Consider the following 129,301-nt stretch of genomic DNA (forward strand, 5'->3'; position numbering starts at 1 on the left):
AAGCCCAGGTGGGCACCGCCCAGACCTCAGGCCTCCCTTCCGCTCCTCCCCCAACAGTTTTAGATTTCTCTAGAAAACTGCCAGCCAGGCCCTGAGTGAAATTGGCAACCATGGGATGCTTATTTTCCTGTTTCTCCTCAACCTCCCCCCTTCTTAAATTGTTTCCACCTCTGAGAGCCAAACAACAGTCATTCCCCGAGGTCAGGAAAAACCCTCACCCGCCATTAACCTGCAAAATATTAATCACAGATGCTGGTGACAGGAACTCCAGGGGCCTCGCTCCCTCTGTGGCCGTCGCTGGGTAAGGGCAGGGGGCCGGGGGGACAGATGGGGAGCAGGGGGTGGGGGCAGAACCTGCCTGTCTTCTCAGGCTGACGTGTGCCTGGTCCGTGGGAGCCTAGGCAGGCTTCTGGGCTAGCCCAGGTCCACACACCCTCGCAAGGCCGGGCTCCCCATGCCCCGTTTCCTTCTAGGACCCGACAGCAGAGCAGCCCTGGAGGACACCCACGTGCAGCCAGTTCCGTCCAGTCCAGTCGTTCAGTCGTGTCTGACCGTTTGCGACCCCATGGACTGCAGCACACCAGGCCTCCCTGTCCATCACCAACTCTCGGAGCTTGCTCAAACTCGTGTCCATTGAGTCAGTGATGCCATCCAGCCATCTCATCCTCTGTTGCCCCCTTCTCCTCCTGCCCTCAATGTTTCCCACCATCAGGGTCTTTTCCAATAAGTCAGTTCTTCACATCAGGTGGCCAAAGGATTGGAGCTTCAGCATCAGTCCTTCCAATGAATATTCAGGACTGATTTCCTTTAGGATTGATTGGTTTGATCTCCTTACTGTCCAAGGGACTCTCAAATGCAGTCAAGTACACACATAATGGGCTTCCCAGGTGGTACAGTGGTAAAGAATCTGCCCGCAATGCAGGAGACACAGGTTTAATCCCTGGGTTGGGAAGATACCCTGGAGAAGGGAATGGCAACCCACTCCAGTATTCTTGCCTGGAAAATCCCATGGACAGAGGAGGCTGGCGGGCTACAGTCCATGGGGTCGGAGAGAGTAGGACATGACTTAGCGACTCAAGAATGGTAACAATGCACGTAAGTAAGAGTGAGAGTTCACACTCACCAGACACTCCGCTAAGTGCTTCACATTCATGAGCTCATTTCATCTTACAGAGGCCCAAGTCCCCTGCCCCAGGTGAAAGGACCAGGGTCTTCAGTAACATCCTCCATGCCTGGGGACTGTCTAAGTCCAATCACCAAGTGTCCCAGTTCGAAAGGCGCTCAGCACTCCTCGGGGAGAAGGGAACTGCCCGCACTCCTGTGGGGACCCCAGCTGGAGCCGCAGCTCTGACTCCACAGTCCTGGACTGCTTCTGTTCCACTGTCTCTCCTGGGGAAAAAGCCATTCCTGAGTTCAGAGCTCCAGAGGTGACACTAAAATACGGCTGGCAGCCTTGGCGTTGCTTACTCTGTGTGTATGTGCGTGCGTGTGTGTGTGTGTGTGTGTCTGTGTGCGCGCGCGTGCTCAGCCATGTCCGACACTGAGGCCCCGTGGACTGTAGCCTGCCAGGCTCCTTTGCCTGTGGAATTTTTCAGGCAAAAATAGTAGAGTGGGTTGCCATTCCCTTCTCCAGGGGATCTTCCCCACCCAGGGATCAAACCTGCACCCACTGCTTGGCAGGCGGACTCTACCGCTGAGCCCCCGGGAAACCTCTTTTAGTATTGTTAAGGGGCTTGGCCAGCCAATAGCTGGGAAGGCGCAGGAAGACTCTAGAAGACAAGGGTGTCTGGGAAGACCGGGAAGGCAGAGGACCCTCCTCAGGAGGAAGCCCCCTTATCATTTCTTGGAAGGAGCCCCGTGGGGGCGGCGGGGTGCTGAGCTCTAGGCGGTGGCTGTGAACACATCTGTTTGCAGTCTCCCCGCTCACCTCCCGCCCCCACCTTGGCCTGCCCTCTGTAATCACCCCGCTGCCTGTGCTTGTCCAGCCTCGTCCTCCTGCCTGGACCAGTCTGGTAGATGCGGGGCCGTGAATCAGTGGCCAGCTGTTTCCATTGCCCTTGGATGGGGGTGGAGTTGGTCCAGTCACAACACAGGGATCTCACCCCGGTGGTGGGGAGGGGGCTTCCTGGGGTTCTGCCCCAGGGAGCTGTGTCTACACGGCCCCGACCCAGGGGGACACACAGATGCCCCAGGAGCAGGCAGCAAGGACCCACAGGAGAGCGGCCAACAGAGAGGAAGGGAAATAACATAACAGGCATGCGTAGCCACTAGATGACAGGTGACATGAGGCCTCGGAAGACGGAGGCCCAGGAAGCCAGGGAGCCCGACAGCCTCCCAGGAAGCCAGGGAGCCCGACAGCCACCCAGGAAGCCAGGGAGCCCGACAGCCTCCCAGGAAGCCAGGGAGCCCGACAGCCTCCCAGGAAGCCAGGGAGCCCGACAGCCACCCAGGAAGCCAGGGAGCCCGACAGCCACCCAGGAAGCCAGGGAGCCCGACAGCCTCCTGCAAGGGGTGGCGCTTGCACTGCCGGGGAGGAGGGCCCTGTGCTGCAGGTTCTTCGAGAACCAGAAATCCACATTTTGGGGATTCCCTGGTGGTCCAGTGGTCAGGTCTCCGCACCTCCACTGTAGAGGGCTCGAGTTCAATCCCTAAGATCCTGCTAAAGTGCCCTCCTACAAAGAAGAGAAAGCCACATTTTATGCGAATCTGCCTTTTACTTTTCAGGTGGCCAAAATATTGGAGCTTCAGCATCAGTCCTTCCAATGAATATTCAGGGTGGATTTCCTTTAGGATGGACTGGTTGGATCTCCCTGCAGTCCAAGGGACTCTCAAGAGTCTTCTCCAGCACCACAGTTCAAAAGCATTAATTCTTTGGCGCTCAGGCTTCTTTATGGTCCAACTCTCATATCCGTACATGACCACTGGAAAAACCATAGCTTTGACTAGACAGACCTTTGTTGACGTCTCTGTTTTTTAATACTCTGTCTAGGTCTGTCATAGCTTTCCCGCCAATGACCAAGCATCTTTCACTTTTCATATAATTTATTATAAATTCCATTTTGAGACCCGTAAGCCTCCTTACCACAGTTCTCTCTCTGAGTAACCTCCCACTGGCCTTGGACGAGAAATATTTTATTTTGCTGGAAGACTCCCTAGTTGCCACTCAGCTGAGGTTTGACTTGCTACTCAGAAATCTGCTGCCTGAAACTGACTCTTATTGCCAGCTTACCTAACATGTCCTTTGCCTTCAGCCGTGACTGCTTTCTGGAGAACAACTGGCTTGTGGAAGGGACAGAGGGCTGGGAGGGGAGAGAGCACTAGCATCCCGCGGCATCAAGCTGTCAGGCCGGGGAGCGTAAATCAGCCTTGACATCAGGCTAGGATGAGCTTTTGTTATGACTCAAAGGCATCACAGGGGCAGGGGAAGGACGTACATATGTACACACACACACACACACACACACACACGTGTGTGCCAAGACCACATTAGCGAACTGAAAACCCTGGAGAAAACAAACTCTACAGCCGCCATGATGAGTTTTGACAGTTACACCCAGCCCACAAACATGTTTCTCTACACATCTTCCTTATTCTCCCCACAAATGAGAAGGGATATAGAGGGATTTCCCTGGTGGTCCAGTGGCTAAGACTGTGCCCCCCCAATGCCAGGGGTCCAGTTCGATCCCTGCCTGGGGAACTAGGTCCCACATACTACAGCTAAAGGTCCCATGAGTCACAGCTAAGATCCAAACAGCCAAATAAACAATTTTCTAAAAAAGGAGGAAGAGGAGTACAGAGATGTCAGACACTTCTCCACTCTCACCTCTTTTTTACAGCCACTGGATCAACACAAAATCTCTTTGCCTTGAACGTAGAGGGCAGACTGAAGGGGGCAAAACAGACATCGCTTAAACCTCATTTCTTTCAGAGCCTCCCTTTGTGTGCCCAGAAGGTAGGGAGACGCCAGGGTCCAACAGAAGAACACAAGCCCCAGATGATCAATGCAAGGACTTGGGAGGCAGTGCAAAGGGAGGGAAGGAAGTGAGAGCACCCCCGCAAAGTGCACACAGGCCCCAGGACCTGCTGGTTTGAGGATGCTGTTCCTTTAAGCCCCTGGAACCTCTGGGCGACGTGTCATATCACATTGGGACAAAGAGGATGCTGAATGACGTCTTCAGCGCCTCTTCACCCCTGGGCTGTGCGCTGGGCTCCAGGAACGGATTTAATCGAGGTCTTCAGCGTGGACGTGGGCTGGGGCTGGGGGTGGGGAGGGGGCAGAGGGTGACATCATTGTAACTGCCTTGAAGCAAAGTGCCTCCGTTCTCCTTGAAACAGTGTGAACCCTTCTTTGACAGATGGGAGTCTGTCCCCTCAGTATGCTGGTGCCCCTGACGACCGTCCCTTGCCCACCATGGCTCGGTTCAGTAACAAGATCGTTCGGGCTCCAGCGAGAATCTGTTTCCTTTCCTGCTGCTTTGTGGTTCCGCAGCTGGAGCTGAGGGCTCCAGAGCCCCATTGCTTGGGTTTTTCCTGTGTATGATCTGGACTTAGCTGTGTCATCTTGGGCGAGTTATTTAGCCTTTTTCTCTCCCTTTTTTTAAAAAATAATTATTTATTTGGCTGTACTGGGTGGGTCATCTGTCTTCACTGCAGCATGTGGGATCAAATTCCCCGGCCAGGGATGGAACTCAGGCCCCCGCATTGGGAGCACAGTCTCAGCCACTGGCCCACCAGGAAAGCCCCATAGTCTTTCCTCTATCTCGTCTGAAAAATGGGACTCACGATGGCAATGAGGATTGAAGTGCAGGGTTCCGAGCCTCCGGTAGAGCCTCAACATGCAACAGCAGTCCGCCTTCTCTAAGTGCGTTTCTTCCAGGCTGCATTTCCCTCCAAGGCGGTCTCTCGGGGGAGAAGACCAGCCTTTTCTGGGCTCAAACAGATGCTCTTTCCTTCCTCAGTCCCTTTTCTGCTCATCCCTCCGGAGGCCCAGGAGCATATCTGGTTGTCAGGAGCTGCCCTCCAGCAGAGCTCCCCGGAGACAATGACAGAAGCATGTCCGTCTAGGGGAGCCCCGCAGAGCCTTTATCAGCGGCTCAGGACCGCCTCTTGCTGATAATGTGGTTCATCTTTTTCTGTTAGCTCATTTCTGGGAAACACTAGCAGGGCTCTGTGCCCAAGGAAGGGCGCTCAGGAGTAAACTCGCTCTACAAGGTCTAACCTGGCCCTGACTTTTGAGACTGGCTGGTGTCCATGTGGGGGCCTTGGTGCGGTCCCAGCTTTACACTGACCTCTGACCTGCGTGATCCACCAACTTCACACCATGTGGTCCCCATTTCCAGATGAGAAAACTGAGCCCCAGAAGCTCAAGTGACTTGTCTCAGGTCAGTGAGCCACAGTGGGCCTTGCACCCGGGGCCTGGGGGCCTGGTCTAGACGCAAGGTCCCGCCTCTGCTGGGGGGACAAGCCTGGGCTCTCCTGCTTGGCCCCGGGGGTCACTGGGGGGTGAAACCCTGGGCTTCAGGACTCTGGGGACCACATGGAGCTTTCCTTCCGGGGTCCCCCCACTTCCCAAACTTCCTGTCGTTCCCTGACGTCTACGCTGAGGCCCTGAGGAGCCCAGACCTCTGCGACATCTTCCCTGTGCATTCTTTTCTCCCTCCTGGATAAATAAGACACGTGGTGTCACCTCCCACCTCCTGGAAGTAGCCCAGCTCAGCGGTCAGGGCCGCATGCTGACAGCTTGGTGATACACTGACAGGCCTCCTAAGTGGGGTGAGGCCGGGGTGGGCTGTGCCCTCTGTCCTTCCCCTGGCCACGGTGCCCCGGAAACCTGAGATCTGACTCAGCAATAATAATGGTAACTGTGGCTGGTTCCCCTCCATCAGATTCGACAGTTGGCAGAGCAGGGCCACAGGCTTTACTTCTTTCTGTGTGTGCGTGTTCAGTCCTGTCCAACTCTGTGCAACCCTGTGCATCGCAGCCCACCAGGCTCCCCTTTCCGTGGGGATTCTCCAGGCAAGAATACTGGAGTGGGGTGGGATTTTCTCCTCCAGGGAATCTTCCCCACCCAGGGATCAAACGCATGTCTACCTGCATCGCCAGGCGGATTCTTTACCCCTAAGCCACCAGGGAAGCCTCGGACAGCTTCCACCGACTGATAACTGCCTTCGGTCTGGATTGTGAGCCCCTGCAGCTGTGACTCAGACAGACTGCCGCCCCCGAGGTCACACAATCCAGAGGTTCCGACCCCGCGTGTGGACTCATTTCCAGTAAACTCTGCAGCCTCCCTGCCCTGCCACTACCCAGTGACGCCCCTCATCACCTTCTCCCGGCTCAGTTCAGCCCTCCTGTGGCCTCCTGTCCCCAGAGAGTCCCCAGTCCAGTGAATGGCATCTCTTCCTCTGGGCCAGGGGTCTCCTGAGACACAGCGGCTTCCTCACCCCCTGAGTCCTCTGGACCTGCTGTCTCGGGAGAATAAATGAGGCCCAGGGAGTTCATTGCAGGGGGGCAGGGAATGGGGGTTACTAAACCCGGTTCAGTCCTGACCCAGACTGGTGATTCAGACACCAATCAAGGGCTTCCCCGGCGGTCCAGTGCTTAACAATCCACCTGCCAATACAGGGGACATGGGTTCGATCCCTGCTCCACGAAGAGTCCACATGACTCGGGGTAGCAGTCCATGTGCCATACGACTGAGCTCTAGATTCCGTGCTCTGCAGCTAGAGAAAGCCCGCGAGTGGCAAGGAAGACCCAGGGCAGCCAAAATTAACAGAAATAATTTTAAAAAAAACCCCAGCAATCAGGTATCAACCTGTCCCCAAGGGTCCCTTGACCTCCTTTCTAATTCTCTATGTGCATTGACCCAAACCAGTCCATCCTAAAGGAAATCAACCCTGAATATTCACTGGAAGAACTGATGCTGAAGCTGAAACTCCAATACTTTGGCCATCTGATTCGAAGAACTGACTCATTGGAAAAAGTCCTGATGCTGGCCAAGATTGAAGGCAGGAGGAGAAGGGGACGACAGGATGAGATGCTTGGATGGCATCACTGACTCGATGGACATGAGTCTGAGCAAGCTCCGGGAGTTGGTGATGGACAGGGAGGCCTGGCGTGCTGCAGTCCATGGGGTCGCAAGAAGTTGGACATGACTGAGTGACTGAACTGGACTGGTGTGCGCTGGCTGCCCCAGAGCTCTGATGTGTTACTCTGAGGGGGCAGGGGGGAAGTGGAGTGGAGGGGGGGGGGGAGGTGTTCGTTTGCCTGAAGCCTGGGGCAAAAGAGGCCCCAGAGGCGGCCTTTGCCACATGGTGGGGGGCCGCTCCCTGAGCCCCGGGCCCTGGTATCCTGGGGATTTTCCCAGACTGCACTGCAGAGGTTGCCAAGGCCCCAAAAAAGGGCCCCAGGTGGTTCCCAAGAACAGGGAAGCGAGGAGGAGCCTCTGCCCAGAACGGTGGGGGCGAGAAGCCCAGGGAGAGGGCAGGGCCTCGGGCCACCCAGGCTCCGTCCCAAACTGTGCTATGGTCAAAGCCCCGGTGACACACTGAGGGGTCCTTCCGGGACCTTCTCATCTAACCTCAGAAGAAGGAAATTCAGGGGGTGGGGGACTCTGGATAGAGGTGGGAAGTCATAGAGCTTCCAGAAAGTGACATGACCTGCCCAGAATCCTGCTTCATGGCCAACACAAGACCTGAGTGAGTCAGGCCTCCGACTTCTCTGCAAGGGAACAGGATTAACCAGCATAAGGGATCTCATGAAGGCTGGGGTCAAATTATGTGAACCAAAATGCCCAGCACCCAGTATGCACAACGGCTGGGAGCTGTGTGCTTCGAGGGGGGTGGCCGGGTCAAGGGAGGCAGGCCCATGCAGCTGTAAGGATCACGCCCGCCGAGTCCCGGGCAGGCCCCAGCAGCAGAACAGGCCAAGACACACGTCCCGGCCTAAAGGCTTACAGGTCAAGTTTCACCAAAGGTGCAGTTAAGACCTCAAATCCTTCTCCAAAGTCAGGGGCTTAGAAGTTGCCAGAAATTTCAAGATAGGCATTCAAGCTTCAAGTTTTCCATTTTGTGAATTTCCTCTGATTCTCTCTAGGCAGCTCTAGTCTGAAAGGTAGAAGCAAAACTTAGCCTCAGCAAATGATTAGGAAGCCAAGTCCTAATCCCAGAAATGGGACTTCAACCATCAGGCAAAATTAGGACTTGCTCTTTATTTTTTCAGTTGAAGTATATAGTTGATTTTCCCTGGTGCCTCAGAGGGTAAAGAATTCACCTGCAACGCAGGAGACGCAGGTTCAATCCCTGGGTTGGGAAGATCCCCTGGAGAAGGAAATGGCAACCCACTCCAGGATTTTTGTGTAGAGAAGACTGGCGGGCTACAGTCCACGGGGTCACAAAGAGTCAGACACAACTGAGAAACGTACACTTCTACTCACTCATAGTTGATTTACAAGGTTGTGTTAATTTCAAGTGTACAGCAAAGTGATATATATATATATATTTATTTATTTATTCAGATTCTTTTCCCACATAGGTTTTACAAATATTTTTAAATTTACTTTTAACTGGAAGATAATTGGTTTACAGTATTGTGTTGGTTTCTGCTATACAACAATGTGAATCATATGTGAATCATATAAATATTGACTTCCCTGTGCTTTACAGTAGGTCCTAGTTTATCTATTTTATATGTAGTAGTGTGTATATGTTACTCCCAAATTCCTAATTTATCCTTCCCAGCATTTCTTTCAATCAAGACTCCCTGCCAGGGTATTGACAATGCAATGGCCCCGAGCGTCTAGAAGCATTTACTTTTTTTGGCCCTGTCACATGGCAATGGGGGATCTTAGTTCCCCAACCAGGGATTGAACCTGCGCCCCCTGCAATGGGGCTTCCCTGGTAGCTCAGCTGGTGAAGAATCCACTTTGCAATGCAGGAGGCCACAGTTCGATTCCTGGTTTGGGAGGATCCCCTGGAGACGGGAAAGGCTACCCACTCCAGTATTCTGGCCTGTACAGTCCATGGGGTCACAAAGAGTCAGACATGACTGAGTGACGTTTCACTTTCATTTTCCCCTGCAGTGGGAGTCCAGAGTCTTAACCACTGGGCCACCAAGAAGCCCCAAGCAGTATCTACATAGCTCCTTCCTGGAGCAACCTGCATCCGCTGAGGGCATGCTGAGGGCAGGGATTGGACTCAATTTATCTTTATCCCCAAAGGCAAACCTCAATGAATGTTCAAGGATTGTGGAAGGAGCCTCAGATGCAAAGCATTGAATTCGGATAAGGAGTGGAAGAATTACAAAGACTTTGTCCTGGAAGGACGGCTTGTTTGATAGGTCATTTAATTGGGAAAGGCAAACCTCAGACACCTGTAAAAGGAGAACCAATTACTGAGGACGAAACAATTAGTTAACAATGGAGGGAAGGGTTGGGGAAAGGGGAGGTGTCTCAGAGAATCCAGAAAGTTTGGGGGGACAGATAAAACTTAAGCTTTGATTTCAGGTGCAAGGGACCTGGGATGCCAACCTTGGGGGAGGGTTTCCTGGGAGCCTGCGGGGGAAGGTACCAGCCCAAAGAGACCAGTGAGGGGTCCCATCCAAGGTCAGTGGGAGGGAGTCTACAGCCTCTCACGGCCTGACCCTCTTCCCTGAGAATTAAAACCCCAGGCCAGGGAGCTGCTAACAGCTAGAGAGCTTAACTGATTGCTGCCTCTTCTCTCCCGAGGCAGTTTATTAACAGCGATCGCTTACAAGGGGAAGCTACCTCCCTACAGAGATTCTCATAGGATTCAGGCGGCGGGTCTCAGGAGTGCTTGGCCCCCGAGGTTCACTTGCCGCGCAGGGAAGCTTTGTTCGGGCCAACACTCGGGGGGCTAGGGGCACGGATGTGGGAGAGCGGGACAATCAGAGACAGGTCCCCCGGCCCGAGTCTTCCGAACGCCCACCCCGGGCCTGGCCTCGGGGCCGAGCCCTCCCCGCTTCGTCTCCAGGAAGAGTCCGGAACGGAGAGGATCCCTGCCCGCAGCGTCGCCAACCCCGGGGGCTTCCCGCGTTTCCTGCACGGGGACGGGGAGGGAGGGGCGGGGGTTATCCGGTCCCGTCTCCGCTCCGAGCCCGGAGGAGCCGCCTGGGGAGCTCGCGCTAGGCCCCCGAAGGGCGTCGCGCCCCTGACCCCCAGGCCCCAGGTGCAGCGGTCAAGGCCGGAGCGCAGCCAGGCGGGGGCGCGCCGGGACCCCACCGGCCGGAACCGCGGCACACGCCGTTCCCGGAGGCTCCGGCTCTGCGATTTGAACCGAGGAGGCCGGGCGGCCCGGCCGCGGTTCGCAGCGGCCATTGGCTGCGGCGGCGCGGTGACATCAGCGCGGGGGGCGCGGGCGGAGCCCGGGAGGGGAGTGTCCGAGCGGCTCCCAGCCCCGAGCCCGAGAGCCAGAGGCAAACCGATGCCGAGCGGACACGGGCCGCCAGCCCCGGCGCCTCGCTGAGCCCACGGAGCGGAGCGCGCAGCTGCGCCGACCCGGCGCTCTCGTCTCTGGGGACCCAGGTAGGCGACGGGTACCCCCCTACCCCGCCTTTGACCGCGACAGCCCCCCGGCACCCTGCGGGGCCTGGGTGGGCTCCGTGTGGGGACCTCGATTCCCCCCCGCCCCAGACCAAGGGGGCGGATGGGGTTGAAAAAGCCGCGATAGGGGCGGCGGGTTGTGGAGCGGGGCCGGGTGTCCCCACTCCTGCGCTCGCTCCCGGGTAGCCAGGCTGGGGCCCGGGGCCACGCACCGGTGTCCGAGCAGATCCAGGCTGGGGAGGGAGGTGGTGGCGGTCGATTTCCCCTCCCCAGACTGGGCTTAGCCGGTCGGATCCAGGGGCTGCTCGGGGGGTGGGGACGGGGCACCACCCGGCTTTGAACGGTCCACCGCTTCGCCCGGGTGGGTGACACTGGGGCGGGAGCACAGCCTTCGGCGGCGCGCGGTGCCCCAGAGTGGGGCGTGTGTGCAGAGTTCTCCGTGAATCAGAACCCGATCGCTCGCGCGTAGTGGCAGAGGCGTGCACACTCGCCCTGGTACACTCGCCGCAGCACACGCCGCCCCGTGTCACCGCGCCGCGCGGAGAGGGGCGACGAGTCGCCCGGGAGGGAACGGCCGAGCGAACAAACCCTCCTCCCGCCCCACACCCTCCCTCCCCGGCTCGCCCGGCCCCGCCCCGTGCGCCCGCCTCCTCGGGAGACCGGGAGGCCGAGGCTAGGGGGACGGGCGCGGCGCCGATCGGCCGGGTGGGGCCGCTTCCGAGCCCGGCCCGTGGCCGCGCGCGGGACTCGGCCGAACGCTCCGGGCCTGGCCTCGAGCCGGGAGCGGGCGGTTAATGATTTAATCACCCGCTCCGAGAGGGGGAGCGCGATCGGTCGCCTGTAGCTCCGCCCCCTCCCCGGAGCGCCCTCCGTCCGGGGGCACAAAACTGCCCCCCACCAGCCCCGGGCGCGTCCCGGGTGAGCCGCTCTGCGCGCCGGGCCGCCGCGGGTGAGTGTCCGGGCCGCCGGGGGAGCTGGGCGGGAATCGGAGCGGGGGCCGGCGGGCTTCCCGGGGGAGGACGGGCCAGGGCGTGTGTGTATGTGTGTGTGTGAGTGTGTGTCTGGGGGAGGGGTGCTCTCGGCTAACTCAAACCAGATTCCTCGTTTCCCGACGCGACGCCGTAGCCTGCGCCTGGGAAGTTTTCTTTTTCTCCCCGGGAGAACGAAGGGGAAATACAATGCTTTCTCTTTTCTTGTCACGCTTGCGATCTGACAGGCTCCCACGGCCCTGGGCTGCGTCTCCGGTGTCTGTTCTCTGCCCCTTTAGCTGAGCAGTTGAACGGCGGGCAAGGGTCCCTGAGCTGTGTGAAGCCCCCTGCTCCTCTCCTGGGGAGGTTAGGTGCCGGTGGTGGTGGGAGGGGGGTGGTATCTCCCTCTTCCGGACCGCCCCCTCCAGCGGCCATCTGGACCAGAGCAAGCTCCGCCATCCAGCCCGCGTAAACAATGAGGGGCCCGGTTACAGGAGGGCCTCCAGCAACGCAACTTCTTTGCAGAGTCTGGGTTTCTAATAACTCCCTACTCCCTCCGCCCCTTTCCAAGGCCGAGGTGGAGGAGGGGACCCCCCGGCAGGATGGACTGAATTTTAAGAGAACAAAGAACAGGGCACAAAGGAAGGGGGAAGCTGAGCTGTGGGTTTCCCCCAGAAAAGGGGAGTTTGCTGGACCAGGCCTGGACTTAGCCAAGCCTCTAGGTGGCCCCAGGGCTCCAGAGGCAGTAAGAGGACTTGGGACAAGGGAGGTGCCATCCCTTGGGGGTAGCCAGGACCCTGTGTGAGTCTGGGGGCGGGGCAGGGCCTGTGGGCCCCCGCTTTCATCAGCTGCCCGGTGTGAGGAGCCCATGTGACCACCCGATTACTGTGGTTTATCTCCTCTGAACTTGGACTTTGCCCAAGGGACAGCTGCTCCTTCCCACAAATGGGGGTTCCGTGAACCTTGGGAGACCCCCGGTCAGTTTCTCCTGGTCTTCCCAGGGATCCTGGGGACCCTGCAGGGACTGGGAGGGGGTCGGTGTGATGAGATGAGCCTGGGGTTTGGAGTCTCCGCGGGCCGCTCTGCCCTCTCCCTGAGTTCCTGGAGCTCCAGCTCATGGGTGACCATGTGCTCATGGATGCTCCCTAGTTCAGGCCTCAACTTCGAGGATTCTTTCCATCTTTTTCTGGGATGTCCACCTTTCTCTTGACTCCTCTTCCGTTTCCCTCTCATTTCTCTCTCCCACCCACCCACTCATCAATGCTCACCCCAATCCCATGTAGGCACACACCCAGCTGACTTTGGTCCTGTTGCCTCATGGAACCCGACAGTCCAGCCCTCACAGGACTGGAGACCGGGGAGCCCCAGGCCCAGAGACTGTTGTCTGAGAAGTGGGGATGGGGGGGATTGGGCAAATGTTGACCCCCGGAGAAGGACCCTAGACCTTTCTGTACCCTCAGGAGCCTTCGGTAGGACCTCTGGTTGGCCCTGGCTCAGGGTTCCTCGCCGCCTCCGCCTTTGGAACGGCTGATTGATTTCTGCAGCCAGGACAGGCTGTGCCCAGGTGTGGCGGGCAAGGTGCTTGCAGCAGGCCGCCCTTCGCCCTCTCCCCTACCCCCTCTCCTCTGAGCAGGAAGGTGGGACCAAGCTGGAACCGGAGGCCTCAGAGGCCAGACTTGCTGTCAGGCAGTGGCTCCAGCCTCCAGTGGCTGGAGCTTCCACAGGCTCAAAGGATCCTGTCCCTGTGGGGGGAGGGAGGAGCCTGTCCCTTGGAGGAACAGGATCTGGGTTGATGCCAGAGATACGCTTGGGGGCGGAGGGAGAGGAGTTGAGCAATCTGGCCCTGGAAGCTGTGAGAGCCTCGATCTCCTGACCTATGTGCTGGAGGCCTTTCCGCAACCTTGGGAAAGGGAACCGAGCCCTGGACCCGTGGGCAGAGTGTCCTCAGAGCCAGCACCTCTGGGGACTCAGGGAGGGTGGGATCCTGCTGGGAGGGACTCATGTGGTGACTGGACATGGCCCTTTGCTCACGGGGTGCCGAGGAGGAAGTCGAGCCCTGAAGGATCCGGCATTCCCACTCACTGAGTCCCTGAAACTCTAGCTTAAAATACAAGGAGCCTTGGGCTTCCGTCCAGGAACTCTATCAGAGTCTCTCGGGCACTACCAGCTTGCAGCTCGGGGCTCCAGGCCAGGGAGGCAGCACTGACGTCCAGAACCCCTCTTGCCAGGAGCAGGGGCTCTGGTGGCCCCCACTCAGCCTCCCAAGCTCGAAAGGGGCTCCTTTTCGGGTCAGGTGAGCCCAGTTGGGGTTACCCAGCTGGTAAGAAACCGCTGGCATTTCCCTCTCATTCCTTCATCCTCGGAGGTTGAGGGCATCTGAGAAGCTGCAGAGCTGGGACGAGAAGGAGCCCTGGGGCTGACCTTAGGGACAGCATCTCTTGCTCAGCCAGGGCCGCTCTGACCACCGTCTCCTCCCCTACCCAGCAGGGTGGCAGACAGTGTCCGCCAGAGCAGCCTCTAGCCTCCCTAGGAGCATCTCAGCGTTCTTATACCTGCATCCAGGCAGCTCTTGGGGTAACTGGACTTGGTCTGCAGACCCCAGTTTCAGATCCATGACAGTGAAGCCGGGCTCTGTGGTCAGGTGTCTGCTCCCCGCCCCTCCTTCCTCTCCACACTCAGGTTTCCACTCCCTGCAACCCTTCTCTGTTCCTCAGAACGTTCTCCTTGGCTCACTGAGACATCAAGAGGAGCCCCTGTGTTCCCCCTGCCCTTGGGGTTGAAGTCTCAGTCAGATGGTGGGAATGGAGAGCCAGAGAAGGTACAGAAGAACCCCTCCAGGGCTGGCATCACCGTCTGTGGACACCTCTGATGAGGACCGGGTTAGGTCCTAACTGGGCGTTAATCATGTTGATGATCAACCATTATTTGCTTCTGGTAGCTGGTCCCCCCGATTTCTAAATTCGCTAACCTACATCTTAGGGAGGAACGGGAGGGAGGAACAGGAGGGCCTCATCCCCTGTATTGAACTGAAATCAGAAAGAGCTGACGTCCTGTCTGAGAAAAGCCAGGCTCCTCCTCCTGTTTCTTTAAAGGTTAAAAGGTAAAGAAGAGAGAAGGGAAGGCACGTGGGGAAGGAGACCAAGCCCAGGGCCTGCGTGATCCCCCTGCTGGTCTGGACTAGGCAGTCTACAGCTGGGCTTGGGAGCCCTGAGGATACCCGCACCCCGCAACAATTCATCCTGGGGCCCCCAAGGACTGTGCAAGGGGTCAGCCCGGGGGCCTTTTGGATAGGAGCCCTTGGGCGACACTGAAGGTACGTGTCCTCTTTGAGCTTGGGGAGTAGCCGTTGGCAGAGAGTCCCAGGGGATGCAGGAATTCTACTTTTCAAGGTGTAGAGATGGGGCACCTGCTGAAAAAGAATACGTTATAGCATCATTTTCACAGCAGACAGTGGGGAGTGCTCACCCCTTACGAATCCTCGTGTAAGGGCTTTACCTGTGTTAGCTTATTTCATCTTCACAGCAGTGCTAGCAAGTCCGTGGTGTTATCAGTCGCTTTGTACACTAATAAGGACACGAAGGCACAAGTAACTTGCCCAGTGTGGCCGAGCCAGCTGGTCACCGGGGAGAGTCTGGCTCCAGGGTCGCCCAGGCTGCACGCTCCATCCCACAGAGTCAAGGTGGAAATTCACCAGCCTGCTCTAGAGCCGGACCTGATCCACCTGGCTCCCTCTGGAGACCCAGGGCGTCCTTTGACGCCCCACTCCTCCCTCAGCTGAGCATTCTGCTCTTAGGAGAACCCAAGTGAAACCAAACAAGATCAGGCTGATCTGATTTCAAGCCCAGCCGTTTCCTTCTGAGGCCCTGGGCAGGAGGGAGGAGCATGGGCCCCCTGCAGGCACTCCTTTTGCTCCCCTTCTCCAGCTTCTTCCCTCTGTGATGGGAGCTGGGTGGCTGGAGAAACACACACTGACACCCACACACCGACACCCAGACACCGACACCCACCCCTACCCCTCCGGGAAGAGGGGTAAACAAGTGAAGTTGCCGATTGCCCTTGAGCCGCTGGCTCCTCTAGGCTTGGCTCCAGAGCTGTCGCTTCCTGTCACTCCCAGGTCAGGGCTCACTCCTTTCCCTCCCGAGAGGCTGTAACTCCTGGTTAGTGATGGGGCAGGGCCTTTCTCCCTCCATGCCAAGCCTTCCCTGCCAGCCCTCCTGCTCTCCTTCCTCTGGCCCAAGGCATAGGCTTCTGGGATGAAGAGGGAGCAGGGTGGAGAGAGAATGGCCCATCCCCAGCCCAGGAGGAGCATGGTTGCCCAACACCATGGACCTCCTGGGGTGGGGGGCGGCTGTGGTCTATATGTCACGGGATGTGTCTTGTCCTTTCCCTGCAGTGGTGGGGAATGAGGAGCCTGGACTTGCGCTATTTTAACCTGAAATTCTGTGCAAAGTGGTTGTCTGGTGGGTGCTCATAACCAAATCCATAACCTTCGTCAGATTTGAGTCCAGCACCCCCAGCAATGCTTACAGCACTCCCGTGATACACCTTATGGTCAAGTCGGGAAAGCCCAGGGTTCAGAATCAGGCAGACTTGGACAGCTTTGTCCTTAGCAGCTGTGTGGCTCAGGGGAAGCATTTAACTCTCAGCCTCAGTTTTCTCATCTGTAAGATGGGAATGATGCTGGTAACTCCATGGGATTGTTGGAAAGAGCACTTAGGGTCTTTCAAATGCCTAGGATGGTGTTCTTACTTGCCCCTCCAAAAGGGAAGCTTAAACAAGATAAAGCAGCCAGCTTGGTATAGGGTAAAGGTATTTTGATCTCCATTTTATTTCTCATACTTCCTCCATGACCTATGGTCCAGGGGGCGCATATCCATCTGAGGTCCACGATAGGGTCTAAGGTATCATTTCCTAATCTCTAAGCCAGAGTGGACATTGTAGTTTTTTGCAATCAAAGGGTAAGTTAATTATCCAAACTGCAGTGCGTTTTCCCACAACTCAGCCTAAGTGACTGGCATCGTTTTCCTAAAACTGTAAAAACTAAATTCTCTAAGATGGTTGAGAATATCTTCATGAATCCAGTGGTGAGTATCATGATTAACAGAAATACCTCTAACACAGCATCATCAATAGGAATATAATGCCAGGCACATAAAGAAATTTTTTAGTTTCCCAGTAGCTACATTAAAAAAACTACAGACTGATGAAATACATTTTTATTTTGTTTTAATTTTTTGGCTATGCTGTGTAGCATGTGGGGCTCCAGTTTCCCAAACCAGGGACTGAACTCACACGTCTGCATTGGAAGCTCAGAGTCTTAACCACTGGACCATCAGGGAAGGGCCCTGGTGAAATCAATTTTAATGTTATATTTAAGCCAGTATGTTCAAAATACTGTCATTTCACCATGTAATCATAAAAAAATATTAACAAGATATTGTTACATCGTTTTTACATCGTTTTTTTATACAAGGTCTTCAGAGTCCATTGTGTATCTTACACGTGTTGTTTGTTTAGTCGCTAAGTTGTATCTGACTCTTTTGCAACCCCATGGATTGTAGCCAGCCAGGCTCCTCTGTCCATGGGATTTTCCAGACAGGAATCCTGGAGCAGGTAGCTGTTTCCTTCTCCAATATTTTACACACCTGTAGCACACGTCAGCTGGGATGCTAAATCTCATAAATACCCCCTCAGAATTGGGAAGTAGATTCACACCCTCAAGGTGTTTGAAACATACTTGGGTTTTCCAATCACTGAATCAAGCATCAGTTTTTTCATTTAAAATCATTAAAATGGAAGAAGATTTAAAAACTCACTTCCTTGGTGGCCCTCGGCACATTTCAAGCACTCGACAGCCTGATGTGAGCGGGGCTACTGTGCTGGGTGACTTGGGTTCAGGACAGCTGTAATGCCAGGAACCGAGCGCCTAGCCAACATTATGTTGACAATGGTGGCACACTGAGCAAGATAAGAATGAGGAACGGAGGGGGCAGAATTATTATTAGTTGCAGATGCTGGGTTGGTGTACTTGCAAAGCTCAAAAGATTTAATCATATGGTTGATTAGGGTGTGTAAAGATAGTACAGGCTTAGTAGGGTAGACATTAAATAGATAGAAATTTTAAAATTGTGGCTTTCCCATATACCAGCTACCACCAGTCAGAAGATACAGCTACATGAAAGGGGCTGGATATAAAACCCATTCACAATGAAAGACCATAGGATAACTCAGAGTGAACACGACAAGACGTGTGTCAGATTTGTAGGAAGGAAAAAACCACAGAATTTAATGGAGAATGTCTAAAAGACTTGGATAAATGGATATGAAGACATGATGTTGTGATAACATCAACTCTCCCCAAATTAATTTATTGTTTGCTTTCAATCCCAATGTAATTCCATCAGGACTTCTTTTGGAACTTAATAAAATGTGTCTCAAGTCCTTCGGGAAGACTAACTGCATTAGAAAGGCCAAAAAGTTTTCAGGAAAAAAAAGTTAAAGCAGGGATATTATCCTACTGAATACTCAAAACGTATTTCACAGAGCTGATAGTATAGACCTGGTTTCGGAATAAACAGAGACCAATAAGCAGGATGTGAAGAACTGACTCATTTGAAAAGACCCTGATGCTGGGAAAGATTGAGGGCAGGAGGAGAAGGGGACGACAGAGGATGAGATAGTTGGATGGCGTCATTGACTCAATGGACACGAGTATGAGCAAGCTCCGGGAGTTGGTGATGGACAGGGAGGCATGCTCTAGTCTATGGGGTCCCAAAGAGTCGGACACGACTGAGCAACTGAACTGAACTAAAAACAAAAAAGCGGGAAAGGAAGTCCAGAGAAACCGTGGGTGGTGCTATCTGTATCTATATATATCTGATGAAGGTGGCATCTGATCCTGTACTCATCATTTATACCAGTTTTATACAGAATCAGTAACTGACTTGGCTCTATTTTAAGTTTTTATCTATTTTTAAATGACGCGCAGTTTCAAGCCACAGACATCTTTGTATTTCCTTTACTGGTATCTTTATCTCCATGAGTAATTTTTCATCATTACATTACCTGGTAGTTTTAGAAGAAGTGAATACTTTCATAAAACTTGGGAGTGGGGAAGGTCTTTGCTTCATGGTTTTAGAGCCAGAAATTATAAAACAGATTTAACCATGCAAAAACTAATGAGCACTCCATGGAAAAGAAAACAACAAAATCACCATATTGTAGACAGGCATATGATACGCTTGCAGAAATATCTGCAAAGTATAGTCAACATCCCTAAGAGCCTTAAGATTTAAAGTCATACAAATCCAATGGAAAAGATGAAGGACCCCCCTGCCACCTTGCCCCCAAATTGGGTAAAATGGCTTCCACAAGCAATTCATTAGAGAAATGTTCTCTAAAATGCCCTCCCTCTTTAGTAATGGGAAAAATGAAAATGCAAATTATAAGTTTGCAAAGGTGGTGGTGATCGTGGTTTTGTTGTTTTCAACTAAGGGCACCATAATGCCTGGTATTGGACAGTGTCATCCTCTATCTTGGTGAAACTGTAACTTGGTAAAAACCTTCTGGAGAGCAAGTGAACAAGAGAAACAAAAGTAATTTTACTCACTTATCGGTATGTATCCTCCGGAAATGGACCTGGGCAGACTTAGCTGGAAGGCTGCTTGTTACAGAGTTGGAAGGAAACGGAAGCAACCTAGCATTCTTCAGTGGCCTGCTGGATGTAAAACTGAGGCTAGAAGGGCTTAATCTAAAATAATGTAGCAGTTTTTATGAACATGTAACCATTTTCACTCAAATGCGAAGAACAGTGGTTGGCTTTATTCATCCCTCTGCCTTGGAAAGTGCTGCTTGTATTTTGAAAAAAGGTGGGGGGAGGGGCGGAGAAAAACATCTTAAATCGGCACTATCGCAGAGAGGTAGCGTGCAAATCTCGTATATAATTTACGGTTAAAATAGATGCATTTGAAAAAATACAAAGAGGTGAAACGACCATTTTCTTTAACTCAGTATATTCCAAATATTATCATTTGACAATAATTTAAAATATCATTTGAAAAGATCAATTCTAACATGCAATCCGATGTGGAAAATGAGCTAATTTGCACTCTTTTTTGATGCTAAATCTTTGAAGTCCAGTGTCTATTTAACCCTTTAGCACAGGTCAACTTGGACATTTCAACCTGGACTCCATTTGGGGTGCACATTTCAAATGCCCCATGGCCACCGGGCTGGGGACTGCTGTATTGGACAGTGTGAGCCCATGTTATGTAGTAACACCTGGACAGGTAGCAGACAGTGGGGTCCTTAAGGTCTGTGCTCCACACTAGTGTCCTGATTACCTGGAGCCAGTTCATCCCCCTCCCCAGTGGCACTCCTCTCCCGCCTCCCCCCTCCCCCAGGGATGTCTGGAGAGTGGGCGGTGGCTGCTCGCTGCTGCAGAAAGCGTGTAGTGAAATTGGGGCTTTGTTCACTTTCCCTTCCTTCCGGGAAGAATCTATTCACCAGAGTATGTTTATCTCCAGGAAATGGGACTTGTAGCTCCCTTGGGCCAATGAACCCAAGGTCTAGATTGACTCGGAGAGGCGGGGAGGGTGGAGCCAGCGCCAGGCACCCAGCCTGGGAGGTTTCAGGACAGGGATGCGGTCCAGGTCCTGGCCTTCCTTTCTGGCAACTACCAAGAAACACAAGCTGGAGATTGGAACAGGGACAGGCATGAGAAACACGTGAAGTGGGGCTTCGTGCTGGGCCCACTCTTGACTCTGCTGGGCAAGTCCTGGCTTCTGCTTCAGGGGGCTCCTCCCCACCTCTCACCTCCCAGGGAGGGTCCTCAGAGCAGGAAGCGGGGATGAGATCTGGAGTAAGGAGGGGCCCATTTGAACCATCCTTGGGAGCAGATGGCTGATGGGGGTGTCCGTCAAGTAAGTCTCGGTCCCCAGGTCTTAGATAAACAGTCTGCCTAATCCCACCCTATCGCCATCTCTCTGTCCATGAACACATTCTCAGCTGAGGACATCTGAATAAGCTGGAGGTTGTGTCCCAAGGTCTGCCAGAAACGGGCTCAAAGCACCATTTAGTAGCTGAGAGAGAGAGCACCAGGGCCTTCACTCCATCCGAGCCTCGGTTTCTCTCTTCTGTACAATAGGGGCAATCGCAACACCCTGCGCACGGGGCCAGGGGCCTATGTTTAATGATGCCGCCCCACAATTCCTGGCACGCAGCAGGCACCTGGTGTATGGGAACTGCTAACGGTATGCCTATTTCTGCATTGCTGGTGGTCGGCCAGTGCCTGGGGCCCTGGGGTGTCCTCCCCGTGTCCTCGGGTGACCCCGCCTCTTTGAGTTCCCTCTGTTCTCTGGTAACCATCAGGAGACCCGAGCTGGCTGCGGAAGCAACAGGGACCAAGCTGCCCCCTGCCCAGGGTACCACTGGGGGATGGCCACTGTGGGAGGCTGGCCTCCAGCTCTGGGCTTTCGTGTCACTGGAAATTGGCCAGTCTCCCAGGTGGGAGGTGGAGGTTGTCATTTCTGAATTGCTAGTTGTTGGAAAGCAGGTTCTTGGGGGGAGGGAGTGGGTCCTAAGCTCCCTATTTCCCCTGCCACCTAGTTTAATAGGCTGCCCACTTTGTCCTCCCAGGCAGTTTAAAACGAGGACATAATAAACTTGTGATAAACTTGTCCTTCTGGGGAGGTGCGGATTTAGGGGGAGGGAGAGAGAAAGAGGACAGACATCAACGGGAGATTTTTTGATCGTTTGATTTGAGAGTATGTGGCCTGAGCTCCACGCCCTTGCCCTTCTCCTCCCAGCCTCCACACAGTGCCTTGTATGGGCTGCAGCTGCGGGAGCCTGAGAATCTGATAGTTGAAAGCTGGTTTGGAAATTAAAATTTTTTCCTTAAGCCTTTGATGCTTTGGGATTTTTACTATTATTATTATCAAAACAGCACTGCCACATTAAAGGAAACTTTCTTTTTTTTTTACAAAAGCCCATTTTCCTCTCCAGCCTGATGTCACTCCTTTAATTTCTCTGCCTGCCCTTTTGCCTTTCTTCGAGAACGCATATGTGTGTGCCGTCTGCGATCACTGCACGTAAACAAGTCTAAGTTCTGCCTTTTTCTCCTTCTGCTTGAGGTCGATTGGTGATCCGTTTTCCACGTCCTACGTGGTCTTCATAGACTGCTTGTTGTGCTTGCAGGTAATCTGTTGGGTTAATGTGTCCTTGTTTTCTCAACCATTTTCTCATTGCTGGGTGTTAGGCTGTTTCCAGTCTCTTGATATTATGAATGAGGCATCAGTGGCTATCTGTGTTGGGGACTTTTTTCTGCTCTGAAATAGTTCCAGAGGGTGCGTTTCCCACTGTGGAGGCTCCTGGATCCTTCTGGATTTAAAGTTGAGTGTTTAAAGAAACTTCCGTAATTGACGATGCCCCAAGACTATCTTGTCCTGGGGTCATTTTGACTCTGAGCAGCTCCTGGGCTGGGGTTTTGTACCTCCCTCCCTGCCTGGTGGCACCTGGTACCTGCTGTTCAGTGGGAGGGAAGTCCTCCTCTTCCCCTTTCCTGGCTCAGTGCCACCAAGATGGTAACAGACTCAAGAAGGTCTAGCGCCATGCCTGGAGTGAGTCAAAGCCCATGTTATCTGTGAGGACCTATCGAGACTGGGAGACGGGAGCCTGGGTGTCAGCACGCCCTGGGTTCCCCACCAGCTCGGTGGCCTTGGGCAAGTACTCTTCTCCACCCCAATGTCCCAGTCAAGGCCACTGGATGGGATCATCTCTAGGCTGTCCTTCCCCTCTTAGTCTTGGCAATCTCTGAAGTTGAAGGCATTGTGGATGGGTCTGTGGGTGTCACGTGACATTGTGGGTCCCATCCTGTAGCACCACCCCCAGGGGTGCACACAGAATCCACTGAGGGACTTCCCTGGTGGTCCAGCAGTTAAGACTCAGTGCCGGGGGTGTGGGTTCGATTCCTGGTTGGACAACGAAGATCCCACATGCTATGTGGCATGGCCAAAATATTTTTTTTGTAACCAAAAAAAAAAAAAAATCCACCGAGATGTGGGAAGAAAAACACAAGAACTACTATGTCGTATTTTGGCTTTTTTTTTTTTTTAAGGAAAACTCAAACCTATTAACTGATGGATTGACAATAGCCTCATTTATAATCTATAAAATATATATCAGTGTGCATGTGTATAGAGATTACAGGCTCCATGCTTTAATGTGCTGAGGTCCCCACACTCTGGGTCATGCATCACTGTTTTAGTGATGGGAGCTGGGCTGTGGGAATAAAGCCCTGGCTTCTGTCCATGACCCCAGGGCAAATCTCTTAATTTAGACTCTTCATCTCCGAGATGGCTGCTCCGCAGATACACAAGGGGTACAGGAGTTATAATAATGATATTTCGTGTTTCCATCCTGGGCTCTTTTTTTTTTTTTTCTGTCCTTCCCTTAATTTAATTGTGGCCATTCAGGCTCAAATTATTTTAAGACAGGGCTCCTTAACATCCTTGTGGTGACAGCAGACTTTCAAATAGAGAGGGCTGCTGGCAGTGTTAGTGAGGGGACGAGAAGTTTCCAGATACACTCAAGGCAGCAAAAGTGACCCCACGGCCCCGCCGAAGTCCCTCCAGCCCTATGTAGCAACAGGCATCAAAGCTCCCGAAGTCTCGTCGGTTCCCTCTGCCGCCGGCCGGCCGGCTGTTGGAATAAAGCAGTCTTCTGCTTTCTCTGGAACTCCTTATCTTCTCAGGATAAGGCGGGTGAGCATTTCAGAAAGCGACAGAGCCTCGGGGCGCCCATGGCCCCCCTGGCGCCCGCATTTCTTGCACAATCCCCTGCAGCGTGTTCTTCCAGCTGTCGGATGTTCTCAGCACAACCCCACTGCCCCGCCCCATTCTGCAAAGTCAGCTTCTTCCCGGTACAGCGTTGATTGCACCCCCCAAGTGAAAAGCCCCTGGCCTACCAGGTGAGATGCCCCCGCTGGGCTCCAGCTCCCCTGGGAGTCTGTCCTCCGTCTCCTCCCCCATCGGGATGCTCAGGCCCTGGGGTATCCACCTCCAAACCCGGCCCTGGATGTGTCCTAACCCTAGCACACCCCGCCTCGTCCAGCTCCTTTGTCACACTTTCATCCTGGCCCTGTCCATCTCCACAACCATAGCCTTGTCCAAGCACCCATCCTCTTTGCCCTGAATTCCTGCTTCCCTTCGTCTCTGCCTGAAAAAGCTTCTTGTATCCAACCCAGAGCACAACTGAGCTCGAATGCCCCCTTCTGTCCAGCCACGTTGCTTGGGGATGGCCTGGGTGGTTAGAAGCAGAAATGCTGGAGGGGGCGGGTGGCTGTGGCTGTGGGCGTGGAAATGTGAGCCCTCTGTGTACCCGGTGAGCTTACAGGCCAGCTGCACACTGGGAGGCCTGTCCGGCTGCCCCGGAGGAGCTCAGGTCTGTCTGGGAGCCGCTGGGCTAGTGATGAGGTGGGGAAGTGCCCTCTGGACAGCCTGCCAGGGAGGACGACAGAAGGTGTGGTTAGAGTCGATCCAACCAGGGTCCTGGCCTGGCCTGCCCTGTGCTGAGTGGGCCAAGAGGAGAGGAATCGGATTCCAGAGGAGGCGAGGGCGTCAGGGAGAGAGGCAAGATGTGGCTCTGTTTTCCCTTGCTCGGCCAGGAAAGTGGGATGTGGCTTCCGGGGTGAGGAGAGGGGCGGGGGCGTCCCGCCCAGGGTGTGCCATGGGGAGTGGCTGCCTATTTTAGCCACTTCCCCTGAGCTGAGTCACAGGGCTTAGCAGAGCCCCCTCCTGAGGCCACGGCGCCCTTGGGCACAGTCCCCTTCTGGGTGGCACTCAGCATCGCCCCCCAACCTGGTGCAGACCACCTGCTTGTTCTTATCCTCAGAGTTTCACCTCTTCACCTCTTCACAGAGTTGCTCCCTGTTCAGAGCTTAGGCTGACAGTGTCATGAGGGTGCCGTAAGACCAGAGATTTGAAACAGCCCAGTGAGTGGGCTCTGACAAGTCCTGAAGCTGCAGCTGTAGGGCCCCAGGGCTGCTGGGTCCTGAGGGTCCTCCTTCCTGGGCAGGGTGCCCAGTGGGTGACTCCACCTAGGCCCCGCTCTCAGGACTTGGGGTGTTCTCATGCTGGAGGTCGAAGATGGTTTGGTTTCTCAGGAGCCACAAACCCTCGTCCCCACCCCCAGGCAGCGAGACCAGGGGTGGCAGATAAGCGCTGGCCAGACCTGCCCTGCCTTCCTGGGGTGCAGGGCTGTGCAGGGGCCTAGGGCTCTCCTTGCCGGCCCCTTGAACCCTGACCTCTAGCTCTCCCCTTGAGAATGTCCCGGCAGAGGGTGATAGGATGGTGGGGACCCTTCCTGTCCTGGAGCTACGATGGCCGGGACCCCTGGCCCCTGCGGGGGGCCACGGCGGTCCACACCATCCCGGCTGAGTCCTGGGCAGCGGGGCCTGCGGTTTCCTTTCCACTCTCTCTAACAAACACTTGAGCTCAGGGAAACCGCAGCGCCTGACGTTGCTCCCTGGGCCTGGGGATTCCTGCTGTTAGCTTGAGACTCTTACACAACTCTGGAGGTTCCTGTCACAGATCCCACAGCTGGGATCCTTTTCGTCTCCTCCCCTGTTCCTCCCTCCCACCCCCACCCCCCGCTTTTTTTTTTCCTGCCTGAGCAGGCATACACACTCTCACTCCAGGACTGGGATTCTCAACCCAGGTGCTCCCGCGCCCCCACCATCGGGGGACACTCGGCCCATCCGGAGAGGCTTTGGTTGTCACAGTCATAGCGGGGGAAGGGGTGCTGCTGGCATCTGGCAGGTAGAGGCCAGGGATGCGGCCAGACAGCCTACAGGAAGCGGGATAAACCCCCACCACCGAGGACTCTCGGGCTCCAGGTATCAGCAGGGTCAGCGTCTCTGCGATATGACAGGTACTTTCTCCAGCCAGCAGTCGGGGAAGGGAGTTGGAAATGGTCCCTAACAGGAAGTGCTACCCACCAAAGGCCAGAAAGAGGCCTGGCATGGAGCAGAAAGAGGCCTGGAGCAGGAGGCCGGCCTCCAGCCCAGCTCTGCCCTTTGGCACATAAACCTGGATAAGTCACTTCACTGCAGTGAGCCTGTTTTCTCATCCAGAAAATGAAGCACTTGTGCTGAGAGCTGAGACTTCTGTGACCAGAGGCAGGAGCAGAGCTGCAGGCAGGTTGAGGACACAGACCCTCACCTTTTCTTCTTGCCTCACTGCCCTGATGGCAGCGGAAGCCTGTGGGATCCTCTAGCATCCAGAGTGCCTTAGAGACCTGATCTGATTTCCTTCAATGTGAACAGTTCTGAAACTGACACACTCCACTCTCGATTAGCCAAAGAGTTTTCCCTAAAGTTGGCCTGAGACCCCATTGCTGCCCCCAAGAGTCACATACGATGACTCTCTGCTGGATTAATGTGGAAGGGATGGCCCTGTGTCTACTGTAGGCAGCAGCAAACTATGGCCCAAATCTGGCCCACCACTTGTGTTTATAAATAAAGTTTTATTGGGATGCAGCCACGCCCATTTGTTTACATACAGCCTACTGCTGCTTTCCTACCACTGCAAAGACAGATTTGAGTAGCTGAGAACAAGACCATAACTGCCGTACAGCTGAAAATCTTTGCTGTCTGGACCTTCATGGAAAACACTTGTCAAAACCTGGTCTAGTGGCTCCACGTCTGATAGTTTAGAGGTCAGATCCCAGGGTATAGGGAGGGGTGAGGTCAGGGGTGGCGGAAGCAAATTTTCCTAAGGGTCTGGTGAGGAGGGGGGTCACCTCAAGGCCTTTCAGAGACGTCCTCACCTGACTCTGCCAGCCTGAGTCACCCATGTGGCAGGTGAGCCCCAGTGCCTGGCTCCTGCTGCCTGCCGGCCCCGGAGAACTTTGTTGGCTGGAGTGACGAGTGCTGAGACTGCCTGGGGGCGGGGCGGGGGGGCACGTGCTAGCAGGGGAACCATCAGGCTGGGCGTCCGCTGCAGGACAAGGAACAAGGAAGGAGCGCGTGGTGGGGGGGAGTGGAAGGGCTTAGAGAGGTCAGGCCCGGAGCCCCAGAGCTGTAGGCTGAGGTGTCATTGTCCTTGGGCTCAGGAAGGCAGAAAGGCAGCAACCCAGAGACTCGGGTGGGTGGTGGCCTTTCAACAGGTGTTTGGAGACCGACTGTGCCAAGAACTGCCAGACGAGCTTCAGTGGCGACGGGCCTGTTGCAACCCTCCGGAAGCTCATGGTCTGGTGGGGAGATGACAGTCCAGCCAGCAGCTATAGAACGACACAGCCAGTGCCCGCTGGGGCCGGGGCCATCCGCAGTGTGGGGGCTGGGGGACCAGGAGGCCGGGGGCTCTCACTGGGCTAAAGCAGGCTTCCTGGAAGAAGTGACATCTCAGCTGAGCCCTGAGGATGCTGGGTGAGCCAGGGGACCAGTGTTCCAGGCAGGGGACTGTTTGTGTCCAGTTCGGAGTTCAGGAGACAAGCTCAGTGCTGGGGCAGACCACAGGGGTCAGGGAGAGGCGAGGAGGGAGGTAGGGACCCGGCACCAGATAGGGGGTTCTGTGTTGGGTGGTCCTGGGCGGGCTGTTTTAGCCAGAAGGTGAAGGATGGGGGAAGGGGAAGCAGGGCCAGGTGGGATGTGGCGGCTAGCCTGGGGCAGAATCAAGAGTGAGGAGGAAATGCTGTGGGGCGTCCTGAGTTGCCAGAGGCAATCCACCTCTCCCTGCTCTGCTCAGCCCTGGGCTGCTGGGCTGGTTTGGCTTCAGCGTCCGACTTCACCTTGGTCCTTGCCGGGAGTCGCGTGGCTGGGGGTACGAGCTTTCAGAGGCTCTCCTAGGCTCCCCGAGGATGTTCTTTGATTCAGGTTAAACATCCTGGGGGTTGGGGGTGTCTGCAGTTGTCTAGTCCCTACCGCCCTGTGCACCCCTAATGATTAAAGAAACAGCATTTCCCAGTCTTGGTCCCTGAGACGCAGGCAGAGGGTGGACCCTTGGCAGAGCTCAGTGCCCCACGGAGGAGGTGCGGCAGGCGGGGTCCTCACTTCTGGGACACCCAGTGAGAACCGGAGGGCTGGGGAGCTGGTTCTGTGGTTCCTGGCGGCCCCACCCTCATTCTGATTCAGAGAGTGAGCCGGGCTGCCCAGGTCCATGGAGGTGTCTGCCCTGCCTCCCTGGGGCCTGTCCTGTCCTACCCCTTCTCTTAGGGCTGTGACTCAGGCTGAGGCGTCCACTAACTGCACAGGGATTGAGGTCAGCCAGCAGGAAGAACTGGAGAAGGCAATGGCACACCACTCCAGTACTCTTGCCTGGAAAATCCCATGGATGGAGGAGCCTGGGGGGCTGCAGTCCATGGGGTTGCTAAGAGTCGGACCCGACTGAAGCGACTTAGCAGCAGCAGCAGGAAGAACTTACAGCTTGTCTCCAGACTGGTCGTTTGCAGTAGTCAAGTCCCTTCCTAGTCTGCTGCCGGCCCGTTGCACCTCCCCCGCTAGCTGGCAGCATCCAGGTGGGGTGGGGGGAGACAGGGTCATTGAGACGACAGAGCGGCTCTCTCTCTAGCATCAGGACAGGCATGTCAGTGGCTACCTGAACTCCATAGGGCGCTGGCTTAGCCCCAGAGCCTGTGCAGGAGGGAGCTGGCTTATTTCACACTGTCTCACTTGGGTGGGAGGAGGAGGTGTAAATGGCAGCCCCTGAGCCGGATGGGCTCTGGTGCTGGGGAGACAGCTGGGTTAACCCTTGCCCTGCTGTGTTCTTCTTGCAGCCCTGTGATCTTCTCCTCATTGCCCCTTCTGGCTGCCGGACTTCACCTCTGACCCCCCCGGATCCACCTCCGCCGGACTTCACCTCTGAGCCCCCAGTCCACCTCTGTCAGACTTCACCTCTGACCCTCAATCCACCTCCAACCCCCTGATCCACTTCTGACCCCCGCCTCTCCCATCCGCCCCCGCCGGATTTCACCTCTGACTCCCGATCCACTTCCACCGGACTTCACCTCTGACCCCCGATCCACCTGCTGCCTTGGGAGGGCCCCCCTGTGTCCTCCACCCCAGCAAGATGCCGATCCTCAAGCAGCTGGTGTCCAGCTCGGTGCACTCCAAGCGCCGCTCGCGGGTGGACCTCACGGCCGAGATGATCAGCGCCCCGCTGGGCGACTTCCGCCACACCATGCACGTGGGCCGGGCGGGGGATGCCTTCGGGGACACCTCCTTCCTCAACAGCAAGGCCGGGGAGCTGGATGGCGAGTCTGTGGATGAGCAGGCCCCGTCCTCCTCCTCCTCCTCCTCCAAGCGCAGCCTCCTGTCCCGCAAGTTCCGGGCCAGCAAGCGGTCCCAGTCGGTGACCCGGGGAGACAGGGAGCAGCGGGACGTACTGGGCTCCCTGCGGGACTCGGCCCTCTTCGTCAAGAACGCCATGTCCCTGCCGCAGCTGAACGAGAAGGAAGCCACGGAGAAGGGCTCCAGCAAGCTGCCCAAGAGCCTGTCGTCCAGCCCCGTGAAAAAGGCCAGCGCAGAGGGCAGCCTAGAGGAGGCGGCGCCTCGGCGGAACGGGGCCGCCGCCCCGCACTCCCCAGACCCACTCCTGGAGGAGCAGGCCTTCGGGGACCTGGCGGATCTGCCCATGGTGCCCAAGGCCAGCTTCGGGCTGAAGCATGCTGAGTCCATCATGTCCTTCCACATCGACCTGGGGCCCTCCATGCTGGGCGACGTGCTCAGCGTCATGGACAAGGGGGGCGAGTGGGAGCCGGAGGGGGCACCAGAGGACGGCGATTACCATGGTGACGGGGACCCAGCCGGCATCCCAGCCCCAGTGCCCCGAGCGGCAGGGCAGGAAGGTGAGGGGGGCCCAGACGTGCCCTCCCGCACCCTGCAGGATGAGGGGTGGGCGGCGGCGGCGGCCCCCAGCCCTGGCTCGGCTCGCAGCGCAGGCAGCCACACCACGCGAGACAGCAGCTCACTGTCCAGCTGCACGTCGGGCGTCCTGGAGGAGCGCAGCCCAGCCTTCCGGGGGCCGGACCGCGCCCCTGCCGCTCTCCCTGCACAGTCGCCCGACCCCGAGTTCTCCTTTATGGACGAGGAGGAGGAGGACGAGATCCGAGTGTGAGGCTGCCCGGAGGTGGGGGTCTCTGGGCGTGGTCCCCTCCCTGCCCCCAGCCACGCCGCGGAGGCAGCCAAGGCTTTGACCCTGGGCGTTATGGATGAGGGGTGCGCACCGACCCTGGGGGCCCAGGAGGACTTGCATATGGCTTGGGTGCCTGACTTTTTTTTTTGCACACCCTGCCCTGCCCCAGAGCTCTTAGGACGGGGCTGCGTGCGTGCAGGAGACACCAGCTCTCCCCGCCCCCCAGGCCTCCTGTGGATGCTCGCTGGCAACCCGAGTCCCTGCCACGTGCAGCAATAACGGGGCAGCGGGGGCACCAGGGCTGAGGACAGCTGACTCGCCTCTTTTGTCCCAGCGTTTCTGCCGTGACCGGCAGTGGCCATCAGAATAAATGTTGTGCCAGGTCGTCTGCAACGGGGAACCCCTTGGAGGCAAAGCGGACCTAAAGTGTACACTAAACGCGACCCCTTCCGGGGACGAGAACAGGATGCAGAACCGAAGGAGCGCTCCAGGCGGCTTGAATTTTCAATCAAGACAGGGCCTTCCAGGATGACAAGAGGCCAGGCCACAGCCCTGACTCTGTCCCTCTGGGTCTGTTGGTTCTTTCTAGAGCAATACCTGAAGCGGTGTTTCTAGACCCGCCACCAGGAGGAAGACGAACCCTTTTAGAAAAAGACGTTTATACTAAGTGCTTCCAAACTTTATTTAGAGCTGTATGGGGTGGGAGGGGGTGGTCTGCGTGTGTCTTTCCCTGGCCCCCTCCCCCATAGCTATTAACAACTGGGCAGGCAGCCAGTGTAGGAAATTTCTGGAAAATGATTATTAAAAGAGCTGTCATTCCTAGGGGGGGCGGGGGCGGGGTATAAAAGCTTTCTTTGAATTGGGTTGTTCCTTCCCCCTCCCCCAGCCCGGGACTGACTACTTCCCCTTCCTCTCTCAAGCCTCTGACCAGGGAACCCCCTTCCCCACCTCTGAGTCAACAGCCACAAGGGCAGAGTGTTGCCAGAGTTAGCAACAAAACGAAAAACAGAATGCTGAGTTTAATTAGAATCTCAGGCGTGCAGAGGATACTCTTCTTTAGTGTAAGTATGCCCTGTGACTGATTTGGCACATACTTAGACTAAAAAGTTAGTGTTTTTCGTTCTGAAATTCAGATTTCCCTGTGTCCTTGAGTTGAGCTTGGGTGTGAGCCTCCAGAGTTCAAGCTGACTCACCTCCCCGCGTGCCCTTGTAGCCAAGGGAGGGAGGGGGACAGACAGACAGAACCAGCACGGGATGCAGCCAGGGCATCCAGGGCGGAGGCAGACATGCACTCAGACTGTAGCTTAGTTTTTGAATGGAGGGAGTGCCCTCAGGTGCCCCCTGGTTTCCAGTTGTGCAGCCCCCTGCCCCCCCACCAGCTGCCCTGACACCCATCTAGACAGTGGTCAGTTCCAGATTCCAAACTGTATATTTTTTTTCTGGGAAAATGTTAAAAGAGCAAGGAAACAGGAAAATAAAAGGCTCTACGGCATGCCTGGTGTTCTGTCTCTGCTTTTGGAGTTGGGGTTATCTCAGGATGTGGGGGAGGGTAGATAGGAGGGTGCAGATGGGGGGGGACCTGTGGCGGCCTGAGCCCCCATGGCTCTTGGGGGCTTGAGGTAGCTTCTCTGTCTCGGGGCCCTGCCCCTCCTGCACAGTTCTCCAGCTTCTGGAAGGGTTCAGCCTTGTGCGCCCGTTTGCCCAGGCAGGCTCTTGGGAGCTCTGGGATTTGGGTGTCTGAGCTCCCGCTCACCAGCTGGGGTCCCCAGGCACTTAGTCACCGTTCTGCTTTGTACCTCGTTCTCCTTGTCTGTTAAATGGGAATCTTGCTGCTCTCAGGACTTCCCTGCTGGCTCAGACGGTGAAGAATCCGCCTGCAGTGAATTGGGTTTGATCCCTGGGTTTGGAAGATCCCCTGGAGGAGGGCATGGCAACCCACTCCAGTGTTCTGGCCTGGAGAATCCCACGGACAGAGGAGCCCAGCGGGCTACATACAGTCCATGGGGTCACGAAGAGTCGGACACAACTGAGCCATGTGTTTACCGAGTTGTTCCTAAACCCAGGGAGGTGCCTGACGCGCGGGAGCTGTCAGCACCAGGGCACACAAGCCAAGTCAGCAAAGGGGCCTCCCTGCCCTCCCTCCCTTTCCCCATCTGACCTGGTGGATCCCCTTACGGAGGTGTGGTCTCCTTTCAATCTGCTGGCCTGGGAGGCAGACTCTGGTGTCCCCATTTTGTAGAAGAGACGTGCTCCAGAGGCCACGGGGCCACCTTCTCCAAAGTCACCAAGTGGCAGAGTCAACAGGGCTGATTGGAAACCCCTTCCACGCTCCTCGAAGCTTCCTGACTTGGGGAAGTGAAGTCGGGGTGCGTCAGCCCCGAGTGGGACCCCGGGAGCCCGGCGGTCAGCCCCTCCCTCACCCCTTCCCCTCTGCGTGGGCGCATCCCTAGGGCACGACTGTCAGCCTGGGTGGGGCTGTCTCTGCCCCTCCAATGCCCTCCTTTCCACCTGGGGGCCCGGCGTGGCTGAGATCTGAGTTCGGGAAACCCTGCCCCCGTCCCGGGGAGAAATTCAGGCATGTGCTCATCATTCTCCTGGGGAGCAATTAGAAGTGTAATTAAAATGTCGCCAAGTCCCTCTGTCCCTAGACTGGCTCCTTAGAGGTAATGAGAGGCGTGAAGTTATGAGTAGGCTGGGTGGTGGCCCGGGTTGTGGGGGGACATCCAAGCCCAGCGGGAATGATGGGTCTCCCAGCTCTGGGGGGATTGGAGAGAGGAATGCCCTGTTAGCAAAGGCTCAAGCAGGTGTAGAGGGCCATGCCTCTGAGACAATGTGTACCTGCCCTCCCCACCCCCCAGCCGCCCACTGCACCCGCAGCCGCTCACCCAGATCCCTGAGGGGCTGGGAGCAGCCAGCCCCTCCCCCAAAGCTGCAGACCTGCTCCTTGACAGTTCAGGACCACCCGGGGGCTTGCAGAGGCCCGGCTGGACCCACACTTCGGAAGCATGCTTTCCGACCGGGGCCCAATGCGCCCACCAGACAAGTGTAGGATAACCAGGCAAGACCAGCCCAGCCAGCAGCGCGGACCTTGGTTCGTCGTGTGGCCTTGGGCCCGTTCTGTTCCCTCTCTGGGCGGTTCTAGTTTCTCCATCTTTAAAATTTAGGTTCTAGTTCAGTCGCTTTCAACTTGAAAAAAAAGAAAACCACAGTTGTTTTTGTCATGAGGCATCATACAGACAGATGAACCAGAGCTTCTCTGGGGCTGGCAGGGCAATCGTTGGGGGGCGTGAGGGGTGGTCCTTTCTCCCCTTCGGCCTCTGAGGTTTGCCTGAGAAGCCTAGGACCCCCATGGAGCATCTCTCTCTCTGAGCTGCTTTGTAGGGCTCCCTCTACCTCTGACAGCTCAAAGCAAGAGCTGGGAACTCTCTCAGGGTAATAACTCAGTAATTTTAATTCAGATGGCAGCTAACATTTCCGAAAATTACATGCGACCCCCCAAACCTGCACCAGGCAGGGCTGCAGTCACGGCTCAGAGATGCGTTAGGACGAACCCCGCCCTGGTCCAGCCACCGCCAAGGCGCCTCCCCTCGGCCTCCCCGATCTGTCGAGGGGCTCTGCTCTTTGCTGGGCGCATATGGCTCTGCTGTGATCGCACGAGGGCTGTGTGTGTCGTAAGACTGCTGCTGGGCCACTGGGCTGGAAAGTGGAGGAGGTGGATATGGACCAGGCACCAGCTCCAAAGCCCTGGCTTGCAACCACTATCCATCCTAACCTGGTGATGTCCACTTTGGAGCCTGGGATGACCAGGTGGGGCCAGTGACCTACTGGGCAGAGCGGTGCAGAAAGGCTGAGCTGACAGCTGGGCTGGTCGGGGCGTGCCCAAGAGGAAGAGGGGTGTGTTTGCCGCCAGGGGAGGGGCTGGCAGTGCCAGGACCCTTTCAGCAGCTACTGCCACTTCACATCGTCCCAAGGGCTCTGCAGGTGGTGCCTTTGCCCTTCCTGGCATTGCTTGGGGCTGGCCTCTGTCTCCAGCCACAGCCTCGCGCCCTCCTCCTGGCTGGGGACCAGGCTGGTGCCAGAGGGCTCCCCTTTGACTCCATTCTCACACCCCAGCCACCGCCTCCTCTTCACCAGGGTTGCGCCATGTTCCCAGGAGATGGACACAAGAAATAGAAAAGGGATAAAAGGGGTCAGGACACGGACTTGCCTGGTGGTCCAGTGGCTAAAACTCCTTGCTCCCACTGCAGGGGATCTGGGTTCGATCCCTAGTCAGGTGACTAGATCCCCCATGCCACAACTAAAGATCTTGTATGCCACAACCAAGACTAAAAGAAGAAGAAGAAGGGGTCAGGACACATGCAGAGAGGGGCGTTCTAAGGATCGGCACCTTTTAGGATCTGGTTCACCGCCCACCTCCACCCATTCTACAGATGGGAAGACAGAGGCTGGAGAAGGCAGACTGGCTGCAGTCTTGTGAGCAGACCCTGGGAGGTGGACTGGGCTGGCTTGGCTCTGGTGTGACAGACGAGGCACAGCCTGACCAGGTGGACTGCGTGGGGCAGAGCCAGGAGCGTGCTGGTTGCCAGGGTGGCAGAGGGGGCAGGGCTGGCTTTTCCAGGGGTACCTGACACCCTTACCCTTCCCTGTCTCAACCTGGCTTTCACACGGCCGCCTCCCAAATGTCCAGAGTCCACACTCAGGTGGGGACCCTCCCTGCCTGGCACGGCCCCTCCCTTGCAGTAATAACCTACATGCAAAATGCCCCTAAGAGAAGAGGGTGGCAGAGGATGGGATGGTTTGATAGCATCATTGACTCAATGGACATGAATCTGAGCAAACTCCAAGAGACAGTGAAGGACAGGGGAGCCTGGCGTGCTGCAGTCCATGCTGCAAAGAGTCAGACATGACTGAGTGACTGATCAGCAACAAGAGTAGCCCTAGACCCCAAAGACCCTGAGTCAAGATGCAGGAAAGTGTGGATAAACAAGGTCCTGGGACTTCCCTGGTGGTCCAGTGGCTAACACTCTGAGCTCCCAGGGCGGGGGACCCGGTTCAATCCCTGGTCAAGCAACTAGATCCCACATGCCTCAACCAAGAGCTCGCATGCCGCAACTAAGACCCGGAGCAGCCAAAATAAGTAAATATTGAAAAACAAACAAGCTTATCCAATCTTCTTGGATAAATCATAGTGGAAAAGAATATTTAGAAAAGAATATATGTATACCTGAGTCACTTTGCTGTACAGAAGAGATTGGCACAACGCTGTAAATCAACTATACCTCAATTAAAAAAAAAAAAGAATGAAAAGAAAAAGATTCAAGAGAGCAAAAGTCAGGAGTGAAAGCGGGTGAGCTTGTCGATCGACTTCCCTTTCGAAGGCTCCTGGGGCCCTGTGGCTTCCCGCCAACAGCCAGATGGGAGCTGGGGAGAAGGCTTCAGGGGAGGGAAGGTATTTGCAGGCAGATGGAGGTTGGAGGTTTTGCCTCTGAAGCCTGTTGCTCTTACACACGGAGCTTCTGTTCTCCAAGACTCCCAGGAAGAGACAGGAGCAGCCGGAGAGCTGCCTTCCCGGGATCTCCAACACTGAAGTGACACTCACTATGTTATATATGTTTTAAAAAAAAAGCCAAGGCCACTGGGCCCTGCTGAATTTTGTGGGTTTTTTTTTTTTTTTATCCTGCTTTGTTCCCCCAAGGAATTAGAGGCAGCTTACAAAAATATGTAAAATACAATGGGATAAAAATAGATCAGAGAAAAGCTAGGCTGGAACAAACTGAACCAAGAGGGTGGAACATAGAAGTGCGCTCCAGCGTGAACTGCAGAGCGGGCTCTGAGCTTCCTACCAGTCAAAGCGAAGAGGGAAATCCCCCCGGTACGAGACTCACAAAGGCCACGCGGTTGGAACAATTCCAGAAGCGGCTTTTTCTGACACTGAGTTCTTTCTGAGAGGGGTTCTTGTGAGATAAGAGGGCAGGGCTGCAGCCAGTGTCCCCAGTACAGTCTCGTAACAGAATGGAAACGTATCTGTATGGCGGCGTCCCTTCGCTGTTCACCTGGAATTATCTCAACACGGCTAACTGGCTATACCCCAACAGAAAATAAAAAGTTAAAAAGAAAAAGTCAAACAGCCTCCTAACACATTCAGTCACGCAAACGCCATCTCTGCGTGTCTGCTTAAGGGCTTGATGCCAAGGCACAGATCAATAAAACCAACTCTATGGAAGGCCAGGCCCAAACCACCCAATCATTCATCCGAGAGAGGTAGTTTCAATTCTTCCAGACAGAGCGGGATTTCTCAGCCTCAGCACTGTGGGCACGTGGGGGCCTGGATCCTTCTTCGTTGTCGGGAGCTGTCCCGCACCCCGTAGAGATGTGAACTGGTGAGCCAGGTGAGTCCCTGGCCTCTGCCCACTGCATGCTGGGAGTATCCCCAGCCACCCATGCCCCACGTTGGTCCAAAATGGCCCCCGACATTGCTGAACATCCCCGTGGTCATGAAAACCACAGCTCTTATCAGAGTGGTGGGATACCTTTTCTTATTCTTGGCCCATTGCAGTGAAAGCGCTGGGTGGTTCCACTGGACCTCCAGGGAATTCCTTTTTTAAAAAAATAAATAAATAAAGGCCAGGGCCTTCCCTGATGGCTCAGTGGTGAAGAATCTGCCTGCCAATGTAGAAGGCAGGTGTTCGATCCTGGGTCTGGGGAAAAACCACGTGCCAAGGAGCAGCTAAGCCCATGTGCCACAACTATTGAGCCTGGGCTCTAGAGGCCAAAATCCACAGCTACTGAGCCCGCCTGTCCTGGAGCCTGTGCAACGAGAAGCCTGTACCACAAAGAAGGGCAGGCCAGGGAGCAAGGAAGACCCAGCACAGCACCTCCCCACAAAGACACAGTGAAGATCAAAAGTGAAAATAAATAAAAAGTAAAGGAAAAAAAAAATCCCAATTTAAAAAGGTTTTTAGGTCACTTTTTTAAAAAAATTCAAAGTATAAAAATGTTTATGGAGCCTTCTGGGAGGGAAATGGACATACTTGCATCTTGTTACCTACTTTAATTCAGAAAGCTGGCTCTTCATCTTAGCCAGTAACAGGTAACTCTGAGGGTCTTCTCAGAGTAGCAATCCCATGGAGGTGGTTTTCTGATTTCTCATCCTGGGGTCAGATTTGAGGTGTATTAAAAGGTGGCTGCATGGAGTGGGTGGTTATCAGGAAGTGGGGCCTTGGGGGGATGATTAGGCTTAGATGAGGTCACAAGAGTGGGTGTGTGTGTTAGTTGCTCAGTTCAGTTCAGTCGCTCAGTCGTGTCCGACTCTTTGCGACCCCGTGAATCGCAGCACGCCAGGCCTCCCTGCCCACCACCATCTCCCGGAGTTCACTCAGACTCACGTCCATCGAGTCCATGATGCCATCCAGCCATCTCACCCTCTGTCATCCCCTTCTCCTCCTGCCCCCAATCCCCTCCCAGCATCTGAGTCTTTTCCAATGAGTCAACTCTTCGCATGAGGTGGCCAAAGTACTGGAGCTTCAGCTTTAGCATCATTCCTTCCAAAGAACACCCAGGGTTGATCTCCTTCAGAATGGACTGGTTGGATCTCCTTGCAGTCCAAGGGACTCTCAAGAGTCTTCTCCAACACCACAATTCAAAAGCATCAATTCTTCGACGCTCAGCCTTCTTCACAGTCCAACTCTCACATCCATACATGACCACAGGAAAAACCATAGCCTTGACTAGGCGGACCTTAGTCGGCAAAGTAATGTCTCTGCTTTTGAATATGCTATCTAGGTGGGTCATAACTTTTCTTTCAAGGAGTAAGCGTCTTTTAATTTCATGGCTGCAGTCACCATCTGCAGTGATTTTGGAGCCCAAAAAAATAAAGTCTGACACTGTTTCCCCATCTATTTCCCATGAAGTGATGGGACTGGATGCCATGATCTTAGTTTTCTGAATGTTGAGCTTTCAGCCAACTTTTTCGCTCTCCTCTTTCACTTTCATCAAGAGGCTTTTTAGCTCCTCTTCACTTTCTGCCATAAGGGTGGTGTCATCTGCATATCTGAGGTTATTGATGTTTCTCCCGGCAATCTTGATTCCAGCTTGTGTTTCTTCCAGTCCAGCGTTTCTCATGATGTAATCTGCATATAAGTTAAATAAGCAGGGTGACAATACACAGCCTTGACGTACTCCTTTTCCTATTTGGACCCAGTCTGTTGTTCCATGTCCAGTTCTAACTGTCGCTTCCTGACCTGCATACAGATTTCTCAAGAGGCAGGTCAGGTGGTCTGGTATTCCCATCTCTTTCAGATTTTCCACAGTTTATTGTGATCCCCATAGTCAAAGGATTTGGCATAGTCAATAAAGCAGAAATAGATGTTTTTCTGGAACTCTCTTGCTTTTTCCATGATCCAGCGGATGTTGGCAATTTGATCTCTGGTTCCTCTGCCACTTCTAAAACCAGCTTGAACATCAGGGAGTTCACAGTTCACGTATTGCTGAAGCGTGGCTTGGAGAATTTTGAGCATTACTTTACTAGCATGTGAGATGAGTGCAATTGTGCAGTAGTTTGAGCATTCTTTGGCATTGCCTTTCTTTGGGATTGGAATGAAAACTGACCTTCTCCAGTCCTGCGGCCACTGCTGAGTTTTCCAAATTTGCTGGCATATTGAGTGCAGCACTTTCACAGCATCATCTTTCAGGCTTTGAAACAGCTCAACTGGAATTCCATCACCTCCACTAGCTTTGTTCGTAGTGATGCTTTCTAAGGCCCACTGGACTTCACATTCCAGGATGTCTGGCTCTAGATTAGTGATCACATCATCATGATTATCTGGGTCGTGAAGATCTTTTTTGTACAATTCTTCCGTGTATTCTTGCCACCTCTTCTTAATGTCTTCTGATTCTGTTAGGTCCATACCATTTCTGTCCTTTATCGAGCCCATCTTTGCATGAAACGTTCCCTTGGTATTTCTAATTTTCTTCAAGAGATCTCTAGTCTTTCCCATTCTGTTCTTTTCCTCTATTTCTTTGCATTGATCGCTGAGGAAGGCTTTCTTATCTCTTCTTGCTATCCTTTGGAACTCTGCATTCAGATGCTTATATCTTTCCTTTTCTCCTTTGCTTTTTGCCTCTCTTCTTTTCACAGCTATTTGTAAGGCCTCCCCAGACAGCCATTTTGCTTTTTTGCATTCCTTTTCCATGGGGATGGTCTTGATCCCTGTCTCCTGTACAATGTCACAAACCTCATTCCATAGTTCATCAGGCACTCTATCTATCAGATCTAGGCCCTTAAATCTATTTCTCACTTCCACTGTATAATCATAAGGGATTTGATTTAGGTCAAACCTGAATGGTCTAGTGGTTTTCCCTACTTTCTTCAATTTGAGTCTGAATTTGGTAATAAGGAGTTCATGATCTGAGCCACAGTCAGCTCCTGGTCTTGTTTTTGTTGACTGTATAGAGCTTCTCCATCTTTGGCTGCAAAGAATATAATCAATCTGATTTCAGTGTTGACCATCTGGTGATGTCCATGTGTAGAGTCTTCTCTTGTGTTGTTGGAAGAGGGTGTTTGCTATCAGCAGTGCATTTTCTTGGCAAAACGCTATTAGTCTTTGCCCGGCTTCATTCCACATTCCAAGGCCAAATTTGCCTGTTACTCCAGGTGTTTCCTGACTTCCTACTTTTGCATTCCAGTCCCCTATAATGAAAAGGACATCTTTTTTGGGTGCTAGTTCTAAAAGGTCTTGTAGGTCTTCATAAAACTGTTCAACTTCAGCTTCTTCAGCATTACTGGTTGGGGCATAGACTTGGATAACTGTGATACTGAATGGTTTGCCTTGGAGACGAACAGAGATCATTCTGTCGTTTTTGAGATTGCATCCCAGTACTGCATTTCGGACTCTTTTGTTGACCATGATGGTTACTCCATTTCTTCTGAGGGATTCCTGCCTGCAGTAGTAGATATAATGGTCATCTGAGTTAAATTCACCCATTCCAGTCCATTTTAGTTCGCTGATTCCTAGAATGTCGACGTTCACTCTTGCCATCTCCTGTTTGACCACTTCCAATTTGCCTTGATTCATGGACCTGACATTCCAGGTTCCTGTGCAATATTGCTCTTTACAGCATCGGATCTTGCTTCTATCACCAGTCACATCCACAGCTGGGTATTGTTTTGGCTTTGGCTCCATCCCTTCATTCTTTCTGGAGTTATTCCTCCACTGATCTCCAGTAGCATATTGGGCACCTAATGACCTGGGGAGTTCCTCTTTCAGTATCCTATCATTTTGCCTTTTCATACTGTTCATGGGGTTCTCAATCAAGAATACTGAAGTGGCTTGCCATTCCCTTCTCCAGTGGACCACATTCTGTCAGACGTCTCCACCATGACCCTCCCGTCTTGGGTTGCCCTGCAGGCATGGCTTGGTTTCATTGAGTTAGACAAGGCTGTGGTCCTAGTGTGATTAGATTGACTCGTTTTCTGTGAGTATGGTTTCAGTGTGTCTGCCCTCTGATGCCCTCCTGCAAGACCTACCATCTTAGTTAGTTGCTCAGCCGTGTCCAACTCTTTGTGACCCTATCTATGGTCTGTCCATGGCATTTTCTAGGCAAGAATACTGCAGTGGGTTGCTATTCCCTTCTCCAGGGGAGCTTTCCAACCCAGGGATTGGACCCAGGTCTCCTGCATTGCAGGCAGATTCTTTACCGTCTGAGCCACCAGGGAAGGCCAGTCTGTGAAAAAGCTAGTGTCTTGATAAGAGCAGAGCCCAGAACTCACTCTCTATCCACATGTGAAGACACACACAGTGAGAAGTGGCCAAAGAGACTTCAGCAAAAGCCGACCGAGGTGGGACTTTCACCTTGGACTTCCAGCCTCCCAAACTGAGAAAAATAAGTGTCTGCTGTGTATGCCCTATCCATGGGTCCCGAGCTGATGGGGGTGACTCCCCACGTGCTGCTCATCTAGACGGGTCGTCCTGGACCAGAGATGGAATTCAAGGCCAAGCCAAGGAGTAACACAGGCAAGGGCAGCTGGGTGGGTTTGATGAACGTCTGACAGGCAGGAAGGTCAGCGTGGGCGAGGTTCTCCACCCCACCCCCCTGCCGCCTGGGGCCCTGCCTTCTTCCCCAGCCCCCCACCCGGGGGTCAGGATGCTTCGTCCAGGCTGGCAGTGGGGAGGGGCGGCTGCCCTCTGCTCGCACACTCCTGCCACCCACACGCCCTGGGCTTTGCACACAAAGTGGGCACCATTGACTCCCTGTCAACAGTCAGGGCTGGAGGGTTTTTTCCATCTGCACCCAGTCTGTCTGCCCTGTGACCCAAGAATCATTTGGAGATAACAGACCAGAGGGCAGTCTTTGGTGATGAAAATGGACTTTGTCGTCTGGACTCAATTGACCCAAAGGCAGATCGAACCTGTGACCTTGGCCCCCATCCATCAAAGTGAGTGCACCAGGCCGGGCCAGGGAGGACTCATCCATCATGGTGTCTGCGACCAGCTGGCGGCCTGTGTTCTACAGAAACCTCCCTCTTCCTCCCCTGAGTGAGGGTGAGGGGTGCAGGAGCGTCCCTCCAGATGTGGGAACTAGATACTAGAACCTTGCTCACAATTACAGTCTATTGTGACTCTCGACCCTTGAGCAGACCCAAGGCTGCAAAGGCGGCTCCTTCCGTGACTCCCAAGGCCTCAGGTTCAAGACCCTTCCCGGAACTCCCAGCTCCTTGACTTTTTCGGGGGATTTGTCTGTCGGTTCGTTTTTTCGTTGCCGCACACAGCATGTGAGGTCTTAGCTCCCTGGCCAGGAATTGAACCCCTGCCCCTCAGCCCGGAGCTCAGAGTCCTAACCACTGGACTGCCAGGGAAGTCCCTTTTTTGGTCTGTTTTTTGTGCCAGCTCCTTGAAAGTCTCCCAAGAGCCAGAGAGCCGGATCCAGCCGCACAGGGCCAGAAGCGGATCCGCCTGTGTGCTGCTGCTGGGGATCCCATCCTTTACTGCCTGCCTCGCCTCCGTTTCATGGCCTCCTGGACCCCCATCCTTGCTGCCCAGGTGAGACCAAGGTGGTCTTCTTCCCCAGTCCCTCTATGTCCTGCCTCTTAGGATTCCGCCGCCTGTTACCGACAGCTTTCCTGTCTGTCTGTTTCCATGTTGTTACTGTATCAAATGTGTGCCCGCTCAGTGGCTTCAGTGTCTGACTCTCTGCGGCCCCGTGGACTGGAGCCCGCCAGGCTCCTCTGTCCATGGGATTTCCCAGGCAACACTCCCGGAGGGGGTTGCCATTTCCTCCTCCAGGGGATCTTCCCGACCCAGGGTTCGAACCCCAGTCATTCGCACCTCCTTCTTTGGCAGGCAGATTCTTTGCCCCTGGTACCACCTGGGGAGCCCAACACAGACGTATTGTCTCACAGTTCTGGAGGTTAGAAAGGGCCTTCACTGAGCTAGGATCAAGGTTCTGGCAGGCCTGCCTTCCTTCTGGGGGTTCCAGGGGAGAATTCATTTTTTCACCTCTTCCAACTTTTAGAGGCTGTTTTCTTGGCTTGCGCCTCCACCCTCAACATCAGAGCCAGCAGTGTAGTACCTTCAAATCTCAGTCTCTCTCTCTCTCTCATTGGAAGAGATAAGCTATTGGGACATTCCCTGGGCCAGGACTGATTCCCTGAGCCCCAAATGTCCTGTTTCTTTGACTCTCAGGCTAGAAGTACAATCCACATGCCAGCCCATAGGCACAGCCTTGGGTCACGGAGGTCTTAGTAGTCTTACCAGCCTGGATGGGGTGGGGGATGCCTTTCTTGAACTTCAGTTTTGTTGACTGGAGGAGCTTGTGGTCATGCAGACGGAGCTGGTGGTCTTTGGGAAGCTCACCCAAGCCAGTGAGCACTGATTCTTTTCGACTGTAGAAGTGAGCGAATGGCTTTCTCCCTGGGGTTTTGTAGTCCAGTAAGTAGGTTGGTGCTTTTGAACTGTGGTGTTGGAGAAGACTCTTGAGAGTCCCTTGGACTGCAAGGAGATCCAACCAGTCCATTCTGAAGGAGATCAACCCTGGGATTTCTTTGGAAGGAATGATGCTAAAGCTGAAGCTCCAGTACTTTGGCCACCTCATGCGAAGAGTTGACTCATTGGAAAAGACTCTGATGCTGGGAGCGATTGGGGGCAGGAGGAGAAGGGGACGACCGAGGATGAGATGGCTGGATGGCATCACGGACTCGATGGACGTGAGTCTGAGCAAACTCTGGGAGATGGTGATGGGCAGGGAGGCCTGGCGTGCTGCGATTCATGGGGTCGCAAAGAGTTGGACACGACTGAGTGACTGAACTGAACTGAACTGAACTGAACTGACTGAAGTAGGTTCAATAGTTAGGAGTCTGGGCTTCCCTGGTGGCTCAGACGGTAAAGAATCTGCCTGTGATGCAGATTTGTTCCCTGGGTCAGGAAGATCTCCTGGAGGAGGAAATCACAACCCATTCTAGTATTCTCGCCTGGAGAATCCCATGACAGAGGAGCCTGGCAGGCTACAGTCCATGGGGTCACAGAGTCAGACACACCTGAGCCACTAACACACACACACACACACACACAGTCAGGAGTCTAGATTCCCATTCTGACACCCGCTTGCTGCATGAGCTTTAAGCGGTTGCTTCACCTCTCTGGGCCTTGGTTTATCTGCAAAATGGGTAGAAGCCACTTGAGCGGTTGCAGAATACTGGAGGAGGCCGTGATGAGCAACATGGGAGGGTCAGCAGCCCTGTTACTGGGTCCGCGCCCCTGGGGGAAGGGGATGCCCCACCCAGAGCAGATTTCCTAGAACCGTTGGCTCCCAGAGGCCAAGCTCCAGGGCAGGGACACAGCAGGATCGTCCCTGCTGTTGGACATCCCCGCCCTGCACGTCCAGTGGCTCTTGTGAGACCAACAGCTGTCCCCGCCAAGTGGCATCTCGGGCACAAAAAGCAGCAAAGGGGCAGGGCACGCGGGTCCACTGTTCCTGGCCCAGAGCAGCAGCTGAGGGTCACGGCGGGGGCGGGGGGTGGGTGGCGCTTCCTCTGCCCTCTGCCCTCCCCCAACAGCTCTCCAGCAGCCAGGCCCATCCCTACCGGACATAGAGCCCCTCCAGCAACACCTGCATGGCGTGGAGTCTCCTGCCCCCACCCCGAAGAACCTTTTATCAGGGGCTGGACGGAATAATAAATTTGGAGAAGGGTGGCCCCAGGGACCTGGGAGGGGGACACCTGGGCCCTTAAACATCGGGTCAGCACCCATCTGCTGTGTCAGGCATCCACGTGGACTTCTCACCAATCTCAGTTCCCCTGGAGGTCACGCTGTGGGTCCCCCTTTTATTGACACAGAATCTGAGGTTCAGAGAGGTGGCCTGGGACACCAGGCTGGGGACCCACAGAACCAAGGTGTGAACCCTGACCTGCCCGATGCCAGTGCTAGCGTTTGAGTGGGGGGTAAGGCAGATGCATGGGTACCCAGGAGGTGTGTGGCCACACGCTACCCAAAAAAGCCCCGGCTGGGACCCATCCCAGGCCTGGCAGAGCTCATGACCTCCATGAGTTCCAGGAGAACTGCAGAGCCCCTGAAGCCCCTGCTTCTCAGAGCTGTATGTTCATAAATGGAAAGGAGCGTGGGGCTGATGACTCAGGAAATCCACAGTCTGAGTTCAACGAGAAGCTCATACTGATGGTGATTAAAAATGAACACCACTGTTTGTACAGTGATTTGCACGTCCACTTTGCAGCCATGAATTAATTAATAAATGAAAACACAAATGCTGGGGGATCAGCTCCAGGGCACAGAAGAGGAGATGGGAGGTTGCAGAGGGGACATGCCAGAGCTCCCCCCACCCCCACCCCAGCCCAGCCCCCGCCCCCAGCTGTTGCCAGTGTTCCCCTGGTCTGGGGCTGGCTTTTTATCCTTGCATGATCCATGGTCCACTCCAGAACCCTGAGAGAGGAATATAAATGGGGGTGCGGGGTGGGCAGCTCCCCAGTTCTGAGACAGAGAAGATGCGAAGGGCCTGCCAGATGGGAGACCTCCAGATCTGACTCTCAATTCTTCTTCTTTTTTTAAAAAATAATTTTTCAACCAGGCAGACTAATTGATGGATATTTAGGTCATGTCCACGTTTTTCTTTACTTTTTCCTTGGCTGCGTGGCATGTGGGATCTTTGTTCCCTGACCAGTGATTGAAGTCATGCCCCCTGCAGTGAAAGTGCGGAGTCTTAACCTCTGGACCAGCAGGGAAGTCCCCCCAGCTCCCAGCTCTGATGCTCATTAGCTGCGGGACCTTGCCAATCGCCCAACTTATCGGCATGCTTATTTGTGCCTCTGTAAAAAGGGCAGGAATTGCGGAAGCTCATTCTCCAGGTGGGAAGATGTTTCCTGCAGCAGCTGTAACAAATGGCCACAAAAGCGGTGGCTTAAAGCAACAGAAATTCACTCTCACTGTTGAGGTGTCAAAGGGCTCCCCAGGTGGTGCAGTGATAAAGAAGCCGCCTGCCAATGCGGGAGATGCCAAGGATGCAGGGTGGATCCCTGGGTGGGGAAGATCCCCTGGAGGAGGAAATGGCAACCCACTCTTGCCTGGAGATGGACAGAGGAGCCCAGAGGGCTACAGTCCAAGGGGGTGCGAGGAGTCGGACACGGCTGGGCACACCTGGCACACACGTGGCGGTTCACAGGTTGGTTCCTTCCAGAGCCCCTGCGGGAGGAGCCCCTGTTCCGTGGGGTCCCTCAGGTGCCTCCAGTCTCTTCCCGGCGTCTCGAGGCTTCTTCTGTGGGGCTTTTCTGCATCTCAACGTCTCCAGTCGCCTTCTTTTCTCTTATAAGACACCCGTCATTGTGTTTAGGGCTCACCTGAATTCCAGGATGATCTCACCTTGAGATCCTTAATTTAATTGCGTCTGTGTCTGCGGAGACCCAGTTTCCAAATAAGGTCACAGCCACAGGCAGGAGAGGTGAGGACTTGGAACCTCCTGGAGGAGACCGGGTGGCCCACTACCGGGGGACTTGGGGAAGCTCACAGCCTGCGTGCACCTTCTGGGGGTGGGGGCCGGTGGGGGGCCTTGGCCAGGAGAGGAGGGCGGGGCGGGGGTGGATGAGGGGCTGTCTCCTGTCTGCCCTTATGATGACGTCTTTGCGGGCCACCAAGGTGCTAGGAGGCGCCCCCAAAGACGTCTCCAGGCCTATAATTGTTATTTTGTACCATCCGCGAAGTGGTCTCCTGACACTCTGTTCTCCAGAGTGCTGTGTGGGTGACTCTCCTAGCCTTGAACGAGCTCCCCACGGGCTTCATGATTAAAACACAAAACAGAGAACAGTCCTAAAAGGCGCTCCAGGTCCAGGGCCTATGCTTCCACAAACCGAGGCCCTGACCTTGCTTTGGCCTGCCATGGTGCTCCGCCCCTGCTCTCACACTGCTGACGCCCCACACACATTCCCTCCCCTCCCCCATCGTCACCAGAACCCCCTCTGAGAGCCTCCCCACCCCTCCCCAGCCCTTCTTGGCACCTGTGCCTCTGTTTGCCTTGCTGTCCTGCTGTGGGAGACCTGTGCCGGTGAACGTCTCCCCCTAGACTGAAGGCAGGGTCTCAGTCCTGTTTCGGGGTCCCCAGTTCCTGGCACAGAGATGCTCTGGGGTGTTTATGGAGAGAGACCTGGGTGTGAACCCCCCGACCATCTTCCCAGCGGTGTGCCCTTGGCTTTGCAGGGTCTTTCTTCTCCCCACGTCCCCGCCTCCCTGACAGGTAGGCGGGAGGGAGCCCGCCATGAGCCCATGTCCACAGATGAAGGTGTTCTGGAGGCACCGGTCAATGTCCGTGGCTAGGGCCCCAAGAAGCAGGGTCCCGACCCCAGCGACCCTCAGCCCACCTCCCACAGCCCCACCCCGGCCCTCTGCCTCCCGGGGGTGCAGCTGGCAGGAGCCCGGAGCTCTGGAGTCTCTTGGATCCTGTCCCTGCCCCACCCCTCCCCTCCGGGGCTCTAGGGGCCTATCTCTCCGTCTGTTTCCTTTTCTGACCCGAGTTCAAAACAACAACAACGACAACTCTGGGAGCGAAGGCCACGCAGAAACGAAAGCCAGCAGGCTCCGTCCTGTTGGCCCAGCTGCGGCCCTGTGGGGTGCTGCCGGCCTTGCCCGCTCTGTTCAGCAAGGAGGGCGCCTGTGTTGCGGGCGTCCATTCCCCCGCAACGCTGAGAGACCTCAGCCCGGTGGAGGGGCAAGGCCGCGGGGTCCAGAGCGGCGGAGGTGGAGGCCGGCCCGGGTCAGAGTCCTCAAGTGCTCCTTTGAGAGCCTCTGCAGACGTCCCGGGCCTGGGGGCAGGGGTGGTGTAGTGATTATAAAACAACATTTGCATAGAGATTTCGTGTACAAAGCGCTTTCTCAGGGGCGGGAGGCGCGCGGGTGGCCCGCGGATTCCGGGCTGGGAGGCCGCGGCCCGCTCGGCCCGCCCCGGCCGGCTCGGGATTGTGTGCCGGGCGAACAAAGCGCTATTCATTCAGAGATTTCCGATTCCCCCGGATTTCTCCTCTCTCCCTGCTCTCCTGTGAAGAGCTCGCTCCTGCTTGTCACTCAGGCCGGAGGAGGGGCGTCAGGGGTCCCCGCGGGCGGGGGCCTGATTCTGCCGCACCCTCGCCCCACCCCCTCGCCCTTTGGCTCCCAGGCTCCAGCTCCTGTGAATCAGAGCATTAAGGCAGCCTCGCTGGGGCTGGCTTGTGCAACTCTCCTCACAGCTCACACCTGCGGCTGTGCCTTCACGTGAAAAGTGTGAACCCGGGGGACTTCCCTGGCGGCCCAGTGGCTAAGACTCTGAGCGCCTGATGCAGGGGGCCTGGGTTCGATCCCTGGTCGGGGAACTAGAGCCCACACGCTGCAACCACGACCCGGTGCTGGGCCAAAAAACCCCACAAAGTCACCTGAACACAGGTTTGGGGACGTCTGCGTGTTTGGGAGCCTGCAGACAAGCAGTGTGTGTGCGGGGGCTCGCTTGTCTCTCCCCAGCAGCGCGCATCGGGCACGGGTCTTGTGTTCTCGGGGTGGGGTGTGGGGCCCAGGGCTCTGCGCCCCTGCGTGGGGCAGAAGCGGGAAATGGCGGGGCTCGGGCGTGCAGCCCGCCATGGCGGGGTGGAGGGCCTCCGCAGAGCCTGGCCCTTTAAGGGGCTCCAAGGAGCTATATAATAAGGTCCACCTTGGAGGCCTGAGCGCCTTTCTGCAGCCTCAGCAGGGCGGGGAGGGTGCAGGAGGTCATCGTGGGGCTGGAGCGGCTGGCCTTCGCCTTCGAGAAGGACGTGGAGACGCAGAAGGGCACTGGACTCCTGATTTTCAGGTCATGGACAGTGCGGCCGGGACCCCGAGTCCCCAGCCCCCCCCCACCCCGCCACCCCCAGCTTCCTCTCAGCTGCTCACCAGGGAGGTGGAGGAGGGTTTGGGCCCACCGTCCTGTCCTTCCGGGACCCCAGCATAGCCCCTGGCTTCTCAGGCAGCCCCTGTCCCCCCTTACATCCTCTCCAGGAAGCCAGAAAATGGGGCTGGCTGCTGGCCAAGCAGAGACCCTAGAGGGGTCAATTGAAAGAAACTGGGACGACCCCACAGGCCGCCTGAGCGCCAGGCCGGCCTTGGGCCCCTAGTCCATCGTCTCCACTGCAGAGTTCAGGGCGCTGTTGAGTCCAGAGGCTGGTTCCCGGAGGCCAGCACCTAGAGGTCCACGACTCGAGGGGCAGGGGGTAAAGGCCCTCCGGCCGCCACAGCATCCCTTCTGCCTTCTTCGCCCCCAGAGTCCGGCACAGCTCTGTGCATCTTCTTCACCAAAGGGCTCTGCGAGAAAGGTGAGTGGGCAGAGGTGAGGGCTGGCAGGGGTTCAGCTTGGCTGGGACTGGGGTGCTGGATTTGCACGTGAGGAAGGGGAGGTAGGAAGGGGCATGAGTTCATTCCCAGGGCAAAGGGCAAGTGGGTGGGGCCATCAAGGGGGCTACCCACCACCTCCCAGGGATGTCCCTGACTGCATAGCATCCATTAGGGCAGGCACGGCTGCCTGCAAGGAGACAGTCCCTTCTTTCTGCCCAGCTGTAGGGGGGAGTGTTTGTGGGTGTCAGGTGTTTGCTCCCAGGAGGCCCCTGAGTTCATAATTCTCCCCTGGCCAGGAGAGGGGCTTCCTTCCTGCCCCTCTGAGTTAATCTGGAACCTGTTCAGCAGCCCGCTCCATTCCTGTGTCCTAAGAAAGCTCAGGCTGCAGTCTCAGAAACATGTCTCCCCCTCCCCAATGGGGCCCAACCGTGCACTCTTCCAAACCCCTCTCCCCCAGTGAAGACATTCTGTGAGGGGGCGCTGACATAAATCAGGGTTTCCCATCTTTTGGCTCCCACTCATGGGCTCTTCCTGTAGAAATCCAGTTGCCCCTAGAAGTCTTGCCTCCAGTTTTGGGGTCTCCTCTAGAGAGCCAGGTTGAGAAACTCGGAATGAGTTTAGGACCTGCTTTTAGGATCCAAGTGATTCTGCTCCGGGGAAGCTGGGAGGCCAAGAGGGGCCCAGGCAGGGGACTGGGAGCCCGTGTGGCCACGTGACTAGTTTATGTTTGGGGCAGCCCTGGACAGTGGGGTGAGGAGGAGAAATGAACTGGTTGGTCACTCCAGGCTTTGAATCCTCAGCTTGGTCCATCCAGTCTCTAGAGCAGGGTTTCACAGAGATACCCTCTTGCAAAGAAATAAAAGTGTTCTTAGGTCTGGAAGGTCAGAGCCAGGTGAGCCAATGGCCAGAGGTGGAGAGTAAGACCATCAGAAGGAACACCTCCCCAGCACCCCAAAAATGCTACCAGAGAGTTGGCTCAGCACAACACTGGTCCTGTTTAGAAACTGAGGGGTATCTTTCCGGCAGATGGCAAGACAGCCTGAACGAAGACCGACAAAGAGCGAAATATAACCTTTCCATTTCCTTCTGAATTGTTACAAGGTTGGCTCTCACGTCACCACGTTAGATCTCCGGAATCAGGAAACATAGCGTTTGTATTATTTTTTAAGACATGAGTTCCGCAGGCCCTTAAAGAGTTCTTCCTTTGTGCTGGGACCTTGCTGGGTTGGGGGCTGGAGAGACCAGGGCTGGAAACCATACACCCCCCCACCCCCCGCCTCACCCCTGCAAAGTCAGGCTGGAGGGGATGGGGTGTGATGGGTGCTTTGGGGGGGCATTCTTGCGGTTCGAGAAGGGCAAGAGCATCATGTCGGGCAGAGAGGGCTGGGGGCTGTTAAGCCATCTCTGGCCCCCAGTTCTAGCCTCTGCCAGGGGAAGGGACGCCAGTACCTCCTGCTAGGGCTGAGCTGGGCCAGGCTATGGGTGCATGGAGCCCCCAGCCAGGTGCTCTGGGTCCCCAGGGAAGCTGTGCCCGTTGTGGCACGACCGAGGGGGGGGGGGCAGGGAGAAGCCGGTGGCGTGCAAGAAGGGCGACCAGTGCAAGTTCCTGCACCAGTACGATGTCGCCAGGATGCCCGAGGGCCACTTCTTCAAGTCCGGTGGGTGATGCCCCTTCCTGTGCTGCCCCCCGCCCCGAGGGAGGGGAAGGAGGTTTGGGAAGGGCCCCCAAAGGAGGTCTCGAGCGTCCCAGGTGGCAGCCCAGGCCACCCTGCTTCTCCAACCCTCTGGAAAAATCGGACCTGTCTTCTGAGCCCTGCTCCACTGCCCTGCCAGACTCAGGCACACGAAGCCCATCCTCCCCACCCTCACCCCGCCCCAGGGAAGGGGAGGGTGGGGCGGGAATCAAAGGCCGAATTGTTACCCTGCCCCGTCCGGCTAATCACACAGCCAGACGGGCTGTCTGGAAAGGAGGCAGTATCTGGAGCCCCAGGGAGGGTCGGAGCCAGTGTTTCCCAAACAGCCCACACTTTCACGGTGGGGCTGGACGCACCTGCCCCATTGCCGCCTCTTTCAACCGTCTCGATATTTTTCACTTCCTTCAGAAGACAGCTTCACATCGCTTCCCTAAACAGAAAACTGGCATCACTGATTGGGGGCTCCCGTCCTAGCTCAGTCAGTAAAGAATCCCCCTGCAGTGCAGGAGACCCAGGTTCGTTTCCTGGGTCGGGAAGATCCCCTGGAGAAGGAAACGGCAACCCACTCCAGTGTTCTGGCCTGGGAAATCCCATGGACAGAGGATGGGACAGTCCATGGAGCGGCAAAGAGTCAGACCCAACTGAGCGACTAAACTACCGCAGCGTCACTGAAGGGGTAGAACGTCACTGAAGGGGCAGTCACGAGCTTCAGAAGTTCGGCCCCTGCAGGGACCTTGTGTGGTCAGCTGTGGACCCGCGCGTCCCCTCCCTCTGACCCGTCTTTCTCTTGCCGTCCGAGGGGCCGTGCAGGGGGAAGCCACCGCCTCCTTTAAGAACGGGATCTGTGCATGGGTTTCAGGCCTTAGCTTTCCCGATAAACTTTCACAGTTCAGTGCTTTTCAGAGCTGGAAGAAGCCTTAAGGATTATCTAGTCCAGTGGTTTTCACACTGTATTCGGAAGGGGGATTCGGAGGGAGAGGGGCCAGCCTCCAGGGACACCTCTGAGCCAGGCGGCTGGGCTTCGAGACGTCAGCGGGGCTGCGGGCAGCTGTTCCTCGTTAGTGTTGATGGGGTTGGGGGAGTCCTGGGTATCCAGGAAGAAGGCGCCCCCCTCAGGGTCAACAAGAGCTTCCCTCAGGCTCAAATCCTGTTTCCTGCCCCTTCCGGCCAGTGGCGGCAGTTCGTGAGGGCTGCGTCCCTTGTAGGAAAGGACCGAGTTTATCCGGAGCCTGGTCCCCCTTGGTCATAAGCTTAAACGACTCTATTCTTTTAATTAACCTTGCCTGGTTTCCTTGGGGGACTGGGGGCCGTGCTGGGCCTGGCTTGGGAACAGGACCAGGTCCCTGTCTGCCCTGGAGCAATCCCCAGCGTGAGGGCCTGTGTGGACACCAGGGTTGTGATGTGTAAGCCAGGTTTTTTCTTTTTTGGCTCTTGGAGTAAATGAATGAATATCTCTATTAGATATACTGTGCATATCAAAGTGTAATTATCGGTCTTACTGGAAGGAATGGTTTTACTTAAAAACTATTGTTGGGGAGATGTAGCAGCGGGAAAGGGCCGCTGAAAGGAGCTAGGAAGCGGGGGTCCTGGCCCTATCAGTGGATGAGTGCCCGTCGCAAACGTACCAGCCGTTGCGGCCCGGCCGACGGCAGGCGGGGTGCGGGCGCCACCTGCTGGCGGACAGAGGAACGGACAGCCGCACCGGGCGGCGCGGAAAAGGCCGCCTCTGCCCCTGCTCGCCAGTCCCGGGGGGTCACCTCCCTTCTTCCGAAGGCTGGAGCCCAGAGGGAGCGCTGTGCCGAGAGCCCACACGGACAGCTGCAAGCACACAGTGTGGACGCGGGGTCTCTCCTCGCTGAGCCACGGTGTCCTCCTTTGCGAAATGAGAGAACTGCGAAAGGGCGGGGGTTGAATTCTGGGGCAGCCATGGCGTTCTTCGGGCTCAGGCGAGACCTTGCTTTGCAGAAGCCCGAGGTATAGAATAGACCTGTTTGGAAACCAGTGGAATTGACATTGTGGTGTTCCTTTTGGCCCTGGAAAGCGCTAAGTTGCAGGCTTTTTTTTTTTTTAAGTACAGTTGATTTACAATGTTGTGTTAGTTTCAGGGTACAGCGAAGTGATTCATATATATATATACACACACACTTTTTTCAGATCTTTTTCCATTATAAGTTATTAAAAAATACTGAGTACAGTTCCCCATGCTATACAGTAGGTCTCGGTTGGTTATCTATTATACACACATACACAGATGTAAAACAAAAAATCCTGTGAAAAATGCCATTGGTAATTTGATAGGGCTTGTGTTGAATCTGTGGATTGCCTTGGGCGCTGTGTGCTGTGCTGAGTCGCTAAGTCATGTCCACCTCTTTGCAACCCTGTGGACTGTGGCCCTCCAGGCTTCTCTGTCCATGGGATTTTTCAGGCAAGAGTGCTGCAGTGGGTTGCCATTTCCTCCTCCAGGAGATCTTCCTGACCCAGGGATTGAACCTGTGTCTCCTGCATTGGAGGCGGATTCTTTACCACGGAGCCATTGGGGCGACCCCTGCCTTGGTCAGTACAGTCATTCTAACACTACTGATTCCTCCAGTCTAAGCACACAGTATGTCTTTCCATCAGCTTGCATCATTGTTGATTTCTTTCATCAGCATCTTCTAGTTTTTTGAGTACTACAAGTCTTTCACCTCATTAGATAGGTTTATTCCTGGGTATTTTATTCTTTTAGATGGAGTGGTAAATGGGATTGTTTCCTTAATTTCTTCTTCTGATCTTTCATTGATAAGTTGTAGGCTTTTAAGGAGGATGAGATTGGAAACACTCCCTAGTTCTCTGCTTGAATGAGGTGAAAAAAGGGCTGAGTCTTCCCTCTTGGTCCCTTCAGAGCCCCTGGGGCCTTGCGCGGAAGCTAAGCTGGCTTAGACTCCCTCCCCAAACTCCGGGTGGTCTGTGCCAGTAGGCTGGCTCCTCCTAGGAACCAGGAGTTTTAGTCAGAGCCACAGACAGACAGGTTACAGCACAGGCTCCGTGAGACCACAGGTGTCCCTCTGGGTCCCGTTTATTTCATCTCTGTGTCAACTTTGAAGCAGTGCTCTGCTCTTGCGGCATTTCCCCCAGAAAGAACTATGTAGGTTCTGGAAGCCTTATTGGTTTCATTGTAGAGATGAAGCTTTAACCATGGTACAGGGCTTCCCAGGTGGCGCTAGTGGTAGAGAACCCGCCTGCCAGTGCAGGAGACATAAGAGATGCAGGTTCGATCCCTGGGTCGGGAAGATCCCCTGGAGGAGGGCCTGGCAACCCACTCCAGTATCTTGCCTGGGAAATCCCGTGGACAGAGGAGCAACATCTCCACGCAGGGTCAGGGTCTTCCCGGATCTCTAGCTGCTGGCTAGGGGTCTCCTCTTCCCCACCTCTCCTCGTTCCTTCTCCCAAGTAGCCTCTGAATACCTTCAGTTCCAGTCCCTCCTTCTGAACATCTGGCCCTGCCCCACCTCCTCCAGGTGAGTGTATTCATACCCAAGCCCCAATGAGCCAATACGTGTGGGATCCGCCTTTCTTAGCTTGCAGGAGGGAGGAGAAATTTCTTGCTATCCTCAAAAAAAGTGCTGACCCCCAGAAGGCAGGCAAGTGGCCTATATGCAAGGGGCAGGGGCAGTCTTGTTCCTGGAGGGTGGACGTGACCTTGAAGACGTGCCTGCTTGTGCACAAGGATTCCTGGGATTTTCAGGGGACTGCAACAAGGAACGTCCATTCCTCCACGTGAAGCCGGCCTTCAAGACCCAGGACTGTCCGTGGTACGACCAAGGTTTCTGCAAGCACGGTGAGGCCCTGACGGAAAGGGGGCTCCAGGGGATGTGGGGGTATCTCCTGGCAGGGGAGGGACGCACCTTCCTGAGGTGGCCTGTGGGCTCTGCCCCCTGCTTCCCTTGCTAAAGAAGATCTGTCTGGCCATTCTCTCTTTGCCCAGCAGGTCTGCTGTGTAAGTACCAACATGTCTGCAGGACAAAGTGTACTAACTACTTAGCTGGGTTCTGCCTGGAAGGACCCAGATGCCAATTTGCACAGTAAGTGTGAGAGACCAACCCGACCCCCACCCCTGACCCGCCCCCACCCTGTGCTGGGCCCACTCTGGCTTCTAGAGCCTTCCGTACCTTCACTGGCCCGAGGTGGGGAGTGAAGCGTCTGGCCAGCATCCACTCCTGAGGTTGTCGGGGCGGGGCTCCTCCTGCGCCCACCTCTCCTTGGTCCTGCTGGCCGTGCTGAACTCTGTTAGTGCTCAGGCCCTTCTCTGTGGGGTTCTGAGAACATGCAATCGGGGCAGCAGGCTGGTGTAGGGGGTGTTAGTGAGCCGGCGGTGGGAAGGGGAGCTTAGAGCCAGGCTGTGATTGTCTGTCTCGCCATGCCTCCTTCAGTTCCAAGATGAATGTTTCATTCAACCCAAGTTACCTGAAGGTGAGTGCAGGCAGGCAGGGGGCGGCGCGCTCACTCCTTCCCAGCACGCGGCTCCCTGGGGAACCCTGACTCCCCAGCCCTGCACTGTTCCCCCAAGCGCTCACTGTCACACCGTCTGTTCTGAGAGCCCATCCCGGGGAAGGTGCTCATACCGGGTCTTTCCTCCCAGACCCCCTTGCACCTCTGTCATCTCTGCTTTCCGCAGAGCGTCTCAGCCCCTGAGCCCCTCTCCCTCTTTGGCTCCATTAACACACGTGTGGGTTTTAATGAAGGAACCTGTGGCCAAGCTGAGGCTTTGTGGTCTAGAGCTGTTCTGCGTCAGGGCCACCCTGCTTGTGGCTGGTCCCCGTGGGAACTGACGCTGCTCCCACTGATAACAAGCCTTGATAATGAGGGCCTGCATCCGGGGTCACGAGTCTGAGCAAACTCCAGGAGACTGTAAGGACAGAGAGGCCTGGAGCGCTGCAGTCCGTGGGCTTGCAGAGTCGGACACAGCTGAGCGACTGAACGATAGCCCCAGTCGGCAAAGCTCAGCCTGCGGGGCGAATCGGGCCCTCTGTTTCTGTACAGCCTGGAACCTAAGGGTGACTTTTTTTTAAAGGTTGTGAAGAAAAAAGAAGAAAAACCCAATGTAGTATTTTTTGACACATGGACATGAAAATTCCAAGCTTATAAATAGTTCCACTGGAACGGGGCCAAGCTCATCATTTACATTTCCTGTCTCTGACTGTGCTCACGCTTACGACGGCGTGATGGCAGAGTTGAGTAGCTGCAACACAGACCAGATGGCCTGCAAAGCCAAAAATATTTACTGTTTGGGTTTCTATAGAAAATGCTTGCTGGTCCCTGGTGGGGATGGCTGGATGCTGGTTAAGTCTGACAGAGGCCAAATGGGGAGCATGGGTGCTGGGGGGAGCTACTGAACTCTTGTTAAGTAGGGGTTCTGTATCCAGTGCTACGCCTTGTAGCTCAGTGGTAGATAATCTGCCTGCCAGTGCAGGAGAAACTGGAGACGTGGGTTCGATCCCTGGGCTGGGAAGATCCCTTGGAGAAGGAAATAGCAACCTATTGCAGTATTCTTACCTGGGAAATCCCATGGACAGAGGAGCCTGGCGGGCCACAGTCCGTGGTGTCCCAAAGAATTGGACACCACTGGGCATGAGGCTTCCCTCCGGAGCACTAGGCTGGGGTGGTGCTGGCAGGGGAGGAGGGCGACCCATGCTGGTCCCCGGTGGGACGGCTGATGGCAGCGGGGACGTGATCGTCTGCACTGGGGAATTCACAAGCGCATTTCTAACTTCCATCCAAAGGGATGCTTTCGGCAATTAAGCTGTAAAACAAGGCCATTCACGGCCTGAACGCCTGGCCAGGCCCTCTGCCCTCTGTGTAAAGCCGCCTTGTTTGTACACGGGGGGTGTCTGTACACAGGGGATGTCTGTACACGGAGGGAGGGGGGCGTTCTGCGGTGTTTTCTCCTGGCTTCACTTTATCTGCAGCTTGTCAAGCAGCCCCTGGGTTCCATACGTCCTCCTGCCTGGGAACCCTGCGAGCCCCGCTCCCTGACAAGAGTGCCTGCCTCCTCATCCTCAGATGAGGCCCCATGAGTCAGGGGCCGCCCACTGCCTGGGGCTCAGGTGCTGGAGTGGGGCCTGTGCTACAGGGTGAGTGATGATGGGGCTGGGCTCTTGCTGGGCTGAGGACGAGGGGAGGGGTGTTAGCAGCGGGTTAAGAAGCCAGACTCAGGTTTTGGCGAATTAAGAGAGAATGGGGCAATTTGGCTGGTAAACCAAATGTTCCAATTGTAAGGTCTCAACCTTACTTTATTTGCTTCCCCTGCCAGACAGACTTTCTTTAAAAGGCTAACAAGTTAAACATCTTTCAGGCCCTGTTTTGCTGCCCAGTGATCCCTTGAGTTATTTATACATAATGGTCTTAAGATGTGGTGGGGGGAGGGGGCAGCTTGGTAAGGAAGGGAATGTCACCCATCTTACATTTTTTAAAGAATTCATTTTATTTTTGGCTGTGCTGGGTCTCCACTTGTGGCGAGCGGGGGCTCCTCTCTAGCTGCGGAGCCCGGCCTTCTGGTCGCGGGGGCTCCTCTCTGGCTGCGGAGCTCGGCCTTCTCATCGCGGAGGTTCCTCTGGCTGCGGAGCTTGGGCTCTAGGCCGGGGGGCTCAGTAGTTTCCCACACAGGCCTAGTTGCCCCGCAGCCTGTGGGGTCTTCCTGGATCTGGGATTGACCCTGTGTCCCCTGCATTGGCAGGCAGATTCTCAACCACTGGACCACCAGGGAAGCCCACACCTGGCCTTTCTTGGTTGCTATCTTTGGTTCATCAGGAAGAAACCCATCATGTTTCACACCTTCAAGAGACAGACTCTAAATTATCCTCTGCGTTCTCTGTTTTGCAAGACAGCAGTATTGCTGGGATGAGAGGTGAGAGGGGCATGGGGCTCGCCCTCTTCACACAATGGTTGTCCTCTTTACGCGTCCAGCCCTGTTCTCTGGGTTAGCGATGCTGGGCGTGAATCTCAAGGCCTTTCTCAGGCCAAACGAGGAACTTCATTTAAGAGTAGAAGCCAGGTTCCTCGGTAAGCCAGCTAACGGTCTCCTATGGTGCCCGAGACAATTTGGCACTTTTTTTCTCTTGAGATGTGAATTTACAAAAAGTCACACAGTTAAGTTTTTCTCTTTTAGTGTTGAAAGATGAGCTGTAAAAGTCAACTGGTAAGAGTCATTAAAAAAAAAGACCCCACGTTGGTCTGGGGAACTGGAGGACCTTCTATATATAGTGAAGATGCCGGAAGGCCGTGCTGGGCCATGTCCTCAGCGAGCTTGCTGTCCCCTAACCAGCACAGGAGAGGCCGAAGCAGCCTGCTTCCCGCTTCCTCTCCTCCTGTAAGTGAGCAAGCTGCTGAAGACACAGCAGGAGTCGGGGCTCACTGTCCGTGGCAGCGAGTTAACTCATAGAGCGGTGGAGCCCCTTGCCTGCACAGCCAGCTTGAGGGTGCGGCTCACACCTGTGTGCAGCCCACTCGGCTCCCCGTGGCCGCATGCACGCACACCGCTCCCGGGTACATCCGCTGCATGTGGCCTGAGCTGCTGCTGTGAACTGGTGGTTAAATCGTTTCTTTTACACAACAGCTGCTTCCCTGGACGGCTTCCCTAAATTCAGGATCTGATCCTGTGCTCATCTTACGTGAGGGATCACGGGGCCAGGGAAGGGAGGTAGATGGTACCAACGAGGCTTGCCCCAGGAGGTGAGGAAGTGACGTGGGGCAGCAAGCACCGTGTGATCTGTGTCATCGTCTAAGTCAGCCCCTGGGCAGCCTAAACCCCGGGGCGAGGGGCAGGGAGGCCAGGCCGGGCCGCTGGAGGAAGAGAAGAGGGGCGGTGTGAAGGGACCAGGCCTGCAGGTCTTGCAGACACAGGCAGCGGCCTCGTCCCACTTGGTGGGAGGGGAGAGGGCGGGGGGCAAGGTCGTCCAAGAGCACGCTGGCCCAGCAGACAGCTCCTCCCTGGGCGGGCATGTGACACATGGCAAGCAGCCAGACCAACCTTCTCAAGCCTGCACCCTCTCTCTAGGGGAGTGTGACGGCTGCTTTGGCCTCCCTAGGTGGTCGTGAGCGGGCGGCAGGTGAAGAACGGTGCATGGGGCTTGGCTGATGAAAGCAAGCACCTGGGTGGTAGCCAGTTTGGCTGGATGGAGGTGGGGCCTCTTGCTGGATTCCAGTTCAGGATGTGGACGCAGGACGAGGCCACAGGAGGTGTCGGCAAAGGTGGTGGTGTTTCGTTCCTACTATGTTGAGACTTCTCATCTCACCCAGTCTCTGCAGGGCAGGTGTAACTGTCCCCGTTTTATGGCCTGCAACAAGGAGGCTCCAGTTAAGTTAGATCACTTGTCCAAGAACAGACGTGCTACTTACCTCACAGGTGAGTGTCCAGCAGAGGCGCGTAACCAGAACAGAGGACTGTTTTTTGGAAATGTCTTTGTCATGGAGAGTGGCAGTAGTGATATGTAGGAGCAACACTGTGTCGGAGGAGAAGCAGGTATTAAAAGTAACTTAGGGTTACCAGGTAAAGGTAAGGAAGTTACCAGGTAAGTTACAGGTAGATTACCAGGTAAACCAGGTAACTTAGGGAAACCAGGAAAGGAAGGCGTGATAAAGAAGTGACAGCAGATAGGGCTTCCCATAACATAAAACACTCCACTTATGATACAACAGAATAATTTCATTCGCAATGGCTGAGAATTTTTATATATATAGAAAAACATACTCTCTCCAGTAAAGGCAGGATTAATCTCCAGTGGGCAGCAGGGCCACCCGCCGTTTCCCTGGCCACGCGAGTTACAGCAGGGTGGTCAGGTGCTGTGGTACACGGGTGGGTGACGGGACCTGCCCTGGAGTCCAGGACAGGGGAGCCTGGGCGTCACCGTGGCCTCAGCTGTGGATGCTTCCATATCCTGGTGACGGGACCTGCCCTGGGGCCCAGGACGGGGGAGCCTGGGCGTCACCGTGGCCTCAGCTGTGGATGCTTCCATATCCTGGTGACGGGACCTGCCCTGGAGCCCAGGACGGGGGAGCCTGGGCGTCACCGTGGCCTCAGCTGTGGATGCTTCCATATCCTGGTGACGGGACCTGCCCTGGGGCCCAGGACGGGGGAGCCTGGGCGTCACCGTGGCCTCAGCTGCAGCGGGGGAGGGGAGGTGGGTTCTCAGGCTGCGTTTCCTGGCACGTGGCTGGAAGCTGTGGTGGGAATTCATGCAGCCGCTCTGGAAGCGGAATCTAAGCGCTGCTGCTCACCCCGGGAAGCTCCCACCAATGCACTGGTTTCTTTACAGTAGTGAGGAAAACGATCTCGACAGGTACTGAGTTCAGAAAGGCTCCTCCTGAAACATGTCCCAGCCCTGAACGCTTTAGGGCGGACCCCAGGTGGTCTTCATCCCTCTGAAGGAGCCCGTGAGGTCCTGCTGGCCCAGGGCAGGGGTCGGCAGGCTTTCTGTGGAGGGCCAGAGAGGAACCACGTTCAGCGCTGCAGGCTCTACCGTCTGTGCTGTGACGGCCAGCCAGCACCTCACCAGCAACCCGGGCTGTGTCCCCGAGACCTCACGTACGAAGAGGCCCGCGCTGGCTCGTGCCTGTGGGCTCTCGTGGTCTGCGGACCCTGCTGGGGTGGGAGAGGACCCGAGCAGAAGTCGTTCCCACCCACCTCTGCACCAGGCGGCTCTGACCGAGTGAGGCAGAGGGGGCGCTGCGGGAGGGCCTCCTCCCCGCGCATCTCTTCTGGGGCATTTACAAAGGCAGGCCACAGAGCCCTTCCAGAGGGGCTTCCGGTGACGTTCTCAGGCGCACTAACCTCCCTCTATTTTAGTTATACTTCTACCACACTTCCTCAACTGTGAAGTCTTCCTTGTGGACAATTCCAGTAGCCCTTCTCCTTACCCAGGAGAATCTGATGCAGAATTATACCCCCACTAGGGACAATCAGAGAGGGTGGGGAGGCAGGGGACTGAAGAACAGAAAAGGGAGATAAAGCCAGTATCTCGTTCTCGGGAGAGAGGTGCAAATGCGTGAGAGCTGGCTTTACAACAGCACACCCGCTTTCGTGTAGCTCTGGAGTGGGGGCAAAAGGGGGGCTGAATGCGTGTTCTGGCGTGAGGATCACAAGCAAAGCTAAGACTCAGACAGACTCACTGGTCCAATAGGGGCACATGTGTATCCGAGACATAATCAACCCTTGATACTAGAAAAGGATCAGAAAACCTTATCCATCTGTGCGATCTACACTGGATTTATCGTCTAGGGTCCAAAGCAGAAGTCATAAAACTAGAACAATGTGGAATATTTTGACCAGGGAAGAAACCCCCAAACCCACCCTCCTTACGTAGCCCTAACGAAGTGGGAGGAATATGTGAATATTTCACTCAGCTTCTTGGGGGTGTAGGGATCGGATTCTGAAACGCTTCCAGGAAGAGCTGAGAAGCAGAATGCACTTGCTCACTGCTACAGCCACTGCAGATGTGGAAAAGATGACTTAACATTCTGTGGAGTGTGCTGTTTTAATCAGCTTAAAAGGAAAAAAAAACAAAAAATCACCTGCCAAGGATTTTTCAGAGGCTCACCTGCAACTCTGAACCCACCCTCTGCTTGTTCCTCACAGCTGCTGAGAGCTGGTCAAGGACCCAGAGGAGCCCACCCACCCCCAAGGGGAAGGGTCCGACGTGAGCTGACTTGCAGCCACTTCAGATGCTCTTCTGAACCAGTATCCGGCAGAGATGAGCAGCACAATGCCAAGATACAGACAACAGTTTTGGGGAGAAATGATTTAGAATTGGGATTATTTTTACTGAGAATGAGGAAACAGCTATTTTAACGATGAACTCCTGTCATCTCCCTGTCTCCCTGAATAACATCCGCCTTTACTATTAAACAACCTCAAGTTTTTCTCCAAAACTTTCAGTCACTTTTGAGAACAAGCCAAAAGAAATATCCATAGAGAACCAGACCTGTCCAAATTAAAAACAACACCTGGCTCCTCCAGAATGGTTGGGTTCCAGCAATTTTATTCTGCCCCCTCCCTGCCTGCCGCGCAGTTTCTGCCCTTAAACGAGCTCTGCAGTGCCTCCGCCGTCCTCGACTCGGAGCGCCAGAGCTTTCCATGGCGTCCAGGTCAGCGCTGATTACGCCAGCGCTGCAGCTCTTGGGATAAAGAGAGACAAACATAAGGGTCTACGAGGCAGTTCCCTGATGGCTTCTACATCTTGCCCCTGAAGATCATCCCCCTGTATTTGTTTTATAAATTTAGAAATAAAATCTTAGGTACAGGGGTAAGTTTCTGCCTCACTTTCCTCAGTCTCAATTTAAAGATGTGAAACAGAAACTCCAGCATCACCTGAGTGGTCTCTTTCAGGGGAGGCTTTTTCCCTGTGAAACGATGTGGGATTTCAGGCATCGTGATCAGAAAGGAATTCCTTTTTCACGGATGGCCACGTGTATGAGACGTCGGTGGGCAGCTGTGGCTCGCTAGTCAAGATGTGAGAACTTGCTGCAGACGTGATGCACGTCTTGACCCACACCCTAGTTGCCAAGCCTAGCTAAGGGTCAAACCTGACATTCTGGAAGTTTGTGAATTCTACCGGCCTCTAGTGTTAATAATGATCTTACACTTTTGCACTGAAAATTTTCATCTGAAAGCATTTGGATTTTGTCTGTTGTGGAAGAATACTGGGCCTTTTCTGATTTCTTCAATACAATAATACTTTTTAAAAGTGAGCAAATGTTATCTGGAATTAAAAGAGCAGTGCAATCTAGGCATTTTCCTTCTGGTAAGATCTGGAGCAAGTTGAAATGCATAACTAGAAAGGTGGTGGTTCTCTTTAATGTTAAAAGTACGTTAAATAAAACAGCTCTCAGCCTTAGACACACTGACAAGTGACAGCTGCGTTTGCTTCTCATCTCTTAGGATATAAAGCTGTTTGGTTTCCATCCTAAAAAGTTCTTAGCAATCAGAAAGTCACCAAAGAGGAGAGCCCTGATCTTCCAACAGGCAAACAGCTTTACTGAGAAAGCGCACCCGATCTCCTGCGATCGTCGATGGTCGCAGGAGAGCGGCTATGTAAACTCTAGTCAAATCTGATCAAGGACATTAGAACCAAAACCTCCCATAAGAAACCCCAGAGCCTCGGGCAACAGCTTGTTCATTGCGGCGTGTCAGACAACGCCAAACTGAAAAATGAAAACGCAGTTCAGAGGAGCCCTCGGCGGTGCGCGTCATGGCTGTGGCCTGCTGCTGAGGATGCAGAGCGAGGCTTACTCAGATGCTTGAAGCTCCAGCTGCAGCAGAGGACGAAGCAGCCGGTGAAGAGCAAGGTGAGCCCGCCGACTCCGCTCCTCACGCTGGTACGGCACCGGATCCAGCCTGTTGGCAGAGAAGCAGGGCTCACGTTAGAGGGCAGGCCACTGGGCCCTTGTCTGCAAGGGACTCAAGTCACCCGGTCAGCTCAGGCTAAGGAACTGCTGCGCGAGGAATTTACATACCACTGTATTATATATGTGTGTTTTAAACAAATGAAAAGGCGAAAACCAAAAGAGCTTAATTTCAATCAATTTCACTCTTATTTTGGGGAGTCTGGCTAAAAGTTTCACGGGGAGGAGCTGAATACGAGTGGTCTTGCAGCTGAGCCTTCCTCGCTTGGGGACAGCAAAGGTGGGCAGGTACTGAAAAAAAAATGAAACCTGTTTGATAAACGGCAGCTGTCTCACTTCAGTGCTTTAATTGTGTCAGACTCCAGGATGAAGAAAGGCAGGGAGGAAGATGGGAAGCTCGCAAGCCGTCCTTTTCTAGTTCTTGAGCTGGGCTGTGACAGAGCCTGGCTGTGACAGCCCTGGCTGAAGGAGGAGAAAGTCTGGAACCAGCAAGAGAGCCCCGCAGGCGCGACTCGGGCCTCACCTGTGTGGACAGCTCCCAGGAGCCTCCTGAGAGAGGAGCTGGCCGGGGCTTCCAAGCTCCTCACCGCCGTCGCGCTTCTTTCCAACCAAGGAACTAGGGTTCCAAACAGAAGTCACTGTGACAGCTCATCTAAATCCGTCCTCTTCCCCAGCACTCGGTGCCCGAGGTCCCCAGGGCGAGGCTGCGGGAAAAGTACATGCCAAGTCGTGGGTGACGGTCTGCCCTGGGCTGCGGACGTGTGAGCACTGGAGGCCAAACCACCTAGTCGGCGCCGAGAAAAGGTTCTTCAGCAGACTAAGGGGCCGGAGGGATCGGGACCTGGATCATCTCTCATCTGATGAATATAGCGCCCAGATGACCCCCGGGACAGGCTTGGTGAGTTACTTCTACTTCCTCTTGCCTGCTGAACACCTTCTCAGCAAACAGCACGGCTTGCTACTGGTGATTACTCGCTACTACTGCCGACAGCTGACAGGTCTACTGTATCGGCCCATCACCACCGCTGACCAGCACATGCTTCTTATTTATGTTCGATATGAGAATAACTAAAGCAGAACCAGGAAGGCAGGTTTCTGCTATGTACTTACAGTTCCCCTGCCCTTGCGGCTTTCCACGTTTAATGATAGGCTAGGAATCGCTACTATTGCTGGTTCTCTGGTCTCAGTTTGGTTCATCAGGATAAAGTGTAAATTAAATATTTACAACTGGTTTGGCAGGTGTGGTGAAGTTGCTGCAGATGTAAAAATACTATGCAAATGATCATCCATTTATTAAAAATGACAAGCACCATGCTGGCTTCTCAGAAACCACACAAAAGCTATCTCTCTGGCAGGCTGAAGATTCACATCTTAAAAAACAGAGCATGGCAAACCCATCCAGCTTAGAAAAATGGCTCAGCTCTGGGAAGCCTGCAACGGCACCACCTCTCCCTGGAGTGTCAGGACCCCAGCAGCTCCCAGGATCTTCTCCAGCCGGCTGAGCCTGCTCATTTCATTCCAGGTCCAGGCACTTGATGCGGATGACGTCAGTTGAGGCCTAGAGCTGGGATATGTAAGCAGCCCTCGGCTGGGAGAGCCCAGGCCCAAGCCCACAGGGGTCCTGCTGGAGCTCTTTTCCGTGACTCCCTGCCTACCGCCCTGATGTTCTGGGTTCTGACCTCCATCTCTGAGGAATGGTCGTGCGCCTGGGGCTGTTGCAGACGGCCGGCCTCTGCCGCCTCACCCGACACTGCTCTGCAACTGGCCCCACTGGGACGGGGTTCCGCTGACACAGACGTCAGAAACCCGCAGCCACGGTCTGTGCCTTAACTGTTCCCATCACCCCTCTGGCCTGGCTATAACCCCAGAGGCATGGCTCGACTCACCTCTCATTCTCAGGCTACTGGTTACTCACACGTGCTTCCCTTCAACACCCCCTTTATGCGCTCCTCTGGTCGGCAAGGGGACCTAGCCCCGGCCCGTCAGGCTTCTGCTCAGGTTCTGATTCCCACCGCTCCCTGCCCGTTCCCCACAGGCGCCCCTCCTCAAAGCCCTCACATGGACACCCTACTGATGGCAGCCCCGTGTGCAGGTTAAAGAACAGCATTGAGTGGTTTCTGGGCCTTTGAAAACCCAGGACCCAACAAGGTTTTCCTACTTGACCTTCTGGTCTCCCCATCAGGCAAGGTTTGCTTTTTGTAGTTACACAAACTGTGTTTTGGTTTCTTTCCCCTACACCACCTTCTCCCTGCCAGTGTGAGAACAGTTCACTGCTGGGTGCCAAGGGCCTGCATCAGCGCCAGCATCCAGCAGCTCTTCTCAGACGTGGCTCATCTTCAGAGACACCGAGGACACGTCTGGAAGTAGGTTCTGAGGCTTTACTTCAGATCAGTCTCTGGGCATGACGGCTAGGAATCATAAACGACCATGTGACACTTTTACCTGTCCAGATGGGGAACAGATCTCTCAAACCTCCTGCCCTGAAGCCAAAGCACTGGAATTCTGCCAAAGGCCCAGCCAGCGCTCCCAGCCCGGCGCTCTCAAGGCGGCTGGTGGACTGCTGAGGGATCTCAGACCCTCGGCCTTGTCGAGTCTCCTGAGATCGAAATCTTGGGACTTTTGAAACCCACTCTCTCTCAGGCCAGGAAACTCCTCCTGGTAGTTACATCCACGAGCATCTATCTCCCCGAAGCTCGGAGCTCCTCGTGCCGGCGAACCCCACAGGCTCATTTCCCTCACTCCTGATTTAGCAAAGCCCAGCTCGGGTGCCCTCAGACGGCCACACCCGGGTCTCCAAGCACAGCCACTTTTCTCTGGCCACGAGAGCGTTTCACTTTACCCTGCTTCACCAAGACGACGGCCTCGGGTGCCTTTCGGTCAGGCAACCCCCTCACCTGGGTCTGCTTGGGTACCTGATATGCAAGGACTAGCTGTGCGCTGGGGCTGCCCTCTGAACGAAAAGTAAGTGACTACAGCCCGGAGCCCAACAGCCCAGCAGGAGAAACGCTGCCTGGAAATGCCTAGCAGAGACCCAAGTGACCTTCGAGACTGACTGAACCCTGGGCCAGTTACCCTCTCTGAAACTCAGTTTCCTCGTATGTAAAAGGGGTAAGAGCCATCTCCCAGGACTGGCATAAGATCACTTAAGGTAACTGAGGCAAACGTGCATGCATCCCAGCACATACAGTTACCTCGGTAACTGTTACCCCACTGGCCCTGCCTGTAAGTACCAAGGGACGAACGGCTTCCGAGAGAGGAGGAAGGCTCATCCAAGGTCTTGCCTGAGCCAGAGCCTATATGGCCCAAACTCCTCTGCCAAGACTGCCTGCAAATTCAACTTCAACCTGTGGCTGTCAGGGACAGCCACTGCTGGGTGAGGTTGTGACGCTGAGAAGCCACGCCCCTTTTCAATCTTTGTAGATTCCATGGCCTTGAAGTCCTTGGGCGAACGACAAATTAAATCTTGACTGTAACTGAAGGGTCACTAGGGTCTCCTCTGGCATCTCCTGTTCATTCACTGGCAGCATCGAAGTCTGAACATTAATGGTGGAGCCCACTTCAACGGTTTTTGGTTTATAACAGAATCAGAGGCCATGTGATGGCCACACATTCCCCGATACAGAAACCCAAACTGAGCTCGCATCGCAGGCTGTGACCAATAGACGAGAACAAAATCCTTCTCGGCCACAACTCTGGAAGCGCAGACTGCTGCCCGCTTCTGGCCACACCCCTTCCCCGATCTCAGCGGCTCGTCCTTGACCCCCCATCTCCGCTGCCTTGACTGCCCTGCCTCCCAGGTCAGCTTTAACCCCAGCCCGCCCTCAAACCAAACACCCCATCTGCTGCCAGAGCCGCCAGGTGCTGTGTCTGACCACATGCCCAGAACCCATTTTCTGCCCAACCTGGTCCTGACTGAAATCTAAGCACAGCAGACCCTGAAGTCTTTATGCTTCTCCTGAGTCTGTCAGCATGGAAACACACCCAGTTTGTAGAAGAGGCTGTGCCTCTTCCAAGTGTAGAGGATCAAGTGTTAACCAGCATCACCGGCCAGCCTGCCGTAGTCCTGCCTTCAGCTCTTGGTGGAGGGAGGGGAGGATGATGAACCACCCTTAAAACTGACCCCTGGGAGCAGGAAGTCATGTTCTGAGAGCAGTGACAGGTGCGGGGCCCTGGAATGCGGGGGTACAGAGGATGCTAACCCATTAATTCAGAAGGCATGGAGCCGCCTGGACAAGCTTACTCCTGAGCGTGCTTACCTTGGGAGAGTCTCTCGCCCTGGGGACTGATGACAAGCAGGGGCTTCTGGGCCAGAGTGCTCCAACGCTGGGGCCTCTCTGGCAGCACCCCGAGGCCAAGATAACCAGAATAGAGCTCTGGAAACCACTCCAGCCCCAGGGTGCTCGACAGGGTCTGACCGGCCAAGCGGCTTCTGGAATCACGGTGCTGGGCTGAACGTGCAGACTGCAGCCCCTGGGGGCGCGATGCTGGGGGCTGAGAGCCCAGCTTAGCTGTCAGAGAAGCCCGCTCCTCACCCGCCATCAACGCCTTCACAGCAGGGACTCGATTCCGGCTGCCGGCTTCTGCTTCCTCTTCCTGGAGAAATTTTACAGCCAGAGAGGTGGGACTCTGGTTACGTGACTGTGCTAGAGGGAGACGCTCAGGGCAAGTTGTCCCTGTTAGCGGGAGCAAGTGTAAACCGGAACCTCTGTCTCGAGGTGTCTTCTCCGTGACTGAATCATGGCTCAGGGAAGCCCAATCCTGCCTTTCTGTCACAGATACACTTTTCTCCGCACCTCCTTGGCTCCCATATGTCTCTGCTCCAAGGTGGAGTGCTTTCCCCTGGTTCTCCCTGCCCTGGCTTTTACCTAAGGGGTTAAGTTTAAAAGTAGCAATCTGTGATTCTGCACTCTTTGCCACAGTCCTGAAGTCTCTATCAGTAGAGACTCCTAAGAGGCGATCCTCGGCCTTGGAATCTCTTTCTCTGCCTGATGACGACATGCTCCCTCTTTGAACCCTGTGACTGCAATTCACAGGAGACCTATGACCATCACCAAGAGGTGCACTGAATAATTCTACGAGGTTCTGTCCTGAGGCATCCACCCTGTCCAATCTTAAATCAGCTGAAGTGGCTTGCACATCATTAAGGAAGGCTGAAGAATATTTCCTATCGTGATTCGACCGAGAAGGTGCCACTGGGCCAGGAGGTAAAGGTGCTTCAATTTCTGAAGGGTTGTTTCTACTTTCTCCTGATTGAAGCAAAGCTTTGGCAAGTTCTTTTGTAGATCTGGTGTTTGCTGACACAGAAAACTGAGCTGTAGTTTCTCCCTGGAAAGCAACCTTGGGTTTAGTATCCTTTAACATTTTGAGGGAGGGCTTAACTTGACTCTTGATGTCTTCATCAACTTTTTTATGACTTGCTTTTTCCAAACCAACAGCTCGTGCTGAAGGGGACTTGACTGTCCGTTCTGAATTGTTCCCTTTCAGTTCCAGATTTCTTTTCTTACTGTCTGTCCCTAACTCTTTCTCTTTTGCTTTAATTGAGTCTCTGATTGGCATTTTGATTTTTTTACCACGTGTGAGTGTAGCTGTCTCACACTGATGAATTTCTTGATCAGCAGGCATAGTTGCTCCTAGCATCTTACAGTGCGGCAAGTGGGATTTCAATCGTTTAAATGGCTTCTTACAGTAAGGACACAGTTCCATCCCGGGTGAAACAGCACTCTCCTATTCCTGAAATAGACAAACGCAAGGAGATAGGAAGCATACAGTCTGTAAATACTCATGCCTTAGTTAGGTGTCATACCTTTTAAATTCATTTGAAATAAGCCAGGCTGAAAGACATTTTAACACATTTATTTTGATTCATTCTTTTTCTTCTATAGGTATAAAACAGATACAGTTGGACTTTAAGGTCAATGTTCCTGATTCCATTTCTTCTTGTTATTTCAGATTTTTTAAGGTCTTCTAGGAGTCAATCACTACAAAAGATGACCAAAGGGGTTTTTCTACATCCCTAACTAGGAGGCGAGCCAGGCAAAAGCACTTATATCTAGTGAATTAATGGTTGGTGGAAGGAAAAGGTGTCCAAAATGCCAGCCAGAATGAAATATTTGCTATTTAACTTTGTAGCAAGGCAACTGGATAACACATGAGTGTAAAGAAATTGTTATAAAACACATCATTCAAGGGAAGAAAGTTGAAGAATAAAAGACTATAGCAGTATGTATAGAAAAATCCACTGCGGTGCAAGAAAGCATTAGAACTTTAGGTAACTTCAATTACCTAAGCATGAAAAATGAGAATGCTACTCACGTTTAACACATTAGTAACATGCATACATACACACACACACAGATATGGCTAATGTACATAATACATAAATGGAGGGAAGATGGTCTCAATTTTTTTACTCGGTTTGTACGACAATGGATTAATGGGAAATTTGTTTAGTTTGACACTTTTGTGAAATTTATGCCATATAAAAACATTGAAAAAAAAACCCCTTAAACTCTGCACTTCTACTGGCTTCTAGGGGGGACTGGCTTGATCCCTAGTTGGGGAACTAAGATCCCACATGCTGTATGTTGCCGCCAAAAAAATGAAAAATACTTAAACCACATACCATTGGTGCCTCTGTTATACTCTCCAGTCAGGAAAAGGTAGTATTTCATTCCAAAGCTCAGATGAAAGTTATTTGTTTACATTTCTTATTCAATTAAGTTCCAGAGGGTAGGGAAAAGGTAGCTCCTGGGCACAGCTGTATTCTCAGAACTGAGCACTGGGCCTGGCCCTGGCCAACCCATTTATTAGAGCAACCAACGCACCTTGTCCTACATGAAGTCAGGCAAGATAAAACTCTTCTGCCAAGAGACTTTATAGGAATTTTCTTACTTTGGAAGTACCCCTTAGATAATATTATAATGTTGTGGACCATTTGGGCTTCCCAGGAGGCTCAGTGGTAAAGAATCTGCCTACCAATGCAGCCGCAAGTTCAACCCCTGTGGAGATCCTCTGGAGAAGGAAATGGCAATCAACTCCAGGATTCTTGTTGGGATAATCCCATAGACAAAGCAGCCTGGCAGGACACAGAACATGGGATTGCAAAGAGTCAAACAGGGCTAAGCACACATATATAGGGACCATTTATTTACAAAAAGACACACAACGGAAGTCAGTGCACGGGCCCTGGACCAATGATTTTAGAAGGGGATTGAGACCTCTGTTAGAGGTGTCTGCCTACATGCTCTCCATCCTCACTGAATCCTCCTGAGATCTTTCCTGTACCGTCGAGCTATAACGTCTCAACGCGGGTGCCTTAATGTTACTGAGTCCAAGCTCATCTGGTTCATTGCACAACAGGCCAATAAATCCAGAGGAATTGTTGGTACAAGGACCAGTGACGTTGTTTGGAAAGCCAGCAGACTGAGAAGATGGTGGATTTGTGTCCCAAAGAATCATGCTGCCAGAGTCACAATTCAGGCCTCTTTAACCCTCAAAGGGGAGGGAGGAAAGTCAAACACTTCCTGGTTCCCATCATCCTGCGGAGGGGGTGTGTTCATTTCCTGCGCCTGCAGTCATTCACACGTGAGCCCGGTTAGGCTGTTTCCTTGGAGCTAAACAGAGGTATTTTAGCTTCAAGTTCATAACCTGGGAGGTAGGATTCCCAGAGGTGGGCCATTAGGTATAATTTGAGATTATAAGTAGCATCCTTCTAGGGATTAATTTGCGCTAGAAAACAAAGGTCCTTCCCTATTACATTAACTACTTTCTTACCTGAATTTTTGTAGAAGGATGCTAATTTTGCGATTGTTTCTCCTGTGTCTGCACGCTCCACGACAGCCGTTAGCCAGGCGGGCAGGGTGAATTCGATGTTAAGGTCAGCCTCTGGAAGACACAATTAGGGCAGTCACTCGAGGGAATGAAATGAATGAGAGGAACAAACTATTGGGGCAAATCCAAAACAACGGGGGTCACCAGTAGGGCACTTCTACCTGGGGGTCCTGGAGAGCAGACGTGTGACCAGCCTCCTGGGCACCGGGCTGACCTCAGAGCCCTCCCTCCCGCGCCCTCCAGTGGGCTTTTCGCCCCCCCCCTCTCCCTTGCTTTTTCAGGAGAGCGGTCGGGCGGCTTCCAGGGAGTTGGGTGGGACCACCGAGCAGCTCCGGCCGGCCGCCCCGCAGTCTCCCCCAGCCCCGGGCGCCGGGGCGCCGAGCCTTCGGCCTCAGAAAGCCCTCCTCTCACTCTCCTCTCGCCTCCACATCCGCGCCCAGGCCTACAGCGGAGGCCACAGACAGCACCGCCGCCTGTGGAAACTCCGCCCGGGCGGCGTCTCACCTCGCGAGACACAAAAAAACCAGGAACTCCCGCGACGAGCTCCCTCAGCGCAGCCCACGCGACGCGGCCCAACTCCCTGGACTAGGCCCCGGGGCAAGCCGTCTACACGACTGCCTGATGCTTCTCCGCTATTATTTTTTTAAACTATGGCTTCACAGGGATCTAAATCAAAGACTTGTATCATATGATTATGACACGGCTTAATTTCACTGAAGCCTGGCTGGACTCACGCCGGCCGTCTCGGCTGCGAACAGGCAAAAGCCGGGGCCACCTCTAACGAGGTCCTCTTTCCCAGAGGCTCCTGGTCGCTCCTCCCCACCCCCCGAGCCCGCCTCTTCCTGTGGGCGGGGCTACCGGTCGGCGCGGCCGCGCTCGCGCCACTGCGCGCTCGCGCCACTGCGCACTCGCGGGAGGGCGGTACCACGGCGGCGGCGACATGGGGGGGCGCGGAGCAGACGCCGGAAGTAGCGGAGGGACGGGTCCCCCCGAGGGGTACTCAGCGCAGGCCGCCTCCGCCAGAGCCGCGGCCAGAGCCAAGGCCCGAGGGGGCGGGCGTGGCGGCCGCCGGAACACGACCCCCTCGGTTCCCTCTCCTCGCGGAGCGGCGCCGCGTCGCTCGTCTCCATCTGCTGCCATGAGCGAGCGCCTCCGCCCCAGGTGAGCCCGCAGGGCACCCTCTTGCCCTCAGCCCCTCGCCCGGTGTTGTGTCCTGGGGTACACGGAGCCGAGGCGGGTGCGACGCGGGGACCGAGCGAGCCTGGGCCCTGCGAGTCTCCGTGTGGGTGTCTTGCCGTCCGGGCGGGGAGAGGGGAGGGATGCTCGGCTGCCTGGGAACCTGATCCCTGGGGGCGCCGGAGCGGTGACTCCTCAGGGCCCGGGTCACCCCTCGACCCCATCTTTCTCCCCCCAGGCCCCCATCTGTCCCTGTTTGGAATGAAGTCCGGTCGGTCCCGGCGGAGAGAAGGGGGCCGCAAAGCTGCCCTGTCCTAAATTTAGGAGGGTGGGGGGATGGGAGGAATGGCCGATGTTCGAGAGGGGCCTCTCGGGCGCCTTTGAGGGGACGGCGGGGCGGGTAGCCGGTCTCCCCAAGGTCGGGAAGAAGGACTGGGCTTAACTCCGCAGGACGGAAGGGTTAGGTCAGATCGAAGCCCTTGTGCCCTGCTGGGCCGTCGTGGACGCAGAATGGGCTAGGGCTGAAGTCATGACCTGTGGCTTCCCTCCTCGGCCGTAGCGTGAAGAGCAGGCAGAATTCTAAACAGTTTGGGTGCCGAGCCGTTTGACTCCGAAGGCGGGAGGCAGGGCTATATTGCGACGCACTTTTCTTCCGAGCCTGGAGCCGGGGCTTAACCTAGAGGGTGCTGAGGATTCTTTTCCTTTTTCTCATTTCTCACCTCTGTGAACAGGTTAGGGAGGGAAAAGTTGGGATTGTACCCCAGAATGGAGAAGATGGACTTTATTCGAAATTAGAAAAATCCCTCATCGTGGAGTTTGAACTGAAAACTATAGATTATCACCAAGTCCCATCTTTCGTTCTTCTGATCAGGAAGCAGATATAGAAAGCTCAGTTGGTTTACCTGGGTCTTTCTAGGCCAATACTTTGGCCGTCTGATGCGAAGAACTGACTCATTTAAAACGACCCTGATGCTGGGAAAGATTGAAGGTGGGAGGAGCAGGGGACAACAGAGGATGAGATGGTTGGATGGCATCACCGACCTGATGGATATGAGTTTGAGTAAGCTCAGGGAATTGGTGATGGTCCGGGAGGCTTGAGAGAGCTGCAGTCCATGGGCTGCAAAGGGTTGGGTACAACTGAGCGACTGAACTGAACTTTTAGGTTCACTGTTCTCTTCTTTTTTTTTTGCAAAATAATCTCAGTGAGGCTTAAGTGAATGAGACTGGGATTGCCTTGGTAAATTATGCTGTAGGTTTTTTTTGTCCCTCTATGTATTTAGTGATTTTTGAATGTAATTGACAGTCTTTCCACGGGGACCTGACCCTAGAGCGTATTAATTCATAGGGTTGAGATTCTGGAAAGCATCTTGGAAGTTCTTTAGGGCAATAGTGAAAATCAAGAGTTCTCCAAACGTCTGCATATTGATTTGGGTCATGTAGTGAGAGGGCCATAAAACCTCTACTTGTATATGAAAGAAGAGTGGGCTCAATTTGAAATTAGGGGACCAGTGTACCAACTTGCTACTGAGATTAGTCACGGGATCCTTACATACAGTAAGCCTGATATAACTGCCAGTTTTTTCCTTCCCACACCCAGTTTGTACTTCCAGCAGTCCCTCGGGATGTCTCACATATCTGAAAAAGTCTAAATATTTCTCAGAAAAACATTCCTTTTATCCAGTGCTGTACACAAATACCCTGGATGCGCTTATACTCCTAGCAGATTCCTTTTATCTCGTTCACACAGTCTCACATGGTAACTTCTTTACTGTGAAAGAAGTCACGTGAGTTGGCAGTGCTTTCTCTGCTCCCATGTGTTGTGTAGTACAGTGGATCAGATCCAGCTGTCTTAGCATCTTCAAGTCGGTTCAGATCTGTGGATCTGTTTCCTCAATTTTAAGAGGAAGCGTTGGTCTGTGATGGTGGATCTTCATACAGGAGGAGTGGATATGGGTATGTGCGCCTGTGCTTGCTCAGTTGTGTCCGACTCTTTTCAACCCCATGGACTGTAGCTCAGCAGGCTCCTCTGTCTATGGAATGTCAGAGTGGGTTGCCATTTCCTTCTCCAGGGGATCTTCTCGACTCAGGGATCGAGCCCAGCCTCTTGCATCTTCTGCGTTGGTAGGCAGGTTTTTTACCAGCTGAGCCACCAGGGAAGCCCTGTGTGGGAGGGAGGTCCCTACTCCAATTAAAACATGCAGTGTCTCTTCCATAAATTGAAGGGGTTTTTTTTTGGTAGGGTGAAATAGTTCTGTCATTTTTAAAATAAAGTTTGAAAACCACTAGTCTCTGTTTTCTAGGATTTCTTCTGTGCTCAGTCTCTAGGAGGGGACAGGAGGGTTGGAGAGAAGTGAAGTGATGAAAAGTGATGTATTTTGCCATCCTGAGAAGTAACAGATGCTAAACAATAATCTGTAACTAAATGGCTAGGGAGAATGTAATTAGTTATAGGGTGACTGCTCAAATTATAACCTGGCCTATGGCATTAATGTTAAAAGTTACAATCTGACTGATTGTGTTGAACATGAAGCTATGGTTTTGTAAAATATTCATGATGTTGAAAGAAATGCTTCAAGGATGAATTCTGCAAAGAGCTTAGAAAAAGGAGAATGAAGAACATATAGGGCTCATTTTTAATCCAGAACCATCCGAAGGAGAGAACTCCCAAAAGGCCGGAGAGATCTTCTGGTACCTGAAGACATCAGCTAATTATGAAGCAGGGATATTTCATGTGACTTTCTCAGTTTAATTGAAATCTTCAAAACCAGCCCATCCTCTTGACGTTCATCGTCTTGTCACTAGAAAGATAGTAACCTTCTCTCCCATTATAAATGAGGAAATTGGAAAGTTGTAGTCAGGCCATGAGTTTGCTGGCTGTGACTCAGCAGCCCCGGCACAATCATCTGTTGGAACGCCGATAAAAGAGGAGTTGAGGGGCCGACGCCGTCATTCGAGGAGTTTCTCTTTGGGTGGAAGCTGGGTGTAGCGATTTCTTGGTTCAACTAGCACATCCATTTAATGATTATTAAAGCCTGATATTTATCTAGTTTTTAGCCTCCAGTACATCAAGGTAAGATCCAATCCCCTGAGAGAAAGGTGAGGAGCAGATCTTATTTTGTAAACAGCTGAGTCTTAGGATGATGCTGTCCATTGGGTCACAAAGAGTCGAACACACTGAACTGAACTGAGGCTTAGACCAGTGCAGTCCCCGCTGGTTGGCTAGAGCTTCCTCAGAAACATACCCCCCATATTTATCATTCCAAGCCTAAACTGGGTCCATATCCATCGATTAATAACGTTAGATGCATTCACAGAGAGAATTGAGCTTAGGGTGATAAATTTTTGCCGACTTCCAGACCTGATCAAAGCCCCTCTACTCACATAGAATGTGTAACTGTATTGAAAATACTGTGCGTTCAAATTCAGTATTTTCCACAAAGCTCTCTTACCCTCTAGATAGAGCAACTTGAACCCTGAAGAACTTTCATTATAACAGCTTATGCTGCTTTGTATAAATCAACCTTTCACCAGCTCTGTCCAGTAGACTTTTCTGTAGCTCTTCTGCCCACGGTAAGTGTACTGGAGTGGGTTGCCATTTCCTCCTCCGATGGTCTTCTCGACCAAGGAATTGAACCCAAGTCTTCTGCGGCTCCTGCATTGCAGGTGGATTCTTTACTGCTGAGCCACCGGGGCAGCAAAGTTCCATGGAGTTTGACTTAAAAGTATACCTCCTTTAATAATTTCTATTCTCTAACTGGAGTTTTAGAAGTCCTACCAGCACTAGTTTTTGCATAGAAAACATACAAACTCTGTCTCCATCATACACCTCAGAGTACTTGACTGAGAAAGAGGTGTGATTTTTCTTTAAGCCTGGACATTTAAAGCAACCGGTGCTGCAGTGTAACAGTAACAAGCTGGTGAAGTAACTTCTCTAACAATACCAGGTGGTGCAGCCAGCCATCAAGTTAATGTGTCCGAGAGCTGCCTTTGCAGTGATTGTCCAGAAAAGTAATTTGATGCCTTAGAGGGCAGAGAGCTTTTGTGTTAATGTGATAATTGGGGGAAAATCAGAGAGGAAAGAGAATGAAAGAATAGAGGCTGCCTCCAACCTCTAATGCTCTTCCTTTGTAGCACCGTTTTATAAGGATTTTAAGTGTAAATAGGCAAAGGCAGCCACTCCCGTCTTAGATGTTGCCACATGGACGGGAGTAAAATTAGGATAACTTGGAATGGTAATTTCAGGAAATGGAGGACGAGATCACCTTAATTAGGTAGAATTGGAGAGCTTAGTCATCAATGTCTTCCTGCGCTTGTTTATTCCCAGTAAGCATTTCAAATCGTCAGGCTTCTTTTTAGAAATTAGTTGTACTAATTTAAGCTCGCCTTTCCTCCTGTTGTTTTACATTTTTGCTCTTCTAACTTTTTTGCCTGTTGGATTATCATATGACGATCTATCTCTCAGGCAAGACGGCAAATTTAATATGTTTAAATTACAATTTGAAGTGTGCAGAAGACCAATTCTTTGTTCTTCTCTTTGTGGCTTAATTCCAGGAAAAGGAGAAGGAATGGCAGTGAAGAAGACCACCATCTCCCCCCACAGACCAAAAGGAGCAGTAGAAATCCTGTCTTTCACGATTCTTGGGACACAGAGGTAGGAAGTGTGGTCGAGAGCACCTGCTGTTTTCACTGCTTGAGCCACTTCTGGGTAATGAAAATTATTCTTTGAGGAGAGAAAAGTGATCTGACTTGATTGCAATGTTTCTAACCTTTTTTTTTCTTTCTTCTGAGTCATGGCTGTTTTGAGGATGCTACCCACCTTCTCCACAGCAAGACAGCCTGTGTTTGCATGTAGTAATACACACACATGCCCAGAATTTGTATGTTATGGGTTTTATGGACCTCTGAAAGCCCATCTTTGAACCCTTGTTGGTATTTCAGAAGCCACAACTTCTTTTATTTTTTAAAGTTTTTTTTAAAAAATATATGGACCATTTTAAAAGTCTTTATTGAATTTGTTGCCATATTGTTTCTGTTTTATGATTTGGTTTTTTTGGCCTCGAGGCATATGGGATCTTAGCTCCCAACCAGGGATGGAATCCGCACTCCCTGCATTAGAAGGCAAAGTCCCAACCACTGGTCGGGGGATGAGCCTCTGAACTGAGGTTTCCTGGGTGCTTCTGTGTCCCTCCTGTGCACTTGAATGCCTGGTCTGCAGTGGGGCAGGGAAGCTGACCAGAAGCTGCTATTATTAATAAATGACGCACCTGAAGCTTTGACCCTCAACAGTTGTCGGCCTAAGAGAGAAACTCCTCACTGCAAAGGTCCCTAAGCCCCAGCCTTGTCACTTAAAGCGGAACTCCGTGCCTCCCAATTCTCGCATAACCAGAATACTTTGTACTTTAGTTCTTGATGGTAGGATTTGATCTATATTCGGTCTTTAGCAGAAATCCAAAGTAACTCCCTCAAGGAGGGAAAAAATCAGTAACTGTCAGGTAGGTAATCTTCATTCAAGAGCAGCTGATACACCCCAGAGCAGCGTCGATCCTTCTACATGGAGACTGAGTTTTCCGTAGCTTTTATCCCCCCTTTTAAATCCTCGTGTCATTCCCCCCCCCCCCCCCCCCTTTAGAGTAGCAGGAAAGTGTTGAGCTTTAGGTTAACGTAATAACTAGGGAATTTCACAGATGGAAAAAAACCAAAGATTAAAGGCTGCCCATGAACATCTAACGATAATTGAGTTTCCATGATTCTTTTGAGTTAAGACTTCATTAAAAGAGTGTGTGATGATTGCTTTCATGGTACCAGTGTAAATATTTCTTTACTTGTGCCTGTATGTCAGACCTGCCGTTTGATGTTTGCATTAGTTCAAAGGTACAGTAGATCTTTTTATTTATTTTTTGTATTGATCTTTTTTCCCCTGTGTCTACAGTTTTAATGCTTGAGAGCAGGAGTGTAAATGGTCATTTTTTTTAAAAAATCAAGCATTTCTGATCTCTTATTTTGAATACTACTCCCTAGTATTAGGTTTGGTTGTATCTTGGTTGCTGTTTGTAGAGAATGACCTTCACTCCCTTTCTGGTGCCATGCATTGGTCTCACAGAAGAAGTTGGTGTATTGTTGTTCAGCCTGTGGGTTCATGTGTGTTGTTCTTACTTGTCCAGAGAAATTCAGCGATTAAACCACTCTGTAGTTATTGGTCGGAAGCGTGGACTGGATTGCCCAGGTAATAATTAACAGTCAGCACAGGTACTTTTTACCTGTCGTGGTAACCTGAACTTTCTGGTAGGCCCTTAGTTTCGTCACATTTACTGGCATCTGGTGCTGTTGAGTAATGTGGCCGAGCAAACCCAGGGAGTGCTGGAGCAGCAAATGGCAGGGGGAGATACCTTTAAAATGGAAAGTTAAGTCCTGAATAATTAAATCTGCCACTGGAGTAGATCATTATGTTTATAGCGTAGGAATAGCCAGTTTAGGGACCTTTGGGTGCTCGTTGACAATTGTGTACAAAGGGGAATATAATGATAAGTCATTACTAGTGGATTCTTAATTTTACTAATTTGCATAATGAAGTCTATTATTAGTGAAAATGGTATCTTTTAAGTCTAAGCTAGGGCCAACAAGGTATATTTCTTTAAAACACTTAAGAGAAACATTTCCTGTGTCTTTCTTGAAATACTTAAGTTTAGAATTTTTTTCTTGTAACATGAACAACTTTCATTTGGTTAATTTCCAAAACTCACCGTTTTCTCCTAAATGTAATAATACTGCCAGGTACTGGGAAATAAGGCATGAGGTGTTGGAATTATTTTGAACTGTGCCACAAGTTAAGTCATGCTTATCTGTAAAATGGAGATGATATGGGCCTCTTTTTTCCTTGATTCTAGGAAGCTGAAGAATGTGAACCGACTTGCCAGATTAGTTACGTAAAGAGAAATTCTGAATCTACTTGTACATTTTCTTCCTGTCACTTTGGTGGGTGTTATGATCTCTACTTTTTAGATGGAAAAATTGGGCCACAGAAAATAAAGTCACTTGCCCAGAGATAACATAGCTAGTACGAGGCAGGTCAGTGAGCCCCAGGATGTGAGCTACCCACAGTGTGAGCATCTCCCAGAAGACAGATCAGAAGGTCTGAGGGACTTTGCTAAATATGCTCAGTGCTGCTAGGCCCTGGACTTCTCTTGAATCGTGGGAACGGAGAAGAATATTTTTCCCCCAGTTAATGCTCTGAAACTATATTACCTCAAAAGCAAGTTTAGTAAAGAAATTGGGGTTTGGTATTCTTTTCAACTTTGATCAGTCTTTGCCTGGAAGACTTTGAATGTTTACTCCAGTGGCTTAGATTTAATGACTTGGGAGCTTTAGGGTAGGGTTTTGAAAATTGAGATATAATTTACAGGTATAGGAATAAAAAAGTTTTTTGAAAGCCATTCTAGATGATTCCTGGTAGTTCAGGTCTAAAGCAGGTTCTGTTTTCTGTCTGGTGAGTAAGTGAAGTGATTGGTTACTTTGCGTCTTCCTGTTGAGTCCTTTCCAAAGGTAGCCCTATTCCCTGACCTTACACAGTGACTGGATGGGTAAAAACTAGCTGAATTTAATTGAGTTAGGCTGACCTTTTCTTAGGTTGGCCGTCTTGGTTTGAATTGTAGCTTTGGTTATAGGAATGATGCTCTTTATTTTCAGCTTGAACATCTTTCTTTTAAAAAACGACACTGGACACTTCCACTGAATCTGGCCTCTGGTGTGTGGGTAAATGCCTTACAAGAAGTACTGCTACCTGAGTGAATGAAAGCTGTACTGTTTTTAAATACAAAGACTCCAACTTAAAAAAAAAACTTTATTTCACTGTGCCAGGCAGGACTTAGCTGTGGCATGCAGACTGTTAGTTGCGGTGTGTGGGATCCAGTTCTCTGGCCAGGGATCGAACCAGGGCCCTCTGCATTGGGAGCACAGACTCTTAGCCACTGGACTGGCAGAGAAGTCTCACCACCACCCCTCCCCCCCCCTTTTTTTTTTAATACTTTTAACTTACCAAGCCTGAGCTTTTAAAGATTTTTTGGATCATTATAAAATCACAGCAGGTAGAGAACGAGAAGATGTGGAAATAAAGCAGAGGTGGCTTAACTGGAACAGCCTCTGTCTTGTTCTTGTGTCTACTAGAAGGGAAATCTTTGATGTCATATCCCTGGAACCCCGAGGGTGTTTTATTAGGAGTGCAGAGGCATGGCAAAAACAGTAGAACCAGAGGGATCTGTGCATCGTTAAAACTAGGATGCCATAAGTCCATTTGTCTTAACTTATAAGAATTAGCAGAATGTTAGGTGATTTTTTTTTTTTTAATTTATATGACCCTGGGAATATTTAGCATAGCTTTGTAAGAGGGTATTTTAAGACTGTTTTTGCTCATTCTCATCGTTAACCTGTCTAGGGTAGTAGGGCCAGCCTGAGACAAAACTGTTTTGGCAGACTCGGGGTGTGGCGTCAAGGTTGTGTACTGAAAACCCTGTAGCAGGGGACTTCGTTGGTGGCTCAGGGGTAAAGAATCTACCTGCCACTGGGGGAGACGCAGGTTCGGTCCCTGACCTGGGAGGATCCCACTTGCCATGGAGCGGCTGAGTTCGTGCAGCCCCAACTCTTGAGCCTGTGCTCTGGAGCCCAGGAGCTGCAGCTGCGCAGGCCACGTGCCCTAGAGCCTGCGCTCTGCAAATAGAGGAGCCCCCGGAAGGAGATGCCCTCGAGCTGGAACTGGACAGCAGACCTGCTCGCCGCAACTCGAGAAAAGCCTGTGCAGCAGTGAAGACCCAGCACAGCCAAAAGAAACATAAATAAATTTGAGAAACTATTTAAAAAACAGCCCTGTAGCAAAGTAACTGAAATTATTAGGTTGCTGCAAAAGTAATTGCAGTTTTGCAACATTGAAATTTGCCACTTGATATTGAAATACAGGGCTTCCTAGGTGGTGCAAGTGGTAAAGAACCCACTTGCCAGTGCAAAAGATGTAAGAGACTCCAGGTTCTATCTCCGGGTAAGAAGGTGGGCATGGCAGCCCATTCCAATATTCTTGCCTGGAGAATCCCATCAACAGAGGAGCCTGGCGGCCTACAGTCAGTAGGGGCACAGAGTTGGATACAACTGAAGTGGCGTAGCACACATACACATGGGAATACATTCTAGATAAATGAGGTTATGTTATACGTCATTTTAATGTGCGTTTGTGGGTTTTATCTTTTTTAATATGACTTATTACTTGCTGTTTGTATTTATTTTAGACAATAGAAATGATGTTAGATAAAAAGCAAGTTCTAGTAATTTCCTTATTTGAGTTCAAAATGGTTTGTAAAGCAGTGGAGATAACTCGCAACATTAGCAGTGCATTTGGCCCAGGAACTGTAACAAACGTACAGTGCGGTGGTGGTTCAAGGAGTTTTGGAAAGGAAACGAGAGCCTGAAGATGAGGAGCGCAGTGGCCGGCCGTGGGAAGTCGACAGTGGTCAGCTGAGACCATCATAAAAGCTGATCCTCTTACAGCTACACAGGAAGTTGCCAAAGAACTCACTGTTGACCATTCTACGGTCATTTGGCATCTGCAGCAAATCGGAAAGGTGAAAAAGCTCGGTAAGTGGGTGTCTCATGAGCTGACTGGAAATGAAAAAAATCGTAGTTTTGAAGTATCATCATCTCACATCCTGTGCATCAACAGTGGACCATTTCTCAATTGGATTGTGACGTGTGATGAAAAGTGGATTTTATATGACAACTGGTGACGACCAGCTTAGTGGTTAGACTGAGAAGAAGCTCCAAAACACTTTCCAAAGCCAGTCTTGCATCTGAAAAAGTCATGGTTACTGTTTGTGGTCTGCTACTGATCTGATCCACTACAGCTTTCTGAATCCCAGCGAAAACATTATGTCTGAGAAGTATGCTCAGCAAATCGATGAGATGCACCAAAAACTGCAACGCCTGCACCTGGCGTTGGTCAACAGAGAAGGCCCAGTTCTCCACGACAGCACCTGATCACATGCCAGGCAACCAGTGCTTCACACGTTGCCGCACATGCTGTGTTCACCTGACCTCTTGCCAGCCAACTCCCACTTCTTCAAGTGTCTTGACAACCTTTTGCAGGGAAAACTCTTCCACAACCAGCAGGAGGCAGTAAATGCTTTCCAGGAGCTCATCAAATCCCGAAGCAGGGATATTTATGCAACAGAAATAAACAAACCGATTTCTCACTGGGGAAAATGTGTTGATTGAAATGGTTCCTATTTTGTTTAATAAAGGTATGTTTGAGCCTAGTTATACTGTGGTGTTGGAGAAGACTCTTGAGAGTCCCTTGGACTGCAAGGAGATCCAGCCAGTCCCTCCTAAAGGAGATCAGTCCTGGGTGTTCATTGGAGGGACTGATGCTAAAGCTGAAACTCCAATACTTTGGCCACCTCATGCGAAGAGCTGACTCATTGGAAAAGACCCTGATGCTGGGAGGGATTGGGGGCAGGAGGAAAAGGGGATGACAGAGGATGAGATGGTTGGATGGCATCACTGACTCGATGGACATGAGTTTGAGTGAACTCCGGGAGTTGGTGATGGACAGGGAGGCCTGGCATGCTGTGATTCATGGGGTCACAAAGAGTCAGACACGACTGAGCGACTGAACTGAACTGACTGATACTGATGTAAAATTCACGGTCCGAAACCATAATTACATTTGCATTGACCCAGTAACTTTTTAAAAGACCCATTCAAAATGGAGGAACACTCAAAAGTTTTAGAAGTGTTAGTCACTCAGTTGTGTCCGATTCTTTTTGACCCCCTGGACTGGGGCCCACCAGGCTCCTCTGTCTGACGAATTTCCCAGGCAAGAATGCTGGAGTGCGTTGCTATTTCCTTCTCCGGGGGATCTTTTCAACCCATGGATCAAACCTGGGTCTCCCACATTGCAGGCAGATTCTTTTATCGTCTAAGCCACCAGGGAAGGCTCACTGTTCAAGTTCCTGAAATATTTGTGATACCTTGCATTAGCTCCCAGCACGGATAGCTACCCAAGCAGGTTCATCTTGAACCTGACTGTTGTCTCATTGAGTAATGAGGATACATACATGTTTTTAGGCAGAAACTTCAAACAGATGGTGTGGTCCAACTCTCTCTTGTAAGGATATGCAGTTACTTATGGACACAGACAAAGTGACCCCTGTATTTTCTTCCCATGCATATTTAGGAAGTAGTTTTAATTGGCCTACTGAACTTACTTGGAGTCTTATGGGCCCACTGGCATTAGCAGACCTGGCGCTCTCTCAAGTCGTTGGGCACTCTGGGGGCACCGTTTGAAGTTAGAAGCCGTGATGGACTTGGCTGGGAGCACCTCGTGCACGTAACTCGCATTCTGCAGTGGCCTTAGGGTGAACTTTCATTCTCACTCCAGGGATGGAGTGTGTAATACAATCAGCAAGATTTTTTTTTTTTTTCTTTTCAGGCTCATGTAAATTAAAAGCACCACTGAACCTGGAGATGGATGTGAGGGGAAGCCGGGGCTTGAAGGAAAATAAAATACGATGTTGCTCTGCTTTTCTAGTTAAGAGAAAGCATACAGCTCTAGGTAGTGACTGTACGCGTGTATTCCGGCGCGCTCTCTATGAAGCAGAGACTCACTAATTAACAGTCCCGCCTGGGGGCCTTTCTAAAGGTTATTAGTAGAAAGAGTCTTCAGAGTTATTTTGTTCCTACCATGGGTTTAAATGGGCTCTCTCTTAAACTGACTTCACACTGTGGGAAAGTAAAATTCAGGGCAGCCTAGCTGAGCACCAGGCTCTCTTTACTAACCCTCTGCTGTATCATTGGAGCCGCGTGAACTAAGACAAGGAGCTTCGGCTTCTCTGTTCCCTGCTCCACGATTTAGACCTATTCTTTCTGCCAGAAACAGTGTGTGTCCCTCTGCGTTCTCTCAGGCTTTTGAGTGCTTTTTTCTGATGCTTTTCCCTTCCTGGCCCTCCAGACAATCCGATCCAGAAAAGCTCCACCAAGTGGGGGAAATGCAATTTTTTTTCTTGTCTCAGGTTTTCAGTTTTATAAGACAAAACGATTGATTTCTGCATATATCTTAAGGCTTTGCTAGAGACTTAAAATTTAGTTTTACACCTTCAGGGTTAAAAGGAGATAATGGTTTTTCCTTTATCCCATAAAGTTAAGATCTATTAGAGTAACTTTTCAGACTTTCTGAAGTGGTCCCATAGAAATGCTTCATTTTGTGACCTGTACATACCGAATATACTCGTGCATTGTTGAGAGGAAGCCTCACGGAACCAGTACCCTGATCATGTGGCACTGTTTTATATTATGCCGGTTGCTGCTGGCCCATCTGTGGATGGTGACATATTCCCTGAAGCCCCCGTCCCCCAAGTGCCAAGACTGGTCTGAGAAGGCAGCAAGTAGGAATGAGTGCACTCTGAGAGATTTGTTTTCACCTTTAATGACAGCATGTATGGAAGGTTTTATGTGTATTTAAATGACATACAAAGTGCATCTACCTGGATTCCTAGGCTCTCAGTAGGTTCTCTTAGTCTAAAAGCACCATCAGTCTGCTGTCGGTCTGCTAATGATTCAGCTGGAATAGTTCAGAGGTTCTTAAGCTGTTAGATTAAATGAGATGAAACGGCCTTCCTAAAATCTCACTGACAGTGTCGTCGTATTACTTAAAGTCTCAGTCTTAGAGTTAGGAAAAAATTGAAGACCTTACTCTCTTTTGAAGTAGCACTCTTTAGTTCTTTTAATGACTGCATTTTGTCCTTAAAAGAAGTATTTTTTTGTAGAAGCTATAGAAAATAAAGATTTTTTAAAAGTAGGTCTAAATGCTATTTTGGCATGTCTGTCCTTCCAGAATATTTTTGGTGTCCTTATGTGTATACATAAGCACTTTGAAAACCAGCAGACTTACTGTACATCATTCTGAAGCCTATAAAGACGGTGTTAAAGATCTTTCTTCTTCAGCATGTGTGTGTCTCCGCCGTCACAGTTAGCCAGCTGCGTAGTTTCGTCGTTGCGGATTACAGTTCTTGTGTTGCATTCTGTGTGTTGCTTTGCAGTTTAATCAGTCGCTTCTAGTTTTAGACAGTTAGGTTGTCTCCATTTTTAACTATCATAAACAAGGCCACTCTAAAAATTTTAAGACATGTCTTTAAAACTGAGCTACAGGTACTTAGACTAGAAGTTGAAGGTCTCTGTCCCCTTCTTTCCGCTTTTTAACAGCATTTGTACAGCCGTCTTTTCTGTTTATCTGAGAGAACTGCATTTTCTCAGAGTAGTGTCACCTTTGCTGTTAGAGTGTGAAATAATCTAAGATGTAAACTTGACTTGCTAGATACGGATTCTAGTCCTTGCTTTAATTTTCAGACAGTGGTTGTAATGAGAAATGGCAAAGAAAAGCAAAGAGGAGGCAAAATGCTCTTGGTGGTGGGTTTCTTCCCTAGTGGAGTGGCCTGCTTGTCACCTGGCATGCTAAGCTGGGTATGCCGGCGGCAGTTCTAGCTGATTCTACTCTAGGTCAGGGGAAACTTTTCATGGAACACTGTTTTTCTGTTTGAATTGGCTTTGACTTCTTAGGTCTTCAGGTAAATGTACAGTAATTGCTGCTGCTGCTGTAAGTAACTGCAAATGATTTGGTGGACCGTGATACTTCTTGATTTAACAATGGACGTTCGTGACCATGGCTTTCTTTGCCATTATGCCGGCGGCAGTTCTAGCTGATTCTACTCTAGGTCAGGGGAAACTTTTCATGGAACACTGTTTTTCTGTTTGAATTGGCTTTGACTTCTTAGGTCTTCAGGTAAATGTACAGTAATTGCTGCTGCTGCTGTAAGTAACTGCAAATGATTTGGTGGACCGTGATACTTCTTGATTTAAGAATGGACGTTCGTGACCATGGCTTTCTTTGCCATTTCAGTTTATATACATATTGTTAGGTGTAATTTTTTATCAGAAAATAAATAGAACTAGCTTTTAAAAAATCATGTTTAAAGTATCTGGAAGCATATATGTGTTTATTTTTATAGTGAAAACACTGCAAACAGTTGTAGGAAATGGTAGAAAAAAACCACCAACTAGAATTCCTCCATCTAACAGAACTATTGTGATGTGTTTCTTTCCGGTCTTTTTCCTCATCTGTGGGTTTCACACGATGGAAGGCAGGCATTTCAAAACCAATGTTTTTGTCTTAAGGGAATATAAATTTAGATGTGTCCCTCCCCAAGAAAATGCTACACAAGAGCGTTAACCTCCGGAGTTCTTGCTCCTCGTGCACTGATCCCTTCTGGCACAGTGTCGTGTGGAGTTGTGAATGGAGGAGGGCGCTGCTGGCCCAGTTGCTGGAGCTGTCGCTTAATTGTGGGTGTGCGGTTGTGTCTGGTCCTGATTCTTTGTGACCCCATGGACTGGAGCCCGCCAGGCCCTTCTGGCCATGGGATTTCCCAGGCAAGAATACTGGAATGGGTTGACATTTCCTCCTCCAGGAGATCTTCCTGACCCAAGGATCAAACCCAGGTCTCCTGCATCAGCATGTGGGTTCTTGATCGTCTGAGTCACCAGGAAAGCCCAGGGTATCTGAAGTTAAACCCCAGTAGAGCTCCTGAGACCCCAGCAGCCTGACTGTGACGCGTGTCTCTTTCCTTGTTCCAGTCTTCAAGCAGTGACAGCGGCGGCAGCAGCAGCAGCAGCAGCAGCATCAACAGCCCCGACAGGGCCAGCGGGCCGGAGAGCAGCTTGCACCACCTCGCCGCCGGGTCCGGCCCCCACACCCCACAGCCCGCGCCCGAGCCGTCTGCACTGTGCCAAGGCCCCTACTTCCACATCAACCAGACCCTGAAGGAGGCCCACTTCCACAGCCTGCAGCACCGGGGACGGCCTCCCTCGTGACGCGCCGGCAGACTCCTGCCTTCTGTGAAGGGACAGTGCTGTGCAGATTTGATATTTCAAGTTAACGATGTTTTAAAAAAAATTGCACAAAAAATGCCTGTTGGCTTTTCAGTCTATATTTGAGATAATAGGTTAACAGGCTGTTGTTTACTTGTGGTTTGCTGCACTATTGCGATTTCCAAGGGGCTTTGAAGCAGTTTTTATAGGATTCTTCTAAGGGTGGGTCTCAAGGGAGCCACAGGAGGACACACCATCCGTGTGTTGAACCCATAGTCTGTCCAGTTTAGACTGCTTTCCAGGTCTGTCAGTTAGAAATTCTACTTTATGTAAAAAGGCCTTTTAAAACTGCAGGATCTTCAATTTTTTAAATAAACTAGTAAAGAGGATCTACTTTCCATGGGAAAAAAAAAGATTTTTTTTCCAGAACATAGAGAGCTGGACCAGTCTTGCACTGAAGCGACTGCCATGCTACCTCTTCGCACGTGGACGTCCTGTTGAAAGTGCGGTCCTCTGGGACAGGACGGTCAGACCCTGGATAGACTGTGAGTGAGTCAGCTCCCTTCCCATAGCTGTCTTTTCTCTGCTATATATTTGTATTTCCAGAGAGAAGGGGCTTTCTGATTCATGGACCCCAGATACCTTGTTAACTGTTGTTCCTCCAGAGCTTGCATCTCAGACTTAGGAAACACTGCTCAGCTTGGACAGTTACAGAACACGTAAGTGACTTCCGGTCTCAGGCACCACCTTGTCCCCCAACAGCTGGTGTGAGCTCCCTGGTTAATTCCGCCTTGCGGTGTGAGAAGGCACCAGTGAAGGCTGATGCAGTCTAAGCTATAGGAACTGAGGTCTGGAGTCACGAGTGCTGTGAACTCTGGGGCACGGACTTCATTGGCTCTACGCTTAAAGTCATCCCCGCCCCAATAGGAACGAGGGGGCCACATCCCACCGTGGCCACCACAGAGACTGGTGTGGCTCAGAAACAAAGGGGCAGAGTCACTTCTAGGAGAAATAACGCAGGAGTATTTATTTAGACAGACGAAGCGTCCTCGTCACTTGGTCATGCTGGAAAGCCACCCAAGTTTGAACAGCGAGGGTGCGGCCGAGTCTTCCTCGTCAGCGACCAGCTGCCTGAACAGGGAACCGGCCTGCCTGGGGTCGTCTGCTCGGGAGAGCGCCGGGGGCGCCACCTGCCGCTGTATGGAGAGGAAAGTGCCTTAATGTCACCTGGACCTCCAGCCGCCCGCCCCCGACTCCGCTCAGGGGTCCACGCGGCGTGCACACGGCGGGTATGAGCAGCACGGCCAGTTCCTGGAGGGCACTGCTTAGTCCAGATGGGAAAGGACACGCGGCAGACTGAGGGGCTGTGGCAGGACAACCAACACCGGGAGCGAGGACTGGAGGAAGGGGAGCGTGTGCCTCCTCCCCGTGGTGTGTTCCCCTTGGGGACAAAGCTGAACAGTCAGCTACTGGAAGGAAAGTGGACAGCTGTGGGGAAAGCTAAGAGCACAGGTCTGGGCTCAGGAGCGGGAGGCTTGTGCACAAACCTTTGTTTCCCCCCTTTACTCCCATCTCCAAGTTTTAAAACCCGGTGTTGATTGAGGATTTTGGACCTGACTGGGTTTGATGGCAGGGAATATGGAAAGGAGACATTGCGAGTATTTTTATCTAACCAGAGAGCAAACGAGGACTACATGCTGGAAGGAGGGGAGCTGTGTGAGCTCTCAGACACACTTCTACACAACACACTTCAGAGACCCCTGGAGGACTCCCGCAGCTATCCTAGCAGATGGCAGCCTGCTGAGACAAAACGTCTATCAATAAGAACAGGTGAAACTTGAGGAGGCAGACTCCCTACCCGCCTAAGAGAAATGAGAGACGAAACCATCGCTGAAACAGAGCCTTTTTTTTTTTTCCCAAATAAGTACAGTCGTAGTGCTGGGTTAGCAGTTAACTCTTCTACCCTCTTAATCTTAATCACAAGCTGTAATCCCGGTCCGTCCTGCACATCTTCTACAGCCGTGGCAGCCTGAGTCACTTCTACTGTGAGGCTACTTGATAGTGTCAGTGGGCATCTTTTAAAACCTCTTAGCTCAAGCTAGTAACATCGTGTACTTCCTTATTGCGCCGCCATTAAAAGCAGCATTAGTGCACCTTGCCACTCGTTCTCGATCGGTTATTTGAGGCGGGGCTGAGCGGGTGGCTTGGTGGGAGGCGGGGCGGGCTCCCTGGGGAGGAACTCTCGGTCCGACACTCACCTGGGCTTTGGTTTCCATGCTTCCGCCAGCTGACTTGGCCTTTCGTGTGCTTGTCATGCTCAGTGGAAGAAGCCCAAACCTGTCGGACAAGACGAAGGCGGCTCAGCGGAGGGGCCGGGGAGCTGGGGGCCAAGCAGGGGCCGCTCAGTGTCCTCACCTGATCTGGCTTGACGCCAGTGGCAGGATGTTGTGGGCTTCCTGGGAGTTGAACGTACTGCTCCTGGGGGTGAACTGGTTCTCCAGACCTGTCACCAGTCCAAAGAGAACCTGCGGGACGAGAGACGGGACAGGGTGACAGGCTGTGTGCTGCGTTGTCCAATTGAGAGAAAATCTGCTCCTGTTAGCAATCGGTCACTGCTTTATTTCTAACCATCCTTGGGTGGGGGTATGTTCTTGAGTGTGTTAATACTGCAAATCATTGCTGGCAGGTCAGAGTCTCAGAGTCGAGTAGCTCTGATTCATTCCTCTTTCTAAAGCCCTGATAAAACTTTAATAGTCCTTACCCACAACTAAAGGGGTCATCCCATTGCCTGGGCTGTGAGGTTTGAGGTTCAATCTAAACCTCTCTCCACCCGTGACTGACTAATTCAGCTGGGTCTTGGCCGTCCCCACCCCTCAGTTACGCGGTGGGCAGGTCTGGGCTGTGACCTGAGCCCCTGGCCCTTCACGCAGAGCAAGTGTGTTCTCCCGCGACTTACAGAGGTCCGCTGCACCAGGCGGTTGAGGTTGCTGTGAAGGTGGGGTGTGAAAACGTCCAGGTCAAATGGGTCGATGAGCGTTTCCAGGTAGTCAGCCACTTTCTCAACTCTAACGAAAGGGTTAAGATGGTCATTCTCCAGCTTTTGTAGGACAGAAACCAAGCTCAGGCTGCTGTAATGCTGGAGAAGTCCTGGAACAGGTGGGTCTGTTCTCCGTAACTGCTGCCTTAGCTCCACTTGTCACTGATCACTGTGCTTAAAGAATCCTTAGGAGTTTGAACCTGGTGGGATGTCTTCTAAGTCAAGTACATAACTTCCCCATATTGTTTTCAGGAAGGGCACCGGAGGCTCAAATTACACTTAACAGTTGGTAGGCGGACTCAGAGGAACGAGACCAAACTACTAGCGACCCTGGAATCGATCCCGTGGGTGGCCATTCTTTATCTTGCTGGTAACGTGAGCCTGAGTTGTGTTGAGAATAAACATAGGGAATGGGCAGGAAGAGGCGGACTCCCGTGGCTTCCCGGAAGGGGGCCGTGCAAGCCAGGAAGAGACGCGCTGGGAGGGTGGGCACGGCTACCTGGGGTCCTGTCTGCAGCGGCCGCTTTTCATCTCTTCACCCCTGGCGGTCAGGACGACACTGAGGTAACGCAGGTCATAGAGCAGCTGCAGTGCCCGATTCTGGGTCATTGGAAAGGCACCTTCTTTCTGCAAATGAATTTCCCATCCCCACCCATTAGGGTGAGAGTAAACAGCTTCGTGTTTTGTCTGTGTTTCAGCTGGTTATTTCAGAAGCTTTTTATACTCAGAAGGCCAGTTTTATCTCATAACAGCAACAAAAGCGACTTACAGCAGACACTTGGTCTTGAACAAAACTAAAAAGCTAATGGCAGGGAGGAGAGCCGGTCCTTAGAAAAAGGTCTCAGGTGCTGCAGACGGTCGCTTTAAAGGAAAAAGCTCCCGGCATGAAGGGGGAGGCCTTTTTGAGGACGCTCAGGAGAGAAGACTCATCTGAACTCTTTCCCAAGTCAGGAGCTGGTCCATCTTAGAAACAGGACTGATGAAATGGGAGTAAGCTGGAGGTAGGGGGCTTCCAGCAAGCGACGGGCGGGGGGGCTGGGCGATGCAGGCCCATGACACAGGTGGGCTCTGCTGCTCCTCTCCCCCCGCCTCTGCGCCTCCGCGCCCCATCTACGTGCCCACAGCACATCCTGAGGGTTAATGATCTGCCCAGAGCCTGCCTGACCACCTGACATGGCTGGGCGTGCACAGCACATCTCTACTTTGAAGTTTTCGCCCCTGCCGCCTTATGGAAGCTGCTGGGCCCTGGGAGTGGGTGTGAGTCAACTCCCGGAGGCGGAAGCCACTGCCCATTAGGCTGTCCAGGGTGAGTGGGCCTTAACACCTGGACTCCTGGATGAAAGCTGCCCAAACCCAAGAGCAACCTGGGGCTTTTACTTCTGTTCTTAACGGGAAGAAATTGGCAGGCCTACCTTCAGCTGCTTGGCTTCTGAGAGCCTCTCGTAGGCGGCAACTACTCGACCCAGGCAGCTTTTCAGCATCTCCTGCAGGGTCACCTTTGGCAAGGCATGGCCTCCAACCCGATTGATTTCCTGGCACAAGCTAAACAGGAAGGACTGGACATACCAGGACGGCTAGAGGGACAAAGGAATGCTGAGTTGCCAACTTGCGCTGATTAAATGAGACGTGCGGAGAGTGGTCTCCAGGAGCCTAACGAGGCTTCTGCTTCGGGACTCTGACCGGGCCAGTCCGCCCCCTCAGAGCAGCCCAGTGGACAGGCCCGAGTGGCGTCTGCCCTCATTCCCCTGGTGCCCTGGGCTTGACCCGCCACGCTGCTTGCCGCTGCAGAGTCCACTGCAGGGCAAGCTGTCCTCTAGCACAGAGTCTGTGCTACAACAGGAGAGGAGCTGAATGGGCTTCTCACACCGTCCACGGGCTTGGCCGTCCGCCCACTTTGCCCCACAGGAGAAAGGCGCGCATACTATCCGCTCTTCCTCAGGAGCCGCATTTGGATGATCCTTCCTAAAGCCGCTCCTTCCCACAAAGCAGGCTTTCCCCCTTTTGGTTCACAGGCCCCTCGTGGTGGCCCCTGCTCACCTGTACAGGGAGTCGGATCTTGGACGTGATGCTGCTGCCAGACTCCGCTTCCTCCTGGATTTCCAGTTCCTCCCAGCTGGTGGCTGTGGCCAGGACGGAGCCAGCATCGTCTACGAGTAATGACTGGGCGAATCCATGGGCCAGAACCTGGTGATGAAACCCAGATATCCACACAGACCACTCAGAGCCTCTGTAGAGTTTGCGTCAAACTACTTGAGTGATCGTGCGGCCAGCTTCCGCCGCACAGGCTGCCTGTGGATGGCGAGTGGCCGAGATCACTTCCTTCTGACCAACTGCTGATACCAGCGGTGGGGTCTGCCTGCCAACTACGCTACACAGGAGACCCCTCTGAAGACCCCAGTGGAGGCGACAGGGGTTATACTTATGTTGAAGATCAGAGAACAGAGACCCTTGTCCAGGAAGAAAGTCTTTCATTCTCATCAGATCAAAGGAAAGAAAAAAAAAAACCCAGTGTTTCAGTCTCTAAAATCTAGGCTAAAATAAATAGGCAGTTTTTACACTTGAGCTCTCTGGCAGAGATAGAGCAACTGTGAAACAAGAATGGTTATTCCCTTACTATCAAAAGGCCTTGCTGAGCTTGGCCAGCCTGGACTATGACAGAGGGACAAGGTGGGGAAGGAAGCCTGGCAGGCACGGAAGGAGTGCGCTGACGTGTCACTCACCCTCACGACCGCCGAGCCCCAGACCCGGTAGCCTGTCACGCTCCGCTGCAGGAGGAGCTCTTTCACGTCCTGCCACCTGGCCTGTGTAGGGAGGACCTCCTGCGCCTTCCCCTTCCCCTGTTTCTTCAGAGCCCGGGAGTCCCGGGCGGGCTTCTCGGGGCTCCCCGATCTTCCCAGGATGCACTGCTTCAGGTGGGGACACAGCTTCCCCAAGGACTGGCATAGTCGGGCCATGAAGAGGGCGGAGTGCAGCTTGGCCCCATCGAGCACGTCCTGCTGCCCTTGAATAGCCTGTTCGATGCTCTGCAGCTCTGCCTGGATGCAGTCCGCGATGTCCTGGATGCAGGCCGTGGAATGCGTCCGCAGCGTCTCCTGCACGGTCTCCGCGTCTGCGAATCTGTCGAAGGCGCAGCTCTCAGCTGCCGCGGGGGAGGTGTCCTGGCGGGGCGACGGGTCAACAGAGGGGAGGTAGGCCAGGAGGTCCTCCAGTTTCACCTTCAGTTTAGAATCCAGGGCGGAGCAGAAGCTCTGCACGCAAGGGCTAACAGCCTGTGCCTTCATGGAGAGCCCGCTGCCCTGAAACGGAGCCCGGCTGGCCACACTGACCCAGGCGGCATCAGGGGGCAGGTCGCCAGGGCTCTCGGACCACAGGAAGACAGCCATGTTGTGCTCGGAGTGGAGGTGCCTGCCTGAAGCCGCGCCACTGCCTTCAAGTTCCCGCAAGGCTGAAATGAGGAGCTCCTTGGAACCACTGGAGATGGAGTCGAAGCCTTCTTTGGTCAGAGTCTGAAAGAGAAGGGGAGGAGAGTTCGAATCCCACTTGCTTCCAGGAAATCTCAACCTACAGCACTGAGTGGCAGACGACCCCAGCGTTGTGTTCTCCCCGACGCTCAGAGAGACGGCCCGGCGGCGGCAGAGGGGTGCGTCGTCACTGATGGGGGCGGACGTGTCCCCAGCCGCCCGACGGGGCCTGGCCTCTTATGCAGCAGCAGACTCTGTTCATTTTTACAGCTCATTATTCAGAAGAGTCACCCGGGGCATAAGTTGGCAGGGAAAGAACATACTTATAGGAAGTGGTGGGAATCTACCCAGGTAGTCAAAAGGTGGCACTGGGCAGGACTGGCCAGCGGGCAGCTGGCCTGTGGACTTCCCACCTCACCTGCAGCCGGTCAAGGAACAGCTGTTGCATCAGGTCCTCCCAGAACAAGAGCGGCTTGTCCAGGAGCCGCCGGCAGATCACATCCCAGCTGTGGTGGATCGACTCGTTGGCGAGTAACCCCCAGACAGCATCCCGGATCCCCGCCAGCCCCTTCGTGCTTGTCACGTACATGAGCAGGCTGCTGATCCCGTTTCTGATGTCTTCATTACACCTGCAACAGAAGCATTTCTCTGGGGCTTCATAGTCTCCTCACCTTTGTTAAGAAAAAGAGCTGGACTCTACTTGAAAACCTCTTAACTGAGTCCTACTATATAAATATAAACATGCTGTATGTCTCGGCATGTTTATAAAAATATATATATGTATATATAAATAGCGTTTCTGGCTGGATGGGAGGTGGCGCCTACAGCCCCTTCACCAGGCCGACCCTTACTCCCTGAACAGGCCTGTCTCCAAGTCTAGAGCCCCAGAGCATGACTTCAAAGAATTTGACATTAACATATACACAGTACTGTACCGGAAAACAGGTAAACAAGAGGCACCTAGTATTGCACAGGCAACTACACGCACTACATGTAACCTATAATGGAAAAGACTCTGAAAATTATTTTCAGAATTCGGAAATCAGAATTGGCATAACTGAATTATGTTACTGTACCCTTGAAACTAACACCACACTGTAGATTAGACGTCAGTTAAAAAAACACAACTGCTCTAAATAAAAGCATAGGAGTGGCAGGACTCAGGGGGTTTAAAATCCTCTACACAGTATGTTGAAACACACATTCCTTCTTGGTTCTCCCGGAGGTGGCTAGCGGCCGTGAGGGCGGTGGGAGGTGGCTGAATGGGGGGCCGCCCGACCCCAAGGCCCGCCCAGAAGGTCCGGCCCCTCCCGCTTCCCCATGGCCAGGCGAGGAGGCGGTGCTGGCGGTTCCCGCTGCCCCGGGAGCTGCTCACACGTGGATCCACTTCTGCAGCGTGTCCTTCAGGTACTCCTGGCTGATGGGATGCGCCAGCGTCCGGAGAGCCGGCTGGAACTCGACAACGGGCGCGGGCAGGTGCTTGAACCAGCTGCACAGCTTCATCTCGTCCTGCAGAACACCAACACCTTTTCCTGGGGAGACAAGGACCAAGGCGGGGGCGTCACCGGGAAGTCAACACAGGACCTGGGAGGGGTTTCCAAAAGTCACCCAGTCTTTCTCTAGGGGCAGCCAGACTGGACCCCGGGAACAGGGGGAGAAAGAAAAGTAGAGTACGTCCAGGGGCCCTCTCATCTGGGAGGGAGTGTGGCACAGAAGGGGAAGGAGAGAGAGGAGGAAAAAACGGCTGTGTCATCCTCGCATATTAAAAGCAGTCGCTGAGCTCTAAGACAGAGCAGGATAGATGAGACCAACTGACACACGTCTGTCTGCCACCACATTCTGCCCCCTTCCCTTCTTCCTTTTTCTCGTCTCTGATTCTGGACTCTCCTGAGGCTCGGTCCTCCGCCACCAGCTCCTCCTACTGATGACGTCATCCACCTCCAAGGCCTCAAACGACATCCATGCGGATGCACGGCGGGTGTGTCTCTTGCCGGATCCGCTCACTGCTCTGCTCTGGACCCACAGTCGCCCGTCCTCTCTAGTCCCATTCCAAGGTCTCAGCTGTTTCCAAGGCAAGGTTTTCAAAAGTAAAGTCATCATTGGCCCTTTTAAGCCAGCTCCTTTTTGAACCCTCCTACTCTGTCGGTGGGAACGTGGCCACCACGGAGAACAGTGTGGAGGTTCCTTAAAAAACTAAAAATAAAGCTACCATGAGATTCAGTAATCGCACTCCTGGGTACACATCTGGACAAAACCATAATCTGAAATGATATATGGACCCCAATGTTCACTGCATCGCTGTTTACAGCAGTCAAGACACGGAAGCAACCTAAACATCCACTGACACAGGAACGGATAAAGGTGTGCTCTGTATATACAATGGAACACTACTTGGGCATAAAGATGAAGTCATGCCATTTTCAGCAACACGGACGGACCTAGGGATGTTCACACAAATTGAAGCAAGTCAGAAAGAGAAAGACAAACATTGGATGATATCACTCAGAGTGGAACTTTAAAAAAATGATCAAATGAACTTACAGAAAACAAACTTACAGTTACCAAGGGGGAAAAGAGGGGGGAAAGTTAGGAGTTTGGGATTAGCAGATATAACCTACTATATATAAAACAGATAAACAAGGCCCTACTAATAGCACAGCGAACTGTGTTCACTGTCTTACAATAAGCTATACAGACCTTGAACAGGAATGTTTGAGTCACTGTGCTATACACCAGAAATGGGCACAACGCTGTGCGTCAACTGTACTCCAACCAGAACAGTCTCCTTTTCCAGTAAACGCGGACACCTCCCTTCCACACCCTCCACAGCCAATCCCTCAACAACCAACTCCTAAACACACGTCCGTGTTGTCCAGTCAGCTCCGTCTCTACTGCCCCCACCACCTGTCACCTGGTTCGTGGTGACAGCCTCTCAAGTGAGCTCTCAGCATCCGCTCCACCCCACGGGGAACCACTGCCACGTAAAAGCCACGTGCACCTAATTCCAACTAGGACAAATGCCAACAAATAAAAGTGCAGGGTTAGGGTTAGGGTAACCCTAACCCTAACCGAAGGCCCGAGTCCGGAAGGTCCTGGAAGGCTATCTGCTGTTCTGTCCACACGCGCTGAGTTCACTGGTCATGAGGGAGAAACCAGCCACGCACCTCCTCACGCTCCTCCCCTCCCACCACTGCCCCCGCTTCCTTTCACGCCCTCACGTTCAAACATCCTTCTGGCCTCAGGACCTTTGCACCTGCTCTTCCTTTTTGCCTGGAACTCTCTTCTTTGCCTCTTACTCAACCTTCAGGTTTCAGTTTAAATATCCTATCCTGGCTTCCCTGGCAGTCCAGTGGTTAAGAATCTGCCTTGCGATGCAGGGGACACGGGTTCAATCCCTGGCTGGGGAACTAAGATCCCACATGCTGCAGGGCAACTAAATATCCTGACTTTGGTCCCTCCATTCACTGCTACCAAGTCAAGCTGCACTCAGCCTGGAGAGCAATGACCAGGATTGATATTAAGCAGATACTGTGGATTCGTGAGTTCAACATCTGCCTCCACCCCTAGACTGTGACCTCCATGAAAGTGGGTCCGTATCTGTCCAATCCACTGCGGTACGCCCAGGTCCCAGCACAGCAGCTGGCAGGTGCCCGATAAACGAATGAACCAGGCAACAGAAGAGGCTGGCTAAGAGCTCACCGCTAGGGTGCTGGCTGGTGATGCTGTCCAGCGTGGAGAAGAGCAGGCCACACGGCAGCGAGGGGTCTGGCAGCAGCCCCTCTGGTAAAGTGTAGAAGAGAGCGTGCGCTTGGCTCAGGGTGGTGGCCAGCAGCTCCACCAGCGAGCAAATCTGCGCCTTGATACCAGCACCTGTGAGAAGAAACCACCTTCTTTTAGCAGTGTCCTTTGGTAAAGTTAGAAACAGAGAACCCTCTGGACTCCCTCAGCTCATCCTGCTCCATCCCCACCTCAGAGGCCCACATCTAGGAGAGAAGCTACACCCACCATGGTGAGGCTGGTTGAGAAGTTTCTGGATTGCTGCCTTTCTGGCCAACAGGAAGTCTGTCAGGGCTTGGCGCGGAGAACTCTCTTCCAAGAGCATGACAGAGCACAGGGCCTCGGCCACAGCCTGGTCGGACACGGCTTGCCGTTTGAGCAGCATCTTGCTCTCGTGCAGGATGGTTGACCTAAAGAGATGATGGCAAAGGTCACAGGGAGCTTCTGACATCTTCGGAGAAGAGCCCCAGTACATGAGGAGAGAGAAGACACGCTCCATAAAATCAGAGCGGTGCAGCACGGCCATCACCAGAGAAGGTCCTGCTGGCGGACCACTTACCGGAAGTGGCTGGCGGCCGCCACCTGCCGGATGAGTATGGGGAACCGCGAGAGGACGGGGCTGTGCCGGGAACTGGAAGACTCCAGCTGCAGCAGCTTGTGGAGGCAGCAGCAAAGCAGGTAGAGCTGGGTGGCGTGGAGAAACCGCGAGGCCTCCATGGAGCTCCAGATCTTCTCCGGGATTTCCAGGAGAAGCTTGATCTGGGCAGCCATGCTGTAGAACTTCTCCTGGGATGGCTGCTGGGGCTGCAGGCAAAGGCACAGAGCTGAGTCAGGACAAACAGGAGCCAGGTCAGCGTGGGGCCGGCTAGGGGAGAGGTATGGGGGATCCAGGGGTACGGAACTTTCAGGAACTTGGATTCGGTGCCGCTCAGCAAGGCATCGAGGTTGGTATAGCAGAATTACTGGAGTTAAGTTTTTCCTACCAGGTCTAGCTTTGCCCTGTCCCACAGAGTGGCAAACCAAATCTGGTCACTCCACAGGCAGGTATCAGGGACCCCTGGGGTGTCTCAGCCCAGAGCCCACGCGTCGCCCCTCCAGGGAGCTTTTGACCTTGCTGCGTTTGATGGTCGTGCTTCCTACACTTTCTCCTGCTGCTGTGACTGCCTTGTGGGCTTCGCTGCTGGCTGTTCCTCTTCACCAACCTTCCCCTGAATTTGGGTCCAGCCTCATGCCTCTACTCATCTGAGTCTGTCCTCTCTCTTCACCGTTCTCTTCCCTGAACCGTCACCTCCATGCAGATCACAGCACACCACGCAGACCTCACCACTGCCCATCGAGCCTCTTCTGCTGTGTCTCGACACTTCCCCTGGGACTTTCTTTCATTCTCTAATCACTATATTTAACACGAGGCTCATCTTCCTACCAAAAATTACAGCCATCTGACCTCCCTCAACATGTCTGCATAGACCACCACATCCCAGGAAGTCCATGTCCTTCTGATGGTTCTCCTGACACGTCTGCACCCAGGTTCCTGCTGTCACTTCCCGGGTTCCACTGCAGGTTATCGTCATCTCACCCTTACGTGGATCCGAAAACCTTGCTCTTGCACTCTGTGCATTCTCTCTCCCCTCCAATCTATCCTTTTCCTTTCCTGTCAAATGACATTCTTCAGAGGTCATTTAGATCTTATGTTTGCCCAGTGCTAAGTCAGACACGAATGAGAGACTGAACTGAACTGAGTATCTCAGCCTGGTGGTCAAGGGTTGCCTGTCCTTCCACTGCTTTCTTCCAGGGATCTTTAAATCCACCGATTCTCATGGGGGCGGGGGTGGGGGGGTGAGGGGGTCGTTGAGGGAGGCAGCTACTCTGGAGTTTGTGTGCAGGCCTCTCATTGAAGTGGCTTCTCTTGTTGTGGAGCCCCAGCTCTAGGGTGTGCGGACTCAAGAGCACAGGCTCAACAGTTATGCTGCAGGGGGCTTAGCTGCTCTGAGGCCTGTGGGATCTTCCTGGATTAGGGATCGAACCTGCTGTGTCTCCTGCACTGGCAGGCAGATTCCTTATCACCTTAGTTCCTTAAAATGAACCTGTTGCTCTATTAAAAGGTGAGAGCCCGGGGACTGGTGGCTACCCTCCAACGACCTGCTGCAAAGGGTCGCAGGCCTCTTTGCAGCCTGGAAGTTGTTCCTGGGAGTGGAGTGGGGGTGGGGGGCGGGAGGAAGGAACGAGCCGGGGAGGGGAGGTGGTCGACACAGGGGAGAACTCTGTTCCCGAAACGATGTCGGGAAACAGGGCACAGGGCTGAACACCCAGCGTTTCCATGAGAAAGGAAGCCCGGCGACCCCAGGACTGAGGTGAGGGAGGCGAGGCCTGGAGCCCGGGAGGCTCCCGAGGAGCCGCGGGGAAACGGCCAGCAACGCGGGGAGGGCGGCAGGAGCGCCGCACGCCGGCCGCGGGGGCAGGGGGCGGCGGGGGCGCGCCTCCTGAGGCGGGGGGGGCGCGCCTCCTGAGGCGGGGGGGGCGCGCCTCCTGAGGCGGGGGCGCGCCTCCTGAGGCGGGGGCGCGCCTCCTGAGGCGGCGGGGGGCGCCTCCTGAGGCGGCGGGGGGCGCCTCCTGAGGCGGGGGGCGCGCCTCCTGAGGCGGGGGCGCGCCTCCTGAGGCGGCGGGGGGCGCCTCCTGAGGCGGCGGGGGGCGCCTCCTGAGGCGGCGGGGGGCGCCTCCTGAGGCGGGGGCGCGCCTCCTGAGGCGGGGGGGGGCGCCTCCTGAGGCGGGGGGGGCGCCTCCTGAGGCGGGGGGCGCGCCTCCTGGGGCGGGGGCGCGCCTCCTGAGGCGGCGGGGGGCGCCTCCTGAGGCGGCGGGGGGCGCCTCCTGAGGCGGCGGGGGGCGCCTCCTGAGGCGGCGGGGGGCGCCTCCTGAGGCGGGGGGGCGCCTCCTGAGGCGGGGGGGCGCCTCCTGGGGCGGGGGCGCGCCTCCTGGGGCGGGGGCGCGCCTCCTGGGGCGGGGGCGCGCCTCCTGGGGCGGGGGCGCGCCTCCTGGGGCGGGGGGGCCCCGGCCGGGGCGCCCGCTTCCCCGCCGGGCCGGGCCCGCCGGGCCGGGGCGCGGGCGCGGGGCTGACCTGCGGGTCCCGCGGCGGCCGGGGCGCGGCCGAGCCGGCCCGGCGGAGGCGGGCGCAGTACTGGTCGGTGGCCCTCACGGCGTCCACCAGCCCCGCGGCGCAGCGGCGCATCTGGCCGATGGTGTCGGCCGCCTCGATCAGGTCGCGGTACCGCTCGCCCACCATCTGCCGCAGCTCCTCCTTCTTGTGCTCGATCTCGGCGCGCACCTGGCGCTCCAGCCCGCGGATCTCCTCCGCGCCGTGGGTCTCGAAGAGCGCCGCGGGGTCGCGGAGGTCCAGCCTCTTCAGAGCCGGAGAGGCGGCCGCGGCCGCCATGATGGACGCGTCGGCGCCCCAGCAGGGCACTTCCGCCCGGCCGCGCCGCCCCGCGGCCATCTTGGTTGAGGGCGGAAGCGTTTCCGCCCGGTGGGTGGGGGCGGGGCCGGGCTTGTTCGGGGCGGCCGAGGGGCGGAGCCAGTGATGGGCGGCCCTGTTTTTAAACTGGTTTTTTTTTTCAGTGGTTGGGCGGCACTTTTTAAAAACGGAGCCTGTGTGCCTGTTGGGTCGCTGAGCCCGCAGGTGTGTTGGGGCGCAGCCTCACTCGGGTCTGAAGCCTCTCCTAGCGCTGGTGCAGCGCTTCCCCGTCGCGATTAATTGTCCTCAAGCGCCGGCGGTCTGATTGTAACCCCTCCTCGGGATGCTCGGGTCCCCTCGCCAGGCCCCTCGCGGTGGCGCCGGGTCGTGGTCTTTCCCCTGCGAGGGGTCGATGGCACTCTTGGCCCGTCCGCTTCCCCTGGGTCGGCCCTCTTCTCCTCCGGGCCCCCGGCCGCCGCCGTGTCCGGGTCGGGCTGGGAGCCGGGTGGGCGCACAGAGCTGACCGCTGGACCCCCATCCCTGGCTCTCAGCCTGCAGCTTTCTGGGGCGTCCTTGTTGTTCGTTGTTTCCTCTGGGCATCCACCGAATGCGATGTTAGGAAGAGGGACCTGGGAGTCCGTTTTCGTTCATTGGAAAGCAACTTCACAGATGCTCGGGACGCAGTCGGAGCGCAGGGGTGTGTGCGCGCTCGTTTGCTTCTGGTTTTCATTGCTCGGTTATTTCTTTTGGGGTTTTGGGTTTGGTTTCAAACCAGTGTTGTACCTTCAAAGATGTTTCCCCTGATAGAACCTTACATTGGCACCAGTGCGGCGAGGAGGGTAGTGGGCAGTGAGGAAAAGACTCAAATGCCTGAGTAAACGATGCCTGGGAGGAGGGGTGGGGTGGGGGTGGGGAGGACGCCTAACTGACTCATAATAAAATTTGGAGAGTATGACCTGTTTCTTCTAAGTGTTTCCAAGACCCTTCATTTGCCAAAAAAAAAAAAAAAAAAAATATTGGAGATTTCATATGCACATTAATGCAGAGAGAATGATACTGGTATGTCCATCAGCTGGGTCTTACAGTTACTCAGTCATGGTCAGCCTCATGAATGCCCCAGCCCCACATCCTCTCCCTTCCACCATCCCCATGATTTTGAGACAAATCCCAGGCATCAAAAAATTTCAATCTGTCAATTGAACCATTCCTTTATAGTACTCTCCCTGGAGGAGGAAATGGCGACCCACTCCAGGATTCTTGCCTGGAGAATCACATGGACAGGGGCGCCTGGCAGGATACAGTCCATGGGGTTGCAGAGTTGGGACATGACTTAGCAACTGCACAGAGATAGTATTCTAGTTTACCTCACGTAGCCCTGCCACCTCGGAGAAGGCAATGGCAACCCACTCCAGCGTTCTTGCCTGGAGAATCCCAGGGACGGGGGAGCCTGGTGGGCTGCCGTCCATGGGATCGCACAGAGTCGGACGCGATTGAAGCGACTCAGCAGCAGCAGCCCTGCAACCTAGGGAATTTGACAGGTGGGTAACCTGGGACCCAGAGAGGCTTTAAACCCAGAATGGATTTACTCGGTGTAACCGTCAAAAGTCCATCCACAACGTGATCCCATGTACACTTCAGCCCTGGAAAGGAGGTAGGGATAATTATTCTATGTCTGACAAAACCCCCAGAGAAGCTTATTTATTCCTGCCACATAATCAGAGACAGAACAAGCACTGAGACCTAGAATTTTGACTTCCTTTTCTACTTTCTCTTGCAAAGTCCCACAAACTCAAAGTGCTTCCTAGTGGCAGGTCTGCTCTTTGTTGTCACTGCAACCCCATCCGGTAGGGACACTTGCTGCTGCTTGGCTTCCCATCGCCCGCAGGATCTCTCTTCTGTGTTTGAGAATCACCGCTGTATGGCAACATCTTTCTGTTCCACTCACAGCTGAGCTGGGATTGGCCGATCAGACACAACCCTCCTGGGACTTTAGATGGAGAGCTAGTGATGTCAAGGAGCAGGGAGATTTCATTTTGGCGGTGACAGAGGTGCCCCCTACAAACATCCACTCTCCAGGGGCAGCAGAGACATTGAATCCAGCTGTAACATCCAGCTGCCAGTGACAGCCAGGGGTGACCTCCCCAGTGTCTTGTGTTTCGATTAGATTCTGAAGGTTCACTTTCCTTGGTTCCTGTCTCTTTGCTGAGCAGGGTTCCCCAGCTTCCCCAGGGGTTTTATGGGCAGTCCAATATCTTATTGATATATTTCAAAATCAAAACACTTTCAGTTGCTTGCCCTAGAGACTCCAACTGACCTATACCCTCTGAGTTTCTGGCTCCACGAATGAGAGTTTGGCTGGCATCTTTGGAACAGCAAGCGGGAGGAATGTCAGCAATCAGCTTGGGTGCGGGGGCCTCAGGGTTGGCATGGGGTGGGTGGCCCTGGTGCACACAGCTGTCATTTCAGGTAGAGAAAGGGCAGGCTGACATCGCAGCAGAGTGTGTTCCAAAGGCAGGGCTTTCTGCACGCCTGCTCTCTGCCTCCCTAGCCAAGTTCCCCCGGCTGCCCTGAAGATGCCACTGTTGCTCTTCTGCTTGCAGATCCGAGAGCCCAACAGAGGCTGTCACCAAGCCGGCTTCTTGCCTGGGCGCTGGGGGACTCCAGGGGCTGCGGGAACTGTGTGTTGGACTCTTCACTCTCCACGGCCCCTTTCCCAGCCCCTCTGCATGGATGTGGCAGTGAGGCTTTCTTCTTCCTCTGCCTCCTGCTTCGTGGTTCCAGTAAAACCAGGATGTGGGCACGGAGTTCAGTTCCAGCAACTGGGCAAGGCACTGGGCTGGGAGCCAGAGCTGAGATGTGAAACAGTTTCTTTTTTTTTTCTTCTGAGGAAGCACACAAGTAGAAGGTACCTCCTCATTTTATTGCCATCTTTAAAAAAAGAAAACTTACTGTTTTATACTAGATAGAGCCGATTAATAATATTGTGATAGTTCCAGGTTCATAGCTGAGTGACTCAGCCATACATAGATGCGTATCCGTTCTCCCCCAAACTCCCCTCCCATCCAGGCTGCCCCATAACACTGAGCAGAGTTCCCTGTGCTACACAGTAGGTCATCTATTTTCAATATAGCAGTGTGTACATGTCCATCCCAAATTCCCTAACTATCTCTTCCCCCAGCCTCCTCCCCTAACCATAAGTTCATTCTCTAAGTCTATGAGTCTGTTTCTATATTCTAAATAAATTTATTTGTATCATTTCATTTTAGATTGCACATATAAGGGACATCCTATGATATTTCACCTTCTCTGTATGACTTCCTTCACTCAGTATTTTGCCATCTTTTCATTTTATTTAGAGATGACTGCATGTGTATATGTGTATCTTGTGGCAACTCTTTTTTTGTTGTTGTTAACTTAAAAATATATTTATTTATTTTTGGTTGCACTGGGTCTTTGTTGCTGTGCATGCATGTGGGCTTTCCCTAGTTGGGTCGAGTGGAAGCTGCTCTTGGCGGTGTGCGGTTTCTCATTGCAGCGGCTTCTCTTGTTGTGGAGCGTGGGCTGAAAAGTTGTGGTGCACATGCTTTTTTTGCTCTATGCCATGTGGAATCTTCCCAGACCTGGGATCAAACCCGTGACCCCTGCATTGGCAGGCATAGTGCGGCAACTCCTGAGGACAAAATTTCCTCCTTTCTCCTTAAATCTTTTGGGGTAGGATTTTAAGCAGCCAGTGTTTTAAGTTCAAGAGATGACATTTAGATCACCCTGGGCTCCTGAAATCAAACCTAGCATTCTGCCGATTATAATGGCTGTCATTTCAGGCACCACTTCAGCACTTTGCATGTATTATATTTAATTCTCACAGCACTTCTATAGCGTAGCTTGTCTTCCACTCATCTGATTGTAAAACAGGGTTTCATCAGGAGCGAGGCACCTGTCCGAGATGACACAGGCAGTCGGAGGCTGAGTCAGTCTTCGGATCTCAGTTAGTCTGACTCTGCGGTCCTTGATCTTTGTCACATTACTAGCTTCAAAGAAAATTTCAGAACATCGAAAGCCAGAAGAAGCAGACAATAACGAAGCAAAATTCAGACGGCACTGGCACCGCCTCCTGCCCTTTGCCCAGCAGTGAGGATCTGCAGGTTCAGGCGGATGCAGGCCCCGGGCTGGAGTGGCGTCCAGTGATGCGGGAGCCAGTGACCCCAGGGTGGCCGTGCCCAGGGGCCCAGTTGTCTGCATGCTGGAGGGCTGTCTTTGAAAACTGGGAACATGTTCTGACATTTTCCCTTTCTCTGGGCCTGTCAGCACTCTTATCTCACTCAGAACATTGAGGGGGCAGGTTTCTCCTCCCTTTTAAATAGAAATACAGCAAGCCAGCCAGCATCATGCCTAAAATAGAAGGGTCTTTAAAAACACATTTTTGCAGATCCCACGTGTTCTCCTTCATTTATGCATTGTGTGGTCTCGCATCTGGACCTTGGCTCCCTGATGAAAGGATTCAATAAATATTTGCAAAATGAGTGAATAGCGTCCTACCTATATGTCGCGTAGTCACGAAGTGTCTGCCCAAAGCCCACGCTGGGAAAGGCAGATGGGGCTTCTGTCATCGGTCACCTAATAGCTGAAATACTAAAAGCAGTAAGATGGTTCTGACCTGTATCACAACCACTTCAATGCCTCATTTCAGTACCTTTCTTTTTCTTAAGATTTTTTTGATGTGGACCAAAGTCTTTACTGAATTTGTTATAATGTTTCTGTTTTTAAAAAATATTTATTTCTTTAGGCCGCTCGGGTCTTAGTTGTGGCACGTGGGCTCACTAGTTGTCGTGTGTGGGCTTAGCTGCCCAGTGGTATACGGGATCCTAGTTGCCCGACCAGGGATCAGACCCGAGTCCCCTGCATTGCACGGGGCATTCCTAACCAGTGGACCACCAGGAAAGTCCCTGTCTCTGTTTTATGTTTTGTTTTATCGGCTGCCAGGCATGCCTGATCTTAGCTCCCTGACCAGGGATTGAACCCGCACCCCTTAGAATGGAAGGTGAAATCTTAATCAGTGGACCACCAGGGAAGTCCCAATAGCTCTTCTTTAATGACAGGTGGCTGCCTTTTTGGCATGTCCATGTTCAGTCTCAAAGGGGAGCCTGCTGAATCTTAGGTCTGTCTGTCCACGGATGATGCTGGAGGAAGGGCTCTTCTCTTATAGATTTAGGGTGGAATGGAGGTTGAGCACAACAGAGAAGAGATGATAAATGGAAGAGACAGAGTAACCAAGGGACATTAAAATAAGACATTTAACTCTGGCCACCTCATGCGAAGAGTTGACTCATTGGAAAAGACTCTGATGCTGGGAGGGGTTGGAGGCAGGAGGAGAAGGAGACGACCGAGGATGAGATGGCTGGATGGCATCACCGACTCGATGGACATGAGTCTGAGTGAACTCTGGGAGCTGGTGACGGACAGGGAGGCCTGGCGTGCTGTGATTCACGGGGTTGCAAAGAGTCGGACACGACTGGGTGACTGAACTGACTGAACTGAAGCTAGGAGAAGGGCTTCCCAGGTGGCTCAGTGGTAAAGAATTTACCTGCCAGTGCAGGAGATGGGGGTTCCAGCCCTGGGTTGAGAAGATCCCCTGGAGGAGGAAATGGCAACCCACTCTAGTATTCTTGCCTGGAGAATCCCATGGACAGAGAAACCTGGTGGGCTACGGTCCATGGGGCAGCAAAAGAGTTGGACATGACTTTGTGACTAAACAATAACCACAAAGCTAGGAGAAATGGAAAAGGAGAAAGCAAGAAGGTAGAGGGAAAGAAGGAGAGGAATCTGACAGCAAATGAGCAGATAGCAAAGAAAAGAAAGGGAGATTTGTTCTGGTATAGGATCGATTGTATCGATCAAAGGAGTGCCTGGGGCGGGACAGGAGATCCAGTCACAAACCACTGCCTGGGGTGATTGAGACACTGGGTGTTCGCCCTTGGCTGACATGCTAGTAGGGTAAGAATGCCTCCAACAGTCGTCTTAACATCTCTGTGTCAATGTTTATCAGCCTGTGTCAACTAGAGGTGACATTTGTCATGGGAGGGATGGTTATTTGACTTAACTGTTTACAGATACCGGAGACCCTGCCTTCAACAAATAGCCAGGCAGGCATCACGTTTGATGCAGAGAGCCTGGACGTCTGGACTGCCCACAAACTCAACACCTTCACTAGAAAAGGAGATATCAGAAATCCCACTCCAAACATTAGTTTGGACCCTTAATTAGTGAGTATTTGAGCGCCTGCTATGTTAGCTAGCTCTGTTGATGCAATGGAGGATCGAAGAGATATTTGATGAACAGCCAATGGTCCTGTAACAATCTCTCATTTCTCTTTTTTAAACTTTTAATTTTGTATTGGGTTAAAGCCCATTAACAATGCTGTGACAGTTTCAGGTGGGCAGCGAAGGGACACAGCCACACATATACCTGTATCCACTCTCCCCCAGACTCCCCTCCCATCCAGGCTGCCCCATAACATTGAGCAAAGTTCCCTGTGCCGTACAGTAGGTCCTTGTTGGTTCTCCATTTTATTTTTTATCTATTTGCTTTTTAAAGTTTATTTAATTGCAGGATAATTACTTTACAGTATTGTGGTGGTTTTCGCCACACAGCAGCCAACATGAAGCGGCCACAGATGTGTGTCCCCCCATCCTGAACCCCCCTCTCCTCCCTCCTCACCCTTATCCATTTTAAGTACAGCAGTGTGTACGTGTCTATCCCAGACTCCCTAACTGTCCCTTCCCCACGTTCTTCCCCCCTCCTCCCCAACAACCATAAGTTCGTCCTCTAAGTCCGTCTCACTTGAAGCGTCCTGCACTCTCTTCCCTGCTCCACCGTTCCACCCTGGCCGATGAGCTCTCTCACATGTGTGGAGAAGATGGAAGTAATCAGGAAGGTCCTCAAGTTAAGTCCCCTAAGTCCAACTCTGGATCTCACCCCTCCCACCTCTCAAGCAGCTCACTCTCTTCTCTCTCCTCCATAATTTTCTCCTTCTCAGTGGGATGGTTTCCATCATCTCAAAAATATTCCCTAGCATCTCCCATCTTATAAAAACGCTCCTTTGTCTTCCAGTCTCCTTCCAGCATGGCCACCTCTCCCCCTGTCACAATGAAACGTTTTGGCCTTTGGTAATTGCTGTCCCTACAAGACGCCCCCAGTTCTCTTCTCCGACTCCACCTGTTAGGCCTCCTTGTATTACCATTGCATCCACTGAAAGACCGCCCTCCCTGTCTCGTCAGTTTCAGTTTCAGCAGTCACTTCATTTCTGGACCTTTCAGCAGCCTTCAGCGTGGCTGACCCACCCCTTATTGACACAGTTGCCTCTTTTTTAATTGGAGGATAATTGCTTTACAATATTGTGTTAGTGGCTGCCATACGTCAACATGAGTCAGCCATAGGTATACATATGTCCCCTCCCTCTTGAACCTCCCTTCCACCTCCCTCCCCATCCCTCTCCTCTAGGTTGTCCCACAGTGCTGGCTTTGAGCTCCCTGCATCATACAGCAAATTTTGCAGCACTGTTTACAATAGCTAGAACATGGAAGCAACCTAGATGTTCGTCGACAGATGAGTGGATAAAGAATTTGTGCGTATATACCACAGAATATTCCTCAACCATAAAAAGGAATGCATTTGAGTCAGTTCTGTTGAGGTGGGTGAACCTAGAGCCTATTACACACAGTTGCCTTTCGACTTCTGTCAAGACAGCCTCTTCCATCACTCGGCACTTCCTCTTAGTCGCGTTTGCTGGCTCTTCTTGCTTTGCATGACTTCGTAACATTGGAGGGGCCCAGGCTCAAGCCTTAGCACGGGTCCCTTCTCAGTCTGCAGTGCCTGACTAGGTGACGCCATCCTGCCCAGTCCCCTAAAGACTCAGGGTCGCCCCAAGGGTTCAGGTGGAGACTATGATGGCAGTGCAAGGGTAGAGGAGGGGAGCGGTGTTTGCAGATATCTCCTGCATTTGTTCCCCCAGCCCAGGGCTCCTGGGTTATACATCCAGCCGCCTCCTTAGACTCTTCACTTGGGTGTCTAAGAGGCATCTCAAACCCAATACGTCCAAAGTAATCATTCTCTTCCTGCCACCCTTCCTATTCTCTTCTCCGAGCCAACCCTATCTCAGAAAGTGGCACCACTGAGTTATTCATGCCAAAACCCCAGGAATAATCCTCCACGCTTCTCTCTGTCCACACCTGATCCATTTTCCAATCCTGTAGACTCTTCCTCCAAAATAGGAGTTGACAAACTTTGGCTGTGAAGTCAGAGAGTTAATGGGTTTTGCAGGCCCTGTGGTCTCTGTAAGAACTGTTCAACAAGGCCACCGTAGCAGGAAGTCAGCAGTAGACAGTAGGTAAGTGAACGGGGATGGCTGTGTTCCAAGAACACTTCATTTACAGAAGCAAGCCGGGGGCCGGTTTTGACCCATAATTTGCTAATCTCTGGCCTTTTCCATTTCCACTGTTACTACCAGAGACCAAGTCATCAGTTTCTCATCTGAGCCACTTACATTGCTTTCTCTTTTGTTGGTGGGATCTTAGTTCCCAAACCTGGGATTGAACCCACGCCCCCTGCGTTGGAAGCGTGAGTCTTACCATCAGACCATTAGGGAAGTCCTTCGGATTACCTTCTAATTCCCCGTTTCTACTCCTGACCCATTAGTAACTCTCTTCGTTATGAAAGCAGCTGCATCTTTCAAAAGTGTGAACCAGGCCCTGGGTGTCCCCTGCTTCCACCCTCCAGTGGCTTCTCCTCTTTCTGGGGCAAGTTCCGACTCCTAGCAAAGACCATCAAGACCCTGCATGACTGGCCGCATCTCAGCCCCTTCTTCCCTCTTGTGCTAGTCCAGCCTCACTGGTGTCCTTTCTGTTTCATAAAGAAGGCTTGACTCACCCCTTTCTGAGGCTTTCACTCTGCCTGTTTGTTTTATCAGATCTTCACGTGGGGTCACCTCCTCTGAGAAGACTGCCCGGGTCACCCCAACTTAAAGTAGGAAGCGTTAGCATTTCTAAAGGACTTTTTATATGTCAGCCACTGTTATAAACTCTTGGAAATGAACTGCCTTATTCAGTTCTCACAGAAAACCCCCTGAGCTAGATCCTGTTCTTATCTCTACTTTATTGAAGGGGAAATTGGGGCCAAGAGAGATTATATAATTTCCCCCAAATGATTGAGGAAGTGGCAGAGCCAAGAAATAAACCAGGCTCTCTGGCTCTGGGGTCCACGACCTTAGCATCGCTCTTTACTGTCTACGTATCACTTTTATCATAACGTTTGTCGCTGTGTTGTGATACATGTTCATTTATTTATGCATCTGTTTGTTGAGTGTCTCCCCTTCAGCTTGGAGCAGAGATCTGATCTGTCTTTTGTCTCATCAAATTCTCAGCTTCTAGACCAGTACACACAGTACTGTGTCTGACACACAGCAGATACTCACTCTTTGTTGAGTGTGTGAAAAATAATTTAACTTTGTAGTTATTTATTGGTATGCTGACGAGTCTATAAACATTCAAAATACATCTTATCTTAGAATTCCTATGAAAGAAAGGAAATGATTAGATGTATTACTCTAATTGCAAAAATGTTGAATTCATTCGTAATCTGCTCAGCCCTCCCCTTACCCCCAGAATATGTGAATTCTTTGGGCTTTTAAATGTTAGTTATGAAATGAGAAGAGTCTTGTGGTCATTTTCACCTTCTTATTCCTTTTCTTGTTGCTTCTGGGCTGTGTACTCTAGGGCAGCAATCCTAAGGGTCAGGATGAGTTAAAGGGAAGGTGGTCCCTTCCAGTGTGGTTGAATGTTTTCAACTGAAGGACACATCTGTAAGAGGAGCTTTTTTTATTACAGGGCTTCCCTGGCAGCTCAGCAGTTAAGAATCTGCCTGCAATGCAGGAGAGGCCGGTTTGCTCCCTGGATCGGGAAGATCCTCTCGAGAAGGAAATGGCAACTCACCCTAGGCTTCTTGCCTGGGAAATCCCATGGACAGAGGAGCCCAGTGGGCCATAGTCCGCGGGGTCGCAATAGAGTCAGGCGTGACTTAGCAACCGAACAACAACAACGCCAACAACAGCAACACGTTATTGCAGTAATCCTGCCCTCACCAGTATTCTTGTGTGGGAAATCCCATGGATGGAGGAGCCTGATAGGCTATAGCCCATGGGGTCACAGAGTCGGACACGACCGAGCAACTTCAGTTTGCCCTCACCTTGCTTAGCGAAGTATGTGGCCTCCCAGGCACCCATAGCTGCCACCTGAGAATATTTGACTGTAATGATGAAAGAAGGGATGTTTTCCTCTTGGATACAGCATAATTGGAGGAATAACTGGGAGGAAGCAGTTGTCAAGTCTCCCTTTCCTGGGGATGAACCATTGGCAGGATCCTGTCTTATCCTGGGACTCACACAACCTAAAATCATGTGTCAGTTAATGGAGGACTTAGACCACGAAGAGTTCAAAGACTCCGGCGGGGAAATCAGATCGCCGCGCAAACTGCCGTTTCAGGAGGAGGTGTGCTTGGGGGAAGCCTTGTCTCTCCTGGACTGTGGACTTTATTGGCTTCTGTTGTATTGTAAGCTCTACCAGGTAAATCAGAAATGTAAAACTGCTTGGCCTGAGGCTGGGTGATCAAAAACCCTGAGTTCTTAAGACTTGGGAAAATTTGCTCTTTGAGTGTCTGCAAATAGAGTTTGGGGGAGAATGCCACCACTTGGCTAAAATGTATTGAATCTTCTTCTGATAGGCTTTTGGTACAGGCGTGGATCATGGAAGAGTATGCTACTTGACCTTTGAATTTGAAAAGCCGTGCGCACGACTTTATGTCTCGCAAAGGAGGCTCACATAGTTGCATTCTGCGTCGTCTGCCCAAAGCAGAATCTCTGGGTGTTAACCACCTGGCATCCTCTGTGAGTGGGTGGAGCTCTAATCCTGCATCCCATTCGCTGCTCCTGAGCTGTCCAGGGGTTATTTTCTGAAAACCTAGTTTATCCTCTTAGAATTTGCTAATTTAGAAAATTATATTTATTTATTTGGCTGTGCCACGTGGGATCTTCCGTCTTCATTGCAGCCTGTGGGACCTTTAGTTGCAGCTTTCAAACTCTTGATTGTGGCACGTGGGATCTAGTTCCCCTGACCAGGGATTGAACCTGGGCCCCCCGCATTGGGAGTGTGGAGTCTTAGCCACTGGACCACCAGGGAAGTCCCTATCCTCCTAGAATGTAGAGAGTGCTTTTAAGGCCGGAAGGCCCCCAGGGCCCCTCAGTTATGCCCTCCTGCACCTTGGTGAGGTATGAGGTAAGGGTAGGGGTGGGTCCGGGGGTCCAGTGGAGGGTAGTTTAGGTGGTTTGCTCACCTCCCTGGTGGTGCAGTGTGCAGGGGGCATGTGCGGTACTCTGCTTTTGCCCTGGGCTCTTCAAAAGTGGCAGTTGGATTTTTGGTCTTTTTGTATCTCGTTGTTCATAATTTTGCCCCAACTGCATACCTGCAGTTATTTTTAGTCTGCTATCATTTCTTTGTATTTTGTTGCTCGAGGAGATGTGTGTCCGGGTGCAAGCCTTACAGCAAAGGGTCCCAGGTTCCAGCCTGTCTCAGGAGAGGAGCAAAGGAATGTAATAGGATTCTGCCTGTGGCGAATGACATCGCAGGCACAGCTCCTGGTCCCGCCTCCCCCGTGGCGGCAGCTCTCGGGGGCTCTCATAGCCTCCCCCTTTCAGCGCTCCGGCTGGTGATTGTCTTCCACGTTTGCCTGGACTCCAGGCTCCTCATCCAGCTCTCTCTCCCTGCACCCCATCCCTCTGTGTGCAGCTCCTTCCATTACATTCATTTTAGTTAAACCCCTCTGAGTGTGCCCTCTGTTTCTAGCTGGACTGTGTGCCATGCAGATGGTTATAGACCCCAGATTAGCGACATGACTCCCCCGCCCTGTTAGCACCAGGCCCCAGTCCAGCCCCGATATCGCCCCGGGGGAAGAACGAACAGCTCAGCAGTTTAGAACACATCGTGCACCCGAAGTTTCTGCAACAACTGGACAACACGAACCCCTGTTTAGCAAGGGGAGACCTCATATCCCCTGTCTGTTCGGGTGCAGACAAGTTGAGGCTTAGCAGAGGAGGGAAGCCCTCTAGGCAAGAACACTGTGTGGACAGAAATCGTTTAGCACCTTACTGGGCAGTGCACGATCCGCTTACTTTCCTGTGCTGGACTTGCTTTATCTTGCATCATGCAGTCAGTTTATGTCAGGGCCAGCTGAGTTTTCCTAATGGCAGGATCAGAAGCCGTGGTTTAATATTAGCCAATCTGGAAAATGTTCGGTGGTTTAATGACCCAGAAGTTTCTGGTCTTTTCTTGCTGCGATGAAAGGCGAGGGGAATTTCATGTTTATTGGACACCCCTCTGTACCTGGTAATGTGATAAATTATTTGTAATGTCTCCTTTCAGCCAGTCTTTATACAACTCTGTCTCGTAGGTAGTATGATCCAAGTTTTGCAGACAGGAAAGCAGGGGTTTGGGGATGTCACAAGCTCCAGGTCACCCCTCCCTAAGTGAAAGTGCAGTGATGCGGTTAACAAATTGGGTTCTGGGCGAGGGATGTAAGACTGCTATGCCTCAGTTTCCTCATCTGTAGAATGGGGGTAACAGTTGGACCTACTTCATAGAGCTCTTGTGGCAATTGAATATGACGGTGAATATGAAGTGCTTAGAACAGGACTCCGAAAGGGAGTGCATTGTGAGCCCTCCAAAAGTTAGCTAATTTCCTTTTCTGATTTTAACAGTCTAACTCATATTTAAGACTGTTTTAAGCACCTGGAAATTTTTGTAATGTTTGATTTTGAGCGAAAGACATGATGAGAAGATGATAGGAAGTCATTTTCTTTGACCTGATTTCAAAACTCTTGACATTTCTCTGTCATCAGTCTTGTGCTGGCAAAGCTGACATGTCTTTATGACATTCTTAGAGCATCCCTTTGGTCATCTGCTTTACTGTGACTTTGCATGCTACTTAAACTATTTTACAAAATCTGGAAGAAATCAGATGGGACCGTTAAAAAGTCATTGTACTAAATGGGACTTTTTAAAGGATTTTTTCTTGAAGTGGACCATGTTAAAAGTCTTTATTGAATTTGTTACAATATTGCTTCTGTTGTTTATGTTCTGGTTTTTTGGCCCCTGAGACATGTGGGGTCTTAGCTCCCTGACCAAGGATCGAACCCACACCCCCTGCACTGGAAGGAGAAGTCTCAACCACTGGACCCCAAGGAAGACCCTGGTTGCCTGTTTTTAAACCTTGAATTTTTTTTTTTTTTTTTCCTTTTGCTAACAGGCAAATAATGGCTAAGACATCTAGAAAACGTCTTGAATGCTTTTCGCTGGGCTGGGAGTTCTAAGACAAATTGTAAAATTCTAAAGTTTCCAGTTCCCCATTTTAGGTAGGTTATGTCAGCTGGAACTCTGGTTCATTTTCCTGAATCTGTGGGATCTTTTTCAGAAGTAGGCAGGAACCGAGCTGAGTCCACTTGGCTGGCCTCATGAACAGACCTCGCCCTGTGTTCCTTCACTGAGAGTGTGATTTCTTGTGGAGGTGGTTTCTGAAGCAGTACACTTGCAAAAATAAAGTCACTTAAAAAAAAAAAAAAGAGTTTGCTCTTTGGTTTCTAGTATATACCAGCAATTATAACAGTGAAGATCGAAATAAATTTACCTGACAGAAGCTCACGCAGTTACAAAGGCTGGTGTAGCTTATTTGAAAACATAAGCAGCATTAGCTATTTCGTCTAAATACTGAGCTCATAGGAATGACATATTAGCAAAAATATACCAAGATACCATGAGAATAGTAACAATTTCTGGCTTCGGCACACACCTATTCTCCACATAGTAAAAAGAAGTTCTTGCACTGTTGTGAAAGTTCTAGGACCCACAACAGATTTCCCAGCCTGGGGATGGGTCAAAGGAACTAAGAACCCCCAGGGAATTTGACTTCGGAGGCCAGTGGGATTTGATTATAGAACTTCCACAGGACTGGGGAAACAGACTCTCGAAGGGCACAAACAAAGCCTTGTGCACACCAGGACCCAGGAGAAAGGAGCAGTGACCCCATAGGAGACTAAGCCAGACGTGCCTGTGGGTGTCCAGGAGTCTCTGGCAGAGGCGTGGGTCCACAGTGGCCTGCCATGGGGTCAGGGGCACTGAAGGCAGCAGTGCATGCAGAAGTTCTTTTGAAGGAGGTCGCCATTCCCTTCATCACCCCACCATAGTCTGGCCTCAGGCCAAACTACAGGGAGGGAACACAGCCCCACCCATCAACAGAAAAAACTGGATTAAAGATTTGCGGAGCAATGCTCCGCCCATCAGAGCAAGACCCAGATTCCTCCACAGCCAGTTCCTCCCATCAGGAAGCTTCCACAAGCCTCTTATCCTTCTCCATCAGAGGGCAGACAGAATGGAAATCACAATTACAGAAAACTAACCAAACTGATCACTTGGATCACAGCCTTGTCTAACTCAATGAGCCATGCCGTGTAGGGCCACCCAAGATGGACTGCATGGTGAGAGTTCTGACAAAATGTGTTCCACTGGAGAAGGGAATGACAAACCACTTAAGTATTCTTGCCCTGAGAACCCCATGAACAGTATGAACAGGCAAAAAACAAAAAACAAAAAACCACACCCATCACAGCACGTAGTTAAAACCCTTTTTGCCTTTGAGGTTGCTGGAGGCTTTTCCTGGGTGTCCCAGGTTTCCTGGTATGGGTAGAGCATGGAAGGAGAGAGAAAACTCTTTAAAGCCTTCAAAGATGGGGATGGAAAGGAGTCCAAAGCCTCCCGTTGCCTCCACCACCTTCGGAAAGGGAGAGCCAGGAACGATGCCGGGACCGCTCAAAACAGCAGACAAGGAGGGTGAATTGCATTCGAGAGCGAGTGTGAAGAGACTTCAGTCTCCTCTGATGATGATTGATCTGCTGTTTCTAAAAACCCGCTGTTTTTATGGTGCGTGACAGCTGGAGAAGGCTGGATAGAGTGACTCTGGAACAAGGAGTGAAGATGACTAGGAGGACGCACCTCACACGAGACCGTCTTCAGCAAGCTCTGAAAGCACCACTTATCCGCACTCTGCTTTTTCTTAGTGAGACGGTTCTCAGCTCTTGGAAACTTGAACAGAGACCCTTCCAGGGCAAAAGGCTTTCAGATCATCCTGGGGAGCTGAATCGTTCCTTTTCCTCGGGATCAGCTGGGGAGAGTGGCGGCCCTGTGGCTGATTTCCTCCTCCAAACACATCGTCCTTAGCAGGTTGTTCTAACTGGAAACCTTTTCCTCCTACTCCAGGAGCTGTTAATAAACTGCTTCTGTCTGAGACAACACCAAGATAGGGAGGCTGGAGAGATGGAAAAGAGGCATGAGCGAGGCTGATACCCACAAGGGTTCTTGGCCTCCTTAATTAATAGAAATTGATCATAAGCCAGACAGCAAATTCAGACAAGGCTCTACTGGGGCCCCTGCTACAGCAGGAGAAGCAAGAACAACAGGGCCCCTTGCTTACTCCCCAGAACTAGCCTGTTCCTTATATGGGGCGAGAGTAGGGGGTGTGCTCAGGGCGTCAGGCCAGGGGTGTGGCTTCGGGACGTGCCCACCCCCTTGGCGGTGGCGTGCAGGCTTTTGCTTCTGACACCCACTGTTTGCTCCTGGCCCTTCAGAAGCGACAGCAGGGATTTTAGGGGTCTTTTCATATCTTTGGTCCGTGATTTCGCGCCCCCTGTGCACGCATGCAGCTGTTTTCAGTCCCGCACAGCTTCTTTGAATTTTGTTGCTGGAGGAGAGGTGTCCAGGTGCAAACACTGCGGCAAAGGGCCTCAGGTCCAGGATGACTCTGGACTAGAGCTGTCGCGTCCAAGACCGAGGAGGAATGGGGTTTCCTTGTTGCAAAGACAGTCCCCGCGCCACACGGCGTGCCTGAGGCTGTGACCGGTGCCACCTGAAGCCCCTGGAGCAAGCAGAGCTGGTTGCGTGAGGGTACAGGAGGGAAGGACCGTGAAACAGCTGAGGTCTGTCACCTCCCAGAGGGGCCGTAAAGAATAATAGAGCACCATCCACTTGGGAGAGCTATTTGCGAGACTGTTTGGTTTTATTCTTTTAGCTGATGAATCATTTATTCAAATGAGGCAAAGACATCTCCACATTGTTTCCTTCTCTACGGAAAGTGGAGCGTTTTAAATAGATGGCTTTCTCTCTTTTTCAACAGAACTTACTTCAGTCTGGTCCCAGGAACTGTTTTTCATTTTAGGATTCACAAATAGTAACACATATGCACCCATTACAGCCAAAACAGCGTGCTTGAATTTCAGATCATCCTCCATTATTACGGTAGACTCTACCGACATATGGAGAAAACCCTCCAGCTCTCCCCACCACGTCCTTCTGTTCAGGCCAGTTCTGGCCTTCCTGGGACAAGCCTCTGTCGTCAACTTCCTCGTTCTCTCTTTTAGTCAGAAATTTGACGTCTCCATTATCTTTTTCATGAACTTCGATTACTCTGGGAACTATTGGAATGTAGGAGACTAATCTGCAAAAAAAAAAACAACACCAAGAAAGCAGTGTAAGTGGAAGCCAAATTGAGTCTTAATCCAGTCTGAGCCTTTGTTCTAGAAGTGTCTAGACTTTAAGGTGGCAGTGCAGCTGGAACTAAGCTAACTCTAAATCATCTTGAGAATGAGCCCTGGAGACTCCTGTTCACCAAGGAAGGCTCTAAGAACATGCTGTTCCCTATCACATACTGAAAGAGAGTGAAAGTTGCTCAGTCATGTCTGACTCTCTTCGTGGAATTCTCCAGGCAAGAATACTGGAGTGGGTTACCATGCCTTCCTCCAGGGATCTTCCTGACCAAGGGATCGAATGCAGGTCTCTCGCATTACAGGCAGACTCTTTACCATTTGAGCCACTCAGTTCATCAAGGAAGGCTCTAAAAAGATGCTCTTCCCCATCACATACTGGCTGGTATTTAAAAATGCATGGGATGAGGGGCTTCCCTGGTGGTCCCCTGCTTCCAGTTAAGATCCCATGCTTCCAGTGGAGAGGGTGGGTTTGATGCCTGGTCAGGGACGTAAGGTCCCACACGCTGCATGCCTCTCTCGACTCCCCCCCCCCCCCCAGCCAAAAAAATGCACAAATGCACAGGATGAGCTGATGCAGCTGTCTCGAGCTGTGAAAACGGCCAGGGTGGAACAGTGGGTGAGGGGAGGACTTCTTTTATCTTGAAGACATGCTTTCGTGGAGGTGCGTTCATGGTTGAGAAAGAGAGCTGTGATTCATTTTCTTGGTGGCCAAGCGTCTCAGCTTCACCCGAAGTGTCCAGCCTCAGGTTTCTATGAGAAAGCTAGCACGGTGGGCGGCGGGAGGGGCGGGTTGGTGGTTCTGGTTGATGTGCTTGAGTGTTCTGACACCTCCGACTCTTTGTGACCCCATGGACTGTAGCCTGCCAGGCTCCTCTATGCAGTTTTCCGAGGCAAGAATACTGGAGTGGGCTACCATTTCCTCTTCCAGGGCATCTTTCCGACCCAGGGATTGAACCCACACCTCCTGTGTCTCCTGCACTGAAGGTGGATTCTTTACCGCTTGAGCCATGGTGGGGGGTGGGGATGGGGAATGCCTATTGAAACACTGTCCTCAGTAAGAATCAATTAAAAAAAATTATTTGAAGTGATTTTTATGCAAAGAAGTTGTCATGCGTTTCTTATGCAAAAGTATTGCTATGAGCAGGACCCGTGCTTCAGGTTGGTTGACTGGTGGGAATGATTTGTAGTGACTTGTCCGCACCCTTTTGCCAATCCTTTTCTTGTTTTCAAACTTAAAGTGTTGTTGCAGGGACAGTTGGCTGGGGCTCGGTGTGCAGTCTGTGGCCTGGCACAGAATCCTCTGGATGGAAAGTTATCACCGGCACAATGTCCTCCTTCCCCATCGAGAAAGAGATGACTCAGCATCCTTAGACTTCAGAGGAGTTAGTCAGATTCTAGTTCTCTTCCTCGGTTGAAAGCCTTGGCGATTCTCCGAATCTGAGATCTTGCCCCAAAGATACAGAGGTTGTGCTGTGTGTGCGTGTGAGTGTGTGTTACACGTCCACCTCCTGTGTGTGTGTGCATGCATGTCACATGCACACGTGTGAATGCGCTCTTCACGCGCACCGGCACCCCATGTGCGTGCCCCGGCTTGGTGGCGTGGTCTGTATGTGTCCAAGCAAACGCAGGGCAGCGAAGGTACCAGTTGAGGTGAACTGGAGAGTCTTACTGATTTAGGCTGCGCCACGTGGCATGTGGGATCTTAGCTCCCCAACCAGGGATCAAACCCATACCCTTACAGTGCAAGTGTGGAGCTTTAACCACTGGATCACCAGGGAAGTCCTAGAACTTGAGAGCCTTAGAAGATGGTCCATTTCGCCGGAGGAGTGGATGCTGGTGAAGGGTAAGAAAACAGCTAAGCTTTCATTGTGTTATATAAGAACCATTTGGGGTTCTTGTTGAAAAAGAACACTCATGAGAAAAAAAGATCTGGTTTCTCAGAAATGGACCATGTTCCCTGGCCTGGGGGACAGGGAGCCTTGAAGAAACTGATACCCAGCCACCTCCCAGACCAGAGGCGGGGTACTGTCCCAGAGGGTGTTGCTGCCCTTTGGGGTACTGGCGCATCTATAGGTAGTCCTGCAGAGCTGGTGGCCGACCTTCCTGTTTTGGGCCATGCCAGGAAACAAGCAAGATCTTAGTTCCCCCACCAGGGCTCGAACCCATGCCCCCTGCAGTGGAAGCTCGGGGTCTTAATCACTGGACCACCAGGGAAGTGGTGGTGGCTTAGTTGCTCAGTCGTGTCCAACTCTTGCGACCCCATGGACTGTATCCGAACAGGCTCCTCGATCCATGGGGTTCTCCAGGCAAGAATACAGGAGTGGGTTGCCATTTCCTTCTCCAGGGGATCTTCCCAACGCAGGAATCGAACCCAGGTCTCCTGCACTGCAGGCAGATTCTTTACTGACCGAGCTATGAGGGAAGCCCTTAGTCCTCTTTTGAGACTAGCCGTCTTCTCTCAGGACCCCTGTACTGGCTACCTTGTAATCTATTCATTGTAAGGACTTGGGACCACTGCATCTCGTGCGCGCAAACTACTGCCATCTTATTTGGTAGATCACAGCACACCCCTCTATTTCTCTTCGCTGACAAGGGACCTTCTCTATTGCTTAAGCGATTGGAGGCCACGATCACTGAGTAACTGGTGTGGGTAAAGCCTAGGAAGTCATTCCAGATTTCTTTTTAAGTGGGCCTTGCGTCCCATTCCTGGACAGGCTTCTCTGAGAGGATGGGGCGATCTTATCTCTAACTAGGACACCCCTCTTCTTCTTCCAGTCCTTGCAGGATCTGGACACCAATCCTCCCCCTCTGGACCAGACATGCCTCCTCAGAAAGAGGTCTTTTCCTCCCCCAGGGCTGGTCCTTCAGTGATACCAGGAGAGCAGAGAGAGATGAAACAGAGCCTCTCCCTCCCCTCCCCCCTGGAGTTGAGGCTCTGCGTCATCAGCTCTCATGCTGAAAATCTTTGTCCTGGGAGCAGACGGAGCCCAGTCATCAAGTTGCAGCATTTCGTTGAATGATATTTTACTCACTTTTTGTCTTAGGAGAACTGATAATGTTGTCTGTTCAGCTTGGCTAAATCTCAGTTAATATTTAGCTTTTTTCTTCAGGTCTTTTTCTTTTTTTTTAAATAATTGTATTATTTACTTGTTTTTGGCTCTGCTGGGTCCTTGTTGCTGCGTGGGCTCTTCTCTGCTTGAGGCGAGCAAGCTTCTCATTGCAGTGGCTTCTCTTGTTGCAGAGCAAGGGCTCCAGGGCGCACGGGCTCAGTAGTGGCGGCTCCCCAGCTCCAGAGCGCAGGCTCAGGACTTGTCGCCCGTGGGCTTCTGGGTGCCCATGGCATATGGGATCTTCTCAGACCAGGGACTGAACCTGTGTCTCCGGCACTGGCAGGCACACTGTCCACCTCTGGGCCACCAGGGAAGCCTCACCTCTGTTTTTAAGCGTAGTCCAGACGTATGTAACCTGACACGTCTAAAGGAGAAAATCAGCCGCCAGCCTGTGTTCCGTTACCGCGGACTTGAAGCGAAGGGCGGGCAGTCGATGGACCTGGCGGTGGGAGTGGGGAGGGGGTGTGAAGCCTTGAGGTGTTATTCTCAGCCCTGAGGGTCTGCTGACTCCGGTAACAGCTACACACGCTTCTCAGCTGTAAGCAGAATACAGTTCCTGACGCCTACTTTCTAGATGAGCTCCTAGAAAAAATAGTAGAGGCTCCGCCTATGGGAACTTTCCTAGAAATTCACGTATTAGAAGCAAAACAACCACTTAGGGGAAGTTTTGCTGTGGTAGAACATTTGATAGGAAATACTGTATTTTTGAATCTGGCGAAAAATAGAGATTAGAGAAGTGGCTGATTATAAGCTATTACTTATAAGTTTGACATCCTGGAATGTGAAGTCAAGCGGGCCTTAGGAAGCATCACTACAAACAAAGCTAGTGGAGGTGACGGAATTCTAGCTGAGCTATTTCAAATCCTAAAAGATGATGTTGTGAAAATGCTGTACTCAATATGCCAGCAAATTTGGAAAACTCAGCAGTAGCCACAGGGCTGGAAAAGGTCAGTTTTCATTCCAATCCCAAAGAAAGGCAATGCCAAAGAATGCTCAAACTACCACACAATTGCACTCATCTCACATGCGAGTAAAGTAATGCTCAAAATTCTCCAAGCCAGGCTTTAGCAGTATGTGAACTGTGAACTTCCACATGTTCAAGCTGGATTTAGAAAAGGCAGAGGAACCAGAGATCAAATTGCCAACATCCGCTGGATCATCGAAAAAGCAAGAGAGTTCCAGAAAAAGCATCTACTTCTGCTTTATTGACTATGCCAAAGCCTTTGACTGTGTGGATCACAATAAACTGTGGAAAATTCTGAAAGAGATGGGAATACCAGACCACCTGACCTGCCTCTTGAGAAATCTGTATGCAGTTCAAGAAGCAACAGTTAGAACTGGACATGGAACAACAGACTGGTTCTAAATAGGGAAAGGAGTATGTCAAGGCTGTATATTGTCATCCTGCTTATTTAACTTCTATGCAGAGTACATCATGAGAAATGCTGGGCTGGATGAAGCACGAGCTGGAATCAAGATTGCCGGGAGAAACAGCAATAACCTCAGATATGCAGATGACACCATCTTTATGGCAGAAAGTGAAGAACTAAAGAGCCTCTTGATGAGAGTGAAAGCTAAAATCATGGCATCTGGTCCCATCACTTCAGGGTAAATAGATGGGGAAACAGTGGAAACAGTGACAGACTTTATTTTTGGGGGCTCCAAAATCACTATAGATGGTTACTGGAGCCATGAAAGACGCTTGCTCCTTAGGAGAAAAGTTATGACCAACCTAGACAACATATTAAAAGGCAGAGACATTACTTTACCAACAAAGGTCCATCTAGTCATGGCTATGGTTTTGCCAGTGATCATGTGTGGATGTGAGAGTTGGACTATAAAGAAAGCTGAGCGCGGAAGAACTGATGCTTTTGAACTGTGGTGTTGGAAAAGACTCTTGAGAGTCCCTTGGCCTGCAAGGAGATCCAACGAATCCATCCTGAAGGAAGTCAGTCCTGAATATTCATTGGAAGAACTGATGCTGAAGCTGAAACTCCAATGCTAGAGCCACCTGATGCGAAGAACCGACTCACTGGAAAAGACCCTGATGAAGATTGAAGGCGGGAGGAGAAGGGGACGACAGAGGTTGAAATGGTTGGATGGCATCACCGACTTGATGGACGTGAGTTTGAGTAAGCTCCGGGAGTTGGTGATGGACAGGGAAGCCTGGCGTGCTGCAGTCCATGGGGTCACAAAGAGTTGAACACGACTGAGCGACTGAACTGAACTGATAAGCTCGAATGCTCGGTCTGCCAAATAGTGTGATTTTTGTGATGATGAGCATTTCAGAGACACGCATCAGACCTACCCCATCACATAGGGAGCCTTTTAAAAATAAAAATATTTCCCTGGCACGCAGAGTCTTCATTGCATCAAGAGGCATCTTCCTTTGTGGCACACGGACTCTCACGGACTCTCTAGTGATGCACAGGCTCATAGCCGTGTCTCGGGCTTAGTTGCTCTGTGGAGTTCGGATCTTCGTTCCCCAGGCAGGGGTCAAACCTGCATCCCCTGTGGTGCAAGGTGACTTCTCAACCACTGGACCACCAGGGAAGAAACAATATGTGGAACCTTTTGATGGTTTTCCTGCCATGTTTTTTTTTTTCCAACAAGGCCAAAGTTCCGCTCTGTTTTTCATTGAAACTTGACCATCTTGATTGAATAGCCCCATCTAGGGCAGATTGAAAGTGAAAGTCGCTCAGGCGTGTCCGACTCTTTGTGACCCCATGGACTGTATAGTGCATGGAATTCTCCAGGCCAGAATACTGGAGTGGGTAGCCTTTCCCTTCTTCAGGGGATCTTCCCAACCCAGGGATTGAACCCAGGTCTCCTACATTGCAGGTGGATTCTTTACCAGCTGAGCCACAAGGGAAGCCCAAGAATACTGGAGTGGGTAGCCTATCCCTTCTCCAGTGGATCTTCCCGACCCAGGAATCGAACAGGGGTCTCCTGCATTGCAGGTGGATTCTTTACCAACTGACCTATCAGGGAAGCCCTTGGCGGGGCTGATTACGTACGTCTATCTTGACAGTCATCCACTTGCTACTCCTGTCAATGACCAGGCTGTGCACTTTTTCCAGCGTGGAGCTCTTATTTAGGGCAGCTGGAGCCAAACACTTCAACAGCTAGAGTCTGTCTTGAAGGAGAGGATGAAATTGTTTAAGCAGACTCCAGGTCATTGCCAACTCCAGAAGTCTCAGCAACCAGGCTACATTTTCTTCTCTGCCTACCATTTATGAGAGATAAATAAGTTTATGCAAATACAAAAAGAGGTATGATTATAAGATGAAACAGTTGGCTGAGGGCCCAGGGTTCAGGTCCCTGTCCAGGTGCCAAAAGAAATAAATAACCAAAACAATTTTTTTTTTTTTTTTAAAGATGAAATGGTCAGAAAAGTTGTTACAGAAAAATGCATGCATTAAACTATTATAGATAGAATGGATAAGCAGCAAGGTCCTACTGTGTAGCACAGGGGACTGGAGTCAATATCCTGTGATAAACCATAAATGTAAAAGAATAAGAAAAAGAATGTGTGTAACTGAGTCACAGTTTGCTGTACAGCAGAAATTAGCACAAGATTGTAAATCAACTATATTTCAATAAAATAAACAGTTTTAAATGCATGCAGTAACATCACACATGATTACTCAAGACCAGCTGCACCTTCATCTCAGGACTGCTGAGCAGTCAGAGCTAATGGCGCAGGACTCCTCCGTTTTTCTTCTTCATGGTGGTGGTGGTGGCAGCGGTTTAGTCGCTAAGTCATGTTTGACTCTTTTGCGACCCCCTGGACTGTAGCCCGCCAGGCTCCTCTGTCTCTGGGATTCTCCAGGCAAGAATTCTGCAGTGGGTCTCCATTTCCTCCTCCAGGGAATCTTCCCGACCCAGGGATCAAAGTCCCTTCTGCTGCACTGCAGGCGGGTCTCCTGCCTCGCAAGCGGATTCTTTATGGCTGAGCCTCCCGGGAAGCCCCTTCTTCTTCAGAAAAGCAAGCAAAAGAAAGAAACACAGCATCCTTCCATCCTCCCATGTCCTGCGTCCTCCTAGACTGTTCCAAGCTGTGACATGAACTTCACCAAAGTTCCAGTCGCACGTGCAGTCTTACTCAACTCTCTGTATTACTGAAAGACGAGCTGACATCAATCAACACAGGCCCCAGTGTCCTGTCACCCCTCCTGATGCCTTTCTCGTTACACCCACTTAGATTTAATCAGCTCTTTGCTACCCATGTGAATGGAAGGTTAAATAGTAGCTTGCATAACCCAAATGCTCAGATACCCTAAAATCAAAACAGTGCATCACTTTTTATTCTTTCCTACCATCCAGCAGATCTGTCTTCATAATTACATGTCGAGTGGAGGCTAAAATTAAATTTTGAAACTAAAATTGCATTAACATTTAAATGAAAATATGTGTCCCCTCCTTTGGAGCAAAGAAAAGAACCTGAGAGCAAATCATTGTAGAAAGAGATTGTTCATAAAGTGGAGAATACTTCCTCTTAGAGTAGAAACATGATGGCTTATTTGGACAGAATTATAGCATCAATGGCTTCCCAGGTGGTGCAGTGGTAACGAATCTGCCTGCCAGTGCAGGGGATGTGGGTTTGATCCCTGGGTCAGGAAGATCCCCTGGAGGAAAAAATGGCAACCTCCCTGCAGGCAGCTTCTCTGATCGCAGGGGCATGAGTACCCTAAAACTTGTCTATCTGCCCTGAAATTACTTCTACCAATTCTTGGTCTCTTGGAATCACTTCTCTTAAGTAAATGTCAGCATTTATGTAAAGGCCCAGGAATATCTCCTATTATAATAATGGTAAGGGCTTCCCAGGTGGTGCTAGTGATAAAGAATCTACCTGCAATGCAGGAGACCTGGGTTCCATCCCTGGGTCGGGAAGATCCCTTGGAGGAGGAAATGGAAACCCACTCCAGTATTCTTGCTTGGGGAATCCCATGGCAGAGGAGCCTGGTGGGTTACAGTCCATGGGATTGCAGAGAGTCGGACTGAAGTGACTTAGCACATATAATAATGGTAAAGTTGGGTTTAAAGCATTTTATTGCAAATCTTTGCTTATTTTTATGGAAGAGGAAGGGGTGGGGAGGGGAGAGTGAGGGGAAATGGCTGTCCATCAGTTGTGGCTGCTAAGATGTCCTGAACTGAACTTGCAGCTGAACTTTCTTTTGGTAACTTTGTGGGATTTGACTGCAAGCATTTTTTTGGCCACAACATGAGGCCTGAGGCATGTTTTCTGATCGGGGATGGAACCCACATCGCCCGCAGTAGAAGCGTGGAGTCTTAACCACTGGGCCACCAGGGAAGTCTGTACTGCATGCATTTTTGTGTGTAACAACTTTCTTTATAGTCTCATAATTGTACTTCATTTTCCACGGACTTATCTATCATCAGTGTTTAAAAAAAACATTTATTTTTTATTTGGCTGTTTGGGGTTGGGGTGGGTCTTAGTTTTGGCACATGGGATCTTCAGTTGCAGCACGTGGGATCCAGTTTCCTGACCTGGGATTGAGCCCGGGCCCCCTGCATGGGGAGCACAGAGTCCCAGCCGCTGGGCCACAAGGAAGTCCCTATCATCAGTGTTTCTGAACACATTTTCTGGGTCTCAGTCAGTGCTTTGGGGAAGGAGGTAGCATGAGTTACCTAGGCAGATAGAACAAAAGCAGCGTGATGACCACAGGTGGAGTTCTTAGTCATCTTGACAGCCCTTGCTTAGGGAGCCGGAAGAGGCAAGCTTGTTTTTAAATATGGTGAAATTGATACCTGAAACCCAACGAGTGAGGCTCTGGTACAAAACCAGAGACCATGGCATCCTTGCAAACACCCGAGTGTGTATTTCTTTGTACCCCGGAAGTTGCGATCGGTCAATGAAATGGGTGTTGCCTCTCTTCCTGTTGCCTGTACACAAGCCCGTCTTCAGCTTCAGGGATAGAAAAACGTCACTGACGGTGTGAAGTGCCTGTCTGTAACGGTGCTTGAGGAATAGCTCAGGAAGCCCGTGGATTAAAGGTGGATGTTTACTGTGTATTTTGTGGGTGAGGAAGGCAGCCCGGCCACGCCTGTGTGGGACGGGGTTGCCGCCAGCGCTCACACCCACACCCCCCGACGCTTGGCCTGTTTATTGGCTGGTGCGTGTGCTGACGGTTTCGGAGCCATGTCCTCAGACCTTCCGCGTGCACTGTGATTTTATTAGTGCCCAGCTTTGTAGCAAGTTCTTAAAAAGTACCTTTGAGTGGTTGTTGAATAACATTTCCATTTCCTTTCATTGGGAGAACATGTCTGGCACTAAAAAAAAAAAAAACCGACTTTATGGTTTCTCATAAAGGTATAATTTTGCTTTGTTCTTATTCATTTAGTTTCATGGTGAGGAGAATAAAATTGTTTTCCTATAAGAATGATTGTCCATTTTTTGCCTTGCATGTTAGTGATTTTCACCCAACCCCACTCCCCTCCATGGCTCCCTAGGAAAAATTAAGGCAATTTAAGAAGAAAATGATGCAATCTTAGAGCAGGCCATGTCTGGATAAATACAGTGATTGATGGCCACAACCACTTAATGTCCTTTTGGAGAGATGAATAATCCTTTGATTATATCTAAGAAGAGAAAACACATGAATTTATGTTCTGGGTCTTAAATACCTTCTCCCTCACCCCAACCCCACCCCCCCTTTTTTTTTTTTACTTTGATTTAACTTGCCTGAAATTAATGAAGCAAAAACTCAGGGACAGAGGCCAGTTTTGTGAGGCTGGACGCTTATACAATTTAAGGAGACCTTTTTAAGAAAAAGAATACAAAAATATCTTACATATTTTTCTTTCTTTACAAAAGCATATGACCATGTGAACATACCGCCCAAGCAAAAGAGATCCCTGAAGCTTAAACTTTATTGGCTTGGTAAGTCCATTTCTGTGGGTACCATATTGGAATAAACGTTCCTCTATGCTATGCACATTTGAACTTGCTACTTGTGTCCTTGAACTCAGGAAGCGTACCTAGGTCACGGCTGTACAGAGACTAGACGAGAATATGCAGGCAGAAATGTAAGACCACGAGGTTACATACGGGGCTTTAAACACACAAACACGCAGAGTTTCTGTCTTTGCTGCGTTTCAGTTGTTTCCGAAGGTCTCACCCAGACAGGATCTCCTCTTCTCCAGACTCTGAATTGTCTGCCTGCATCTAAATGTTCCCTTTAAGGGGGGCATAATCAGTTTAATACCTTACCAGTCACTCATGCAAGCCAACTCAAATCCTGTTCTCTGAACTGGACTCCTGCTGAGCAGATCCCTATTCTAGAAGCCAGGTGATGGGTAGGAGGAAGCAGGGGGCTGGGGCTGGGGAGCACACGGCCGTTTGGCAGAGCCTGGTGTCTTGAGTGATGGATTTTTCAGGCAGTTCAGATACTGGTCTGGAGGTCTCCATTGAGGAGGGTCCTCTGGGTCTCTGTGGTCTCATTCAACCGGGATTTGTCCTGCTTACTGTCACTCCGCTCCCCGTCGTCTGTGCCGCTCACCTTGACCAAGCAGAGGACATTCTGGAAGCTCTTCTTGAAGTTGTCGGACAAGAAGGCATAGAGGATAGGGTTGGCACAGCTGTTGGCGTAGGTGAGGACCACCACGAAGTCAAACATGCCTTTGAGGGCTGGGGTGGGACTGATGGCCACCGAGACCGAGGAGACGTTGAAGACGTAGAAGGGGAGCCAGCAGAAGATGAAGACGGCCACCACGATGGACACCATGCGTGTGACCTTCTTCTCAGACTTCTTCCTCTTGGAGGAACCCACTCGGATGCCGGAGGACTTCACCTTGATGATAATGAACAAGTAGCAGAGACAGATGATGGTCAGGGGCACCAGGAACCCCAGGATGAAGGCGTAGATGATGAACCCTGTGTACCAGGCCCCAGACTCGCCCGGCCAGTTGATGGTGCAGCTGCTTCTCCCCCGCTGGTTGCTCCGAAGGCCAGCGTATATCATGATCGGCAAGATGACCAGCAGAGAGACGCCCCACACAGCCACGTTGATCATCTTGGCTGTCCGGGGTCTCCTCCACTTGGCCGACTTGATGGGGTGGACCACAGCCAGGTAGCGGTCGATGCTCATGACTGTCAGGCAGAAGATGCTGGTGAACTGATTGATGCCATCCACGGTCATGACCACCCGGCAGATGGCCTTGCCAAAGGGCCAGTGGACCAGAGCCACCTGCATGGCCAGGAAGGGCAGACCCAGCATGAAGAGTTCATCTGCGATGGCCAGGTTGAGGATGTAGATGTTGGTGATGGTCTTCATCTTGGCGTAGCGGAGGATGACGTAAATGACCAGCGTGTTGCCACACAGCCCAACGATGCAGACCACGAAGTAGATGAAGGTGAGGACGACGTTGCTGGCCAGGTCGTAGTACGGCTCTGTCTGGTTTGAAATGTTGGCTGCCCCCACGGAGCCATTGAGGTCGAATGGAGAGGTCAGCCAAGGTTGGGTCTCGTTGAGTTCAGAGGCCAGATCCATGGCTGCCTCCTAGTCTTAGGCTAGGTCCACCCGCCAGAGGTCTTATTCTCACCTTCATGGGCCCCAGAGGCAAAGGGTCCACTGTGACATCTGCAAGGAGGAAAAGAAGATTGACTCGTCTGCCAGAAGTTACTCAAGCTCTCACTAGCTTCCCATACTTCTGGTTTGCCCTCTCAGACACTCTTCAGTTGAAAAGTGTGTTGTCTTTCATACCAGTATGAGCGCTCCCAGCTCATTCTCACATGCAGGCCATTGGAACTGTTTTTCCAGTGGCGGGGAAGGGTTTGAACGAAGTCATCCCCGTTTATCTTGTCATCTTTGGTGATACGCACATGGGAATTGACTCTACCTGCAAGACAGCGGTTCCTAAGAAGTGGGCTGATCTGAACGTAAAAAAGACAGAGCCTGGAGAAGCCCTACCTCAGAAGAGTCTGACACCTGCGTTCCTGGTCTTTCCCCCTTGAGGAAATCTATGCTGACTTGACAGCTGCTTTGGAGTCTTTCTATTGTGAAAAATCCCATAGTGGAAAAATGCCAGACTTTAGAGGTGAAAAAACCATGGAGACCGCGTGACCCCATGCCAGGCACCCAACCACTCTCTCCTTTGTTAAAATGGGGGTGTCATGAAGACGAAGTGATGAAATGAAGATGGAAATGCCTGGCACTGTGCTGGGCTCCTAACTAGAACTCTAAAAATGCTGTCTTTTCTCCCTTTTTCATTTTTTGTTGTTGTTCGGTTGCTAAGTCATGTCTGACTCTTTGGGATACCATGGACTGCAGCACGCCAGGCTTCCCTGTCCTTCATTATCTTCCAGAGTTTTCAAACTCAGCTCCATTGAGTCGGTGATGCCATCCAACCATGTTATCCTCTGCCGCCTTC

At 52.3% G+C, this 129,301-nt stretch overlaps 6 protein-coding genes and 1 non-coding gene across 10 annotated transcripts; 3 read left to right on the forward strand and 4 right to left on the reverse strand.

The window, feature by feature from the left end:
- Positions 1–10,429: 10,429 nt before the first annotated feature.
- Positions 10,430–31,134, forward strand: CDC42EP4 (CDC42 effector protein 4). Of its 2 annotated transcripts, none has more exons than XM_052657801.1 (2): positions 10,430–10,537; positions 28,291–31,134. In XM_052657801.1, the coding sequence occupies exon 2, from the start codon at positions 28,584–28,586 to the stop codon at positions 29,628–29,630; it is 1,047 nt and encodes a 348-aa protein (XP_052513761.1). In that variant the 5' UTR covers positions 10,430–10,537; positions 28,291–28,583; the 3' UTR covers positions 29,631–31,134. The 2 variants fall into 2 exon arrangements, with proteins under 2 accessions (XP_052513761.1, XP_052513762.1); XM_052657802.1 differs by lacking the exon at positions 10,430–10,537 and adding an exon at positions 11,338–11,504.
- Positions 31,135–40,626: 9,492 nt separating this feature from the next.
- CPSF4L (cleavage and polyadenylation specific factor 4 like) lies at positions 40,627–54,234 on the forward strand. Its single transcript, XM_052658657.1, is given in 9 exon segments — positions 40,627–40,674; positions 41,534–41,686; positions 46,657–46,895; positions 47,856–47,947; positions 47,950–47,967; positions 48,406–48,456; positions 49,996–50,133; positions 53,894–53,986; positions 54,137–54,234. Coding segments are annotated over 9 exon segments (930 nt in total).
- Positions 54,235–58,002: 3,768 nt separating this feature from the next.
- C19H17orf80 (chromosome 19 C17orf80 homolog) lies at positions 58,003–71,002 on the reverse strand. Of its 3 annotated transcripts, XM_052657569.1 has the most exons (6): positions 70,879–71,002; positions 70,318–70,428; positions 66,801–68,274; positions 63,068–63,160; positions 62,432–62,536; positions 58,003–58,481 (listed from the first exon to the last, which is right to left on the reverse strand). In XM_052657569.1, exons 3-6 carry the CDS (start codon positions 68,245–68,247, stop codon positions 58,351–58,353), a joined length of 1,776 nt encoding a protein of 591 aa, XP_052513529.1. In that variant the 5' UTR covers positions 68,248–68,274; positions 70,318–70,428; positions 70,879–71,002; the 3' UTR covers positions 58,003–58,350. The 3 variants fall into 3 exon arrangements, with proteins under 3 accessions (XP_052513529.1, XP_052513531.1, XP_052513532.1); XM_052657571.1 differs by lacking the exons at positions 58,003–58,481; positions 63,068–63,160 and having other exon boundaries at positions 60,576–62,536; XM_052657572.1 differs by lacking the exons at positions 58,003–58,481; positions 62,432–62,536 and having other exon boundaries at positions 63,129–63,248.
- Positions 71,003–71,286: 284 nt separating this feature from the next.
- On the forward strand, positions 71,287–88,600 carry FAM104A (family with sequence similarity 104 member A). Its single transcript, XM_052657118.1, has 3 exons — positions 71,287–71,535; positions 76,102–76,201; positions 86,212–88,600. The coding sequence occupies exons 1-3, from the start codon at positions 71,315–71,317 to the stop codon at positions 86,446–86,448; spliced, it is 558 nt and encodes a 185-aa protein (XP_052513078.1). The 5' UTR covers positions 71,287–71,314; the 3' UTR covers positions 86,449–88,600.
- COG1 (component of oligomeric golgi complex 1) lies at positions 87,433–100,158 on the reverse strand. Its single transcript, XM_052657117.1, has 14 exons — positions 99,833–100,158; positions 97,280–97,524; positions 96,949–97,130; positions 96,643–96,813; positions 94,319–94,475; positions 93,362–93,572; positions 92,203–92,988; positions 91,520–91,666; positions 90,895–91,056; positions 89,982–90,109; positions 89,402–89,510; positions 88,861–88,970; positions 88,704–88,782; positions 87,433–87,641 (listed from the first exon to the last, which is right to left on the reverse strand). The coding sequence occupies exons 1-14, from the start codon at positions 100,145–100,147 to the stop codon at positions 87,498–87,500; spliced, it is 2,946 nt and encodes a 981-aa protein (XP_052513077.1). The 5' UTR covers positions 100,148–100,158; the 3' UTR covers positions 87,433–87,497.
- An 11,158-nt stretch (positions 100,159–111,316) lies between these two features.
- Positions 111,317–111,390, reverse strand: TRNAG-CCC (transfer RNA glycine (anticodon CCC)). The gene has a single exon. It is a non-coding gene; the product is annotated as a tRNA-Gly (tRNA).
- Positions 111,391–127,314: 15,924 nt separating this feature from the next.
- Positions 127,315–128,421, reverse strand: SSTR2 (somatostatin receptor 2). The gene has a single exon (XM_052658590.1). It carries the CDS (start codon positions 128,419–128,421, stop codon positions 127,315–127,317), a length of 1,107 nt encoding a protein of 368 aa, XP_052514550.1.
- Between the last annotated feature and the right edge of the window lie 880 nt (positions 128,422–129,301).

This window comes from Budorcas taxicolor, chromosome 19 (genome assembly GCF_023091745.1).
Source record: "Budorcas taxicolor isolate Tak-1 chromosome 19, Takin1.1, whole genome shotgun sequence".
Lineage (NCBI taxonomy): Eukaryota > Metazoa > Chordata > Mammalia > Artiodactyla > Bovidae > Budorcas > Budorcas taxicolor.

Coding starts and splice junctions, on each gene's coding strand:
- CDC42EP4 (XM_052657801.1), top strand. CDS start 28,584: ATGCCGATCCTCAAGCAGCTGGTGTCCAGCTCGGTGCACTCCAAGCGC.
- C19H17orf80 (XM_052657569.1), bottom strand. CDS start 68,247: ATGGAACTGTGTCCTTACTGTAAGAAGCCATTTAAACGATTGAAATCC. Junction 63,161..66,800: donor GGGCGAGAGACTCTCCCAAG/GTAAGCACGCTC, acceptor TTGGAACCCTAG/TTCCTTGGTTGGAAAGAAGC. Junction 62,537..63,067: donor CCTGGGAGCTGTCCACACAG/GTGAGGCCCGAG, acceptor CTCTGCCAACAG/GCTGGATCCGGTGCCGTACC.
- FAM104A (XM_052657118.1), top strand. CDS start 71,315: ATGGGGGGGCGCGGAGCAGACGCCGGAAGTAGCGGAGGGACGGGTCCC. Junction 71,536..76,101: donor AGCGAGCGCCTCCGCCCCAG/GTGAGCCCGCAG, acceptor GCTTAATTCCAG/GAAAAGGAGAAGGAATGGCA. Junction 76,202..86,211: donor ACGATTCTTGGGACACAGAG/GTAGGAAGTGTG, acceptor TCCTTGTTCCAG/TCTTCAAGCAGTGACAGCGG.
- COG1 (XM_052657117.1), bottom strand. CDS start 100,147: ATGGCGGCCGCGGCCGCCTCTCCGGCTCTGAAGAGGCTGGACCTCCGC. Junction 97,131..97,279: donor GCGGCCGCCAGCCACTTCCG/GTAAGTGGTCCG, acceptor TCATCTCTTTAG/GTCAACCATCCTGCACGAGA. Junction 91,667..92,202: donor GGGGCTCGGCGGTCGTGAGG/GTGAGTGACACG, acceptor TTTCATCACCAG/GTTCTGGCCCATGGATTCGC.
- SSTR2 (XM_052658590.1), bottom strand. CDS start 128,421: ATGGATCTGGCCTCTGAACTCAACGAGACCCAACCTTGGCTGACCTCT.